At 43.5% G+C, this 105,920-nt stretch overlaps 2 protein-coding genes across 7 annotated transcripts; both read right to left on the bottom strand.

Moving 5' to 3' along the window:
• Positions 1 to 27,015: 27,015 nt before the first annotated feature.
• On the bottom strand, positions 27,016 to 87,921 carry TTC17 (tetratricopeptide repeat domain 17; the record flags this gene model as incomplete). 4 transcript variants are annotated; one of them, XM_080619078.1, is made up of 25 exons in its annotated part: positions 27,016 to 28,074; positions 30,323 to 30,466; positions 32,557 to 32,676; positions 34,301 to 34,384; positions 34,859 to 35,018; positions 35,350 to 35,470; positions 37,864 to 38,029; positions 38,673 to 38,923; positions 39,566 to 39,736; positions 57,171 to 57,357; positions 59,540 to 59,764; positions 61,997 to 62,074; positions 62,911 to 63,085; positions 64,080 to 64,195; positions 64,334 to 64,474; positions 65,893 to 66,005; positions 66,318 to 66,478; positions 66,689 to 66,828; positions 67,127 to 67,271; positions 67,537 to 67,646; positions 68,167 to 68,298; positions 69,402 to 69,513; positions 70,521 to 70,690; positions 72,509 to 72,598; positions 87,706 to 87,921. In XM_080619078.1, the coding sequence occupies 25 exons, from the start codon at positions 87,919 to 87,921 to the stop codon at positions 27,943 to 27,945; spliced, it is 3,660 nt and encodes a 1,219-aa protein (XP_080475204.1). In that variant the 3' UTR covers positions 27,016 to 27,942. The 4 variants fall into 4 exon arrangements, 3 of the variants coding, with proteins under 3 accessions (XP_080475204.1, XP_080475205.1, XP_080475206.1); XM_080619079.1 differs by lacking the exon at positions 30,323 to 30,466; XM_080619080.1 differs by lacking the exons at positions 27,016 to 28,074; positions 30,323 to 30,466 and adding an exon at positions 30,668 to 30,862.
• A 1,317-nt stretch (positions 87,922 to 89,238) lies between these two features.
• Positions 89,239 to 105,211, bottom strand: API5 (apoptosis inhibitor 5). Of its 3 annotated transcripts, none has more exons than XM_080617991.1 (15): positions 105,022 to 105,211; positions 101,465 to 101,626; positions 100,203 to 100,296; positions 99,103 to 99,168; positions 98,615 to 98,766; positions 97,128 to 97,334; positions 96,484 to 96,588; positions 95,699 to 95,788; positions 94,939 to 95,120; positions 94,653 to 94,746; positions 94,092 to 94,148; positions 93,187 to 93,263; positions 92,679 to 92,815; positions 92,244 to 92,415; positions 91,304 to 91,354 (listed from the first exon to the last, which is right to left on the bottom strand). In XM_080617991.1, exons 1-14 carry the CDS (start codon positions 105,088 to 105,090, stop codon positions 92,288 to 92,290), a joined length of 1,620 nt encoding a protein of 539 aa, XP_080474117.1. In that variant the 5' UTR covers positions 105,091 to 105,211; the 3' UTR covers positions 91,304 to 91,354; positions 92,244 to 92,287. The 3 variants fall into 3 exon arrangements, with proteins under 3 accessions (XP_080474118.1, XP_080474117.1, XP_080474119.1); XM_080617993.1 differs by lacking the exon at positions 105,022 to 105,211 and adding an exon at positions 104,854 to 104,994; XM_080617992.1 differs by lacking the exon at positions 92,244 to 92,415 and having other exon boundaries at positions 89,239 to 91,354.
• Positions 105,212 to 105,920: the final 709 nt, after the last annotated feature.

Here is a 105,920-nt window from a genome sequence, read left to right on the forward strand (position 1 = left end):
GGAGAAGCTGAGCAGTTGGGCTTCACAGACTTCACAACCAACATAGAACCATAGAATCATAGAATCAAGGAAGAGTTTGCGTTGGAAGGGACCCTAAAGCTCATCCAGTTCCAACCCCCTGCCATGGGCAGGGACACCTTCCACTAGAGCAGGTTGCTCCAAGCCCCTGTGTCCAACCTGGCCTTGAACACTGCCAGGGATGGGGCAGCCACAGCTTCTCTGGGCAACCAGTTCCAGTGTATCCTTACCTCATGGGGCTCCAGAGTGCTCTGTTTCAGGTCTTCTGCTCATCATACCTGCTCCTTTCACATCTGTCTTCTCCCTTTCAAAATGTGCTCTGTCATTCCAAGCCATTCTCCAGTCCTTCCGCAGCTCCTCTTCAGGGCTCCATGCTGGTACCTGCAAACACAGGAGCGTAAAGGAGAGGGAAGCAGTATGCAATACAGTGAACCAAATGCAGTGTGCGGATCTGAGCTCTGGACATGGAAAAGGTTGTGTATTGTGGGTGTGTGTGAACTGAAGAAAATTGGATGTTCCTAAACTTTGCTTACAGGGAATTAAATTTCCTTCTTTTCCTGTCAGGAAGCAGGGAGGCAGAGAGTGGCTGAAAGCACATGGGAACCCTGGGGATAGAGAATTGTGTTGCACACAATCTGCTGTTTGTAATGTGACTTCAACTCTGCCGTCTGGGCACTGTGCCACAACAGGGCCCCCACCTGCACACCAGCACCCTCCCTCATCCGCCATTGCAGTGCTGGGAATGAGCACGGAGAGCTCCTGGACAAAGTCTAACACCTCCCGTGGTGTGGCAAAACACAGGGGAAGGTCACACACAGCAAAGAGGCACAAGTTAGTCTTGGCCTATGTTCAAGTGCTGAGTGTACATCATCCTGGAAGACATCATGGCTTTTCCTTTTCTCTATAGATTCCTTCCATGAGATGGCTTTGCTCATCCCTCCTTTCCCAACAACCACTGATGTACACCACCGAGCTGTGGATGATTCCTGCACAAGAGATGACTACGGGCACGTTGGCCAAACCAAATAACCTACACTCCATCTCTCAACATAGACCTTGCACTGTATCATGATATCAGCTTTTCCAGGCTGCTCCAACAGCTAATCAATACAGCTACAGTCAACACAGTTAATACACTTGGAATAGATGCAGATAAATGCTGGATTTCCAATGTGTTGTCTGTGATTCTAATAATAGCACACCCAAAGAGAGTGTCTCAGGTCTATTTATTAGGCTTCTCCCTTTTTGCTGTGCCATTCCCAGGAGCTAATGCCAGCAGGACGTGGTGAGGATTGTGTTGGGGAGGGATATTTCTCTTAGTGCTTTGTTGCTGACTTCTCAGACATTGCAGTCCTGCAAATATCAGAGTTTTCTAGAAGAGCAGGGAGACACCAAGCTACCTATGCAGCAGCAAACATTGTAAGCACTAAATAATGGTGAGGGAAGGCAGTGCAGTGCACACAGTGCTTGATGGTGAGGTAGAGGAGAGCGCCCTGTACACAAGGAGATGACATTCTAAATGGGGAACTGTAAATGAGGAACACGATAGAAACCACACAGAGAAGGATTAGAAAAGGGGAGGGAGGATGGGCAAGGTAAGTGACCAAATTTAACTGTGGGTGGGTCAGACCCATCTTGCTGTTTTCAGCTTTTGAATCGAATTGGTATCCTGTGTTTAAAGACTGCTGTGATTTACTGCAGAAGGTTTGGTCCTGGAAGGAAAACCAGGAGATTTACAGTGTGGATAGGCTGCATAGCACATGGGTTTAGGGGTGTTAGAGACCACAGGCTACACAGGCATCAGAGCACATGAGCAAGTGGCTGTGTCCAGCGCCAGGTCGAAGGAAGATATAATTTTTCCCATGGGATGGAGGGCTGCCTTCCCTTGAGGTCCAAAGGGCAGTTTCTGATCTGCACAGAGTGCAAGGAGACTGAGGGATGGGAATTCATCTGGAATTTAACAAAAGCAAAATCACAATCATCTCTGGCACTACCAAAGCCCTGGCAAATCCGTAACACAACGAAAGGCACCCATTCTGCATCCTGCCTAACCAAACATGTCCCAGGGGTGAACTGGACTTCCCAAAGCTTTGCCCATGCCACAGGTCAGCATCATGAAATGGTCACACAGTTTCTGACAGGAGACTCCCGTGCAGCAGACTCAGATGGGATGGTTCAGGGTACGGAATACTTGAGGCTGGGTTTGTTTCTGCTGATCTCCCAATGGTTTTATCATACACGCACATCACTGTTGCACCAGAGCATCGTTCAGGGTGAAAAGCCCTTTGCAGGTTTATTTCTACCTCCACTGCATTGTAACTCAAAGTCTCAGAGAGGCCATTTTGGGCAAACTCGTTCAAGAGCTAAATCTGTTTCATACCACAGGTGAATCCAGCCTGCTTCTCCTATTCCTTTTTGCATAAAACCTTGCAGCATCTATGTCCTGCTTGTACCTGTGCGCGGGGGAGATGGAGACAGAGGGCAAGGTTACCTTCTGAACTGCACGGCAGGGGCTTTCTGCCTTTTATAAGTGAGATGAAGGGGCTTTAAGGCTGAATCACTGAAGCTGAGTAAGGGTGGCTATAGGCCTGGTCCTCCCCTGCATGGTTACTGAAGGAGGTGCTCCCTGTGACGCACTGGCTTGTCACTATGGAGCAATCCAGTATCTCCCCTCCGCACACTGTGGTACTTTTTCTTTCTGCCTTGCTCCTTCCCTCCCCTTTGCCATCAAAGAAACGAAAAGGAAGCAGGAAACAATTCAGAGAGTGGGGTCAGACTTGTTCGTTGCAACCCTTCCCCGTATTGCAGTGCAGTCTGTAACAACGGCTGGAACAGCCCTCGACTGGCTCCAGCCTGCCGTGGGTGAAGGTCTCGCTGTTGGAGGGGAAGGGTTGCAGCAGACAGGCACAGGCTGCAGGGCAGGCAGAACTGAGGGTTGCTTTCCTATACCTGATATTGCTTGGGACCACCCTGACCACTCCGCTTTGCCAAATTCATCCTTGGCTGAACTCCACTGCAGTCACTGGAGTTACCGGCCCTGAGCTGCACATTTTGACTCATATCCTGTGAAGTTATAAACTGACTCCCAGCACATCTGGCTCCATTTCGGATTGTGAAGACAGAACTCTAAAAAGCCACTAAAACTACTACTTACTGTGAGATGCCCAGCCACAGACACCCATCTCGTATTTTCTTCTATCCATTGCATTGGGAAATGTTTGAAAGCAAGACTTCGCAGTGGCCATTAGCAGTTCCTAAGCCTTTAATTCATCAGAGCACTCTCAGGCACCTGATAAGACCATAGCAGAACTGGGCTAAAGCATCCTTAGGGTTCAGTGCTCAGCCCTACTCTCTTCCCTCCGGTTGCCCTTTGGTGCAACCCCCCAAACCCCACTACAGTGCTGGAGGTGAGGAAGAGACAGCAGAAACTGGGGAACTTACCACAGTGAGGTTGGATTCAATCACACCAGGTTGGGAGATGGAGATGGACGTCGAGTTTGCTTAAGAGAGAAACATTCTGTGTGTAAATATTCTTCTTAGCCATCAGCCTCCTCTCCCCTTAACTAAAAACGTTTGGCAGCTGACCACATGTTCTGCAAAACCTCATAGGAACCCACAAAGCATCCCCAGAGCCAGCGTGGCTGGAGCCTGTGACTGTCACCAACACCCTCCTGCCTTCGGTGTTGCCGCTGCCACTACTTTCAGTGGAGTTTGGGAGCAGAACTGTGCTCCCTGGCACCATCCACCCCCCCCTCCCCGAGCTCGCTGACTTCAGTGGGATCAAGCCCCAGAGAAGCCCCCTGGGATCCCTGTATCCCTGCGCACCAACCCCAGGGCCAGCCCCGGCCCTTCCCTTCCCGTGCGCTCGGCGGCCGCGGGAACTCCCGCACTCGCCATTCACCATCGCCCGCCGCTTTTTTGTCAATGGAGGCACATTTTATGAATCACAGGAGCTCGCTCCCCCTGGTGGCCAAGCGTGGGAACTGCTCCCGCGCCGCACCCCGGCGGGGGCTCGGCGGCACACAGAGGGAGGGGGACCTGGAGGGGTTAAAACACAGCCCACGGCAGCCGAAGTGATGGCTGGAGATTGGGAATGATGAGCTGAAAGGACAGCACGCAAAGGGAAGGGATATAAAAGCACACACTACACCCCCCCCCGCCGTTGCTCGAGGAGTAAAGGGATATTTAAGGGATATGCATTTCCACAGGGTTCTGAGGAGGGTTTAGCTAATTGAAGCGAACTGAAAAGCAAGGCAGCTGACACATATGCAGAATGCAGCCCTCATGCTCATCCCTGGAGCAGGTACAGCAAAGCAAATGGCTTCTGCCTGACCTATATGGCTCAGACACTCGCTAGAGAGCACAAGTGGAGCTGATTCTTTACAGGCTTTTCTTTCCTCATCCCTTCCAGTTCATAACATGGGATTTCCTGGGGTTGGCTACAGCAGCAGTTTAATTCTGAGAACCTGTTTTCACTGAGAACCAAAATAAGCCCCATAGACCTTATCCACAGAGGGACTCCTTGGGAATACCCGGGTACGACACTTTGATTTGGGGAATACAAGACCAAAATGCACCTACCAGGGGCGAAGAAGCAACACCAACAGCACAGAACCTGCCCATGGACCTCATTTACAATTAGGGTCACATCCTGCAGTTGTTATTCATGGCAAAACCCGAGGAGACAGAAGCTGGAATAAACCTCCCAGAGCTAGTGACAGCCCTGGCGTCACAGGTTGTGGGATTGCTGTCTCCAGGGTTGTGGCTGAGGTTAGGAACTGGGAATGCCGGGGCTCTGATCCCAGCTAGCACATCACTCCTTTCCTAGGCAAGTCTCTGTAAAATGAGTAGTTAGTTCTCCACCTCCTGGGGGCTATGTGGCTGAATTATTGATGGTGGAAGGTGAAAAGCAATAAACAAGAAATCAACCAAATTGCCAGCATGAGGGAAGAACAGGTATTAATGTAATTACAAAGAAGAAAACCTTTGTTCCTGCCGACGTGGGAAGGAGTGCAGTCTCATGGTTACCGGAGACACGGAGAGGCAGGATTCCCAGCCTGCAACGTGCGTGTGGCAGCTTGTTAGGCTCAGCCTAAACCCACAGATCAGTTTGGTCTTCACTTGTGGTTGCATGTTCTTTAGTCAGGAATTTCCTCATCACTTTTGGGGGAGCATCATTTGGGCAGAGAAGAGATTCAGAGCAGCCCTGCAGAGAAGGACTTGGCGGTGTTGGTCGATGAGAAAATGAACATGAGCCGGCTGCAGTGTGCGCTCGCAGCCCAGAAAGCAACCGTATCCTGGGCTGCATCAAAAGGAGCGTGACCAGCAGGTCGAAGGAGGTGATCCTGCCCCTCTACTCTGCTCTCGTGAGACCTCACTTGGAACATTGTGTGCAGTTCTGGTGTCCTCAACATCAAAAGGACATGGAACTGTTGGAACAAGTCCAGAGGAGGCCACGAGGATGATCAGGGGACTGGAGCACCTCCTGTATGGAGACAGGCTGAGAAAGTTGGGGCTGTTCAGCCTGGAGAAGAGAAGGCTGCGTGGAGACCTCAGAGCAGCCTTCCAGTGTCTGAAGGGGGCTTATAAGGATGCTGGGGATGGACTCTTCATCAGGGACTGTAGTGACAGGACAAGGGGTAACGGGTTCAAACTGAAACAGGGGAAGTTTAGATTGGATCTAAGGAAGAAGTTCTTTACTGTAAGGATGGTGAGGCTCTGGCATAGGGTGCCCAGAGAAGTGGTCCATGCCTGGCAGTGTTCAAGGCCAGGTTGGACAGAGCCTTGGGTGCCATGGTTTAGTGTGAGGTGTCCCTGCCCATGGCAGGGGGCTTGGAACTGGATGATCTTAAGGCCCTTTCCAACCCAAACCACTCTATGATTCTATGGTTCTATCTGATACTGTGGGGCCCACGGGCAATATCAGAAGAGCGAGGATGCCACACATAAGATACACGCACACACTTGTGCATGTGTGTATTTGTGGCCCCCTCCTGCATAACTGCATCGTTAGAAGTATTTTGCAGTTGGCGCCTTACCTTTACCTTTACATCTGTACACACAAGGACCTCAATCGTGATTAGGGCTTCTGAGAACAGACATAATAAGAGTTTAAAAATACATACGGTAGTGGGTGTTCCAAGTGACCTTTGTTTCTTCTGCCTTAGACAGGAAGCCTTGTTTTTCAGTGAGCCTTACACAGCCTTCTATAGCTTATGGGGTTTTTTGACTTCATGTGCCTGTCAGTTTAAAATACTCAGGTGGAATATTTAACGTGAGTGCTTTCCACCTTCTCCTCTCGCTCTTTGCGTGAACTGACACAGGTTTCTCCTCCTGAGCGAGCAGGGTGTCTCTAATAAAAACGATGGCAGCTAAATCTGGGATTGATGTGTATTCTCCTTCACAGGTCTTTGTTCAAGATGTTCAGTCTTGCAGAGAAAGCCCCTTCACACATGGGGAGATGTAGAGCAAGCAGTAAACCAGATCAGCTCTTTCCTCCTCAGGAATGCAGAAGGAGGAGGCAGCTTGCTAAGACGTCTTCCTTGGGGCCAGCTCCCCTGGTTCCCCAAAAGAGGAAGGATCAGCACTTGGATCAAGAATCGGAGCTGCCACCTGTTCACAGGAGAAGATTACCAGGGCTGCAGCCCAAGTTTCCCCTCTCTGCTTTTCAAAGGCACGACGCACAAGATGTTATCCAGGAGAAGACTGGTTTTGCCATGCTGGATTTGGTGCTCCTGTTAGAGACTTCTGGAGGGTTACTCCAGTTACCAAGAGCATCCTAAGGATTTGGTAGGGCCCAAAATATCTTTAGTGTTCCATGCTAAAGAGAGATCAACCCCACCAAGTTCCTTGTCTCATGCCCACTAAATCAAGGAGGAAATTAACACAAAGATGCCTCTGCTGAGACCCAGCTTTTCCCTGGTGTTGCTGGCACCTCTCCCTTTCTTGTTTTCCAGCAGAAATGGGGGTGTAGGAGGGAGGCTTAGGAATTTGCCCCTCTGCTGCCCAGAGTGTAACAACCTGCCCCTTTGAAGGGAAGAGCATTTCTCCGCCTGGATGTCCTGTCCAGGCCTCAGTCCTCTTCAGACTGACTGCTGCAGCAGGAGCTGGGGCACTCAAGGCTAACCCCAAAGGGTGCTGGAAGCCCCCACCAGAGCTGGTTGTTTGCTGGGGACAGGTCTTACCCTGCTGCTGCTGGCGGCCACCACCACTCCCAAGCACACTTCAAAGGGTTGGTTTCTCATCCTTGCTCATCACGTTTGCCCTGGTGTGAACCAGGGATCTGGCCCCCTCTTTGGCTTCCCCACCATGAGGTGGGAGTCCCTGTCCCCCCATGCTGGAACAAAGACGCTCTAAAGAGGAAATCTGCATTCCCTTGCCCTTGTCTCTGGCACACCTGGTAGTGCCTGAGAGGGTGAAGCTCTCCAGGTCTTTGCATGGATGCAGCCTTAAACAGGGGGTGGGAGGAAGCTGGCTGGCGATGGGCTGCAGAGCTCTGTGCTGACATTATGTCTGCATGATAGAAATGATGCATCCAGGTGGTTCATTCATTTTGGACCCAGCGCTGGACGAGCGGATGGCAAGAAAGCACTGCATAACCCAGGCAAAGGTACAAGTACAGAGAATAAACCTGTGCTATTACCCTGGTGTAAACCCCAGTGGGTCTGGAACAGCCATAGTGCCACAGCTACACCAACCCACCCACAGCCGGAGCTCTATTTGGGATTCTTCCTCCCCTCCTTTTCAGCTCCCTGTCACAGTGGGGATGCGACTGTTGGAATCAGGCAGAGGAGGTGGCCTGGATGGCTTGGAAATGGGGGCAGGCAGGGGGACCAAGCCCTGGGGATGGAGGTGGGGAAGCAGGCTGCAGCGTAGTGGGGCTGCAGTAGGGACCATTCCCTGCCCTGCTGCGGGATCACTACATTTACCTTGAGGATCTCTGGGGTTTGTAACGAGGTTGTTTGGAGCTTATTCTCCCCCCCAGCACGTAGGGCTTATGTGCCTGTGTTTAAATATAGACTCAAGCTCACCGAGCCCCCGGTTTCAGGGTGGAAAGCAGAAGCTCGCTCTGCCCCAGCCTGCGCGGTGCCGCAGGGATGTGGAGGGGAGCGTGCGGCTGATGTAACCCCGGTCCTGGGGAAGGGTGGGATTTATGCTGGCACCGTGCTGGTTGTCTGTGCAGGGACACGTGGAACCGCTCCTTCATGGTGGCGGTGGTGTGTGGGGCATGAGGCTCTGGGCAGCCTGGGGCTGGGGTCTGGATGAGCTGCACTGAATCCCCTTTAACAATCCGCAGTTTGGTGTCTTACTGGGTTTTATTTCTCTCTCCTGTTCCTCTCTCGCCCTGGAGTTCTGTAGTAGCCCTGAATTAGCATGTCACGTGTATGGCATGTGGAAATGAATCAGGGGCATGTGAGGAGGAGGAGGACGCCTGTGTCTGTGTTTGCATCCAAGGATCTCCTCTCACTCTGTGTTTGCGTAGGTGTCTAGCTCCCTTCTCCCCCCTCCCATCCCTGCCTGCTTCTCTCTCCCTGCCTCCCTCTCATCCCTCCATCTGGCCAGCCCAGCTCTCCCTGCCAGCTCAAGCAATACCTCAAGCAGAAACTGCAGCTTTTTCCCTGCACTCCATTAGGAAAAATAGGGTGGCCCTCGACTCTGGACACGTACTCGGGGGGCAGAAGGGCATGTACTCATACACAGTCCCAAATGTGAGCTCCCTTTCCTGCTCCCCCCCCCCTTCCCAGGATTTTTGCTCCTTAGTCAGCACCTCGAGCCCTGGAGACTGCACCAAGGGCAAGCTTATTAATGCTAACAACAACAAAACACAGATGCCAACCGAGCCTCAGAGCCTGCCTGGTTACTGGGTAGGATACCCTCACCCCCGCTTAGGAACCTGCCCCCGGCACACGTGTGCACATGAAGCCAGGCACGAATCAAACCCACCCACGGGCAGGGAGGGGAAATGTCCCCGGTGGGGTGCAGGAAGCAGGCAGGATCCCCGGGGGGAGCCAAGGCTCAGCTCAATGAGAGTGGAGGGGCTGGGGAGGAGGTACCCAGACCCTCCTGGGGGGATGCTGCACACGTGCTCCCCTCCTCTGCGCCAGCAAAGGGCAGAGCCCAGCATCCCAAACCAGGAAGATGCTGGGGAGAGGGGAGGGGAGCACACCCGGCACCCATTTCCCTGTGGCAATGGGCTGCACGAGCCCGGTGTCCCCTAGTGTCCCCCTGTCCCAGTTACAGCTCTCACTGGACCAATCGCCCCCTTCCCATGGGATAGATTCCAGAGCTGCTCTTTTGTGAGCTCTCCCTCTGTACCGGGTGAGATGGGATGTTTCTGCATCCCCCAAACCCACTTCCCAAGAGGCAGGTCCCACTCTGACCAGCTCCCAGGCAAGGGTTTCCCCAAGATGGTTTCATTCAAAGCATCCATCCTGACCAGGGGAATAGCTGCCTCCCACCTCCCTCCTCAAATCTCTCCCAGTACAATCTTTGATGCTTCCAGCTTCCATCCCCTGCTAAACATCAGAGACAGCTCCCCTTGTCCCCTTCCATACCATGCCCCCAGATTTGCATACCTCCTCTGCTTTCCCTCCTTGCCTTCCATGCTTATCCCTCCCTTCTGTCCTTGCCTGGGTGCCCTGCCCCATAGTCTGCCCCATGGCCTGCCCCATCCAGCCCCCCCTGGGCAGCTGCTGCTGCTGCTGGCAAGGTGCAGCCTAGTGTGGCGAGAGGCTATAAATAGCTCCATAAGCTCCGCTCTCATTGACACCGTTTGGACAGAGGATGGAAAAATAAACAAAGGAAACTCCTTTGGAGCCAGGCTCCGAGCAGCAGCCACATTCCTCATGCTAAATAACAGCGGCTTTTCCACCCAGGTGTGTAGGTTATGCACAGATTGGCATTGGGGAAGGAGGGGAGGGAAGAGATAGGGAGAGAGCAGGAATCAAAACAAATTATACACACCCAGTGCATGTCAATATTTTGGTCGCTCTCCCTCTGCCCTGTAGTAGTCAAGCACACGCAGATTGCCTATATTTAGCAAAGGGTGTCTTTTTAAAGACTGGGAGATGGAGACTGTTTCCATTAATAATGGTGGAGCACATTGGAGCAGGCAGACCCGGCGAGGAGCTGTCAAATGTTGCTTCAGTGACACAGAGAAGCCTGAGAGATAAAGGCCAGGGCAGGAGCAGAGCAAATATTTAGAAACCAAGCAGTGATTGCCCTGAAGTTTGCGGCTGTGTTGCTATTTTTACCCGGGGGGGGGCTGTTTGTAACGGGAGGTTGCTCACAGTTCCCTGCTATGGAGACTCAAGGCAGTGGGAGAAGAATCAGAATATCAGGGGGTTCTTTCATGCTGTGGTTTTTCCTCTTGAATTGAGGGCAGAACATGCGCTGCAGCAGAAGATTGAGCTCAGAACGGCTGAAAGCAGGGGTGGACACACAGGAAAGTAGCATTTATCACCCAGTTCTAGGAGGCAAATTCAGCCCGGCTTAGGAAGGGCAGTGCCTGCATTATAACAAAATCCTTTCTCCCCTCCATCCATTCTGTCCTTCTCAAAATAACCTCTCCCAGGCTCAGTATTCCTACAGGGATTTTAACAGGGAGTTTTCCTTTATGTTGAGGGAGGAGGTAAACAAGCTAATATGATCTGTACAATCACACGATAGGAGCTATACATGCCCAGTATTAAGAGACTGCCCAAGAAGCTCAATATGTGAAAAGAAGAGAGAAAGAAGAATAAGGAAAGAATAAAGACAAAAGGGAAAAGCCCTTTACACTTACTTTATATCTGAGTAAATGAAAGGTGGGTGATTCACTCAAGGCTATAGAGGGAGTTTATGGCGTTGCTGGGATGCAAAGCCAGCTTTTCCATCCTGGCACAATGCTCTTCCTGTGATTGAGAAGATGCTTCTGCTTTTTGTCTCCTAGATGCTCCTTAGCTCTTTCACAGGCTGGAGCCATCCCGAACCCAAAGGTCTCTCACCCTCTGGGAGATAAGGGCAGAGGAGGTTCCTGGCATGGGGGGCTTTAGCTTTTCCCCCTTAGTGGTGTCCTGATAACACTGGGGAAACCCAGTCCTGAAGGGACAGGACCTGTCCTCCATCCCCACTTTCCAGTCAAGGCTCAGCCCCACTCCTTAGCCACACCAGATGGGGATGGTCTTATTCCTCTGTGGCCTCCTAGGAGAGAGTTATCCTTCACCAGGACTATCACATCTTGACATCCAAATACACCCCTACCTCCTGGCTAAACCCATTCAGGCACCAAGTTTTCCCCACACTCCTATGCAGAGAGAACAGACATGGCCCGACAGGTAGGAAAGAGCGGGGAGCTGACGCTCCTCAGGCTTCCTCTTGATTCTGCCGTGGTCTGACCTGGGTAAGCCATGCTGCCTTCCCCAGCAGGACAGAGCAGGAGAGCTGGGGAAACCATGGGGTGAGGTTAATCAATGACTTGTGAATGCTAAAGTTAGGTGATGGAAGATGCTGAAGAGTTTGGGAATGGGGGGGGGAGCTCCCAGCTAGAGGTTTTCTTGCACAAACATGCACCATGTTGTTAGGAGAGGACAAAGTCCTTCCCTTTCTTCAGCCGATCCTTACCAACGTGAGGGCTGTCAGCTCACTCGTGAGGATCTCTGTGGGGTTTTGGGTTTGTTTTACCTCGGAGTGCTCAGCCCACATAGCTGAGCTTTTCCCTCACAACTTCCTTACAAACAGACACAGTGAGAGGCAGCAGAACCAAGCTGCCTCCTTTCCCCAGAGCGGGATCAGTGGATGGAGGTGGGCATTTTAGGCTAAGCCTGCTACAGGAGTAGTGCCTCCCTTTAAATACACTTCCCTTTAAATATAGAGTGGAGTTCAAATCTATCTTCAGCTGAACCTCTGAATGGAAAACAAGCCTCGTTCCACTGCCTGATGCAGCACACCCCACCCGCACGAGCCAGGGATTTGGGGGAGAAAGCAGCGGAGGGATTCCCATTAAGGAAACCCCACTCACTGTCTGCTCGGGTAAGGAGCGGGGGAGGGCTCCTCTCCTTCCCAGCACTATGAACATGAGATTGGTTGCCTCACGGTTGCATAATTCCCTCTTTCATTTGGGAATTCATGTGTTACTCCCATTTAGAGCCACTCAGAAGGCACCTGATTCTGGGGGGATTAAGGGCTGAAGAGTGTGGCTGCAGTGACATCGGCCTTGTGCTCCCACCATCCTTCTGGGACCATCATAGCAGCCTTCCAGTATCTGAAGGGGGCTTATAAGGATGCTGGGGATGGACTCTTCATTAGGGACTGTAGTGATAGGACAAGGGGTAACGGGTTCAAACTTAAACAGAGGAAGTTTAGATTGGATCTAAGGAAGAAATTCTTTACTGAGAGGGTGCTGAGGCACTGGAATGGGTTGCCCAAGGAAGCTGTGAATGCTCCATCCCTGGCGGTGTTCAAGGCCAGGTTGGACAGAACCTTGGGTGCCATGGTTTAGTGTGAGGTGTCCCTGCCCATGCCAGGGGGTTGGAACTGGATGAGCTCTAAGGGCCCTTCCAACCCAAACCAGTCTGGGATTCTATGAAAAAGGCTCTTGGCTCCTCTTTACATTTTGGCTTTGAAGGTTCATCAAGCTAATGGTGATGGAAACTTCTCTAAGGGGGTCATCACGAAGCAGCAGAGCAGGGCACCTGTATTGCTTATCTAATCCATCCCGCTAGCTGGAGCAGGGTCAACTGTAACCAGATGTCAAAACAACCTTCTTAAAGGCTTTACCAATATCCATTACATCACAATCTCCATTTCACAGAGGACCTCTCCTTGCTGCAGAGAATAAGTGCAACGATTCAGCATTGCCCACGTTCATGTCAAGTGGAGAAACTGGATAGGCTGCTCAAGGAAGTGGTGGAGTCACCGTCCCTGGAAGTGTTCACACACTGTGTAGACAAGGCCCTCGGTGCCATGGGTTAGTGGTGGCCTTGGCAGTGCTGGGGAATGGTTGGACTGGATGGTCTCAAAGGTGTTTTCCAACCTTGTAGATTCTAAGTGTAGATTGAACCTGCACTGCAGAGCTGCAAGAGCTGTGGGCAATGTAACTAAGAGAGGAAGACACCCAGATACCTGCTATAACTTCTTCTGAAAACTCTCTTGGTATCATGAAAGTCAAATGGGAACATAAAGGCAAGGAAGAGAAATACATCTACGGAACACAGCTCTGAGGAAGACTTGCAATAGGAGTCTGAGGTGCAGGGTGACTCTTACCCAGCACAAGGACTAAGATGTCTACTTGCCTTGATGGCAATAAGCTTCTAGCTGACAACACAGGCTGCTGTTATGCTCTCCTGTATGTACAGGGACAGTGGCACCAGGCCAGCTGGGTGCTTTATTCATACTTATAAAGATAGGCTCAAGTGACTCATATGTCACTAGCCACACACCACACATTTAAAGTCATTGTCATGGACTTGATTTCTGGGGGTTGTTTTCTTCTTTTCTTTCTTTTTCATATTAATTCTTTTCCCTCTGCTCTCTTCAATTTAATTATTGCTGTGTAATCTGGGGATCTGTAAGGCTCTAGCATGAGGCTATCAAGTTTCCATGTCCACAATTAGCAAATGGAGACAAGAAGAGCAACGCTAGAAGAAAGAGGGTTTAACTTAAGATCCTTAAGAGGATCTGTGATGCTGTGGTCTCATCACTAGAAGGAAACCTATGGATGAGGAGGGTTTTAGGTTTCAAGCCCAAGTTTTGGGATGCTTAAACCAACACAAAAACAAGTCTTTGCTGGGCTTTCTAGATGTAGATGAAAGTTAAGCAATTAGGAGCACTAAAGGGATTTTAAGCCTTCCTCTGTAGTGTTCAAGAACACTGAACCACACTGATGTCTGATTGATCTTAGCTGAGAAGTTCCTATTTCTGGTCAAATGTCACCAACCAGAGGCTTTTGAGCAACACAAGCCTGAAATTAGTGTGGGTTTTTGTTCGCATTCTGATTGTCAGCTGCTGCTTCCTCCCTCTTTTCTCCCCACCTCATCCACAACACTCTGAGACCCCTCTCCAACTTGGCACTTGCTCCTAGACAGATCCTTGTAGAGGGCAAGGGCTTTAGGTACAGTCGAGAGGAAGATAAGAGGCTCAGAAAAGTCAAGGATGTCACCTGTGGTGCTTCCCCCCAACACTTCTACACTGCACTGACACGTGGAGAGCACAAACACATTAAACGCCAGGCAAACGGATCAGCAAGATCAGCCAGAACCTTGCTTTGAATTCACTATTGGTCCACCATGCTTTTCATAGCATGTAACACCTGAGTGTCTCATACCACATTGCTGCAATGCTAACGAGGCATCCTCAGCCTAGTGTTATCTCATCTTAGGATGAACTCAAAGCATAGATCCAGCATGGCACCAGCATTGAATTAAGAAAAGTAGATGTGATGTTTTGGGAAATGGATACAGCTCGTGAACGTTTTCCTTTCCTCGAACAGATGTGCAGACATGAGGAATTCCCTGCCACAAATCCCTTCTTCCCAAGAAGCCATTTCCCCCCTTTCTTTTGAGGGAGAAGTTTCAGTTTCTTCTTGTTTGTGATTTTCCAGCGGTAGACTGGATACTAGGGATTATTTTACACTTGGCTTTCTCAAGGAAAACATCATTCCCGTGGTGACCTACCTGTGTTCAAGGATCTCCCCTCTGTCACAGGAGTTTCACTGCTGTCTTAGATGCTACGGAGCCTCTTGCTCAGGTCCTGTGATGTACCATGATAACCGGTTGTCAGGGACATAGAGAGCTGACGGCTACACATCTCCCATGCAGATACCAGGAAGCTAGTGTTGTCCACTCAGACCTGAAAGTAAAATGAGAGACAGAACTCAAAATGTGCTGAATATGGTGGGATATGAGCTCATTTAGGCAATGCTCTCCCTTCATTGTCATGGCAGTGGAATTCTTCTCCACTGTTCCCACTTCTTCTTGCTGCAGCCACAGCTGAGATTTGTGACAGGCTGCATCCTTGTGCAGGTGGTCCAGTGGTGAGACTTTGAATTGCCCACAGATGCACGGAAAGGAAATGGAATAGGAATACATGGTACATCAGGAAAAACACCAGACCTTCTCACTGTGCTTAAACATGGGACAGATGGAGTGACACAGTACCTGAAGCAAGTCATTTCCATGTAATTCCCTCCTTGGTGATGATGCTCCATTATAGAAACGAAGGACAATGCAGATGATAGCCAAAAGTGTGAATCTCCCAGTCCAGCTTTCTAAATGGCAATCCCTAGAAAGGCAGGTGAGGGTCTGGAGGTTTGCAGGCTCCATGTCCCTCCAGCCCGATGTGGTACCAAAGGTGGCAGGAAGATGGAGGATGCTGTGGTGTTTGATGCTGCAGTGGTCTGGCACTGCAGGTTTGGGAAAAGGAAGACTCCTGAATGATTCAAGTAAGACCTGAGAATCCCACCTCTTAATTTCTGTTTCAGGTACTGCCTGTAAGGTCCTTTACACAAGTCCCCTCCATAGCTCACTGCCCCTCTTTGTACAAGGGGGTTAATCACACCAACCATCTCCTAAATGGGGGTACTGGTGACTGAACATAGCAGTGGCTGCAAAGGGCTTGAGGAACCTCAGTGGAGGGGTGAGGGATAGCAGAATATTAACTGGTTGGTAGTAGACATGCACTAAGCTCCCTTCTGCGTATTTACTATAGGAAAGCAAAGGGGGAAATGACTCCAAAAGCTTCCCCTTTTCGTTCTGCTTCAGGCTTCTGCTGCCTGTTTTTGGTGTCTGCCTCGCAAGGGGAATTTCTTTGGATCTGTCACAGAGGCAGGAAAATCCTGGACCAGGGTTGTGGGGGTTTTTTGGGTGGAGGCAGCTGCAGATAGGTACTAAGCCTGTACCTTTCAATCTCCCTATCTGGCCAGATTAAACACATTTATAGCACACAAAATGTGCTGCAAAGTAGAAACTAGGAGGCTGGCTTTGTTGGGCAGGAGAGAGTTAATCCCTATGGGGTGCTCATGTACGTCAGAGCAGGTTCCTGTCTGTGCAGTGCTTAGCTAGGATTGAGAGCTTTTGTTCCTTGTTGTTTTTCATGATTTCTTTGCATTTAATAGAGCTCGGATATTTTTTTCCCCCCTTTAATACATTTTAAAGAACATTCCTAGCTGGCAAATGGGGAGGGGGGAACAGACTGGGAGCTCTGTAGACTGCAGTCCCCTACGTTTCCTAAGGTATGAAAGAATAGGCACAGGCAGGACAGGTCCCCACCATGACCATAGCTCCTGTGCCTCACCCTGAAGGGGAAAGCCCCAGTTCATCTCCCACCACCTTCCACCGGGGCTGCGCAGGGACTAAGGAATGGTGATGGGACATGAGGTGGGGATGCTTGCAGCACCTCACTGGCCCTGCCTTGCTGGGTGTCCAAACAGGCAGCTCCTGCCTGTCTCAGCGGGTCTGGTGGCAAACAGAGGAGAAGCCCCGATGTTTGCAGTCCCAGGTCCTGAGCGTGACTCTTCTCTTTGCTGTTTTTGACTGCATTTCAATCAGTTTTGCAAGCAAGCGGTGTCGTCGTTCTCCGAGTAGGAATCCAGCCCCAAAGGCTGGAAGCTGACAGAGCCTGAGGTGGCTTCTGGTCTGAATTACAGACATTTCAGGACAGAGGCAGTGCTGGATATAACGCCTCTGCCTCCTCCAGAGGAGGGAAGGTGAGCAGGGAACTCCCCGCGAACAGGCTGGGGAGGGATGCTGCTGTGGAAGCTGGAGGGCACGCAGAGGTGAGGGGCTGAGCTGCTGAAGGAGCTCAGAAGGGTCAACTTGAAAGAAAGAATCGTGCAAATCGTGCCATCCATAGGGATGTGACTAAGGTTTGGGCCAAAACAACAACCCACGGTGAAAGGCGAGGGAATTGCACAGCTCAGCCCCAGGGCGGATCGGCGGCAGGCTGCACAGAGCAGCGGGCTCGGTGGCTGCGAGGATGGGCTGAGGGCTCCCGTGGCAGCATCTAGAGCTGAAGGGGGTGAATCCCGCAGCAACACATTGCGGGCACCGCCTGCCCTGGAGCGGATGGCCGGGAATCCCGCACCCCGGGTCCCGCATCCCTGCCTTAAAGAGCTGCGGTTTCCCGGCGGTGTGGGCAGAGGAAGGTCCCCTCCAGCCCCCTGCGCCCCTCGTCCGTCCCGTCCGGTCCCTCCCTCTGCGCCGGGCAGAGGGGCCGACGGGTTTCGCACCCTACGGGGACCCCAGGCTAATGCTGCTCATCCTGACCCGCGGGGAAGCGCAGGGAGAAAGGGACGTGCAGCCCCACGCAGGGTGGGATTCAGAACCCCTCCAGCAAAGCCCGGGTTTCCCGCAGCAGTGCCACGGGGTTTTCCGTCTCCAAAAGAGCCGACAACGCACCAGATCCCCGACATTCGAGGGGGCGAAGCCGGGCCGAGGTGTGCACTTATATGGATGGCCGCACCCCGGTCACGAAGGGAGCGGGGCCACCCGCTGCCACCCTCTGTGTGCAGCCCTCTCCCGGCTCCGTTTCGGGCCGAGGGGACAAAGCGGGTGGCACCACCGGGCCTGTGGGGCCCGTACTTCGGTGCGGATCGCGGACACCGAGCCTGGCGCCCACCCTGGGGGCTGCTGTCATTTCGAACCCTGTAGGGACCCGTGAGCCAGACTGCGGGGAAGCCCCACGGCGTGCAGGGCACGGCAGACAGACACACCGACCGACACGCCGACGGCAGCCGGGGTCCTGCGCCCAGGCGCGCACCGCTCCTCATCAGTGCCCCCGGGATGGGGGTCCCGCTGCCCTTAAGGGGGCTGGACCCGGTAGCGGGGACCTAACGGAGCGCCCGGTCCTGTCCAAGCAGTGCCGTGCCCGGCTGCCAGGCGCTGCCCCGCCCGGCCCCGCTCCCCCGGCTCCGCCGCCGCAAGCTGGGCTCCGGCTGCCACCTGCAGGCAGCGCGGGGGGAAAGCGCATCCCCAGCCCTACCCCGGGCTCCCCCCGCAGCCGGGACCGGGGCTGCGGGAGCAGCTTCTGGCTCTGCCGGAGAGAGGAGATGGTTCCCCCCCACCCCGCATCCCCGGTTCTCACCCCATGGCGGGGGCAGAGCGGGGCATCCGCGACACGAACCCCCCCAAGTCCTGCCCAGGAGAGGAGTTTACCCCTAAAGTGGTACCCAGGTGCATTGCCTCAATGGCAAAACCGTCAAAGGGAGAAATACATGGCACAGACAGACAGAGGTGCCATCAACCAGCTCAACGCAGCTCCCCCCATGGATGGGCAAGGGAGGGTTTATGTGGGTATCTGGGATGCTTCAGCTCTGCAGGGCACAAGCCTGCGCTCTCAGGAAGCACAGGGCCAAGGCTGGCACACAAAGACAGTCAGCAAGTGGGACCCCAAACCCAATTCTGTCAGTGGAGACCAAGAGCATGGTGCAGAGGAGGGGCCACTCGGGAAACGTGGTGCTCCCAGCCTCAAACAGACCTGAGGCCCTCACACCACATGGATTCCCCAGGGAAGATACTAGCACAGTCTGTGGGATAGGACAGGTGTACTGGGATGGGACAGTTCTTACCTGCTCCTGGTAGGACAGACCATCAATCCAAGTCCAAATATGTCCAGAGAGGAGGCAGTAACAGTTTTGTCCTTAGACACTCCTTTGCTTCAGCTGCCCATTCATTAACATAGAGGTAGAGGGAATAAGGCAGTGGCAGTGCTGGGGAGGCTCAGTACCAGTAATGGCTCTCTTCCTGGCATGGAGGAGGGCAGAAACACGGTGAGGGTGATGAGGGGGGGTTGCCCCACAAGCCACTGCTCACACCACTGCCTGCTCCTCATCCCCTTCGGCTGCTGGGTGGGTGAGAGCAGCACAGCTGGAGGGGCTGCACAAGGAGCAGGCAGCGAGCCTGGCTCTCAGCCCCCAGGTGCTTTTCCCTCTTCTTCCTCCCACTCCTCCCACCTTCCTCCAGCTGCTGGTGCTGCTCTTTCCTCCCACACAGCAGCTCTAAGAGGCTGGAGGAGACTGTAAGGAACAGGGGAAGCACTTGGAGGCTGACAGCTGCCACTGCCTGGTTGCTTTCCAGAGCCCCATCTTCCTCCGACCTTCTCTGTCTCCTCCATTTGCTCTGTGCTGTGCTCATAGAGGTGATTGAGCTGCGTGACGTGCAAGTGGGGTGCAGAGAGATGTGGGTGCTCGGGAGCTAAAGCTGGTCACCACAGCCCTAAGAAACCAGTTTGCTTTGATAAGGGAGGACCTTAACGGGATTAAACCAATAAAAGAACATAAAAAGAGTAAACCTCATTGGTATCCCCCCAAAACCTGTGCCAGCCAGGATCCGTTCTGCTGAAGACCTCAGGAGAAGCACGCAAGCAAGGGAATGAGCAGGTAACCAACGGTTGCAGGTAGCACTTAGAAGAGAGTCACAGGGATGCATTCATTCCCACCTTATCCGCTGTGGTGGTGAACATCAGCTTCTTAACTAACCTGGGAATTCACCCCCAGCTCCCATTCCCTTCTCGCACTTCCTGGTGCCACGCTGGGAGTATTAGAACACCTTGCTCTTCCTTTTCACTAACCTGAAGGGCTGATGTGTTGAACAGAGAGCTCACAGCGAGCTGATGTGATGGACACACTATCCAGAGCGAGGGGCCTACAACTGCCACTCAGGGAAGGAAAAGGCAACTGGGAAAGCTCAGGGCTAAGCCAAGAAGTAAAAAGATGGAAAGAGAATAAAAGCCGCATCCCTTGGTTCACCTAGGAAGGCTCTGCTCCACCTCACACCGAGGAAGGCTGAAACTACAGCACAGAAGGGGTTTGCCTCAGCTTCTCTGCTGAAGAGTTTCTAAGGAAACTCCCACCTAGATTCCCTTCACTTCCCCTTCTTTTACTCTTGCAGGTGCTCCAGTTGGAAGGGAAAAAAGCCTTGAATGCGCTAAAACCTGCTCAATTGTCTGCTCCCCTGGTCAAAATGCCTTGGAAATGTATTAGGAAAAGCAGTTCCTAAGAAACACTCTGGGTTTCCAAAAGTAGAGAATACCCTGTTTATGAAAGGGGACACATGGGGCTCCTCGTCAGGATACCTGCATTGATCTGATCAGCTCCAGAGGGAATGCTCTCCTTCCTGCCTGAGCTGGAGACGCTGGAGAGGGCTTCAGTTAGGTTGTAGCTGTTACTGATGCTCTTGCTAGGGATGGGTCTTGTATATGTGTAAGGCAGTTTCCCTAAAGAAATCTAAGGTCCCATGTAAACCTACAGTGATGAGGATAAGAACCCCTGCAAGCAGATGTGCTGAGCAAACCACTCCAAATAACTAAACTTGCCCTATGATGACAGTCAGGAATTCATTGGGGTTTGGAAGATCATTCAATTCACTGAAAAAGACTGTAAGGCACTGCTGTAATCAACAGGTAACACAGATGACAAAGGGTTTAGGTCCACTTTTCATTATGGCAGTCTAATAGTTAATAGAACTAGCTTAGTGAATTAATTGGTGATTCATTTTATACCCCATGGTTACAATTAACCCCAGGGTTGTTTCCCATAGTGGTACACCCATGCATTCATAGGCTGGTATGCAAAGACATACCAGTGTGGTAGGGCAGACAATGTCATAGAATTCCAGACTGGCTTGTGTTGGAAGGGACCTTAAAGCTCATCCAGTTCCAACCCCCTGCCACGGGCAGGGACACCTTCCACCAGACCAGGTTGCTCCAAGCCCCATCCAACCTGGCCTTTACAAAGTCTTTAAAAAGCATGTTTTGTGACCCCATTGAGCTTGTCTGGCCAGAGGCATGATTGCCAAATGATTACCAAAGGGGTGTCCTATTCCTGTTACCTGCAAGGCAGGGCACGTGTCATGTACTTCTTGCTACGCTGATGTGCGCATCCTTCCATGCCTGGGGACATACACACTTGCCATGATGCCATCCATTTGTATAGAAAACTCTTCCTCCGATGTCCCCAGAGGCACACATGTCCCTGTGCCACCAACACAGACCTCGCTGCGCCGCCAGGGCCCCAAGAAAGAGGGCAAGAGCAAGCAGGCCAGAAGATGCATCTGGTGTATGGGCTATAGCTTGGCCATCTCAGTGTTAACACCTCAGTTACCTGAGTCATGTCCTGACCTTTCTTTTCCAGCAGTGCTTGCAATCCAGGTGGAAAAATCAGAGAAAAAGCAGACTGCAGATACTGAACAGTCTCCTTATCAGAAAGCCCCTCACCTTTGAGCAAGTCTCTACCTTCCCAAACGAGTTAATAAGCTAAAACCCAAACCAAGTATAGTCAGGCTTTGGATTAGTCAAAAAGGCATGTCTTAGATAAGCATCTAATGGAAAAGGTGAAGGATAACTGCTCATGGTCTCTTCTAATACAAGAAGTAGGAAGCATCACACGAAACCAGCAGGTTTAACACAAAGAGATGCTCCTTCATCAGAAACTAAACTGAACTCTCGAGCTCCCAACCATAGGTGAGTATGGATGCTAAGATGTCTACAATTCAGAAAATGGACCGATAAAGTTATGGGAGAAAACTCCACAGTATTACATGACTGCATCCAAAGGGAGGGATGGCAGCACACCGAGGTGTTGGTGTTGTAAGACAGAGCAGAGGAGGTGCTGGTGTGGTTGCAGAGCACTCCCAAGCACACTGCCCTGGGCTCTGGGACCTACCTTGGAGCTGGGAGTTGAGAAGATGCTCTGGGAGCTTTTGTCCCATCACCCAGGGGATGTTTCCACGCTTACACTCACCCCTTGGCACCCACACCTGCACTTGCTGGTGGGGGGGAGCAGCTTCATCCTCCAAAGACTATGAGAACATACAGCACATCTGAACATGCAGAGTCCTACGTGTCAGTGGCAGCATCAACTCACAGCTTCTCATCCATCCTCCTCCTTCTCTGACCTTCCCAGACAACCAGAAGAAATCATTCATTCAAGCCACCTCTTTGTACTTTTCACCTCCTCTGGCCCTGCAGTCAGAAACAGTCTCTGATGCTACAGAAGCAGGACCCTTGGTCCTCCTTTCACCTGGAGCTTTCTCTCCCTCCTCTGAGAGGCTCACCACTAAAGCCTGGTTTCTTTTTCCTTTTCCTAAAGAACATGATCTCCTACCTTAGCTCCCAGCCTGGCAGTTGGATAGAACTGGCTCCCTCCATTCATTTATCCTGTTTGGATTGCATCTGCCCACAGGTTAACGTCTCTTAATGACTTTGAAATACCTCTTTGTTGCTCGGCATATGGATCACAAGGCAAGGCAGCAAATGGCACTCACAAGACCTAGTGGTAACTCAAGCTATCATTCTGTGACCTGTAACACCTGTAGCACTGGGAAATAACTTACTTTTTTAAAAACCAGTAGAATTAGACAATTATAGAGAGAAAACAAGATTGGATTAAGACCAAAAAACCAGCCAAAATTCAGGCTGAACGTCTTCCATTAAATTGTACTAAACCAATAACTGCTTGCTTTGGTAGAGATGTAGATTTTAACGCCAGCAGTGGTGTTACTGTGGAAGGACAGCAGTCAGATGGTTTGACTGAACAACAGTCTGATTCTGACCACAGAACGAGCTCCACAAAGTCTGGAACCACTGGAAAGCTACTGTGGGCTGGTGTCTGGGGCTGTGCTCCCTTCAGAGCAGGGATATGCCCTTCTGTGGAACATCTGCATGCCATGGGCACAAATACATATAAACAGCAAAACTCTGGTAGACCGGTAATAACCCCATTCTGAAGGGCTGAACATGGCAGGAGCAGCCTGAAAGTGGATTAAAGAGAAAACAAATCAAAACACCTACCTTAAGACCATCCCCCTGGATTATAAATACCAAGAAGCCAACTCACACTCACCTGTATTGGAAACTGTTCCTTCTGTGGCACTGTGATTGCACCTCCTCTGGGACTGCTGAACTCGGTTACTGTTGGGTTTGCTCTGGAATCCAGCAGCAGATCATCAGGTTTAAAAGGTTCAAAGAAACCAACTAAGTGCTAAAGTTCAAGGAGCTGTCTTTTTAAGCAGTCGGCCTTATCAAAACACTGTTCCTAGCCAATCCTGAGCTTTTCCATACTCAGAAATGAGAAAAGCTTTAAGTATGAGCACCTTCACCCTTAAATTCAGACTTTCTTAACATTTCATGTGCAGAATATATAGATTCCCTTAAAATAATAGTAGAAACAAATTGCCTTAACTGTTTGTCCTGTCCTGGTAGTCACTTGCAGGACAACCTTCTGTTAGCTTTCAGAGACGGCCAGCCATCAGACACTGCAAGACCACCACAGACTGATAGAAAAGCTTCATAAGCTCCAGTGCTGACAGACTCATTTGCTTTGTTTGAATCAATACTGGCACGCTTGAGTATGTTCAGCCAACTAAGAGGGGGGAAAAGACCCCACAAAAGCAATCCCACAAGTGACAGAGCTTACTCTGTGGGGACATCTCTTTCAAGACAGTCTCACTGACTCAAACATGGCCAGCTGGTCCTCTAAGACGTCAAGGCAATCTACAGCGCTCCGGAAGGATACCTCTAAGTGATGCTGGAGACGGGAAGACCAACCATCCAGTAGCTCTGGTGAAGGAGCCTGCATTTTCTGAATGCCAAGGGAAGTTCTCCTAAAGCATTTCCACTCTTTCAGCGCTGATACAGAGACTATTGAACTCTTCATGTTCCCTGCTTCATGGGTCTCCACACAGTTGTTTCTAATTTGCATCGCTACTATTTGTGTTCTCTGGCACTACAACTGTTTCTCCTACAAAGACATAAACAGCGATGATTCCAGCTCCAAAATCCCCCATATGTTCTAGGAAGACATCAGACAACGTGTGGGAGGAAAAGAGGTACAGTGAGGAGGGGAAATGCCTTGCCTGAAGTCATACAGGAGAACAGCAACAACGGAAGGAATGTTATTGTTCATGAAGCAGGTCTAAGCCCAGGAGGTTCGACACTGCTAGTCAGACAAGCCCATGGCAATCACAGGGAGCAAAAGCATCACAGTACTGCGATAGAGCTAATACATAAAGAGAGGTTATGGGGGTTTTGTTTGGTTTAAATCCTTTTCTTGTAAGAGGGAAGGAGGGAGGGTTAGAGAGTAGGGGAAAGAGGTTGAAAGCTCCATCAGAAAACTCTTCTGGTTAATATTGTCTGTTATGAAAATTTGCCATCATAGGTGATGCAAGGTGTCCACAAGCAATGGAAATGAAGATCCCAGCCTCCAGTGCATTGCAAAATCTGTGGTTTGAATGTGATGCTATGGTCACATCAGGTGCCAGTGTGGTATATTGGGGTTTCTTTTTTGTATGGCATGAGGGCAGCCCTGACCAGTACAACTATCCCATCAATGTCGAACCTAAACCACCACTCCACAGACAGAAGTGGACTGATTTTCTCCACCTAGCTTTTGCCCTCAAACGCCCCTGCATATCAGGAGCATGATGCTATCTGCATGGAGACTTTTATAGCCCATTTATATTTGATTTCTGAGGAAAAAAGCTTTTTTTGGAGAAGAGAAGTTTTTGCTATTTACCTGTGGTTGTCAGGTTGGAACTAGATAATCTCAGGTTGGAACTAAATGATCTTTAAGGTCCCTTCCAACCCAAACTACTCTATGATTCTACGTCGTCCCTAAATTAGACTACTTTGGTGATATATTTAGCAGAGCCAGTCAATATGAAATGAGTTACTAAGTCTCATTATTAAAAATCATATTGAAGTTCAGCTGGTCAAAGGTACCTTAACAGTCAATGGAAAGGAACAGGCCGTTCGAACAGGCAGTTTGTCACGCTCTTCAATAGGGAGGGTGGATCACCCTCTCAAGGTAATAATCCTTTCCATTTACTGAAGATAGAGCCTAGACAACTACCTTAGCTTATTTTAAAGTATCTTAAATGGAAGGAGATGAATGTCATCCTTAAATAGCTAGCTCATCCTGCAGGGAATTGCACCATCGCTCCATAAAATTCGCCGTCCTCCCTTTCAACATGCTGCCCAACTTGTTCATCAGATCAGCATGAGTTTTATTTTGAGTGACATTAGAACACAGGCAAACCACTCGAAGCCACCGCTTTTTGCATTTACACAGAAGAGTTGAAGACATGGAGATGAGAAAGGGAAGTCTTCCATTCACCTTCTCCAAGGGCAAGGGCCAGCATTCCCCAGTAGATTCATCAGTGGGTGATTTAGACACACGCTCTATTGCAAACGTTAGGTCAAGTTTATGCTTTCAAGTAGGTCTTTTTGCTTCTCTGCTTCAGTTTTATGTACTGCTTATGCAGTGAATAAATAAAGAGGAATTAGCTCAAACTTCTGAAAATACAGCCAAAGGAAGCTATTTTACCATTAGTTGTATGGCAGCTACAGCACACCGCAGCCAAGTAGCAAATGAAGAGCTGTACATACAAATTTTATGAGAGTAAGGCAGTACACACTCCCTTAAAGTACTACACTAAGATTCAGGGGAAAAAAACCACCTGAAATCAGATTTACTGCCATTTTCAAGACCCATTTGTAAGGTGCAAGTTCTCTGGAGAAGCAAACAGAGCAACGGCCTGCTCTTGGTGGCAATACCAAGCTATAGTATGGTCATGCACACAAACGTTGCTTTCCTGCCTTTTGTATGGTGTTTGTATAGTGCACCTTGCTGCATTTCCTAATACATAAATACTGCAATAAGCAAGATGTAAACTGACATGAGTATTAATGGCTAATTTTTAGTGTTCATCAGTTCTGTCTATAAGCATAACCCCTGGTGGTCCAAAAATGGTCTATTTTCATTCCATCTTTAGTCAAAGCCAAAGATGACCATCTGTGCTCTGCATATTGCTGCTTTAGCTTCTTAAGGGCCAGCCTTACCTTTCACTTAATCCCAACATCTCCCATCATCAGCAAGACAGATGCAGTAGAAGAGTTCAGCATGTGGCGATCGCTTGATCTGACCATATGACACATCAGGAAACTAAACAGTAAGGTGGATCCTCTGTACCCAGAGGAGTTTTTGCATAGGACATTTTGAAGCTAGCACATGAAATGGCAGATTTGCCCAATATATTTGACTCCCAAGTATTTATCAACCCCTATGAAAGTAAAGCAGCTCAGTCAACAAAACTGAACAAAAGCAGCTATTCTGCACATTGCTTTAGTGCGAGGAAAAGGCTTTGCTCTTCTTTTCTAGCTGAAATAGAACTTCTTTCCATTTCCTTGTACCCACCTTACCAGTTTCCCCTCCCACACCTCTAATGTAAGAAATCTCTGCAATTCACTACCCCAGTCCACAATCCTAGTGACGGTGTGTATCAGACCTTCCAGAAAGGGATCTTCCTCTTGGAGTTTACATAGATACAGCTACGCCTGCCTCCAGTCCACAGCATCCAGCCTCCAAGTAGCCTTGGGAAGGGAATAAAATTTGACACACTGTTGGCTTTGTTGACAAAAATTTATCACATTCCCCCATTTTTAATAAAAACCTACCCAACGGTAGCACTTGCTCATACCTCTGTCAGGCTTTTTTAGATGAACAAAAATTACTTGCAATAAAACAGAAGTAAAATTTGCATTCCAACTGCTCATCTTCAATTACACAGAAAAACATTCAGGATCCTTTCCCAAAGTAAAAAGCTGCAGTATTAAAACAAACTATGTTGATGTCATAGTTTCCACTGCTGCCACACTTGGTCTTAATTTGCACCCCTGAAAGAGGGAAAGATTGGAAGTTCATAAACATTGTTAGTCCTTAAAAGGAATCCTTAGGCAGTGCGTTTAACACAAGAAACTGGAGGGCAGGTTACACGACAGCAGCTGATTGAGTTAACTTTCCCTATTTCCTTCTGCCATGGAAAAGGAGTCAGGCACAGAGGTGCAGGGAATTGTCCACGACAGGCAGAAAATCACTGTCTAATCAGGAATGTTACAGGCTTTCCTACCTCCCCAGCTCTGTCTGCTCTTGAGGATCCCCAAGCCTAGACTCCTGGAACCGGCGCATGGAACACACTGGAAGAGAAGCTGGGATTTCTTCGTAAACAATTTATTGTATTTCAAATATGTGCCCTTGTTGATTCCTCACGGATGTCTGGAGAATCACGTCTTCCACCAACCAAACACACAACTGATTTGGAAATCTTCCACCTGACTTATTTGCTGATGATACCTGGACACTGCCTCCCTCCTCTTCCTCCTCGGAAGCTCAAAGTATAGCTCAGAGTAAGCATAAACTTGCACCTTATTCCAAAACAGCTAGAAATATAGTCAACAAAGAATTAGTGAATCAGCCACTCCGGGAGGCAGAGGGCTATGAATACACAGACAAACCTAAAACATCTTATTGGGATTTTTACCAATTCTCTTTTCTGCAAGGAAGATGCAAAACCACTTGGATTTCAGTGTCCTGCTGTTCCCTCCTCCTCATCCACCAACAGAAAGAAACAATACCAAAAATACTTGATGTTCCTAATGGGTATTTTTTATACAAGTATTTAAAATCTTGTCCCTCTCCTTCCAAAAAAGCAGGTGATGTGGTATGGAGTGAACAAGACCGGACAAAGCATGAATTTCACATGGATGGACTGCTGATTATCTCTTCTTACTATTTGGTATAGGTGTGTGCTTTGCATTTCCATTGACTTCAACCGTAAGACATGAAGCAAGTTATTTTGGATGCTGATGCCAATCTGAGCATTAAGGAAAAACTAACAGTGCCAGGGTCCTGGTACAGGTGGTCATGGACTCATGGAAGTTTCTTGGTTTAAGTATTTACACGGATGTTTTCAAATTATGGCCTGTGAGATATATTTTCCAAAGATGTTCTTATATTTGAGAAAAACAACAACAAAAAAACCACCCCTTGATCCAAATCCCATCTCTTTTTATAAGTCTTGTTAAAAATTTTGATTCATCGATTTCTCTCAGCACACTTAAAAGCAGAATAGAGAGTAATGACATTGGTGTAAAAAAGAAAGAGAAAGATGCTGATCTCTAAGGAGACCGTCGCTCTTTCTTCAGGAGTAAATGACACTGAATGGTGTGGATTCGATTCTTTGCTGGGGCAAACTCCGGCTGAAGTTTTAGTGTTGACTCATACCATTTCATTGCCTTTTCAAACTCTTCCTGTAAAGAAAGAGGGAAGATTGCAAAGAGTCAGATTCTAAAAACACCAAACACACTTTCTTCACCGTAGTTGCATATGGTATGCACAAAAGTAACTGAACCTGAGGGAAGAGTGGTTCTTCCCTCTCCCCCAGATAACTGATATTTTCTTTGATTAAATACCCAATTCTGTATAATCGATGGAAGGGAATCAAGTCGCTGCTGAGCATTCATTGTTCTCACCTTTTCCTTTTAATAGTAGATCTTAGCATTCTTGTTGTAAAAGTAACTTTTGAAACGGGTTTTGGTCCGAATTTACATAGATCAAGGTTTTAACATCTTGGACAATGCAAAACCATCAACTGTGCTGAAAAGCCAACATTGCTAGAAACAACCTCAAATTACTTTTTAAGCATTACTCAAAATGAAGTAAAACCAAAACAAAATCCACCAAAATCTTAAAAAGCTTATAATAGTTGGACAATTCCAACTGATAAGCTAGGCTTCAGAATGGCAGTAAGGAGCACCATGCTGAAATAACATCTATTTTTATACAGCTGAAATCTGATTACCTACAGCACCCCACTTTCCTATTAACTAGGAAAGCACACCAACATCCAACAGTGTATTAGAGGAAGGAGAGGAAAAGATCCACGACATTCTGGGGGTTTAAGTTACTTTCAACACTTGTTTTGTTCTCTTAAGTTCCTTGTCTCAGTAAATCTATTTGTACAATAGAGATATTAATTTCTAGCCACATTATGAACACTGACTACACCACTGTGAGTTGTAAAGTCTTGATTCTTTTAAAAAGTGTACTTTAATACAGTTTCAATATGGAATTACATAGAAAATCCCATATTAGTTTGTGGGAGCACTGACACAGCAATGAAAACAAGAATCAGACCTTTCCATTTTTAGATGTTATAATTTACATTTGCTGTGATCTGATACTATTAAGATGTTCCTTCAGATTCCAATAGTTTCCATAGCATCTGTCCCAAGTTCTCAGTCCTTAACGTGGCCAACTGTTTCCCCTTTGTACGACAACTTACTGAGAAGCTTTGCAGGTAAAGGAATGTTTGGCTCTGCACTGCCATACTATCAATTAACATGACATCTACAATCTGTTGGTCAGTCAGCTCTCAAATACAGCAAGTTAAAAATGATGTAAATAAACCAACTTGTCTTTATGTTAGTATAATTTAATCCAGAAGATGAATTTTGTCTCGTTGCTACAGTCATTTCTTATAATGAATATAGAGCTTCAACGAGAAAACTTTTAGATGCAGGGAAAAATGAAGTTATCCTTAGGCACTGTGCTAACTTGAAAAAGACATTGGCAAGACAAGCATCAGACTTATACTTAATGTCTTCCAAGCAATTGTCAGAACACCTTAATAGAAACAAGTCATGCCTTGCTTCAGTTTGCTTCCACTGTGCATTTCAACTCTGCTAAACCTTGATAGCCATAATATTGGATCACCTGCCCAACTTGCCCTGTTATCTGTGTGATCCTCTCAACCACAGGAGCAAAACGTTAAAGACAAATCTGTGACAAGTGATGAAAACTGGCAGTGATACTTAGTAATGTGTAATTGAAAATGCTTTTGACAAAGACATATAGATCAACTATGTCTCAGTCTAACTGTGCCTCTTTTACCCTTCACATATACTGGCCCTGTTAATGATAGGGATGAAATACCCAAGAACAAACCCAGCATTAATAAGATAAAAGGAACATTTTGTGTTCAGAGTAAACACTGAAAGCTAAATTGCAGATTAGAATATACAGACAGTATGAAGAAATTTGAGTTCAATTTATAAATCATTTTGGGTGTTGATAATCCAGATGTTGAAACTAAACTTGCCTTGTGTTCATTCACCACCACAATGAACTGGGATTTTATTGTGCTAAGCAAAGCTCTTCAGGATAGACACCCAATTTATCATTAATGTTCAGTATTATAAAAATACCCTGTGTTTGTAGGGGCAGCCAACCTGAATTACCAACTGTTTACTACTGTCTTAAAGCTTTGCAGACAGCATTCTGAAGCCAGCTTACAGAAATGTTTGCCTTCAAGTATTAAATGAATAAGAGTAAAATGAGTAATAAGAGTTCTGGCATTCAAAAATATTCTTTCTTGTTGATCTTACCCCAGCTTCTTGAATGTTGCTCCTTCAAACTGATTTATGAGAGTAAGATTTGTGTATTTCATGTCTAGATACTGTACCAAAGACAGATGTAAGTGGGTGACAGCACACTCACCATTGCTACATAGACATTTGCCAACGTGAAATGATTAACCACAAAGTGTGGTGCTATTTCCACTGCCATGGTAGCCACAATGATGGCATCGTTCCAGAGTTTTGCATTGTGGAAGATGTTTGCTAGGCTTATTAGTGGTACATCCTGGAAGAGAAGAGCAAGTGATAAACAGTGAGGTTCTTTGCAGTGGAACTGTCTCAGGATCAACAAGACCAATGGAAGACTCCACCACTTGGCCACTCTCACTTGGTTACTTCCCACTTCACTATCTGGTGCCTTTGAAAGTGATGAGCCAGATTTATTTTACTATGAAAGGACATTTGGACCTGGGTTACGAAGGAGAAAACTTCACCTACACACATCTGCTCACAATAGTAACAAACACTACTGTGGCATAGATAACTCACAAAATTAACTCACAGAAGTGTCCTAGGACGTACATTACTTTTCAGATGACCTTACACTAGTTTTCTCCCCAAAGACGAGATGCATCCTCAAGAGACAAGAGAAGCTGTTTTCTTTGACCACATTTCTTCAGCTCTTGCATAAAAAAGGAAGGAATATGAACAAAAAGGGACAGCAGGGAAGAGAAAATAAAGGGTTTGCAGCTGACACAGCAGTTTTTATCCTGCCACAGAATTCCTATATGATGCTGGATAAGAGCTAGAAATACATTTTCCCAGTTAGTCACTGATGGTATGATTTTTATTTCCTGGATTTCCAGACTGTGACCTTGTCTGACAAAACTGTTAAGCCCTGGCAGCCATAATATACTCTCTGAGAGCTGGGCTTCAAAGGACAGAATACTGCGTAAGAGCAAGTCTTAGGTGCCCTCAGCGGGACAATAAACAATTCTGGATGTATTTGATCCCTGCCTCCTTGACCTCCACAAGGCAAGGAGTACCTTTGGTGGATAAGTCATTCATATTTGCAAAGCAGATCTTATGGAAGTCAAAATCCCAAAAGAAGCCCACAGGAAACTTAATTACCTTTTATTTACATGAGAAAAGGCACGAGAGAGTAGCCAGAGCGCAGAAAATCGAAGAGGAGGATGAAACAACAGCGTAAATAGCTGTTAATTCAGTGCTAACTCTCACTGAGTTCAAGCTGCAGCTGGATCTTTACAAACAAGATCCAAGGTTTTCTCGGGAGGCAGCTTCAGTATGGAGGGCAAAACCAAGGCACAAATTTGGAGTCAGCCAGTCCCAGGGAACATTACATCACATTTCTAGAAAACAACATTACTAAACCATGCTCTTGCCATCCTATAGTCTACAATCCGTACTCTGACCCTCACAAGTCACACAGCCAAGGGCTTCACTTCTGAGGAACCATTCCCAGTTACATAGGAAGACAGGAAAACAAGCAAGAACTTGGTGTGTTAGATCTTGGCTCCCACTTTGTTTTAAAAGGACAAGTGCCAAGAGACAGAATTACAAGAGAGAGACACAGATACACAGGACGAGCAGTGGGAATGTGCATTTCTTAGCTGAGGCATTTCTACTGCTAAGGGCTAAATCCTCCTAACAGTATGCTGAGAGTGTAAATTCCTTTGTCTCCTGATCTCCCGAGAAGGATTTAAGACCAAGGTTCAAAAATAGGAGTACATATTTCATCGTCCTGCCCCACTTTGTTGTGCAGGTCCCACACTGAAATCTGCAACGTTGAGTGAGGAGCCTATATTGCATTTATCAGTTTGAAAGGTGGAGCCTGGCGTATAAGAATAGATGTCGTAACGCTCAGCATTATATGTGGCAAGGTGAAGGGCACGAAGCACTTCGGTCAACTGAAACATTAACAGAAGATTACGTCCAAAGTCCTGCCTTTCTTGGAGTAAAGCACAACTTTTTTTTTTGGAGTAAAGCAAACACATAACCAGAAAATATATTCCCCACATTTTAGAAGACTTGTCCAGTCAAAGGCTGATGAAGATTCCAAGTCCTACATAACAGGGGGAAGGTTGAGCCTGCATTGCCCAGAGGTGTCAAACCCACTGACATGCAGAAAATTCCACAGAACCCCTTTTGCAGTTGTCCTTTATCTTATTCTTTTGAAGGAGAGACCATTCACACAAACATGTGGTGAAAGTTGTAGGGTTTCACCACAACTAGCTCATATCTAATACATTATAGACACTGATACACACAATATTGGTCTTAACTGTCGTCTGTGAAAGCTTCATAGTGACAAGCCAAACGTTGTTTCATCTGAGTAGTGGGCACATGCATACACACCTTCATGTGATGGGGTGCATAGTGCAGTGCTTGCCGTAAGCAATCGATTGCCTTCTTCCCTTGGCCTTTCACTCTCCAGTAAAGAGCTGCCATGCTAGAGAGGACCCATGAAGTCTGATTCTGGCAAAAGGAGAACACAACAACCAGTCATGTAAACACCTTTAGTAAAGTCTTCCTGTCTTTGACTCTTCCAGGTTATTTATATATTGAGGTAGAAGGTGTTACACTTAAAAATAGCATTAAACTATTTCAAAGCAGCAAAAAGTTTCTTATCTAACAACATATATGCAATAGTCAGGTAAATGAGACTGCCAAATGAAACAGATTCCAAGTGCAGCATCACTTTCTTAAGAAAGGAATTGCAGCTAAATAGCTTTAAACAGCAACAAAAGTTTGAGCAGCCACAACAGCTTCTAACCAGCTGTCTGAAGCTGAGCATCTAGATGTGTATATGTATCACCCAACATAAAGCAACAAATTCAGTTAAGTTAGCTGACTGGGCTCTCTTTTCCCCTTTCTCTCTGGGAAAAGGAAGGATGCTCTGGGCTGCAGCTCAGAGCAGAAGCCTGACAAGATTAGCTGATTAAGTTTGGTGCCTCAAGCTGGCTGACTCCCATGTCACGTGTCAGAAAGCAAAATACTATGTGCTTGAATTCTATGGACTCAGATACAGTAAATGAATGTTTATGCTCACATATGCAATTAGATAAGTAGCCATCTTGATTTGTTTGATTAGCTCTTGTGAATACTGAATGAGACTGGTAGACACAAGAACTGTACTGCATTTCCAACACAGCTAGCTTTACTGAGAATGCCTTTTCTGCTCTTAGTACTCGATTTTCAGCTTATGTGGATAAAGCTTGCTGCCTGCGGGGGAAACTGTAGCATGTAAGAAAAAGAGTTAGTACACATCTGAAGTATAAAGAAACTAAGTCCTGTAACATAAGCATAATATCTTTACTTTCTGCGAATGACAAATACATGCTTTAGTTTCAAAGCACAATAAGCTCCTCGGATGGCTTTTGGTAGAACAGGCTAAGGGCATCAAACTGTTTTGGCTGAGCTCTCTTTACTATAGTAGCTTGGGATCTTCTCCCCACTAACCGTAAACATGTAACAATAATCCCTATATTCTTATCCACCTTGTAGATCCTAAGCAAATTATGTCCCTAACCATCTCCTCCCAAGGCACTCCTTAACCTAGCTTGGAAGCTGGGCTTTCTCTGCAGAGAACAGTTAGTGCAGCCTTGTATATGGTGCCGTACCTCTACCTGAACACATCTGACACTTCGGCCCAACACTGCATAAGGTAAAAGGAAGTAAGAAGTAAAAGCTGTCTGACCACTGCATGCCAGGATCATGACTGAATAGGAAACTTTCCACAAGCTCCAAGTTAATGCAGCACAGAAAGAAAGAAAGAGGAGGGCTGAGAACCATTGAAATAGTTTAACATATATCCAACAACCAGCAATACCGCTCACTACAGGGCTGGAAGCACTGGGAAATTTGACAAGCTTAAGTTTACTAGAGAGCTACGCAAGATGCTTGACAGTTTAAGCACAGGATAGAGCTTCACAAAATACCTGTGAGGGCATTACGGATGCTGAATAGACACAAATCCCTAGTCCAAGTATTAATACATGCCTTGACTGGGATTTCAGACAAACGGTTCAGGACTGGATTGACCGCTGTGTCAGTCATGAGCGGTAAGCCCAGACTCCTTATTTTTCTCATGTACACATACCTTTTCCAGAGCTTTTGCTATTCGAGTACCAACTTGTTCTAATGACTGTGGGGAGTATTGGTCTTTGCCAAGATTTTGTAGCACCTGTGGAAGACAAAGAACAGGATATAGCTGGAAGGGGGTAAGAGACATCCCTCACTTGTTGGTTGCTTATTTCCCTAGCCTTTCAAAAATGCTGTAACCTGTTCCAACCTAAACATCACTGTCCATCTTAATACTATCCATATTATCACACTGTGTTATAACTCCGTGGCACTGAATACTAAGAATACTGAGAAGTTTTATGTATGCTCAGTTGGACTTCTCTTTCAGTCATTCACCCATCCAGACATAAACACAAAGACACAAACAGTGGTTTAGGATTTCCCTGAGGCCAGATCATAGATGGCTGGGAAAACATTCTGGTAAAACAGAGCTTTCAACCTGCATTGTTCTTAAGTTTTATCCAGGCATTCACTCACTGAAGGTCACTTCTGGAGACAGGGCACTGATCTAAATGCACCTTGAATCTGCTACGCTATGGTCATTTTTGTGTGACAGCCTTCAACTCTGACATACCTCTTTCAGTTGACTTTCTCCAGTGTAATGCAAACTGCCTCGACTAGAGACACCTTGCAAGTGGTCCAAAGTATGCATGCTGGCTGGTAGATTAGGGTTACAGAGAGGCTCCATGGCTGGTTCTTGCAGCTGTGTGGCAAAATCAATGTGCTCTGTAATGCTACAAAGGTCATAAAACAAGTTGAATCAGTCAGAAGAAGAAAACAGAATAGTCATTACGAAGTCCTCTAGTGAGTATAAATTGTCCATAACCTGGCTGAATCTCATTTGAGTAGCTCAAGAAACAACAGAAACTGATTTCCTATCTGTACTTCCACTTTCCTTTGCAAATCTATCGATGAAGTACCATGTTTCCAAACTTCTTTGAAATCCTGACAGTTCTTTCTTACTTTAAAGAATACTGAAGTCTTCAGTTTATGCACACTGAAGGCCATATAACTGTTTGGCTTTGTGGGAGTAGCTTATTGAAGGTTCATATACAAGATACTTACTCAATGTTTTTAGCAGAAACAGCAAGCCATGTGCTGGCTACAGTTGTAAGCTCTACCCTACGGAGTTTCAGGCATTCATCAGGACTTGGCCAGCCAAGGCTACGATAGTCACGTCTTTTTCCTTGAGAAAGGAAAAAAATATATAGAGAAGAAACTGTCTGGAAGCAGAAGGACATCCTACTTCCCTACAGTGATTTACAAAATACAGCAGTGGATACATTCCCTAGGGTATAAAAGTCACGGTCCTGTAGTCAGATGTCTTTAGGAACATTCCTGAGCCTAAATGGACTGACTGGAACTGGTGGGATCCAAAGACAGAACCGGATCCTACACAAGACAGATTAGGAGGCGGAGTTTCAAATACCATTTCATTACACTCTTTCAACAGCTACAGATGAAGACCAATTGCCACTCCTGTTTACAGGCAATGTCTCTACTTAAATGTCCTTAAAGGAAGTTCATAAGTGAGGCATCATTTATGTTCTAGAGCTATGGTAAAAACTAATAAAAGCTGATTGCTCCATCTTCCGACAACCCCAGCTGAAAAATACTGCCGTTTCTTTTCAATGAATATTGTTTAAGACAGAGATGGGCTTTTACTGCATTCTTACGTTCAACATAGCAACACTTCCGAAACTATTAAGCAGCTACACTTCAGTCCTCCCATTCTGCAGAGATGTTAACCAAGACAGGGGAAGGTTAAATAACTTGCTTTACAGTAACAAATAGATCACTGGGAGAAACAAGAACCCAATCCTTACATTTAAATCAACTCCTGCTGAAATCTTTCCCTTACATTTGGTGGATACTGCACCAAGTCCTAGGAATCGAGCCTGTGTTAACTGTTAGGAAACATTTTCCTCTCATTTGAGAAACATCCAACTGTTTGAAATGTAAGAGGAATTCATTGTAGACGTAAATTTGCACAGTGGGAAGCCAAGTTTAACAACGTGCCAGTCTATTGCACCAGCTATGCAGACAGTGTTTCAATAGTTATTTCCAGTTACCTGAAATTTTGCCCATTTGGATGCAAATCCTATTTCCCATCCAAGGCATAGTAAACTGCTTTACCATAATTTTGTAAAGTAATGAGTATGTCTGTAAGACCATGTCTTTCCTAAAGTATTCCGATTAAAGGAAAATTAGCTTTGAGAAACACTGGGGAACTCCAGAGGGGAACGACCGGCTCTGATCACCACCACTGTGATCTCTCTGCTTGTGAGTTCTGATTTGCACAAACAGCAAAAGATAGTGAGAGGTATGGAAGTGCTACACAGAGACAGTTCAGTAGCCAAACAGAGGACAGCTACCATCATTTCCCTGTTCTATCGGGAATAATCCAAGTGACCTCCAACATGTTACTTAAATTTTTGTGCAAAAGGAGGATGTCAGCAGAGCCTGCCCCACGGGAGCATTAGGAAGGTAACTACTTTACAACTGAGGGATGCTATGTAATCAAGCCACAAAAATAGCTCAGAGGGAGAGAAGATACACAGAGGAAATGCCAAGTGTGTGCTCACAAATCATGATTCCTTCCCCCCTATTTACATATTTAATTACATAACTTATGTTAGACAGTTGCTAAAAAAGGAGCTTGTTAAAGATTTAATATAAAAGCCTTCAAAATGTGAAATCACTTTCCAGGTCATCAAATCCTCAAGGACCAAAATGTATTGGAGAACACATCTTTGCTTACATGTCAGCTCTACGACATTAAGATTTTAGCTCCACTGAAATAAGCGTAAAACAGAAAGTATGAGGCCCAATTCCTTTGGTTCTCCTCTTTGCCCACATTAGGTTCCAGCAACATGAAACTTCATCCCATGCAATCATGTGCTGATGATTTCTGCCCACCTGAATATAGCAGTGGAACCAGCCTGCACTGTATCAATAGACCACTCTCCAATTCCTCTTACTCAACTAGCAAAAGCTCCACCTCCTTCTTTAAATCTCCTCATCTACGTTGGTGCAAAACTCTACTCTTCTGTAGCTCCAGTGTTCTGGAAGAGAGCCTCTTATGTTTTCTCTTATATCATCACCAAACCAACCACAACAGACCACTTCATTTTTAAGATGTATTTTGGTTTTATGAGATCAAGCTTTCTGTGTTTTGTTATTGAGTTGTGTCTTCTGTTTAGTGAGCAATCAGTTCAAGCTCTCATCCTGCATTTGTCCCTGCTGTGTCTCATCTGATAAACTAGCTTCTTTGACTACTCACCCTCTCTCTCCTTTACTACTTCTATATCTACCTCTTTCATTCTCCACTCCTATCACCTCATCCCCTGAAGATCTGGGAATTAACTAGAAAGTTTTCATTCAGGAGACAAAGTTATGCTGTACTTCATGCTAATGGTGTAGATGGAAGAGAATTTATCCAAAGGTGCATTCACTACATAGTCTTTGTGACACATATTTATGGTAATAAACCAGTGTAATATAAAAGCCACAAAGGAAATAAACCAGAGTAATATAAAAGCTGGAAATGACCTGCTTTCTCTACAATCAGCAGGTTACCTATTGGTCCAGGAGAAGGTATCTTTGGTCCACTGATCTCCAGGGCAGTTTGGTAAAAGTTTTCATTGTCTCCATTAGTCCCTTCTTCCCCGTTTCTCCCAACTGGCTCCTGGAGATCCAAGCTTTCAGCTTTTGGTTTCTTTAAACGTTTGACCTGAAAAGTGATCTATCAAAAGAACAGTGTTAGCAAGGTTAACAGTATGAAACACCATGAATGCTATCAGCTCCAATACACTACTTGTTTCAGCCCAAAGATTCAATTTCAAAGATGTTAAAGATGCGAGCTTTCTCTCCCTCCCAACTCCATGCCAACCCATTCTCTACGGTCTGCCCACTCTCGCTGCATCACACTGCGCAAAGTACACAACTCCAAATCAAAGGACAAAGGAGAAAACCAACTTAACTGTTCAGGACTGAAAGGCATTTTTCATTATGTATATTGTTTGTAGCATGATCATTCAGGTATTTCATTTTTTCATGCTAGCTAGAACTTTTGGTTAGAGACTTTTCTCCTTTTAACTGTGAGCAAGAAGTTTGAGGGCACCCAGCATCATTCAACACCTAAGCTCTTGCTGCTGATCCTCAAGGCTTTTAATGTCAGGTTTAGTGATGCAGAGGCCCTCCCATTAGAAGATGGACTGAAACTACTTGCTCATTTCACACAAGCCATGAACCAGCTCTTTGAGGCCCATAGGGCATTTCCTACATATATTCCAGTGTTAAACACCCTGGCCTGTCCTCATCTTTCTCTCCTCCCCTTAGACTATTATAAGTTGGTACAAGACTTAAGTAAACCCATCCAAACTTACCCATTCAGCTTCATCATCATCACCACAGTCCCCAAAACAGGAGCTAGCCAGTCCATCCGGAGATCCCTTCTTTAGGACTCGGATTCCCTGCAAGTCCATCCGACGACCTTTTACCTCCAGTGCCCCTTCAAAAGCTTCCTGAGGCCAAGAGTTTTCAAACTCATCCACCAAAGCCAGCATCTCTTCAGACATCTGATCGTCTTCTAAACCCTCCATCCCTTCTGAACCGTTGCTTTCTGCAGTGACTGTGCCTAAGAGGGAATACCATAAAAGCTTCGTTTCCTGGTACTTCCAAAAGTCACATCAAAAAAGATCTATTTTCTGTGAGCTGACTTTTCCACTTGCACAAACCAAGTGTCACCGACTGCTCACTGCACACTTCAAACAGAGAGGGGGTCTGGAGAATGCAGATCTCCCTGCTACAAATAAGCATCATCTACAGCTTCAAAATCAGCACCTCTAGACCACTATCAGTTTCCTTTCCAAACCAGAAGTCTGCCTCTTTGGGGGAGTAAATGGGTAGTGTCTCTTCTCTACATACACACATTACACATTGACGAAAGCTCTCTCTGCCTTAACCACAGACACTGTTTTTCTTCCCTTCAGTCTTGCACAGCTGAATTCACCGAGGTACAACCAACACATGTTTGTAAACTCTCGCAAAAACCTACATCCTTTAGCTTGGAAAATGTCTAAACATTTGTTTTACTGAATGTATTTTGATGTTAAACTTGCAGAAGAACAACAGTGAGCAGAATAAAACTGGTTTTAAGGGTTACTTTTTGCTTTAGGGAGGGGGAAAAGTAGCTGTTTTGGAGGAAGGAAGACAGCTCTACTGAAAGATCTAGAACCTGATTCATTTGCCAGCACTGATTTTGTAAGGTTGAACTTACTCTCCAGTCTCAAGAAGGAGGGATCCTTTGCGGAACTCTGGGTAAGGACTTCTGGATCTTCTGTACCTCCCTCTGAGCGTCCTTCTGCCACTGCAGTAACTGACTCATAGTGGTCTTCAAAGTATTTCTCTTTGTTGTGACTGCCATCTGGATTTTTCTCGTGACAGTGGCCTGAAAGAGAGAAATTCACTGATACACCATGTAAGCCTGCTCCTCAAGGCTACAGGCACAGAAGCTGCACTGCAGAAGCCACAGCCTTCTAGTTTTCTACATACGGAGTAGCAGAGTAACTCTACAAGGTATCAAAGACTTCATTCAGTGATTAAAAAGCTAACGTGCCTCTTGACAAGGCAGATCACTTAAAACAGTTACAGGAAACTATGTTAACAGGTATACACAATGAAGTACTAATGAAGGAAAAGTCAGTTATGTTTTGAGGGAAGGTTACACAGTACATAGGAAACGACTGTGTGCTGGTGGCCACCCCAATGCGCATCCCCAAGACATATTTTTAGTGACAATGCACCATACGTGGGGGTTGCCTGCCATGAACTTCCCTAAGACACCATAATGTTCCCATGCACAAGAAAAAGGGCCAGGGCAGACTGACATGTGATTGCGAGGCTCCGACCTTCTGAGCCAGCAACAGGCAGCCCATAGGTAAGACTAGCTCATGAGACAGACAGACAAAAGCTGCAAGTATTAATATGTGCCAAACCCCAGTTTATTCAGCTGAAAATTTAACATCTATAATTCTGTGGTCAGGTTCCACCAAATGCAAAGATCTAGGAACAACACTGGAAAAAGCCAAATGCAGAGCCAGCAACAAGCAGGTAAAAAAAACCCAAAACAGCAACCTTGCAACACAAGCATTTGAGCATCCTTCAGTGAGATACTGTTAAGCTTAAAGTGTAACCACCTGCCACTTTGTGGCAATATTTAATACATTTTAACTGAAGATCTGAGAGCTTCTAACAGCAATTACTTGACCGTCTTTGAGGAGAAGAGATGGTCAGAGAGCTGCTGTCATGGCCGACCCCCAGAGTTGCACAGGTAAGAAACAGGATTCTTCCTCTGTGGAGAGGCTGCCCCAAACCTCACTGGACAGCTACAGGGCTGAGACATGGACCAGGGTACCTGCCTGTTATCACATGGGAAGCATGTCCCCACAGAGAGAAACATATTCTGTGTACAAAGCTGCCGCTCTCAAACCTTCCTTTCAATCACTTGTGAGTGAAAATAGCATACATACACAAATGAATTAAGAAGCACACAGTGAATCAAAGAAAGCTTAAATTAAACGCAAGATTCTCAAGTATGTTCCCCATTCTACCCTCATGAATGCAAATTGCACTGCTCCATGCATATGAAAAACGTTATTTTTTTAAGCTGGCAGCATAAAATATGAGAACGTGAAGAAATTAGATCAGTGCCTCCTTTCTTCTCCATGCAATGATCCTATGTTACAAAAGAGTGCTTCAAAGTCTCACTCTTAATCAGGCCAGCAGGACAAGGGAGTGGTTCTAACTCTTGTGTGTAAGGATAATTGGGTCAATCACTTCTCAGCAAAGTGAAACCATAGCTTTTTGCTGGATGCTCTCTACTTTTGCATCTGTGAACACTCTGGTGGCGTGTTTGGAGGAGAAGCAGAACAGTTTTCTAGGGGTGTATGGTGGTATCATGATACTATACCATAAACCCTCTGAGAAAACTATTTCCAGCCCTACCTTTTCTGCTGTATAGAAGTCAAACAATGCTATTTTACGAGTAAATATGCAAACCAGAAGCAGTTAACTTCATAAACTCTTCTAGCATCTGCCATAGTTATGCTCTGCCTTTCCTACTCTACCAGTCATTGACTCTTTAATCTCCTCACTTCCTCCATGCTATCAATAGCAAATTAATTGGTTTCATCAAAACAAACAAAAAAATCACTTCACTCTATGGAGATCCTCATGTTTAATTTATGAGAGACGGTGTGCACAGAACCCTCAAGCTGAAACCAGTCCCTCCTGCCTGCCATCAAACCAGCCTGATTTCGATGCAAGTCAGGTGTGCCTCAGCAATGCGATGACCACAACTCCCTTTGCTGAAGGTCAACTCATCATTTGTGTAAAGAACAAAAGCAAAGGGGCTGAAAAAGAGATCACTGTTTTTAATTGAACTAAAAACAGCAAAAAGAGAGGGGAAAAAAGGCAAAAGGAAAAGAAAAACCACTTAAAATTCTACTTAAGAGGAACTCTGTTAATATTCATTTAGAAACCCTGGCAGCCAAGACCAGACTTGATGAATACCGGCTTTCGTGGGGTCTGAGAGCTGCTATATATAGAAATCTGAGTGGCTTCCTTCTTCAAATCGTTGCTTTCAGTTGTCTAATGTCACTGGTTGAAAAGCCAGTGTAAGTTTCAGATCTGTGATGAGCATGAAGCTGGTGGCAATGAAACACTGAGAACTTCACAGCTTCTATCAGCCAGATGCCTGCAGACCAACAGGGAAGACCACCAGGTAAAAGTGTGAGACCAGCAAGGGAGCAGGATAGCCTCAAACTCCAGGCACACTCACTGGCTGTAGAACATGAGTTGTATCACTGCAGTACTTACAGCATCTTAGCTGTGTGAAGGACAGAAGCGACTGCCACCCTATGGTCAGCTATGTATTATTAACATTGCATACACGTTCCGGTTGTCTAAATAAGCCCATGTGAAGTTTAGGTGTGAAGTCCCCCCACAGTGATACTGCAGCTACAAAACTTGAAGTCTAAAATTACTTTGTAGCACTTGATCAGTTCAGCTTACTCCATCCTGAAAACTTACTATAGAAGGAGCACTTCCATGCTCATTTAATTTTCTGAGAGCCACTTTTCCTATTGATTCTGCAAAACTAAGAAAGAGAAGAAAGTACATATCCTACCCTCTGTATTATGAGACCTGGTTACTATGTTCCAGGCAGTGAAACAAAGATGCTACAGACACAAAACAAGTGTCTGGGTCTTCACTGAGGTGTTAGAAATAACACAAATAACTAGTCTGATTGTGTCAGATTAATGTAGAAATTGGCAGAGAAAGAAAGAGAACAGAATCATGGAATGGTTTGGGTTGGAACGGACCTTAAAGCTCACCCAGTTCCAACCCTGTCCTACAGGCAGGGACACCTTCCACTAGAGTAGGTTGCTCCAAACCCCGTCCAAGCTGACCTTCAATACTCCCAGGCATGGAGCATTCACAACTTCCTCGGGCAGCCTGTTCCAGTGTCGTAAATTATTAAGCAAATCCACTGGAGGGAAAAAGCAAATACAAACCCTAAACTGAGACTTTGGAGATTAAAAGCAGAACACAGTATCACATATTAAAGGTCTCTATTTCTCATATTGCTCTAGTTTGTAATTTTTTGGGGCCAAAGTGAACGCACTTGTACAGCACTAGCACAACCCACATTTTAAATAGACAAAAGATCTCCTAGACCATCCATCCCACCTAATATTAACCACCTTTCTGATTTTCAGGACCCCATTTCAATGTCACCCAAGCTGTGGTACCTACTACAGTTGGTAGGGCTAAAAATCCCCAAGCAAAAAGTCAGACTTCAATACTTGTTTAGGAATTGGATGATTCCAAACTCTTAAGTTGAAAGCCACTTCATGTAAGGAAAGAAACACTCAGTGTTGACATCTGTAGCCAGGAAGGAGAAATAGCAGGAAGGACAAGTGACAGATGCTATAGGGATGCTGGGCATGGACTATTCATTAGGGACTGTAGTGATACAAGGGGTAACGGGTTCAAACTGAAACAGGGGAAGTTTAGATTGAATATAAGGAAGAAATTCTTTACTGTGAGGGTGCTGAGGCACTGGAATGGGTTGCCGAGCGAAGTTGTGAATGCTCCATCCCTGGCGGTGTTCAAGGCCAGGCTGGACAGAGCCTTGGGTGCCATGGTTTAGTGTGAGGTGTCCCTGCCCATGGCAGGGGGGTTGGAACTGGATGATCTTAAGGTCCTTTCCAACCCTAACTATTCTATGATTCTATGCAGTAACTGACATTGAAGACTTATTCCGTCTATAAAGGGATAACAAATATTTATTCTGAACCATACTTCATATTGCCACATTTCTCAGGAAAGACACCTGGAAGCAATCATGAACTTTCCTTATTATATATATTACATATATTTGTATACATATTTCTGGTACTCTGTGGGGCGTTTTGTTTGATTAAGAGCAAACTTCCATCAATTTAGGTGACTCCAGACCCTTAGACTCAAAGCTGCTTACCTAAAGCAAGGAAAGAAATGTGAAAAGTAGGAAAAAAGAGGAAAGACGAGCAAAGAGCACCCTCAGTGTATCACATGAAGAGCTGCACCTTGATGAAGGCCCCCAAAGTAATCAAACTTCACCATTAAAGGGGGGTCTCCATGCAGCCTTCTCTTCTCCAGGCTGAACAGCCCCAGCTTTCTCATCCTGTCTTCATACGGGAGGTGCTCCAGTCCCCTGATCATCCTCGTGGCCTCCTCTGGACTTGCTCTTCTTAGCTTGTCAGCGCAGAGCTTGTGAAATACGGCATTCCTAACGCTAGCATCTATGTTTCAACATAATAGGTTTAAGAAAAGTATTGGCTCCTAACTTCTTATGGCAAGACAAACCTAATTTCCTTAGATTTTTTTGGAACAGACTTAGAAATTATGATGGCAGAATAATGCCTCAAAATCAGAAGTCATTTCAAATTTATGTACTGCTATTTTTCATACCACTTGGAATAAGCAGTGCTGGATTATCTCTTGAATGATTAGAAGAGTCAAGTGACTATCGCTGCAGTCAGTGACTTGCGTTAGATTACACAAAAAGCAAGTTAAATGGCGATGAGTGTCACTTAAATGATGTGCCCCTTTGCATTTAAACAATGCAAAGAGAGAACTCTACTTAATACAGATATTGTCAGCTTAATACCCGAGTTGTCAGAGCACAGAACAGACTGAAACCAACCTACTAACAGGAGTTAACTCCATACTTTTTGATGTGAGCTCAGAACTGGTATTCCCCACAGTGAAACTGAGTAAAGGTAGTTCTCTTTTTTTATAGCATGAATGACATGTCACTGAGCTTAATGGAAACAGGCTTTAATCCCTGCATGCTCACAAAAGGTCTCATCTACAGATATTTGTGGAGCAGGGCATCAATAAGCTGTCTTCTTTTGACTTTTGCTGGTTCCTGCTTACAAAGATACAGAGAGATATGAGTCAAACGGGTTAGTACCTTACCACCTTACACATGAAAATGCATCACAACGCTGCTCTTTGGTGTTATGAAAACTTTAGGGGTGCTCACAGCTTGGGTGACACTTCATATGCAGAATTAGGATAAAATACATCCATTATAGAAATCAAACTGAAGCCCAGCATATTGTCACCCATCACTTGCATAGAGCAGGTCTTGTTCACTGCTTTATGTCACATGTAATATAGAAGCATAGAATAGTTAGGGTTGGAAAGGACCCTAAGATAATTCAGTTCCAATGCCCTGCCACAGACAGGGACACCTCACACTAGACCCTGTCGCCCAAGGCTCTGTCCAGCCTGGCCTTGAACACTGCCAGGGATGGGGCATTTATCACTGCTTTGGGCAAACTGTTCCAGCACCCTCACAGTAAAGAATTTCTTCCTTATATTCAACCTAAACTTCCCCTGTTTAAGTTTAAACCCATTCACCAGATGGTTTAATTTACCAGAGTTTACAAGAATAATCTGGAATGAATGAACTCACCCTACCACAACGCTAGAACTACTGGGATCTCAGTCACCAAAATCGGGGCCAAACTAGCACCTCAAGAACTGTCCTACTTTCTGCACCATGGTGACTTCACTGCAATATGACATTAACACACCAGGGTAGTGTTATGGGGAAGTGCTCTTTGAGGGACCATCCTTCAAACAACATAGAAAGCATGAGCTATGACTTTCATAGCGCTGTTAAAACACACTGCATACCTGAATTACCTTGATCTTTCAAGGTGAACATGGTAATTTTCTAAAGATCTTGTGAGCCATTAAAAGCAGCTATGTTATTCCAGTCACACATGAACAGATATTTGACTGCAGAACATTTGTTAAGGGGAAAAAAAATCCATGCCAGTTATTTTGAGAGGAGTATTAAAAGCAATAGGATGAGCAGTAACTAGAGACGAGACCTATCTTTAGCAGCTAGTGCTCTGCTCACCTTAATTATAAATGAACACTGTTCTATTAAGATGCAGCTCTAAAACTCATGCATTCCTTTTCTTACAGTTTTCCTGGAAAAAAATACACATTTACACTTCAAAATGATCCCATGATTGAGCTCTGAAAGCAGAAACTGCAAACCACTTATGACTGAACAGGTTTGTCATCAAAAACATTACAGAAAGGTCACAAGCCATAACTGCTGCAAGACAGCACTGTGCTCCAGAAGCAATACCAAAGAAAAGCTGGGGCTTTCCACACACACAAGCATAAAAGAATATGTAACCAAAGTGTTTTCAGTTCATTTTTAGTCAGAGAAGGGAAGTAAATGGAGAAGAAAAGTTCTTTATATAATTACCTGGCTCTGCAATACTGACCTGTGAATGTTTGATCGGTCTATATTTAACTGAAGAGAAATATCCAAGTCCCACTGTTCACTGTGCACTATAGAACCCAGGAAAAATACAAAGCAGATGGGCAACCTAATGAAGGTTTTTAATCTGAAGCAGCATAAAATTGTCTGAAGCTTGTCACAGACTCTGAAAGCCCAACAGCCCACCCAGCAGTCAGTCTTGCTCTCTCTAAACCCAAAAGCATCACTGCGAGTCTCAGCAAGGCATGACTAGGCTCCAGAACAGTAACACACATGTACCTCCAGTACCTTTTACAGTTGTAATATCCTGATAATTAAAACTGTATCTACTACCCACATATCATCACAGCTACTATTCTGGAATAATGAAGAGATAACAGTAAGTTATTATTATAAGATAGCAAGTTCCTTCTCTGGTCATAGACTCATAGAAATGTTTGGGTTGGAAAGGACCTTAAGATCATCCAGTTCCAACACCCCTGCCATGGGCAGGGACACCTCACACTAGACCATGCCACCCAAGGCTCTGTCCAACCCGGCCTTGAACACTGCCAGGGATGGAGCATTCACCACTTCTTTGGGCAGCCTGTTCCAGTGCCTCAGCACCCTCACAGTAAAGAACTTGTTCCTTATACCAAACCTGAACTTCCCCTGTTTCAGTTTGAACCCATCGCCCCTTGTCCTACCGCTATAGTCCCTGATGGTCAAGTATTTCAAATTAAGTACCAATATGGGTAATGGCAGAGAACGATGAGTGTAGTGCCCGAAATATAGACTAAGTTTTGATGTGTTTTCTCCCCACACAGAAACAAAGTTCATTTTTAGCTTTTCCTTTAATATAAACCCTTCTTTGCAACACTGAAGTTATAGGACAAAAATAAACATTTTCAAGGAACAGGACGTTCTGGTAACTGAAAAATAAAGGCTAAGGATAGAGAACAAATAAGGAAAAAGCAATATACAGTATTTTACAAGTTGATTTTCATAAATTCCTACCTCTTCTCTAAGTTCCTCCCTTAGATGCCCCTTCTGATGAGGGGCATGCTCAAAATTGAGCAGTAAGAAGAGCGTGCTACATAACAAGCTTTGGGGTTCGATGCACAGCAAACAGGATGATGATTTACGTGGTCAAAGACTCCAGCACACAAAAGGAAGCATATAAAAGCTGGTTCTTTTTTATCATTTATTCCAACAACAGGTTTTCAATTAACAGGATTATGTCATAAAACAACTGTTCTCACTCATAGGGAAAGAGTTTTTAAACCTGATTTGTAGCCAAAAGATGCCTCTAAATTGGCTTAGTTATAGATTTAAAGATTATCTACTTGTCTCATTACAGCGGTTCTGATTAAACCTTTCAAAACATACAAATGCCAACAATACATAACCAGATTTCTTGTTCATACTAAGTGAAATACCTCACCATTGCGTAACACACCAGTCCCTGATGAACAGACACACAAATTCTCCTTATGAAATATAAAGAAGTGATAAATAAAACATGGGAAAAAAATTTAAAGAGGAAACCAAACCTATTTAAATTGGAACATGATGCAATTTAATAGGAAACATGCATGCTAAACATCTTGAAGAATTCAGTAGGCTACCTTATAACAGAGTAGAAAACATCAACCCATCCTCTCAACAACTCTTCCATAGTTAAAAACAGGGAGGGCAAAATAAAAGAGGTTGATTACCTAAAGCTTGCACTCTCCTCCTTCCTCTATACCCAATAAAATAGGACTTCTTTGGTTTTTATGACGCACATGTAGAAGCAAAGCTTGTTCTATGAGCCTAAAATAGAATCAGAGAATAGTCTGGGTTGGAAAAGACCTTAGATTAGTTCCAACCCCTGCCACGGGTTGAAAGGGACACCTTCCACTAGAGCAGGTTGCTCCAAGCCCTGTCCAACCTGGCCTTGAACACTGCCAGGGATGGGGCAGCCACAGCTTCTCTGGGCACCCTGTGCCAGCGCCTCAGCACCCTCACAGGGAAGAATTTTCTCCTAAGATGTCAATCTATCCTCTTTCGGTTTAAAGCCATTCCCTCTTGTCCTACCACTACATGTGCTTGAAAAAGTCCCTCTCCAGATTTCCTATGGGTCCACTTCAGATTATGGAAGGCTGCTATCAGGTCCCCCCAGACCTTTCTCCAGGCTGACCCAGCCCAGCTCTCTCAGCCTGGCTACAGAGCAGAGCTGCTCCAGCCCTTGCAGCATCTCCATGGCCTCCTGGACTCACTCCAACAGCTTCACATCCCCCCTGTATTGTTGCCCCACAGCTGGACACAGGACTGCAGGCGGGGTATCACAAAAGTGGAGTAGGGAGGGAGAATCCTCTCCCTTGACCTGCTGGCCACATTCGTTTCGATGCAGCCCTGTACATGGCTGGATTCTGGGTTGCAAGTGCACACTACCAGGTCATGTTGAGCCTTTCGTCAACCAACACCCCCAAGTCCTTCTCCTCAAGGCTGCTCTCAATTTCCACCCAACCTGTATTTGTGCCTGGCATTGCCCCAACCCGGGTGTAGGACCTTGCACTTTGTTTTGTTGAACTTCATATGGTTGACACTGGCCCACCTCTCAAGTGTGTCAAGGTCCCTCTGGATCCCATCCCTTCCCTCCAGTGTGTTGACTGCACCACACAGCCTGGTGTCATCAGCAAACTTGCTGAGGGTGCACTCGATCCCACTGTCCATGTTGTCGACAAAGATATTGCCCAGCACCAGTCTCAATACTGACACCTAAGTTTAAACTCTCCTCCTGTCAATGGATTAAAGAGACTGGAAAATGTCTCTTTCAGGGTCTCTTTCTGGTCCTACATACAGAGGAGGAAGGCAAGTAGAACTCCAGTGTGACTTTCAGCCTGTGCCTCAAGAATAGGTAGGTTTTAGTTGTTGGTTTGCTTTGGAGAAAAAGGGAAAGGCAAGAGAAACAAGCACATGTAAGTTCTGAAGGCAAAGGCTTGTCCTCAGTGACATCTCCTATGTGCCAGAATTTTCTCCTGCTGTCAGATAAGAAAATAGTTACTTATTAATTCCTTAACGATAAACACTCACCCACAGCAGATCACAGCATAATGCATGCTATGAATATCGAATGACTAATGCTTGGCCCCCTGCACACAACACACTTCTGAAATCTGTCTCTGATGAAGCCATGGAAATTCTTAGTTTAAGGATCACTAGCATAAGCAAAGGCAACAGTGGCCTGCATTTGTTTTGCTCTCTTTCAGATCTTTCTTCTATATTATATACATACCTCTTCTTATGCTGAACATTAAATACTAGACCCTGTGGTACCCATGAACTCAAATTTAAAAGGGACTTTAAGAGTAACCCACTGATGAGAAATGACCTCCTGTAGTTGAACTGTACACTGTTAACTAACCTCACTGTGAGCTACTGTTAGCTTTCCGCTTCTCTCAACATACATGGTTGATACTATAAAACCCAGTAATGGCTTTATGTGTGTTTCTTTTCACTCCCACTGTCTGTAAGGTGTGCACCATATATTGATACTTAAACAGTATCCCACAGGAAGCTGATTTCATAGTTTTTATTTTAAGAGAATATTTTTGATAGGCTGTATTTTTGTTTTTCTCTTCACTAGGTTACACTGCTCAACAACAGCAGATTAATAGAAAGGCCTTGAGTAACCTGGTCTAGTGGGTGGGAGGTGCTCCTACCCATGACGGGTTGGAACTGGATAATCTTAATGTCCTTTCCAACCCAAACCATTCTATGATTCAATAGTGAGACTTGATCTATGATGACTTATAGATCTGTTTGGGATAGATATCAATGCGACCTTTCTCCTAACTGGACATCAAAGACAAAACATGGACACATTCGAACAGCAAAACAATGTGCTGGTAGGTATACCCCTTATTAATCTAAGATAGCTCTTAAGTGCTTAGCGGTTTGCCTGACAGGCCACATTTTACACAATTCCATGAAGAAGCAGAGTTGTTGCTGTAAATAAGAGAAAAAGTAAATCAATCCTGGTTTTGAGGGAGTGATGACCAAGAATTGGATTAGCCTTTCCTTGAGTCCAGGTAAGGAATACCTGCAGAAGGTAGTTTGATGAGAGTACTGCCAACCATCTTAGTTTAGGATTTCACAGGAAAATACTCTCTTCCCTCTGCCAGAATAGTACAAATCTATAGAACAGGACCTGCAGAAAGATTAGGAATTATCGGAAGAATGTCCCTTCTCCCCAAAACTGCTGCACTGAAGAAGCATCAGTCTTTTCCTCTAGGGAAACTTTGAACTGTCCTAGTTTCAGTCACTAGTAGCCATAACATAGGATAGATTGCAAGCTCTGAGGGCGGTCAGAGCACAACACAAACTCACATGAACCAGGCAACCAACCTTAAAAGGAAAAACCAAATCAATAAAGTAGACAGATGAGGGGCAGTTAAGTGCCTGGCACTCCATGGCTCAGCATGCAGTACTCATTTTAATCTGAGCACATGGCATTGCATGCTGCTTTGAGACAATCTCAACATGACTCATTACAGGCTGAGGCTACACTTCACCTTTGTACAAGTTTACAGATTAAAGCCAAGTGACTACAGCCTTCAAGGTCTTGGCAAGTAACGCTAATTATGCATTACCAGATCTCCCATATGTGAGGACCACATGTCCTTTCTCTTCCAAACATGCTTTAGCTCACTAATTCAGTCTGTACAGCTTTACTAGGAAGTTGTTTGTGCAACTCTTATCTTCCTGGAGATGCAGCTGGAGAATTACTGCTTTGGGGAATCCCAAAAAAACTCTTAACCATATGCAATTGTCGGGCCTTTTTAAAAACTAGTGACTATTCAGTGTCACTTAAGAATTTTTAGCAACTACGTGCAAAAAACTGCCACTGGCAAATGTAGCTTCCTAAAATGAGATGAAGACAAAGGCAGTAGCAAATGTCTCCTCCTCTCTACATTCCTATCACAAAAAAGGTACCACAAACACTGCAGAATAATAATAATACCTCTAATAACTGAAGGTATCAGGTCCTGAAAAATGTAGTTAGGAAAACCTTTTCCCTTCCATTCTAACCCTTGATGATCCTCCTACTACACGAGCGTGTGGTTATGCTGAAGTAACTGAAGGGTGCAAACAACACAGCATGAAGAATCATTTGCACTATAAAGGCAGATATAAATGGCGAATGTCACATCATGTTTAGTTTAACACTGTACTGCTTTTTCTTCATATATTAATGGTTTTGCATCAGTAAACTCCCACTGAACTGCCCTACAATACTAAATTCCCTTCCATTGTGCTATTCCCACTTCCATAGTTACGCCTGCAGCTGAGGCCATGACTGACTTCTCCATTCTCATCCAGCCTGTGGCCTTCTGATCCTGGGAAAAGACAGAGTGAATACAGAACACCAAATATTGCAGGCATGCCATTTTTAACAGAGCACAGTGCAAAGTGAGACTGCTGACTGTTGCGAGAAGTTGTTAGGTACACTGTCATGCTGTAAATAAGCAAAGTACATAAGCTAGCAAGACAGACTTTGCATCATGCAAAGACATCACCTAATGCTAGCACAAAAACAAGCTGCAAAACAAATTTACCCATTAATGTTTAACAAATGCAACAGAGATATACTTAAGACAGCTCACTTCGTTTGCTGCTCATAGAAACCTTTAAGGTGCACGACTTCCAAGCAAGCAGTAGCTTGGAAACAACGTGTGAGTGGTGGGTATACTGCCTTCGGATACTGCCACCTTTAACACAGTACCATGTAAAAATCAGGTACCATGACTTTTAAAATTAATAATCTCAACCTATACATCTCTGCATCGTTTTGAGAATCAAAATACATGGAGCTTGGGAAGGACAGACAGGTTTCAAAGTGAGCTTGGCATGGCACTATCAGTTCGAAGTCTTTCACTTTCAACTTCCTTCAGCCACTCAAGTGATGCTAAGCAAAGACTTTTCAGGGAAAGATCCGACCTATACAGCAGGCACTAAATCAGGTAGTGAAAAGTATTCAAATCATAGGTGGAACTTGCAGGGTGAACAACAGGCATGAGGGTGCACGTGTGTGCATGGAGGACAGAAACAGTCATCTGAGTATTTAACTTCAAATGATAACACTGATTTTAGAACTGCTGCTGTTTAAGACAGAACCCACTTTCGCTATGCTATTAAGTGACAATGCAAACATTTGCCATGATGTGTTTCTGAGAGCTCTCAGATTCTGGCCTCCTTCTTCAACTAAGATTAAATTCTGAGCTAAGCTCAACATCCTTCACCCCAAGAGTTAAACATCCTCTCTTTCTACCTAGTAACACTCTAAGTGATGAGCATTACTTGAAGCAACAGCTTGAGAAGGAGGAAACTATAATGGTATTATGATAAATATGTCTAAATGGCCCTCATGCTACAGCAAATGTACATAAAATGTAGCAGCCCCTTGCTGGGACTATCAAGACAGTCACAGCTTGTAGGGGATCACTGAGTAAGTGAAAGGTGCATTTAGAAATGCGAAGTATTTCACAGCTCTATGTTTTAACACACTATTGTAAAGGAAACATATGTGATGCTTTTGCTTAGTGTTTGTGTATATGAAATCACTACAGGGAACTCGAAGCAATTGCAGCTGTCAGAGGCTTAAACTGTGATGCAGATTTAAGCAAGTTATTCAATCTGTCCATAAGCTTACTATTAAGTGCTTCAAGTGGAGTTTCTCTTTTCGGGTCAATCTCTCCTCTACAGGTCAACCTGCTTAAAGGTTTAAGCTTATTAACTTTGTAAGAACTTTAGTGCTGGAAACAAAGGAAAAATCCACACGCTTAAAAGATCAAATACCTTTTCCCCATGTTTTGTTTTAAGAGGAGGGAGATGAAATAGAACAAAACACTTGTTTTCACATGGTATAGGGTATTGGTACCACAAGAGGGCACTAAGCCCATACTTCAAGCAGACGATTAAGCTACTGCAGTTACAAAGTCCTAAATTCAGAAGCACGCGTTGCTTTCTCAACCATACATACTCACTGTATAAAAGCATCTGGATATCTTAATGGCATGCACATACATTCATAATGTACTCACACTGCCTCTACTTCCAAAGAAAGACAGTGAGACCAAAGGAACCTGAAGCTTGAAACAAGTTGTGCTTCATGTTTTAAATGCCATCAGTTTATTACTACTAAAGTTTAAGACTGAATTTTGATCTTCTCTAAAAGAATCTGAAGTGCATGAGCTCATAATGAATTGGAACTGTCAGTCAGAGGCAAATGCCTACTGTCAGATAAAAGTATTTTGAGTACAAATGATTTCTACTTGTCCAAGCAGCAATTCTCCTTATACACGTAAGGAAAAGTCCTACACAACAGCGATTAACAGATGCTTCAAAGGACAGCTGATCATCACACTAAAAACATGTTTCAGGTATATTATAACCACTTTAATAAGGCTTGACAACATCTCAATGGTCACATCAGCAAATAACGTGCCACAGGATCAATCCCTTAGGCTTTAGTTGGGTATTCTTCCACAGACCTCACCAAATGCTAAAAGCTCCTTGCAGATTTTTAAGCCATAAAGGTGTGCAGAACAAACCCTGGAAACGCACCACTTCACTATCAGTCAAAAATAACCATGGCTTTCTCTATTAGCTTAATGAGCAGCACAAAGCCAAAGTATCTCATGTCTCCAGAGAGTTCACCCTGTTTTTCACATTAAGTTTTTACACTTGTTATGCAAGGTCCTGTTATTTGTGTGTCAGGTATGTGGCTGCTCAAGTTATATGTCAAGCAAAATAAAGCTTCTGCTACTTAACATGCTCCAGGAACTGCCTTGCTAGTAACAGAACAGTTGATCATTCACTAGCAACACCCTTCACACTGTCAATAAAAAAGCACTGCTCTGAGGTTTTCAATTCCTCTTCTCACATGCACGAAGTGACCTGGGTTTGAAATACAAATTTATATACAGAACAGAGGTAAGTTAGGGAAGAGAAAAACATACCAGGCAGCAGTACAAGAGCGTATAAGCAAGCATCCAACAAGTCCTGTGCAAATGTCCCAACATGCTGGAGTAAATTCCTACTTCGCCTATACACCAGGCACACAGTGTAACCAAAAATCAGACTATATATTCAGACTTTTGACCCCATATGCCATCCCACACTAGCATGTAACTCCCACTGACCATTTGCTGGATTCTGCCAGCGGCTCATGGCAGCAGAGCAAGTAACTCCATGTCTTACTAGTTAGTTCAGTTCTTGTGAAAAGATGCTTTAGGGAGGCAAAGCAAAACCACAGCTATCACGTGGGCCTACAACCCAGAGCACAGGCAGAAACTGCTGTTACTTTCAGATAGAGTGAATGAGCACTTATCTATGTATTTACAAATGTGCTGCATAAGCTCTATACCTGAAGTCCCATTCAGAAAGGTGTGTGAAAGAAGTGTTCAGTTTGGGTCTCGTCATCAAAACATGCCTCCCAGTCTGCCATGGAGCCAAACAAGAGCAGATTTTGAATCTTGTAAGTCTATATGATATTGATGTTTTAACAAAAGCTGTAAGTGTAATAAGTAATACGAAATATTAGCATCTGAATACAGTTTGCATTTGTAAGGTTCTACGTAGTGGTTGAATAATTGTATGTATTATTGTATATAAGGAAAATTCAAACTTACAATCTCCTTTCAGTTGTTTTCTTTGGACTGAAGGATGAACAGGAGACTCCCAATATATCAGGATACTTGTAAACGTGAAGTGTGATTTCTGGCTATGTATTCTTGTGATAATTCTGGTTTTGGAGACTTAACCTCCCTTACATACAGCCTGTGAAGGTTCCTCTCGAGTCAGTTGAAGTTTACAGTGGGGAAAAAAGTATTTCCCCAAACCTTACGAAAATAAGACAGGCAAATCTACATGTCCATTTTTGAGATGAGTTTTGACTTAAACCACAAATCATCATCAAGGTTGAATTAACCAATGCGTTTATTTTACACTCTGCACAAGAATGTACAAAGAACATTTACACTATTTGTCAGGTTTGTGCTTTCAGGTTTCTTGCACTCAGACAAAAGATGACCTAAAGGATATTATAAATAGAAATGAAAAAGAAAGATTAAGACAGGAAAAGTTCCAGAAAAGGCAAAAATAGAGAATAAAATACTTAACTACTGGAATATTGAAATGCAATGAGAAGAATTAACATGCTAAGGCATATTCAGCTCTCTCTTGATTTAGCAGCCTCACAAGTTCCTTAACAATCAAAACCAATCCCAATGTACCAGATGAACATATTCATGCTCATTTTGTTAACCTGTGGCCAAGTGAGCAAGAAAGGAAAGAAGCACTTTTGATATGGGTTTCTCCTTGAACAAACTTCCTGAACAGCATATACAGCAAGAGTTGACCTCAGAATGAATACCCTGGATCAGGAATCAATGCAAACAGCAGTCGAGACTTAGCCAAACTAGGGCAGTATATTTTTAAGTAATATGGCAAGTATAAGGAAGAAAAGGATACAGAAGACAAGAAAGATGTAAAAAAATCGTTCTGGGGTTCAAATAGAGCCATTGCTCATTGCTGTCTCAGTCCTGTCAATATACTTTTAAGTTACTTTCTGCTTAACTTCAAAACAGACTGGCTGCCATTAAGGTCTGATTGGAACAACTTTAACCTTGTGAGTTACAGCCATATTTAAAAGATCTTAATAAAAAGCAAACAAACATTGAATTTTATTTCCAGAACAGTGGAGTCTCTTGTGACAAAATGTGCAGGTTTCACTACTTGCTTACACTATGGCAGGAGTTTTAGAAGAAGGGCAATCTGATGTTAAAGATTCAATGAAAGGTACCAGTGTGGTACCATCATACAAGTCAGTAACAGACCCATCAGCTGGCCCATAGTATACCACTTAATGCACTGCAGTTAGCCAAACAGCATTAATTTCTCTGCACAACCGATGTCCTGTGAATCACAGCAAAAATAGGGAAGACCATAAAAGACAGCATTATTCTAATGGCAGAGTCCTGGAATTTCACCTACAATGGCATCATCCATATTGTATCAGGAGATACAACGGCCTCTCACCTGTTTAGAAAGTGTAATTATAGATGCTAAATCAGAGATGTCTCCATGTCTTTCCACTGGAGAGGGTATTAAAAACCAGTAATTCAGAGGAAGTTCTAGCACTACTGAAAATCAAAAGCATTTCTCCCATATAAGGTTTGAATTTAAAACCAAGATTATATGGAGAGATACCTTAGTAACAATTTTAGAGAAGGGATTATCAAGTACATTCATAAACGTCCTTCAAGATTGCTCATGAGCAGCATTTTAGCCATACGCATGTACAGACCAAATACTTGAAATATTCAGTGGGATTGACTGAAACTAAAGAATCCATCTCCAAAACATAGTATTGATAGGTTTTTTTAAATAAAAGTAGCCAGTAAGGACAATAAAGCATTCTATCTCAAATATTTGGAGGGCTAAGAGCAGTGACCACATACCCCATATAAACAAAATTACATTGACAGAACACAGTCTATTCTGTAAAGACTGAACACTAGAAAATGACATCCAAAGTACTGAACACACTGAAAGGGTATGAATTAAAACTAAACTGCCATTCACCACATTCCTCAGCCTTAAGGAATCACATCTGTCTGGCCGTAAAGTTTGAAGGCATGTACAAAGGGTCTGTTGAGCAGCCTAGCAGCAGCAGCTGTGCAGTTCCATACATACTGAATCCAGCATTACCCATTTACCAGTAAGAGATATTGGTGAGGCTGTTAAGGTATTACTGACACACTCAGAAAGGTATTTGCACTCAGTGGTAGCCCTCTAAATATTTAAGAGGTTATCCCCAAACACTTCTTAGTGGACTGTAATTTTTCCATTAAAAGCAGTGCCTCAACCTTGGTCCTTATAGGGAGAAAGCACTATAAAGGGAGGATCCTTGGAAAAAAGAAGTCATGAATTTCAGGTGCAACACCCAAGGCAAATAGACATTATCTCACTTGTGGTCCACCTTTCAGCAGTTGCTTACCACTGCACATAGAAGAGGTGATGTTGTACAGAAAGGGATAGAACTGCAGACAGCGGATCATCTTCAGGCTGCTTTCACACTCCAAGCATTTGGTCGTCAAATCCAGTGCATGTCTGAAGGCCTGCAGGGCTCCACTAATGTTGTTCAGAGCCAGATATGCATTTCCTAGGCTCAAAAATGTCAGCGGCTGCAAAGAGAAAAGCAACATAGAATAGAATCACAGAACATACTCCAGCTTAAGTATGTTCACTGTTTCAAACTGAAGCAAACTAGGAAAACCCCTGTCAATCTACACCCTCCCAAATTTGTCTGGATAGAATTTAGAAAACTTCTAAAACAAGGACTGCCTATTCTTAGAATGGAGAACTAACAGCTTGATGCACTGGTGCTAAACAAAAGCTGTTTTGACATAAGGTTGTGTTCAGGATTCCATCATCCTGCAATGAAAAGCAGCTGTTAAATACACACAAGCTGAAATGAAGCATTAAATACTTACTTATAACTCATCATGAACATAATGCTTATTGCACAGAGCAGCAAAGAACTAAATTGAAATGCTTGAAGACATTCTAGAATGATTAAGAGTCAGCAAATCCATAACTACTGTCTAGCAGGACAAATGCATTGCATTTGTCATGAGTGTTCAGGATTTACTTGAGCAGAACTAGGTTACTGAAAACACCAATGTCACCCTAGCTTAGGAGTATAAATTTATGTTTACTTTCAATTCTTTATAAAACTTCATATTTTTGTCCACTGCTTTTAGCCAGTCTCCCTAAAATAGGTATTTTTTACAAAGCCCAAATTAAACACCTTTTTCACTGGGCAGAATTGAATTAGCGCTTAAATATAGGCACAGAGTAAAGCATTACATTTTGTTTGTTAACTGAAAAGACTTTCACTTAGAGAAAGTAATTTGTTGCAATTAACAGCATAATGCTAGAATAATGACTGTAATATTGTAATTTAGAAATCATTTTTTTCCACTGCAATAATTTTACATTCATTATCTGAATACGTGGAGACTGATCAGCAGCACAGGGCTTTTTCAGCTCCTCTTAGCTTGTATTGTTAAATGCCAATCAGAAAAAGGCACAAGCTGAAAAACAGTATATATATATCTATATATATGTACTTTTTAAAGCTTTTGCTGAGGTAGCACATCCTTCACTCCCTGTAGCTATAATTCATTTTTATTTGTATTTACTTTTAAGATATACTCCAGGAAATACTATTCAAGTACAAATTCTCCTGCTAGGTTTTTTGATACTATAGGTACTACAGGACTGAAAATGCCTGAAAAACTAGGAGTAGGCATTATTGTAACAAGGTAGGACTTGCCAATATTTCTGAAAAGCCCTATTTACACAGCATGGTCCTCAGGATTCCTCAGCTCCTCCTCTCCAAGGCTGCGCTTTCAAGTGTTCTTCTTAAGGCACATCATTCAAGTATAGTTCTTTCTACAGTTCCTTTCTGCACTCTTACCTGCCACCCAAATGGGCTAGATTCCTTTCCAACAATTGCAAAACTGTTTCTGAATGCTACACTGAAAAGCCTCATTCTGTTTTTAGCTTTTTTATGTGACTGGTGGCCCAGCAGGTTTCGGCTCTCTGCCCATCTAACTACAGAGGTAGAAGCAGAGGGAAAATGTCACATGAACTTCTTAGTGAAGCATCTCAAATGTAACACCAAAAAATACCTGTTAGAGAAAAGGTGTCTCCTTTCAACCTCCTTTCCCTTTCCTTGTCATAATTGTTCTGGCCAGCCCAGTCGTTTAAACAGTTTATATAGAAACTTTCTGTGTGTCATCGGTAACACCCTACTGAATGTTTATAATATTAACATTCAAAAGAACAAAAACCTGTTTTGAATCTGTGGTTGAAAGTAAAGTCACCCAATGACTAGAACACAGCTTTTCCTCTAGGTATATAGACAAAATCTAAGGATAAATAAAAGAGTATAGATAAAAGCCAAGTGGCATAGAAAAATGTCTCTACAGTCAACGACCTTGGTAATGTATGTGCTACTTTAAGCTTTTAAAAATCAAGATACAATACTGACAGCATTACAGATCTCTGTTTTAGAAGAACGTGTTGCCAAAACACTAGGATTAGATTCTTTAGAAGCACTGCTGATAATATAGGTTTGGGAAATAAAAGGTCTGTCATCTAGTTTAGAAGAACTTCTGTTCTAGATGTTCATGCTCTCGGTAACCACCATCACCTCCAGTACAATCAAGGATCTGTTGCAAATCACAACCTGGAATTTGAACTATATGTACAGGTAAGTAAGCACAAGTAAGTAACATGTATTTAGAAAATATAAGGAAAAGACATTGACTGCTGAATGAATCTGAACTATCATCTCACCTCGGAGGCATTGATGGCCAAAGCCTTCAAGAGGAGCCTGCTGGCATCCAAATGAAGTCCATAATGAATCAAGAGGTTAGCAAGATTGACGAGAGGGATGTCCTGATACTCATGTGGAGCCAAATTAAATGCTTTCTGCAAACAGGTGATAGCAAAGGTGCCATTTCCAACTGCACGCCAGTACAATCCAGCTTCATTAAGCACAAGCCACAGAGGACCTTCCAGCTATAGGAGAGTCAGAGAGAAGAATTAAAACACCCGCAAAGAGGTGTTTAAGGAAGAAAGAATTGCCTGCTCTTTGGTGAGAAACAAACCTCACCATTGCATACTACCTTATTAACTGGAGACAAATTACACTTTGCTGTGATTGCTAGCAGATTATTCAATCTGCTCTACTCAAATTTATGTGATTTACAGTCTGAACTGTAATTTAGTAGCAGCTGTTGCTCACACTCTATTCATATGACTGCCTTATATCGTGACCACAAAATCCCTTAAAATATACAAGTGATAAGTTAGCTTGCTTCAGGAAGCAACATTTGTGAGCCACTGTCCTAAAATTACATTAATACTGATGTATGTATAAAAGTTACAATTTGAAGGGCAGGAGGTTTCAAGTGGCAGTTAGATGTGCTTCCAGGTCTATAGCCAACATTGAGGTTTCTTGTCAATTAAAGGTTTCAGAGTTGTTGGTTTTCTTAGATTTAGGTATCAATTTGTCTCCTGAAAGTTGACAAGTGACACACATTAGATACTGTTTAAAGATTATAAAATAGCAGGCAAGAAGTAAGGGCACATGGAAGAATGGAAGAAGTGTCAAATACACCTTGAATGTTCCTTCCCCTTCTTTCACCTGTAATAGAATGAACAACCACTCATCCTAGAGGAGAAAATAGGAAACTTTACCACACTGACAAATGGACAGAGCAGGGTAAAACATCCACTTCCAGAATGAGCAGTTTGAAATGGTTTAGAAACATTTACATTTTAGTTTTAATACTTCCAGCATTCCATGTTACCCAATTCTACACAGGATGAAGATGAGCGTGACAACAGGAATTAAAGTCCAATCTAACCTATGCGTCTAAAGCCCAAATGCATGAGGTGGAAATGTGCAGCTAGGATTAAACTAAACAGATAAGGATCTTTACAGCACTATTGTATTAACCCAATAGAGCTGCCATTACAGTAATACTGTGTTGAAAAGGTTAATCAGTACAAAGATTTTCTTCCAGATTTTAAAACCAGCCTCACACAGGAGGGTTCTACCTATGGTTCAAGTGAACTGGAAGAAATCAAGTGGATGTATTACCTCTGTGTTCTGAGTACCTTACAAAATCTGTAAGTCTAAGAGTATTTATCACCCCTCTTTTGCAATGCACGTACATAGTATTACTTGCATGTTATTCGTGCCAAACTCCTCACTGAATTCCACTCCTCACTGAACTACACTCCAGATCTCAATGACCTTTGTTTAACTAAAACCTCAGCTAGTTATTAGCATTTTGTCTTTCCCAATACAAAGACAGCAACTGTGGCACTCCTGCTCTAGAAAGTTTATCATTAGCAAAACAGGCATGACACAACAGTGTTCTTACATCAGCATCTAAATGACCAGGAAGTTCAGACTTCAACATCAAGGCAACAGACTACTACAGATAAAACCAAAATACCTATGTACAGCAATAGTAAGACATTAGACATGTACAGGACTGTTCTGAACAGCATAATAATAGGAATCAACTCCTACTATTAGCTCTTCTTCTGGGTAAGACAGGTGCACATAGTAAATGGTACTGATTTTAGACTAAAAACAATACATACATACACTGCCTTGACATGACTTGTACAAGAGAGTTAATTTGAGAAGTATCAGCTTGACACATCAAAAAGAGTCAACCTCCGTCTCAATGCTTCCTGTCATTTACTTGTGATGATTCTCAAAGGCCCCACGCATGATGGAGGTGGCATTCCACAGGGTGCTATACAGATGTACCATCTTTGCCCCACAGTGCTAATTATCCTGACAGAAGATTGACTGATAGTTGGTTTCTTTGGGGCGGGGGGGAAGAGGGGAAGGTAGGGTAGTGGGAAGGAGGAGGAACAGCAAAAGGCAGGCACGTACGGAGGGGTGAAGAGGGAAGAGTAGTTCCAAGCTATTTCTCTCTGTTAAGCAAATGGCTGCAAGGATTAGCTAATGTATTGCTGCTCCATGTCCGGCAGTCACAACAAGAACAAGTAACTACAGGGCAGTTTGGTGCACATTAAGCTAAATTAGATGGCTAGTTCTCTATGGGTTTGTGCTTTACATGCGAACATGGATTTTTAAGTTAATTTCATCTCAGTTACTGGCAGCAAATAAGCTTCTTTCTTGCACATCACTGACTTCTTTAGAAGTATAAAAACAAGGCTCAAATAAGAATTGTGAATTTATCTTATGCTACAGTTTTGACATACCTTTTTCATGGCATGATCTAGAAATGATCCTATCTTCGCCTGTGAAATATTCTGATTGTTGATACGAGAATGCAAAACCTGGACAACAAAGATTTATGTTTTTAAACAACTGAATGCATTTTAAATGATATATCTACATCAGTCATTCAAGTCTCACTTCCCTAAGTCTTCTCTTTAATAAAGGGAGGGGAAACCTTAAAAAATACTGTTTTAAACAGATGATGAGAACATATAATGATTAAAGCAGCCAATCTTCAGAAAGCAATATGAAGGATTGATCTCAGCCTATAGTTACCAACTCGGTAGAATACAGTAGTTACTGGAAACCCAAGAAGATGAATCACGTGAAGTGACTCTTAGAAGTTTTAAAAGAAAGCAGGAATTTCAAATAGTAAATCACATTTTCTATTCTGTGTGCTTTTGGTTAGCATTTGAAAGAAATCACAGAACAACAGAATAGTTAGGGTTGGGAAGGACCTTAAGATCATCCAGTTCCAACTCCCTGCCATGGGCAGGGACACCTCACACTAAACCATGTCACACAAGACTCGGTCCAACCTGGCCTTGAACACTGCCAGGGATGGAGCATTTAACACTTCTTCGGGCAACCTGTGCCAGGGCCTCACCACCCTCACAGTAAAGAACTTCCTCCTTAGATCCAATCTGAACTTTCTCTGTTTAAGTTTGAACCCATCACCCCTTGTCCTATCACTACAGTCCCTGATGAAGAGTCCCTCATGCTGAATGCCAAGTTCTTCCTTTCTCCAGCCTTACAGAAAGCACTTGTTCTCCTTCTTTAGAAGTACCTACTGGCTTGTGATATCAAGCAATCTTTTCAATATCAGAATCTTTCATGTTCAGAGTAAGATTTTTAAGGCAATAAAGAAAAGAACCAAAAAGAAAACATCTCTTACTTGTCTTGCTTGATCATCCGGCATCTTGAATTTCAACTCTAGATTACTGTCTAGCTCCTTGACCAGTATGTTTACAGATTCATTGTTACGAGCATCAGTAATGGAAGAACAGTCTGGTGCCTCAGTTTCTCCAAGCCCAACAGTATCTCTCAGGATACTCAGGACTGGCTGGACTCTAGCAGTAAGGAGAACCAAAAGAAATCAATACCATGTGCTGCATGTCACTGATCTATAATAAGAATCAACTATATCAACTGACAAGCCTCCTACTGTAAACTGCCACGAGACATGAGCTGCAAACCAGGAGAGTTCAAGCACCACCCTTCCCTTGAAATTCATAAATAAGGTCTTTACTTTCCATTTTTTAAGCACAGAATACCTGCAAATACTGGCCAATGCAGCAGAAATAAGACACAGAAGGTTTTCTCATTATAGTAATAGTCCTAAACTTCATACAGTGATTAAATAGATAAGTGGATGGGAACTTTAGCTTTAACACATACTCGGTACTAGAATTATACACACTATGAGAAGAAAGCTTCCTTACTATCACTATGATAACACTGAGTACAATATTATGAAATTGCATTGATCTGTGTAAAGTAGCTATTGCAACAGAGACACACTTATTTTTATCCTATGTAATAACAAATATTACTGACTATTCCACAATTAAGATGGTTTGTTACCTCTGCCCCAAAGGAATAAGCCAGGGCTTTCAACTCCTAATCCTTTTTAGTGTTTTTCTGGTCTTCGTAATTTTCTGTTATCATAACTAAAGCTAAGAGGATGTATGCAATGTACAACAGCTAACTGTAGTTATTAAATAGATACCTCATTTTCTCTCTCCAGTTCTTTTTAATTTAAATATACTCTACAAGACATTCAGACTCATACTTAAATCCTAATTCCTTTAGTAATAAGGTAGGTATTTCATGTATCCACCCTGTACAAAGTCAGGGAAGAATCACCAAGAAATTGGATCTGCTACAGTTACAGCAAAGACAATAGAGAAAAACAGCCTCCTCCTGTGGAACAGCCAGAAAAGGAGGTGTGAACACATCCGTGCTGTTGGTTACTAACTGCATCCATCCTCTCCAGAAAGAAAATACTCATTGAGACATTAGTGTGAAAATTTACAAATAGAACTTTCAGTAACCAACACTTGCCTGAATCCCCTGTTTTCCGGGGGCAAAAAATAAGTTGGCAGTTCTTCTGGATCAGGAATTTTGGGGAAAGATTTCATGCACTCTGATCGCTGAGGCCACAGAATATGCTGTTTGTCCTAATGGGGAAAGGAATTATTTCTTATTAATTCCTCAACATTTTTAATATTCTTATTAACTTATTTCACATAAACAAGAAAAGATTCACTCTTTCACAACTCCTCTTTAAAAGGGCAAATCTTATGCTCTTCACTCACTCTATTGGATTCTACACTCCACACCGAAACGATCGAGCGAGCAACAGGGGAAGACTGCAGTGACTGGCTGTGGTCGCTTTGGTTTGCATGAAGATCCAAGTTCACAGATGTCATACTAGAAGTTGAAGAGTCTTCACCAAACTAGAAACAACAGAAAACCAGTACTTAATAAACAGATGACATATTACTGGCTGAATTGCTGCACAGTATTTTTCCCTGCCATTTGTGTAATTAAGCCTCATTGATGAGCTGAAATTTGGGTAGCAGGAAAAAACTAACAGCAGGAAATTTAAGCCTCTTGATCCACTCACAAAGTGAAAAGTAATATTTATGTTGTAAATAAGTCAACAACGAAAACATAAGTGCAAATCAAGAAAAAATGGTAAAAGGTACTAAGCAAACACTTCTAACAGACCACAAAACCTACTTATCTAGACTGCATAGCTCTAGTGCAAGTCAGGGTTACTAAGGCTGATGACTTGCAAAATTATCTTGATAATTAGGGCTGTTTCCTGAACTAGTTAAGTAGAAACTGCAGAATGCATTCCACATTACAAAATACATGAAACCACAGTCTTTATCTGGAGTCCTAACACAGCAGCAGTGTTGCTTGGGTGGCTGTCCTTCCAGATTTTCAGTATTGGTACACACCTTGCTTCCAAAACTTCTCAATATTCCTCTATCAGGTTTCCTTGGTGCACTGTTTCATTCAAGATACACAATCAGCAAACACTCACCCAGTCTAACACCTTATTTTTGGGCTCACTAGATTCAACACCATTGAGCTCTGCTCCTTCATTTGCTAATTGCTTAAGGCGGTTTTGTGCTCCTGGTAAGAAAAAAGACTAAATTGGAAGGAGCATAGCTTGAGTCACACTATAGTGTATTAAACTAAACGAACTATGATCCATTTTAAGGCTGTGCAGATAGGGATCGATACAATATTTTAAGCACACTTTTACGCTGTTACGTTGGAATATTCTTTCCACTAAGGAGTAATTCTTGTTCCATACAGCACACAAACATCAGAAAACTTACTCCTTAGAAAACCTCTGCCTCTTCTTTAACGTTAGCTGCCTACGGCTTTTTCCTGGCCTCTCTGAAGGAAACTAAACCAGAAAATTAAACATGTTTTGCTCCTGCAGTATATTTATGTAAGAGAAAGCTGTACTTCCTACAAGGAAATAACTTGGTTATTCTATGCAGGTTGAAAAAGCAAAGGAGTCAATATAGAGGTGGTTGATAACTCACAGGAAACTAAGACTTTGGACTAAAATAATCTTTAAAAATTCTAATAGTTCTCTTTTCCAAGTTAAACAAAGTCTTACACAGTAAAACCTCTAAGTTTCTATAATTCACGGATGATCTCAGCTTGTATTACCAGCAAAAACTAGCACTACGTGCTTCACAGTCTGGAAAAGAGACTGAATGATTTCTCACTCCAATTACCACACTCAAAAAGCACCCCCTTTGTCAAGCCTCAAAACAAAGAGGGAATATTTTGCTAACAAGGCAAATGAGATGCAACTTAGAGCAGTGGTATCAATTCACAGACAAACCTGAACATATTCCACATTCTCAAAAATGTCCCCACGGTGATAACGCACAGGCTGGTCCCACTGGCAGTGCAAGCTATGCTGCTGACTGCCCAGTCTACAGATCTGATGGTTCCCTGCAGAGCACAACACAATGTCTACTACAAAAGTGAGCTTTCTGAGGAGACAAACACAGCAAACAGTCAACCCCTCCAGCCCCAATTTGGTCAATCCTTTTTATCTATTTAATCAGCAAAGAGGAAATCCATATTCTTAGAAAGATGCAAGAACAGGTTCAAGAACATATTGCAATCCCTCATCTTAATAAGCAAAACACAACAGCCACTCAGGGCATTCTCTCTATATATAAAGAAGTTATGTCCTGACATTAATCTGAGTATGTGCAATTCTTCATTGCTGTAATGAGCATGAACTCTAAAAAGTTGTACCTAATTGAGCTTCTTTTGCCATCTGTGTCTCGTGAATGATGTTCCTCAAGATTTGTTCCTCCTGGATAAGCTTGTACTTGTCTAAGACATCTTGTTGCCTAAGGTAATGGTCATGCTGCTTCTGATATTCCTTCAATTCATTTAATGTTCGCTGAAGTGATCTTGAAAATTCAACAGCAGAAAAGATTTACTTTGAAGGCTTTTTAAAGTATCAGCTTTTCCTACAGTGTTGCACATTTCTTATGCATAATCTTATTGCACAAAGAGATCCAGTTGAAAATCATTATTTTATTTGAAATGTAAATAACCGCTCCAATAGAACAATGAAAGTAAGACTGTACGAACTGCAAGTAGGATGCTTCTCTAGTTACCTATGCTGGGCTTCCAGTTTTTGCTCAAGTTTTTGCTGACATAGGACAGCATGCTTCCTTTTTACTGCTTGCTCAAACCCTGGTTTGGCTTGTAGAGCATGATCATAACACAGGACTGAGTGGTTGTACTCTCCAAGCATCTGAAGAAGGAGAGAGACAGAAAGAATTAGCCATAGTTTGGTGATATTTCATTAAAAATATTCCATTTTTAAAGAAGTCATTAACTGACATTTTAATTCGTGGTAACAAGCAGTCCATCATTTCTGAAACTCAAACCACTGTATCTACTAAAGAAAGGCTGCAGGAGAATATCCCTGGGATATGAAATGCATGTGAAACACAAGACACTGTAAAAGAGTACAGCTTTATAAGTCAAGCCACATAGGTTAAATATTATTTGGTTTTCTACAAATCTTGAAAAATAAAGATAGTATTTACTGCATATATATTTCCCAAAGTGTAATAGCTGGTAAAGAAGTCACTGTAATCCAGAGCTGCATGGACCACGATAGCTGCATCTGCAGAGAAGTGAGCCCGGTGCAGAATATTTGCCAAATTCACCAGTGCAATATCTTTATTTTGCCTACAAGAAGAATATTAAAAGAAAAAGAAAAAACAGATATTAAAAGAAGATCCAACTGTCTAAGAATCATTCATTCGTCATATATTAAACACGTAATTTGATGGAAAAACGTCTAAACTACATATGTACCTAGTATAGCATATAAAGACTAAGAACAAGTAACATGGTTTATTCCTTAGGATACAGCCTTGGAAACTAAAACCTGTTTAACTAATTAGGATAACCAGGAAAGCAATCTGAAATAAATCCTTACGGCAATTCTTACCTTGAAGAAAAATGAAGAGCACGCATGGCACATTCTACTACTTGGTATGGCTCATTCTTTATTCGCCAGTAAAAAGAAGCCATATTATAAAGTACCCAGGAAGAAGAGTTCTGCAGTAAAGAGAAACACGTTAACTGTACTAAGACATGAATTAAAAGGTTAATCAGGGCTTTAATTACTATGGGGTAGAAAGCTGAGCACCAAACCTGCTCAGTTATCCGTTTCCTTTGGAAAGCTGCCATTTGGCAATAGTTGTGAACGTTCAGGAAGAATGAGCTGGCATATAAATGTAGTAAAGAAACTTCTGCCTTTCAAACAGGTAAAAATTCAAGATGAGATTAAATGAAGGGGCAGTAATTCACTCAGCAGCAGCTTAGCTGGCATTGAGTTAGGGTTCCTATATCTTGCAAGAAAGCATTTAATAAGACTATACACATTTCAGTACTATTTCTTAGTTCTTCAAGTTTTGGTTTAAAAGCTTATGCATTTTTGTTTAAAAGTTTTTACTTATTACCTTGACAAAGCAATGAATGTGGTTTGACAGACCACAGAATACATGGTTATTAAAGATGACAGTCAGGACCTTTCTAGCACTCTTTTTGGGCATACAGTAAGATTACAGTTTCGTACCTTCATTAGCCCGTCATAAATACGATGACCTATTTCCTCTATACTTCTTCCCAGCCTCCGTGATAAGTATGTGAAGATTGGATCTTCTTTAGGTAACAAGGGTGCGGAAAGATTAACTCTTTCTTGGACACCCTAAAATAAAACTTGAATATAGGTATTTGCTAACACTTCAACTAAAAGCAGAGAAATAAACACACGAGCATGATCCCCAGGAAAATGTAGAGCTTGGGTACTTTACATTCCTATCATCCTTTCATATCAAGATCTTAGGGACTTGATAGGATAATGCCACCTTTGACACATGAATAATACATACTATTATAGACAGGCAAATACCAGAAGCAGCCAAAAGCAGCTTCTGCCTGTGAATGCTATAGAAGTATTTATTTCTGGTAGCACTATGTATCTGGCAGCTATTGATTTCACTAATGATCACTGAAGCACTTAACTCATGTTTGTCAGATTACAGGCACACTCTGAAAGCATCCCTACATCTCTTTCTTCCTTCCGCAACAACAAACATACTCCTTTCAAAAGTACATCCGGACCCAGGAATAGAGCTAAAATACTTCAGTTCCTGTTTTGTCAGTAAGAAAATCCTTATTTGTAGATAAAAAGACTTACAATAAAGTAAGTACCAAGATACAAGCACTACAGCTGCATCTGCATTAGAAAATTTGCTCATATGATACTGTTGACAAAACCAGGTTTTTTAATGCACCACATTTCCATTGTAACCTTTCTCAAGCAGATGAACTTTGTACTAGTAAAGAACAATTATCTCATCTTCTAGGTCAGGGCTTGACATTCAGACACCAAAGAGACGGTCAAGTATGTGAGGAGCTACCTACAAGCCTGCAAATAGTTTTCTGACCATCAATTTTCATACAGTTTAATGACGCTGTTCAGCACGCTCCACTTTCAACTGAAACAATTCACAAGTTCAAAGTATTTCTAATGAAAGCTACCATTTTACTAATGAAATGTGTGTCATGAAAAGAAAAGACTCCATTTTCCTAAAAACACCCTCTAAAATGAGGCAAGAATAGCAAAAGAGAAACAGGACCTGTGTATCTGATGGAACTGTCCTCCTATAAGCAGGGCACAAAAGAAGTCTGAAACTGTCTTGAAAGATTACAGTATCTTTCAACCTTCACTGAGAACTGCCAGAAAGAGTTTTCTATTCCTCTTCATGATAGGGGGAAAAAAAGCCATACTTGCATTTGCTCACTTACCCGTAAGTGCTGAAAAGCATGAATACTGTATGGAAGATCTAGAACTTTTGTACAGTCTGGCTGCTGCAGGTCTGGAGGGACCGGTGACTTTGTGTCTATATAGTCTTCAGGGCTGAGGACATAACAACGTAACACAGTAGACTTCAGATTAAAATGCTGCTAAAGTTCATAACAGACAGTATTGCAGTTGACAGACACAATACTCTGATTTGATTGTTACAAAACCCCTGCTTTTGAGCACATCAGACCATGTCTGATGCCTTCCCACATTTCAGTTGTATCAGAATATCACCACTATAGGATAAAGCAAACAAATGTCTGTCTAATTTAGACAGAACATCACCATTTGGATAAACTCCAAAATATATCAGTGTAAATCTAGTGTATCACTACTATGATTAATGATCTATCTGCCAGGCAAATGGCAACACATGCAGAAGTCTCTTCAACCGAAACAAACAAAGCCTGAGTATTAGCGAGAAGCCCAAAGGAAGGTATCTTTGGATAAAATTAATCTTTTCCCACTTCAAGTACTCATCTGATTATGTTATTATTAAAATTACAAAACCAAACCAGTCAGCCCTGAAGATGAATTGCCAGTGAAGCTGAATGTCAAGCTGACTGTCCACGCATCCCTTACTTGCTAAACACAAGGGATGAAATACGACCAGAAGGTTCAACTGCTTGGTAATCAAAAGCATTTCTTTCACATTTAAGTCAAGCCAGTTCCCACTACAAGATGTGTATCTAGCTGAAAACATCCAAAGCACACTCTGGCAAATTCAACCCTCTTCTACATGATGCACGTCAGCTTAATTCATGTTTGGTCGTATCAGTTCAGAGTTACAGTGGCAGAACTGATTGGGAGCCTGGGAATAGAATGGAGAAGTCTTAGGGCACGGCTAACATGGACAGTTTGCGGGAGACAGCATTTCTGTATTGTACCCTTTCATAATCAGCGGCAGAGGTTGTTTCACTTCTATTCCACACTAACACAAAATAAAACAATTGCCATCTAAGGAGAGGCAGTGACAGCATTTTCCTTTTTACTTGCTTTTAGAGGTTTTGTTGATTCTTTTTTTGTTCAGTAAACATCTTAAAATATAAGCATCTTATTACCGGATATCTTTGCTCTCTAAGGTGATGTACGTGCCATCGTAAAGATCTAGGTCCCCCAAGGGCACCTTGGCTTTAATGCAGTCCGGATCCTCTTTATTATGCCTTTGTTCCAGCCCTGTGTCTCTGTCCTCATTTTCCTCTATATGAATCTTTTGAGCAACTAACTGTTTCTGTAGGAATAAGACAAAAAGAAGAATGTACACACATGAAAACAAACTCTACAGATGCTATGAGCTGAACAGTCCAACTTTTTCCTTAAAGTCCATTTGAAGAAAATCTAAAAGCTCTCTTCAAATTTTGGGAATATTTTCCTGTATTTTATAACATCTGTAGGACATTTTTTGATTTAGATGGAATATAAATACTTTCATTAGAGACACAGAACTTGAACAGGACGTTTTCTCTCCTGCTGTACCTAAAAAGAGGGCTAATAGCATTTCAAATTCATGGTAGGCCATTCAGAAAAGGAAGAAATAGTTGTTAACAGTACATCAGCTTTTCAACTGACCCTTCTTCAGTTTAGGAACTCATGGAAATAATAGAGATTTCAAACAAAATGAACTTCTTAATCACTCAGCGTACTAAGTACAACTGAGGTGGCAGGTTAGTGCAAGAATTGAGACTAATTTATATAGATTAGCTTATAATGTGCCTTAGGAGCTACCTGTTGCCCCATAAAGCTCATAGGTATTGATTAGCAAAAGCAGCGAACAGACTAATGATCTGTCACAGCACAGTAAGTTGTATTTCAGTCTCACTAGATCTGTAAATTGCAAACTCATTAAATATCATCAGGATTTGTATGTGTGATATAAGAAAATTTGCATTTTTAATTAAAGCCATAATTACACAATATTATGCAATACCAGAGATATATACAGGAGTAGCAGCTTGTAGGTCTTAACGATAACTTCTGCTGAAAGTAATCCGTATGCCACAAATTGTAGATTAGTAATTTCCAAGCCCACAACCCATGTCCTGAAAAGCTTATAACTATTGACTTCATAGCAGCCTTCCAGTATCTGAAGGGGGCTTATAAGGGTGCTGGGGATGGACTCTTCCTAGGGACTGTAGTGATAGGACAAGGGGTAACGGGTTCAAACTTAAACAGGGGAAGTTTAGATTGGATATAAGGAAGAAATTCCTTACTGTGAGGGTGGTGAGGCACTGGAATGGGTTGCCCAGGGAGGCTGTGAATGCTCCATCCCTGGCAGTGTTCAAGGCCAGGTTGGACAGAGCCTTGGGTGCCATGGTTTAGTGTGAGGTGTCCCTGCTCACGGCAGGGGGTTGGAACTGGATGATCTTAAGGTCCTTTCCAACCCAAACTATTCTATGATTCTATTGTTCCATCCACAGGTAAAATGCCCATTACCACAAAAATGAGCATACCTCTAAGAGAAAGGCTGGCTGAATACAATCACATAATAGGCAGTCCTACTTTTTTCTCTTTCCTTCCACTTCTCCCATTCACCTAAAGCTACCTCTGGTGCTCATCTAACTTCCCAATTAGCTAGTTATGCCAATCTGACAAAACCAAAGCTGACACAGAAAGGAGTACTTCAATATAAATAAAGTAAATATAGCCTATGCTATATTTACCAGTTTAAGTTCATCAAAGCCCTTTTCACAAGGGTGTTCTCAGACCCTTTTTCAACAATAAATGGGCTTGAAGAAAAACAAGTGACCTTCTCTGTACTCTTCCGGAATACAGCAACAGAATCCAGTACCTAAACAACTTTACTTAAAAATGTTAGGATTTATGGATTAACAACAGGGAATGGTAACAAGTGATAACCTGGACAATAATAACCTGTTGAGCAAACTTAAGGCACAAAATTCTTGAGATCTAAAGAATTATTCATCCTTTCACTGAAGCAGAATTATGCCCATAATAACTTCTGTTCCCTATCTAAAGCTATCACTAAAAAGCCTATGGAAAAAAATCAGTATTTTCAGAAATCAGTTAGTACTTAACATTAATGCTTTACCTCCAGTTCTTTGAGGTAGTTAACGGTTGTTTCTTGTCTCATTAGTATTACCAAATCGTGTGGGTTCCTCAAGTTCATTGGTGAATCCACCTGCAAGATATTTCAACAGCTCATCATGTAAGATGTTCTCCTAAAAAGATTGAGTTGAAAAGGTAAGAAGTTACATTCATTCAACTACCGTTTGCCTGTTCAGAGGTTTTCTGTTCATTCAGCATCATAGTATGTCCATAACTTGAATCTGTACTTCAAACAACACTGTTATTTCAGAATCCAATTCAAACCAGACATTAATTTTAACCCTATTTTAGTTTATTCAGGCACACAACTTCCGAGCATAAGAGGCAAGTAAACTTCTCGTAACAAATGTTACTAAGAGTACCTGTTTCCATCCCTGGCAGTGTTCAAGGCCAGATTGGACAGAGCCTTGGGTGCCATGGTTTAGTGTGAGGTGTCCCTGCCCATGGGCAGGGGGGTTGGAACTGGATGATCTTAAGGTCCTTTCCAACCCTAACTATTCTATGATTCTACCTACTGCTATAATTCTAGATACCAAGTACCCCCAATGATCCAGAGAAGCACAGAAAATACCATATCAGTATTGATACCATATTGATGTCGCTATTGAAGCATTAAAGCCTACAGCATTTTACTTACATATATTCATATTTCAATATACGTATTGGAATGCACACATTTCAATACATGTTTCATATTTCCTCCCGTGGGCCCCACCTCACTTTGAAGTGGTTGCACACAAACTCGGAGTTATGTACTGAATGTAGCACTTGTTATGCCTCATTTGCTAGGGAGGCTACTGCGGTATGTACAAGTGAATGAGATATGAATTTGCAAAGAAAACAAGGGAAAGTTTTACTGTGTTTAAAGCACTTATGACCCATTCCTAAACCGCACTGCTTGCATGATACTACACAAGTCACTGAGGGCAAAGTCAAGCTTCAGCTCTACTTTCAGTGACAAACTGCATCTGGGGAGCAATTTTTGGCTGAACGTTCTGCAGGCATCACCATTTAGAAAGCTTCATTCTGAAAGATGAAGGAACTTGGTTTATCATTCATTCAGAAACAGAACAATGTTCAGGGACAGCTTCTGTTTTGAACTTCTGATATAACAGTCTCATGAGAGTTCGGTCTGAATTTAGGGTTTGGGAATCTGGAGTGGGATGTTATCAATCCAGCATGCACCGGCTGACAGAAAAGCAACGCAACAAGTACCAGATTCATATCAACTATGACCTGGCAGCAGCAATCAAAGTGACAACAATCAAATAGCAATGTCACTGAATTCATTCATAAAGTTATGGCAATCCACCAGGAAATCATCTCACGTTAAACAGCATGCACGGTATTTTTCCTTACTCTTTAGATTTTCACTTCTGGATCTGACCTCAGTTTATCACCAGCAAATGATACATGACAGTAATGATAGTAATGTTTTCTAATGATAGTAAAAGCCTTCAACCTAGTACAAAGTTAACAGTTCTATAATTCTATTACTATATGATTTTATTAGTATATTTTTATATGATTCTATTACTAAATAACCTTAGCAGTGTGTAAATAAAATCTTTTAAACCAAAACTTTACTACTAAATCCAACCTTACATTTATTTACATTTGATTTTTTTTTCTCACTCTGAAAGTTTAAGATTTCCACTGCAAGAAACTTTCACAGTAAAGACTATTATTAGCTCCATTTTAGGTGCAATAATTGCATTTGAATGGAAAAGATAAGCAACTACATTGGACAACCACACAAGGTTTGCAAAGGAAACTTAAGCCAGCACATCCAATGCATTCAGAGCACTTTGACAGCTTGTAAAAGTAAGATGAATATACTGTATCAGTCCTCATACTCTTCAGTTTATACATTTACAATATAAATACAATACAGAATGAGAACTGAGCAAATAAAAAACATTCAGAGCTATAAGAAAATGCTATATAACACAAATAGACACAAAGGAAACATTCTTAATTGAAAACTACAGGAGATCTTATGATATCATGCCTGCAAATGGGGAAAACAATGCCAACTTGGCCTTCAACACAAATGAGTCTGGAGGACGATGGTGCTCAAACTTAAGAACTTCATAGCATTTAAAGTGCAATTTCCTGAACTGCTTACATTGATCCAAAAGGGAAAAGGAGCCAAGCAGGGGAATTCTCCCTTTTCCTACTACCTGTAATCCTATAGCTTCACTGAGAAACAGACCAGCTGAAAAATAACAGACTAAACAATTAGTTTTCAGCCACATCAGCAGAGGAGTCTGAACTGGCCTCAGGTGCACCCTTCATTACCCTCCTCTCTATAGCAAGAGTCATGTGGCTCATGAACCGCAACCTGTTCCTCTCATCCAGCCAGCAATGCTGTCCAGACTTGTGGTCCATTATTCACCACTTACAACATCCCTTCCCAGATCAAACATGTTTTCTTTTACAGTGCCAGCCATTTCCACAGCTGGAAGACGGCAAAGCTGACCTACAGAGTTGTGAAGGGTACCAATACTACATTTGCCATTGAGAAATGCACTAGTCCAAACAAAACTAATTTGATGGTGTCCTGGGTTCAGCAGCAGCAGTCACTTTTTCTCCTTCTTAGTAGCTGGTGCAGTGCTGTGGTTTTGACTTTCAGCCCGGGGACAGTACTGATAAAGCCGATGTTTTCAGTTGCTGGTCAGAATGTTTACCCTGACCAAGGACTTTGTGAGTCTCATGCTCTGCCAGGGAGGAGGGGAAGCCAGGAGGAAGCAGGGATAGGACACCTGACCCAAACTAGCCAAAGAGGTATTCCATACCACAGCACGTCATGCCCGGGGATGTAACTGGGAGTTACCCGGAAGGGCACTCTCTGCTCGGTCGGGCTCGTTTTCGGCGGGTGGTATCGTATTCTCTTCCCTTGTTATTTCTCTTATCATTATTATTACTGGTGGTAGCAGCAGTGATTTGTGTTATACCTCAGTTACTGGACTGTTCTTATCTCAACCCGTGGGAATCACATTCTTTCGATTCTCCTCCCCATCCCTCTGGGAGGTGGGGGGGCAGAGTAGAAAGTGCGTGGCTGACTTGCTGACTGGCTTAAACCACGACAGATGGATACTGGACACTGTTCTGGATTACATTCCTTCCTTCCCACAAGAAAAACACTCTAAGGCCTCTAGATTTTAGAAGATACTGGTTTCATTCAGTCTCATGTCATGCTTTTGCTCCTACAGACACTCCCAACCTCTACTTAATAGTCATCCAGAGACTGATGAGGTTGTGGAAATGCCTCCAGTTTCAAGAAAGTACCTAAAGCAAAACAAGAAGCAGCTGGTTCCACCAAAGTAGTTCTGCATCTTCATGGCATCCACTGCAAAAAGTACTTCTTTGGACAGAAACCAGTAAGCAACGCAAATGGTACTGGAACATGTTGAGGAAAGAGCATGTTACATCTACAATTGCATAAGATCTGATGGTAAAAGTGCATATTCATCAGCTCATTGCTATGGTTCCCTTCTTTTATGACAGCTCAGGTATTTGCAAATAATTACGCATTAAAACCCCCGTGCTGTGAAATACAGGGTGTATGTGGCATCCATTTACTAAGCATCACTAGATTTGCTGATGATACAGTCTTGGGACTGCTGGGATGAATTAAGGTTTGTACTTGTTCTGAGCACTGCTGAAGATGTGCCTGGTATAGCTTCTGCATTTAAAGTCAGTTTTTATACAACTAGTAAGGAAAACAGCACAAAACTTAGCTCTGGAAACTAGCATAGGTCTCACTTCAGTTAAAACCTTATTAGAGGGCAGGTGTTATTTCAACATTGTAAGAGCTAGAATCAAATATCAAGGTGTTCTCAGATGCTTCTTTTTACCTTAGGATTGAATCTACTGGCAGGCAGGACTTGATCTCACTTTAGAGTGTTATGCCCTCTTCCCTGCCACACAGAACGCTGCAGATACACACACATAGAGAGTTAAGAAACACTTCATATTTGATGCTTCCTGTCACGTTTGAGACAGGAGCTGGGGATGCTACCATAAATTCAAACTGCATTAGAAATGGTAGCTTCATTTTCATGACAGTGGCTTACTACAGATTCTTCACCCTTCATAGAATCATAGAATGATTTGGGTTGGAAAGGACCTTAAGATCACCCAGTTCCAACCCCCTGCCATGGGCAGGGAGACCTCACACTAGACCATGTCGCCCAAGGCTCTGACCAACCTGGCTTTGAACACTGCCAGGGATGGAGCATTCACTACATCCTTTGGGCAACCTGTTCCACGCAAAGTCTGTTGCACCTCATCAGGGGAGCAAAACACAGATGGATGTTGTGATTTAGCTCACCTTTTGCAAAATGTAAGCAACTCCCTGTAAGGCTCTGCTGGGATGAAGCAGAACTGACGTCAACCTGCACAGCACCTACAGCTTCATGGTGATGAGAGTAGAGACGCCTGCACCACAACAGATGCTTGTTCTGACTAACTCAAAGCATTAGGCTGATGCCAAAGCACCGCATTCATCTACTCTTCCTCCAAACTGCTGAAACGGTGACATTCAAGATGAAGTGCTTGAAATGCAAGAATCTGACTTCAATTCAAACACAGTAAACAGGGTAAAAAACAGTGCTGAAAAGCTTTCCTTGAACCCCTGGCAACTCTTACAGCTACATCGCAGAAAGCCTGCCAGCAAACCACTTCTCGAATAAGTGTTCTCTGTTCAACTTTGCCCAAAGGTGAAAGTTTCTTTATAAAGCACAGTTCAAATTTATTCACCATCACAAAGTACACCAAGAACCTGACTCAGCAAGAAACACACAGGATTTGTGTAACAAAATAGCCCAAGACATCAGAGTTCAACCAAACCGTGAAGTTTTGGAGCACCTCCTGTGTTACCTGCATATATCAAAGTCATTGAATAACTACACTTGTCAGTTTTGCCAAACCTTTTGGCATATTTTCCCCCACAATTCTGTTATTTATAAATGAGGGTCAATGAATGCCTCAGTCAACTATTTGTATGTAAGACAGCTTCTTTTTAAAGTACTGAGGAAATCCCCCCATTAACTGAGGCACAGGAACACCAAAAATCAGTGCCTCTGCATGTCCTAAAAGCATTCTACTACATGCAGGAGGCAGATTATGACAGAAAGAAGATACTACATCAAATGATGGCGTACAGCTAAATGGCTCCTCATAGTTCTTTTATAGACTTGTTTTACAGGTAGTGGATCTTTTGTCACCACGCTTGGAAAATGAAGGCAATTCCCACTCAGATAGGCTGGAACTGCTTGCAGTCTCAAGTGGCAGTGAAGCACCTAAAAACTGATGTTTGCTTTTGGGTCTATTCTTGCTGTCTTGAGATATGCTATATTCCAACACAGCATTCCTGAAAAAGCTACTAAAAAGTCTGTACATGTTTCAGTGCAAGACAAGTGTTGGCTTATCCAAATGGTGAACAGGGAGTGCCAGAAGATACTTGTTCCAAGGGATGTCAATGAAAACTTCACACAGAGAAACAATGTGGAATTGAGTTTTTGTAAGTATTGAGCCATTTCAATGCTTACAGCTGCAGAATCTGTTAACACACAGCATTAGGTGTTTAGATAATATTTAGAGTAGCCGCACTGTAGGAAAAACAGAAGCTTTAAACACTTGTAGCACTTCAAGCATAAAACCTAACCAAGTCGCAGTATTATTTGAATAGGTGTGTTCAACTGAGATCACTTTCAGAGAGGACACAAGCTACAAGTACCATAGATAGCAGATCTAAATACAAAGGAAAACAAGACTTCATTGTAAAACCACTTGTCTGCAATGTGCCATTGGTCATACTTAAGAGTACAAAACCTCTTGCTGAGGTTTATATTCTACAGTAGCAAAACAAATGCCAGTCATACACACTGTAGAATCAAAACAAGAAATGGAGAGATCACTAATACAGAATCATAGAATAGTTAGGGTTGGAAAGGATCTTAAGATCATCCAGTTCCAACCCCCCTGCCATGGGCAGGGACACCTCACACTAAACCATGCCAACCAAGGCTCTGTCCAACCTGGCCTTGAACACCACCAAGGATGGAGCATTCACAACTTCCCTGGGCAACCCATTCCAGTGCCTCACCACCCTCTCAGTAAAGAATTTCTTCCTTAGATCCAATCTAAACTTCCCCTGTTTCAGTTTGAACCCGTTACCCCTTGTCCTGTCACTACAGTCCATAATGAAGAGTCCCTCCCCAGCATCCTTATAGGTCCCCTTCAGATACCGGAAGGCTGCTATGAGGTCTCCACGCAGCCTTCTCTTCTCCAGGCTGAACAGCCCCAACTTTCTCAGCCTATCTTCATACAGGAGGTGCTCCAGTCCCCTGATCATCCTCATGGCCTCCTCTGGACTTGTTCCAACAGTTCCATGTCCTTTTTATGTCGAGGACACCAGAACTGCACACAATACTCCAAGTGAGGTCTCACGAGAGCAGAGCAGAGGGGCAGGATCACCTCCTTCGACCTGCTGGTCACACTCCTCTTGATGCAGCCCAGGATACGGTTGCTTTCTGGGCTGCGAGCGCACACTGCAGCCGGCTCATGTTCATTTTCTCATCAACCAACACCCCCCAGTCCTTCTCTGCAGGGCTGCTCTGAATCTCTTCTCTGCCCAACCTGTAGCTGTGCCTGGGATTGCTCTGAACCAGGTGTAGGACCTTGCACTTGGCATGCTTAAACTTCACAAGGTTGGCATCAGCCCACCTCACAAGCGTGTCGAGGTCCCTCTGGATGGCATCCCTTCCCTCCGGCGTATCAACCGAACCACACAGCTTGGTGTCATCGGCAAACTTGCTGAGGGCGCACTCAATCCCACTGTCCATGTCACCGACAAAGATGTTGAACAAGACCTGTCTCAACACCAATCCCTGAGGGACACCACTCGTTACCGGTCTCCAGCCGGACATCGAGCCATTGACCACAACTCTTTGTGTGTGGCCATCCAACCAGTTCTTTATCCACCGAGTGGTCCACCCATCAAATTGATGTCTCTCCAATTTAGAGACAAGGATGTCGTGTGGGACAGTGTCGAACGCTTTGCACAAGTCCAGGTAGATGACGTCAACTGCTCTGCCCCTGTCCATCAGTTTCATAGCCCCATCATAGAAGGCCACCAAATTGGTCAGGCAGGATTTCCCCTTAGTGAAGCCATGCTGGCTGTCACCAACCACCTCCTTGTTTTTCATGTGCCTTAGCATGCCTTCCAGGAGAATCTGCTCCAAGATTTTGCCAGGCACAGAGGTGAGACTGACTGGTCTGTAATTCCCCAGGTCATCCATTTTCCCCTTCTTAAAAATGGGGGTTATATTTCCCTTTTTCCAGTCATTGGGAACTTCACCTGACTGCCATGATTTTTCAAATATGATGGCCAGCGGCTTAGCAACTTCAGTCACCAGCTCCTTCAGGACCCGCAGATGGATTTCATATACATCAATAATGAACAAGTACTTGTTTTCATAAAGACAGACTGATTCCTGCTGCCTGCTCCCTGCCAAATCCTAAAAATACTGTGTTCTAAAGTTGAAAGTACAGAAAAGGAACACTACTAATTAGACTTACAAGACACCTAGAAAAGGTCAACCCTGAGCAGTGATTTCTTCAGCAAATGGAACAGCAGACGACCCATTAGTTTTTTTGTGGTTAAACTTTAAGGGAAATTACTTTATCCAGTGATGGTTTTTTAGGGCAGGCACTTTATGCCAGGGTTCTCATTTCCTCACTGGAATAGGTAGTAATTAGGTAGGGATTCAGCTTTAAATGTTAAGAGAAGAGTTCAGCTATATGAAATAACAGTGGATTTCAGAGTCTTGCTAACTTTGCTCTTTTGGGCCTTCATGCAAACATGCTAGGGCCACTTCTAGACTATCCTTGTGCTGTGCAGCTCACAATACAAGGAAGGCATGTCAGGTACCAACCACAGCCTTTACCACAGGTCAATCAGTTTTGAACAGTTCATTCGTATCATCTTGTCAGTTTGTCCTATCCTTCTCTGAAAAGACACTGAAAACAGGATGAGAGGCCAAGGAAATCAAAGCGTGAAGATGCTAAGAGGAATGGGACGTGCGAGCCACCCTGTGCCCAGCGGACACAGGATGTACAGAAACACCAGGAGTGAAGGAGTGACCAATTCAGCTTGGGTTTAAACTGAAACAGGGGAAGCTCAGGTTAGATATAAGGAAGAAGTTCTTTGCTGTGAGGGTGGTGAGGCACTGGAATGGGTTGCCCAAAGAAGTGGGAAATGCTCCATCTCTGGCAGTGTTCAAGCCCGGGCTGGACAGGGCCTTGGGTGCCATGGTTTAGTGTGAGGTGTCCCTGCCCATGGCAGGTGGCTTGGAACTGGATGTTCTTAAGGTCCTTTCCAACCCCAACCATTCTATGATTCTATAACGTGGTGCTACCAGCCACTGCTGGGGCCTTCTGGACTTACACGCTGAACCACCTTGGCAAACACTACTATGCAAGGCTAAATCCAGACGTTTCTGTATAAAAGCTTTGCTGTCAGCATACAAAACCTGGCATAGACTGCAGCAGGCATGAGGGGCATGACACCAACAGCCTGATTTCAGCAGCTCTTCAGTTCTGCCTCTTTGCTCCCCCGTCTCAGATGCAAATCTTTCACTGCTGAGCTGAGAGCAGTGAGATCCACTTCCCCACGGCTGCCCCAAAGAGCAGAACATTTGCATTTCTGACTGCACTCCACACACAGGCTACCACAAGACCTATTTTTATCAAATTCAGGTCTAGCCATGACCTTCACAGCAATATGGAAAGACAGAGGCTGCCGTCCCCTGCGAGCAGGCAGGTTCTAGGTCAGCAGCACTGCACCGGGGACAAGGACGTTGAGTGTCTCAGCCAGTGGCTACACAAAATGCTCAGGTTCCAACGTTTCAAACATACTTAAGAAAAAGCAGAAAATTCAAAGTGAAGGAAGTTTTTAAAATGATTATTTTTTACACCAGAGGAAGGCCTAAATCCCACAGTCTTTTGGTGATCAACTGGCAAGTTTTAAAATACAGCAAGTTTCCCTTTTCCTGAGGATGAGCTGACCTATGCTTCAAACCCATCACACTTCAGCTCATCACCCTGGGGCTGGATGACAGCTAATGGACTGCAGCAGACTCACACCAACCTCGAGCCTAGGTCTGTTTGCAGTCACTCATAAAGAGGCACTGGTAACAGTTTTGGGGAAGGCATGCTACCACCTTACACACTTCAGTAAGAACAAACTATGTGAGGGTTTTGTTTGTTTGGGGTTTTTTTGTTTAGCAGATAACAGACTCGGAAGGGTAAGAAATGCAGTGAATAAAGAGGTCATACAGCCAAGCAACCTAACCCTTAGGGAAAGCGCAAAGCAAACATCCAGCTGTCATTGTCAAGATAGGTCTGAGTGACTACTTCATATATTGCAGAAGATGCTTCTGTAAGGAGCAAATAGCTTTTTATTTGGCTGCAATCGACTTTCAGCTTTCCTTGGGTTTGGATGGTTGCTTTTCCTATAGTCTTCAGCATATGGACCACTGCTTTCATCTCAACCTGTTTGCATACACACGCAGTCAGATGACAGACATCAGTAATGCATTAACCAACTCTGAAGCCGTCCATGCACCATGCTGCCTCGCTGCAACTTGAGGCACACTTGCATTCAAATCCACAACCCATCGAACAACTGTTAGGTAATATCTCCCCTCTATACTTACACTAAGCCAGAACTAAGCACACTTCTGCACTACATGAAATTCAGATGTCTTCTTAGCCCCGAAACAGGCCAACCAGCACTGCTTGTTCACCCTCTTCTCCAGATCATTTCTAACAAACTTCAAAACACACAACAGCACATTAAAAACAAAATGACTTCTAGCCAACTCAGATCCCTTGCCAGAGGCTCTCTGCTCCCAGCAGAACTTCCCCAGTCCTGCTCTGGACCATCTGCCTGGGAGGCTTCTTTGCTTCTTTTAGTTTGGTTACTCAGAACTAACTTCTTCAGCGTTTATATTAGTCCACATAAAGACAGTCCTTTGACTCCCTGCTAGCTTGCTTGGCTTTAATTGCCTCCATCAAGGGCTCTTTAGAAAGACCCCACCGCAGCTCTGCTATGTCAGGTCTCTGAGAGATGATAGCAGTTGGTTCCCATCAGCAGAGCCATGAATAACTACTGAAATTGTTTCCTGCATCGCATTTAATCTGTCAACTGTTCATCCTCTCCATGAACAAGTTTTTTCTCTCCCTTTGAAGTACATTTGTATTTCTGTAGCTTCCCTACTGGCAGGCAAGCACTGTCTATTAGCCTGAACTTTATACCTCCAGTTGTGAAATGACAAGGTTTATAAACATGTGCACCAAGCAGATATAATCTCATTAAAGAGAGACAATTACTCAGTCCCTGGCTTTGCAGGAACACACATCTGAAGGTGGACTCAGACTGAAAGAAAAATACAAACTGATCCAGTGAATGATGTATCTGACCTGAAAACAGGCTACTAGAGCAGCAGATACAGCTTGATGGCTTTTCTCTTGATGGCTTACTGAGACAACAAAATGTTACATGCGCTGCTGGGAATTAATTTGTTTCATCATTCAGAAATGCTCACTCGAAACTGGAACAGCAGGGCCTACTTAGCGAGCGCTCCCATTTACTAGATGAGATGTTGCTGCTACATAGAGAATTGTTCAGTTTGCATTCATTTTGCCATCCCTGTCAGGTTGTTATAGCACTAGGAACTGCAGCAAGAGTCTCAAGGTATTGCTAGTGGTCTTATGGCACAGGAAAATCAATCTCACTTGAATGTAGTCTCATATTAAAGGCTCACACCCTTGCTGTGCTACAAGGCGAAACAGCTAACAGAGGTTTTACAGCAACAACATAAACTATGTTCACCCTTCTCCCCCCAGATCCCAGATATTACATTTTGTATATTGGCCATGATCTGTAACTTCTGCTTTCAGCATCTCATCCATAGCACACTTTGGTAACACAGAAATCAAGGCTCACAGTAGCAAACTAGAAGCTACAGGGCAATCACTTGTCACTGGCGCTTATCTGGACATCCACAGCTAGTGGCTCATTTAGCAGGGGGAATGTTTGGGTCTTACTAGCACTTAAGTTTTGCCCACTGAATGAATGGGCTTTATTCAGATGAAGTGAGATAGTCCAAGTGAAGATTAACCCTGTCCCTCTGTAAGAAGGTGACAAACTTTAAAAATGGGCTTCAGACTATTTGAGAATGCTAATATTTCTAAGATTAAATAATACAGATGCTACTTAGCACCACCACTCTGAGCCACCAGACAGTATCAGCCACGTTCAGTTAGAGACTGCTGTGCTGGAAGTGTTGTGATCAATGGTGCAAAGTCCAAAAGGGGCTGATCACCAGCAGAATCCTCAGGGATCAATACTGGGACCAACACTAATGTCTTTACTAATGACAGGAGAAAAAGAACCTCAGCAAGCTTGGTGTCCTCTGCAAACACAGGGTGAGGACAGCCATGGCGGGCCCTCACGAAGTCAACAACAGCAGGCGCAAACCCAGTGCCTGGGATCCAATAGCCCCATGGAGCAGGAAAGACTGGGCTGAACAGAAAACAGCTTGCAGAAAAGGATGTTTGGGCTCTGGTGGGGAAAAAGGTGGCAATGAGCCAGCAGTGTTTGCCCTTGCAGCTGAGGCAGCCAACTGCATCCTGAGCTGTGGCAGCAAGGTTGGAGCCAGCAGGGCAAGGGATGTGACTATCCCCCTCCACCATGAGAAAGTACATCCTGCAGGTTTCAGTCCCCGGTTTCAAGGCCAGCAAAGCCCATTCCAGGTGGCCTGGAGCACATAACATACAGGGCATCTGAGAGAAGCAGGCTAGCTCAGCTGCAGGGGGATATTGCTGCTGTTGTCAGCTTCCTAAAGGCAGCGTACAGAGAAGATGTATTCTATGTAAACTATTCTATGATTCTATAAGATGAAGCCAGACTCTTCTTGAGGTGTGATAGTGAGAGGCACTGGACATCTGCTGCTACGTGGGAAATTCTAACTAGAAAAGATGACAAAGAATTCACACTGAAGGCAGCCGACCACGGGACCAGGTGCCCAGCCAGGCTGCCAAATCACATCCATGGACACAAAATTCAGCCTGGCAGGGCCCTTGGTGAGCTCTGAAATTCAAACTTGGGCTGCTGTGCAAGCACCAAGAACTAGCAGATTGGATCAATACTTGGATGCTCAAAGGAGAAGGCTACGGTACTATGGAAAACCCAATGCAACAATATTTTTCTGCAAGAATAAATTAATTAGAACTGGTAGAAAAGCTGGTGACAAGGGTTTCTCTGAAGAGGGCCTACAAGGATACCAGAGAAGGACTCTTCATCAGGGACTGCAGTGATAGGGCAAGGGGTGATGGGTTCAACCTGAAACAGGGGAGATTCAGGTTGGATCTAAGGAAGAAGTTCTTTACTGTAAGGGTGGTGAGGCACTGGAATGGGTTGCCCAGGGAAGTTGTGAATGCTCCATCCCTGCAGTGTTCAAGGCCAGGTTGGATGAGGCCTTGGGTGCCATGGTTTAGTGTGAGGTGTCCCTGCCCATGGCAGGGGGTTGAAACTGGATGTTCTTAAGGTCCTTTCCATCTCAAATCATTCTTCAGCTGAGAAGCTGAAACACCAGACACTGCAGAGAAACACAAGAAGCTGCACAGCCAAAGTGTTCCTGGGATAAATGTGGACGAAGTCCCACTGAAAATGCACAAAACAACTGGAAAGAAGGATTGAATGGAGAAGTGTACTGGTAAAAACACAGGTTCTAATGATAAATACAGACTTAAAGATAGTCTGAACAATTAAAGCAAAGGGATGTTCTGCAGGGAAATTTTAGGCTTATGTCTTGTTAATAAGTACGTACGCCTTAGTATTAGGAGATGGATAGCTCAAATATTTGGGAATGTTGTGATTCTACCAGTGAATTGATAAATCAGTTATGAATCATCCCACTGCCAATGAATCACAGACTAGCATAAGTTGGAAGTGACACAAGGATTGAATCCAGCTCCCTGCTCTTCACAGGACTACATAAAACTAAACCATATAACTAACAGCATCATCAGGACACTGCTTGAACTCTGACAGGCTTGGTGCTGTGACCACTTCTCTGGGGAGCCTGTTCAGTGACCCACCACCCTCCCAGTGAAGAGCCTGTTCCTAACGTCCAGTCTGAACTTCCCCTGGTGCAGCTTCATCCCATTTCCTCGTGTCCTGTTGCTGGTCACCAAGGGAAGAGATCAGCACCTTCCCCTCCACTGCCTCCCTTGAGGAAGATGAGGTCACCCGTCAGCCTTCTCTTCTCCAAGCTCAACATCCCAACTGATCTCAGCCACTTCTCAGAAGTCTTATCCTGAGGGCCTTTCACCATCCTGGTCACCTCTGGACACAGTCCATTAGTTTGATGTCCTTCTTACACTGAGGAGCCCCAAACTGCACACAGTAGTCGAGGTGAGGCTGCACCATTGCACTGTAGAGTGAAACAATTCCTTCCTATTGCTGGACAATGGAGGTTTGTTGCTGTTGGGTTTGCTGCTGACGACTGACCCACAATTACATTTTGGCTTCTAAAACAACATCCAGGTGCACTCCAGAAAATGTCCACTCTTCTCCATTGCCCAAAACACAAATAAGTGGAGAAAACATAATTCAGAGGTGTTCTGCAGGGATGGCAATGGCAATAACCACAAATTTAAGTACCATTTCCACAAAAGGTACAGAAGTGACAGTCACAGAGGCTGAAATACATCTTATTACACAAAACTCACTGGCAAATTACATTACATCCCATGTACATTGCATTACATCCCAGCTACTGGAGAATCCCTCATATTCCAAGTGACACCATATTTGAGTTCCCTTGCTGGAAATGGATGGATTGACTCTGACCATACAGGCAAGAGAAGTTATTCCACAAATGTTTTACCACTTCAGCTATAAACCTTGAGAGAACATGAGAATGCCTCTGCTTAGAAAGCACTGGTCCCTGTAATACAGCAGGCTGCTGCATAGCAATGGTACAGTGGAAGCTTTGACATACATCCTTAGTTAAGTGACATCATAAAATGCCATGGGTACTGAATTCAGCTAACCAGCTTTTCAAGCAGTTTTCAGCTAATCAGATCTTTCCCAGTCACAGCTGCTTTCCATGCAATAATCAAAACCCACATGCAACCTAAATTTGATAATACACAGTCAATACACACACAGAGATGCTTCCAGACCATTATCAGACACTCTCACCACTTCCCAGTGAGGAAAGGAGGTGAGATAGTGCTGTATTCATTCAGTTATGATTCACCAGGGTGAGAGCCAGGGGCCACGCAGACTCAAGTGCTTGGGAACCATAAAGCCAGCAGAGGCTTCCTGCAGTTCCACCCTAATGCTTTCTGACAGGAGACCCGACCAAAGGTTCTCACACAAGAAAGTGGTGTTAACAGGCACTCATCTCTGGTTTTATGACGGGGACTGGTGCTTGCTACAGCGATTCTGCTGTAGAGAGGAACGGCTCTGGCAGTTCTGCTTCAGGACCGAAGCAGATCTGACATGAAAGTGGATTTCTGGTGTCGTTCCCCTTGCAACAAAGGGGGAGCAAAACATGCAAGCCGCAACATGAGAAACATACCGGCTCTTTCAGCCGGTTACCGCACATGAGGCACAGCCCGGTATCAAAACAAGCCGTTCTGACTAACCCCTCTCCTCCTCGCTCCCAAAGGAACAGACCAGCCGGGACAGGCTCATCTGCGCCCGATCAAAGCAGGACCCCGGCTCCGCGCTTACTCAGCGGCCTAACGAGCCGGAGGCTCTGGGGAGGCTGCAGGTGAGCACCGCTGCTTGCAACACGGTGCCAGCTAAGATCCACCCTCGGCTCGCCCGGACCCGCCAACCACCGCCTCACCCCGGGGCTCCCGCAACTCCGAGCCACGTTTCCCGAGCGGCGCTGGCTCCCCGGGGCAGGACCCCCGTGCGGGGCCGCGCTCCACCGCCGCCCGGGGGGCTGCAGCGGCTTCCACACAGGCACCGCTTCGCACCAGGGCCCGTCCCGCGGCAGCACCGCTCAGGCCAGGCCCGGGACTGCGGGGTGAACGGCACCGCAGAGAGGGGCTCTCCCGCTGCAGCGCAGCTCCCCGCGCCCCGCTCACCTGCTGCTGGATCTTGCCATCCTCGGTGACCACCCAGTGCGTGGTGGCAGCGGTGGGCCGCGTCCCCGAGGCCAGCAGCGAGCACAGCCCCAGAGCCCAGCCGGAGAAGACCCACGCCCGCCCCAGCCCGCCCCGCCCGGGCGCTCCTGCCGCCGCCATCTTCCCCAATCCCGGCCTGCCCGCTCCACCCGGAACCGGAATCGCCGCCGCCGCCATTTTGGAAGCGGAGGGCGGTGCCGCCGCTCTCGAGGGACGGGGTTGGCCTTGAGGCCGGCGCGGGTCGGTCCCTCAGCCGGCGCCGGGAGCCTCCCAGCCGGGTTGCGGCGGCACCAGGCACCGGTGCCGGGCTCCGTGTGGCAGCAACGCGTGTGGACTGCTCCGCACAGGGCTGACCGCTGTCTGGTAACGCTGAGTCCGGTTAATGAGCCTTTTTACACTTCAAACAGGCAGAGCCGCTGTCGGGAGCTCTTGTGCAAACGAGCAGCGTTTTCATTAAAAACCCATTAATTTCTGTCTGGTGCACGCCGAAACGTTTGTCGCTACAGCCTGAGGAACCAGCAAACGGAACTGTGCCTGCGGCTGTCCACAGCGCCGCCTTACCGAGGAGCGGGGTGAAGGTAGCTCTGCAACACATCACTCCTGATGCTTTACAGTTAGAGTTAATAAACTCTTCGTTTCCTATGCCTGTTAACAGTAAATACGAACCCAGCAGCATCAGTCTCCTTACCCAGACCTGAGTGAGCTCTAAAAGCTACCACATTCGAGTGTTGGTCTGTCTGACCTTTCGAAGTTTGGAAGCAAGCTGCTTTTTGGGACACCCCCACTTCCTAGAGCTTGGAACACACTAACATTTGACATATACCTATATGTAACATATATAGCATATATAACATATAAACCTATAAATACAAACAGGGAAAAAATGCTTACAAAAATGTTCAACTAATGCAAGGCATTCAGCCGTCTTTCAGGATAAAGAACATATTCCCATGATGGTTCATTACTGATGCCAGTGTTCATATCATGTATATTAGATTTCACCTAAAAGACCCCAAAACAAACCCCACCACATACAGGCTGCTGCTCCATTCCACTCTTGCTCTACCATAAGATACTAATAGATTTTACTGCACTGTCACCACCTAGGAGATAAAGACAATGAATGACTCCTTTTCACATGATAATTCCTATATAAGATCTACGACATGCAGCTTTTGCTGAATACTACTCAGAATTTTGCCTTTAAAAGTTAGAATCACAGAATGGTTTGGGTTGGAAAGAACCTTAAGATCATCTAGATCCAATCCCCTGCCATGGGCAGGGACACCACACACTAAACCATGTCACCCAAGACAACCCAAGTGGAATTACTTAATAGCAAGATTACATTATCTGTTTCAGCTAAGACCTATTCATTAGTGGCAAACATCTACAGCAATCTAAGGAGTAAGGCACTACAACAAGGTACCACAGTACCCTTTTACTAAGCCAACACAAAATGCTGCAGAGTAACTGTCAAACAGTGAGCCAAACAAAATTACAAAATGAATTTATTCCAAAAGCATAAGGGAACATGTACAATTCAACAGGATGGTGAACAGGTGTCTCCACAAGAGATGAAATATGAAACTGGGAGGAGAAAGGGAGAATTAACTACTGAGGCCACGAGAACTTTGCACATCACCTCTGAAAACAGGAGTCCCCTAAAGAAGACTCACTCAAAATTCAAGAAAGGAAGCCGCTAGTACCTGGTTATTAGTCTAAATACAAGCTGTGTTTAGGCTTTGAGATTACACTTTTAAAGCCCTTCAAACACAAATTACAGCCACAAGTGCAAAATGTATTGTTTTCCCCAGTGGAAGCTTATTCCCAATCTAGTGCTTATTTTCAGAGCGATATTTTGACCTCACAAATTTGTCCTCGAAAGCTTTTTGCTGAGTTTGTTGGGTTTAGTGACAAATCTTGAGTTTAGCAGCTGGCGTGTAATCAGAAACAGTCAGCTCACATGTCCTGGAATGTCCAAAGTTTGCTGCCTCCTGCTCCAGAATTAAGCAAAACCAGACTTCTAATTCAGCATCAATGTCTCTTAACTTTGTCGTATTTCTGGTATTCTGGCCTTCTGACTGTAGTGATAAATACCAAAGAGTATTAAGGAAGACACCTGAGTCAGATTCACAAGCTAATACAAATGGAACTAAGGAGGGAAACATCACTTTCAGGCGTTTGTCTGTGGATATCAAATGGCTGGACAAAAGAAAAGGGTAAGGAATAATCTCCATTCTTCTAAAGTCTAAGCTATTTTACATCAACACGCCCTGGAACACTTATTAAAATCCTTTACCTCTGTCTCAACTTCTTTTTACTACCTGCTAATTCCTTTACAATGCTGAATGACCTGAGAAGTAAAAGTCTGAGTGGTGAGAATAAAAAAAACCCCAAAAGCACTGTGCTCTTACATTGTATTTTCTGGGTGTACACCAGTAAATAAGAATCCCAAGTTGCTATGGACAAAAAAGTAGCATGGAATTGTTAGCTTTTCCACCTGAATCGAACTACATAGCTGGAATTTCTTCAGTGTTACTCAAAATATGATTTTATTTATACATTTTTAAATGCAACTGTATTGTTTTAAAAAATTAAATCAAAAAACCCACAAAACCAAACCAAAACTAAAACCAACCCTCAAGTGCCAACTAATCCAGAAACCTGCAAAACACAGAAAAGAGCCAGGTATTGCTACGGTCCAGCTCCAACCTGTGAAGCTTAATCACTGCATCAGTCTTTACTCATTCCTGTAAGAATTCTAGTCATTTATTGGTTTTCCTGTTCATTGAGTGAAATTTCACGGCATAACTCTATGCTCATATTTATTTTCAACATTAAAAATGAATTTGCAAAACATCACTTTCTGCATTACAATGCACGGAGAAGAGTAAGATGTGCAAACCAAAAGCCACCACAATTTTCCACATCTCTAAGTAAAAGGACTGCTTCATGCTACAGGCAAAAGTTGTTGCAAACTTTATAAAACCAGCATGGATCTCATTCAAGTCAATTGAAAAAAAAAGAAGGAAACCAAAGCAAATTTAACAGTACTCTTCTCCACATATTGCAAAATGTGGTTATACAGATGAGGAAAGGATTAGTTCAGCTGCTAAGCTTATCTGACATGTATCTGTTGCCATGCCTTTCCTATCCATTACTTAATAGATAAACTCAATTATATAGTTTCAGTTATGCACTAGCTAATTTTTAGGTTAATGTACAAACTGTCAAGATGTAGCTTTTGATAAAATTCTACACTCTTTTCCAATTTTGAATCCTGAAGACACTTCAAAAATAAAGAACCCAAAACTGCTAACTGGAAGCATCCAAAAATACAGTTGTAGTTTCACTATGGACAAGTCATAGTCCGTTAGAAAAGTAGATCATACATACAAAGGTATAAAGAACATTTAAGTCAGTCTCAGTGGAAGGCAGTCCTTGAAGGAAGCAGTACTGCAAGCAAACTTGCTGAGTAGCACTTTCATTTTAGCCCCTGTGGGGCATGGAAGACTTGAGCGCTTTCCTCAGTAGATTCTTCCTCGGCTACGATTGCCACGTCCTCCCCAGCCTCTTCCTCGGCCACCCCGGAAACCACCTCTTTGCTCTGAAATAGAAGTCAAAACTTTTCATGCAGGTTTTGTGCTGTATACAGGTTAAATAGCAATAACTGGAGGTACTGAACGCTGACTGAAGCCTCTGAGGTAAACCCCGCTTAAACACCATGAGATTTCAGTTATGCTTTGATGGGACAACAGACACCACTACTTCTGAAAGGATGCCAGGAGAATTGGCTTCTATAAATTAAACGTAGTCCTTTGCATACTGTTATGATAAAAAACTGTCCCATTATTTATACTTCGGCCAATCCACTGTCACAGGATTGAAAACTGATCTGTAAGGAACTGCATTAGGTTACTTAGCTCGTCCTTCTGTCCAGTAATGCCGTGTCTGTCTTGAGGTGTTGGTCTGAAATGATTTGCTCCTTGTGACTTTATAAAATGATGGAAAACCACACCTTTGCCAGTCTACCTGTCCTTTTCTATCCTTAACATTGAGTTATGAGCAATACAATGAAGTTTTTTTGCTGGGCTGATATCTTAACTATATCTAATCAAAAAATCTCAGACCTAAATAGATACTACACAAACTATTTGTATGTGATAGAAGCTTTTTCCTTTCCCTTCACTAAGAACAATCTGATCACAGCAAAAGCAACCCCAAAAATACTTTGTTAAAGTTTCTCTGAATTTATTTGATATCAAAATCTCATTTCCCCTCCATGCTTTCCCTTTATGCACAATCTTAAAATACAATTCATGATTTTTAGGCTGTTTACTGACAGAGGCAGGACCAATGGGCCTACAGGGAAGGCAACAAGAACAGGCTCCTGCCATTGTTGGGCCTATTCATCCAGCTTGCAACTACTCTCATGCTTTGCTCAGAAATGTGACTTGCAGAGAGAAAGAATCACTCTGGAAGCATAAGGACATAACTGTGTGTATGCACAGTGAACCTGGCAACTCCTAGGAGTTCTGGATCACATCTGCAACATCAGCAGTGGCTGTAATAGGAATTCAACACCGGTCCAGTCGTATGACAGGAGGTGGCCCAGCTCTGCCACTTGCAGCAACTGGTCTGTCCAGTGGGACATTTGGGGTGCAAGTGCTGTATATCATAATAGAGAACACAACAGTTCAATTACTAACTCTATGTATTAAAACATGCAAAGGACATAAATTTATAGGCTGGTAACACTCAAACACTGTAATAAATCAATGAGCTAGGAAGAGCCCATTACACACAAAAACAGATGACAGTACAATCTGATCTAACGAGAATGTGATAGTAACTTGGCTTAATTTGTTTGTTCCCCCCACCCAAGGCACAACAGTCACTACACAAAGCTTTTTTCAAGCTGCCTAACTTACCATAAGAAAAACTACCCAGGTTACTGCTGTATTTTCCACTGGGAGGGTTATATATTTGCCTGGCATCCCTTTTTGGTCCTGCCGAAGCTTTCTTTGGGGGGGAACTTGAGGTTGTATCTTCACTTGTTCTTTTTTGACTGACAGAAGAAAACAAAAACAGGTCATTATACCCCTGTAGTGACAAGGACAGGAAGAGCAGTTCAGCCTGAAAGATGAACCACTGGAAGCTAGAAGCAGCTAATGAAGATGCCCTGAATAACACTGCAAGAGAGGAAGTAAGGTAGTCCCCAGGTGATTTGGTCTATCGTATCCCTAAAGGAAGAATAATATTAACTCCTTCCAGGATGGATGTTATTTTGGATTGTGAAACTTCTAGCTCACATGTTCTGGATTATATATATATATATATATATATATATATATATATATATAATCTCTTGAGATCTTTATTTTGTAAACAGCAAAAATTAACACCACTGTTTTCATTCTTTTAATGAAAAACTCTCACCTTGCATCTGCCTTCTGCACTGGTTTCCAGGACAGTGTAACTGTACTTTTGTAGGAAGGAGGAATGTGGAAGAGATCCTATGGAGGCAAAATCAGAGAGTTTATTCTACAGTTAAATTCACATCAATTGCACTTCAAAACTTTAGCTACCTACTAAGACTCCATAATAACAGTTATGTTCCTATAATTTTAAATCCTTTCTGAAGTCCTATGGCAGAGGGAAAAGGTGTCTTATTGCCTTATCTGGCTACCTGAGACTTCATTAGGAAATTCAAGTGAGATTTATACTAACAAAGTAATTTCTTATACTGACGTTATATGCTTTCTCTCTCTCTCTTTGCACATCAAGCATCTTATAATGAACTACACTGGTCCCTGCAGGGAGACATCTGATATCCCTATAATGGTAAAAGATAAGCCTCTCAATACTGTGGCCAAAGTTTAGGTTCATTGTGGTAAGTTAGATGGGAAGTGAAGAAAGAGAAGAAAAGATGGTTAGAAGTAATCAGAATAGTTTGGAAGGCTCTGGATTGAAGTCTCTTCCTGCAACCCATCTCTCCTAGACTCCCTGGAGAAAAAGGTTCTGTGCGGCAGCTGGCTTTGCCTCCTCCCTCCTTTACATCTCATGCACTTCTTCAAACTATTCCTTACAGTCCCTGTCACTGCAGGAAAGGGAAATTGCAAGGAAAAAGGCATGGCCAGAATCCAAAGACCCCTACAGCAAGGTCTTCTGCTCCTGGCACAACTAGTGCTGTAAAAAAGGGTCTCACCACAGTAAAGCAGCAGCAACCCTGAGCTGGCAAACACTGACTAATTTAACACAGTACAACTTTGATGAAATCTATTCCTTTTCTGTGTACAGGTCACTCTACTGTGTATTTACTCCTTCACAATGTGAGGACTTACCTTGATTAAAACATTAATGTTGTTGGTTATTTTCAAGGCAACCACTTTTATCTTGTTCTGTAAAAAAGGAAACACCACTGAGCACCTATTCCAGTAGCTTTAAATTATGTCAACTGCACTTGATGAAGTTGCACCATTAAACTGACTGCTCTTCCTAGTGAATTGCTACAGCAATAGTAATAGTGAAAGGTGTGTACACTTCTGAGTTTTCATTACAACTATTTTTAGGTTTCTCACAGTTTTACACTAGTTGCTTTTCATGTTTCAGTGTATTTCCCACTAAATCCCTCCCCATACATGAAGATTTCCCCTTCAAAACAGAACCAGAGCACAGTTACGCCAAATACATAGGGATGCAGAGAGCAGCTGACAGTAGAAACTAAAATATCACCTTAGCTTGCAAAATGCAGCACTGGTTAAGATCCATTTGCAATAGATGTTAGCAGTATTACTGCCTTCATCTGTTTGCCTGCTTACAACAGACTGCAGCCCACTAATGTGTGCCAATGGTTACTTTGGTAGGCTCAGTTAGTAAAGTCAGCATTCCTGAGCAATACTTACCTCCTCTGTTTTCAAAGCTTCTCCTGTTTTGCCTTGAAGTGCAAGACGAAGCTGTCGAATATACACCTGCAACCCTCGAGCAAAATACTGTAGCCTAAAAGATTTAAAAGCAATCTGTTAATAACATATTCCCATAAAATAAAAGCATAAGCAAAAGCAAGCTGTAATCTCTTTCCCCTTTAGGAAAAACACTCAAAGCCTTTCACCAATCTGATTTGTGCTTCTTGAGCATGTAATAATCCATATTTTGTAACAGAGCCCTTAACACTTGTCTCTCAATGATTACCTGATTTTAAAGTCTTTCAGTTTCTCAGCATTCAGCTTGGCTGTGAGGAAGTCCGGAAGCTTACGTCCCAGCTGATGGAAGCTGTACAATAAACACTCCACATAACTGAATTGTAACTTGGGCTCTTCACTGCCAGCATTTTCCCCATTCTCTGCTTCCTCTGGAGGAAGGGGCATATATTCCTAACCAACAGAAAGGAGAAACAAATGCATGAGATACATTTACACACTCTGACTGATCTTTTGCAGTGTATTAACTGGAGGATGTATTTATGCTGACATTTTAAGAAGTATCCCTCATCCCTATACTAACGTGATGAACCGCTGCATGAAGTCCTGGTGCAGGTAGTTTGCCTATACTTATGTGACTTGACAACTCTAACTAAGAGCAAACATTACAGTAGCATTGCTACCACAGGAAGTAACAATGTACTACAGCAGGGCTTCTGAAACAGCACTGAATTTGCTTAAAATTGTCAGTGCAGATACAGCCTTTAATGACATCAACATGAGTCTCTCACAATTACAATACTAAGAACAAAACCACATGAGTTTATTGGATTAAAAACATGATGCAGGTAACAGCTCTCTATAAAGGCTTTGAATTGCAAAATGACGTTTGACATTTATCATGGACAGAGCTATCTTTGAAATAGCCACTTCAGAAAAGGATGAATAGATTAATAGATAAAAATAACTTGTTTTGATGAGAACTTTTTTAGTGGTTTGCACTAAAACACTAAAAATCGAATGAGTCTTACCAGTAATTTATCAAACAGCTTCTTCAAATTTGATTCAAGCTTTTCCATATCGCCGCAAAATGAGCTCATTTCAGCAAGCAGCTTCAAAACCTACATGAAAGGAGAGCCAGGTTTTTGTGTGTTAACAAAAAAGTACGAAGGCTTAACTTTAAACCTGAAAGTGTAAACCTCACATCATTAAGGCTGCAGAGCAGAGGTCAGCTATTACAGTGAAACTCAATCATCAGGAAAATCAACAAGGAGGAACATGCCCGGTCTGTTTTTCATGTCCTCAAACAGAAACACAGGTTTGTGTGTCTAATCCCAACAGGCATCATTAGTCAACAAGTAAACAAAGCTTCCTATCCCACGTCTGCAGCACAGCTCACCTTCAAAGTGAGACAGAGACGTAACTGAAGCTGCAGCACTGATTAACATAAGCAGAACTACAGACACGAAGCCACTCCCTTAGGAGGCAAAATTAACACAAGCCACATCTAATTTATGCAACAATCAATTCAGTAACTGCTATGTGCTTAGAAAAGATTGACAGCTATATAAAAATGATTACACTGATCTACTTAGTCCAGCCTTGCCTCAAAGCTGGGGACTAATGACACATACTTTAAAAGGCAATGCTCAGTCATGCCTCAGTACAGCAAACTTTTTCTCTAGTTTAACTGCTTTCTCTCCTAGCCAAGAACTGAAAACCCCCTGAGAAAGGAGTTCCCAATTTGTAAAACAGCTGTCTTCATCTAAGGTGCCTATTTTTCTATGATTTCAATGACATTTTAGCTTTGGCTTACCTCTAACTGGATATCAAGACCCTCTACTGGCGTAGTCAAAGAACCGAGGTTTGGCAGAACATGCTCACAGAAGTAAGTAACAAATTTCGTGGAATGAACGTTCTTCTGCAGAGAACAACACATTATTCAGGTTACTCTGAGACTGAAGGAGTTAAATGTTTTTCCCCCATCACTCCATCAACCTTATATGTGACTGCCTATCACACAGCTACACCTTAAAGCTTTATTGAATTCCCTCTAACTCCTACAACACAGACTCTTCCAAGTGGCTTAAACTCAGAGGCTGTCTGCAACAGGGGCTGAAAAGACTGTCTACAACCCAACAGGTCTTTAAACACTGCAATTGCCTGGCATTAGACATAAAATAATCAAACTCATACACGTATGAGCCTAATGTGAGAATTTCATCATAATTCATTGTAACATCTTAAATTTGAAAGCAAATGTCAAGAGCAGAGAATAACACAAAACCTCTTCGTATTCAGAGGCTTTAAGGATGTTTCCAACATTTTAATGCATTAGAAGCTGAAGGTGGAGAGGTACTGATACACTCTCATTCCAACATAATCATTGACAACACCAAAGAGCAACTACAGCCATTAACTTTCCACAATATTCCTCATGCAAAGCAAACAACTACATACTGAGAAGAGTGGCACTGCCTGCCGGGTACACTGCAGAAGTCTGTCCACACAGTCTGGGTCAGATGGATTGAATGTTTGTTCCAGGTCAGCTTGTTCAGCCACCAGCTCCACTAGTTGCTGCCTCCCACTTACTGTCTGTAAGCTTTTTAATCCAGACAATATCTTCATGAACAGAACAAATTCCTCACCCGTTACATCTTCCAGCACCTTAAGAGAATTTCAGAAAACATAGTTAAGTTGGTAGTTTGCAAACCTCCAAGTCAAACTCAACTGAGTTGAAAAGGTAAAGTATGCAAATATTACGCATTTACATTCAGCTTCTTGTTATTTAAAGATAGAAAAGTTTAAAGGAACACATGAAAACATGCAGTATAAGTGTATACACCCCCAAATCAAGGTTAACTACCATCAAGTTGTGCATAAGAAACATTATTTTTCTTGGATTCTAGTTTTAAGAATAAATTTCTTATCTAACAAAGTTGTATGCTTCAGGCAGAATAAAAAGTAAATAAGTATCTACTCCTTATGAATTGTTTTAATACTTCTTGTATCTTTCGCAGCATATGGAATTTACAAGAACCTCATGGAATTCAATACAGACCAATGCAGAGTCCTGCACCAAGGATGAGCCAACTTCCCTGCATCAGCACATGATGGGGACTGAGTGGCTGGGGAACTGCTCTGATGAAAAGACCCTGAGGGTTCTGGGGGACAGCAGGATAAACATGTCAGTAGCATTCCTTGGGTGATGAACAGTGTTCCTGCGCTACAAAAAGCATGGGCAGACTGAGAAAAGCAAAGGGACTGAGGATTCTCCTTTGTTATACCCTTATAAGATCAAATCTGGAATACTGCACCTAGTGTTGGATCTTTCTGTATGAGGAAGTTGCTAAGCTGAAGAAAGCCCAGCCACCAAGGTTATCAGTGTCTAGAGCATGTGATCTGTGAGGAGAACTTAAGGAACTCAGCTTTTTCAGCCTAAAGGAAAAAAGTCATAATGGGATGAAGCAACCTACCACTCATCTTCCAATAATGATGAGTAAGTCACCAGGAATAGGAGCCAGGTTCTTTACCGAGGTAGACAGGGTGAGAATGACACAATGACACAAAACTGAAATAGGAGCTTCAACTGGATAAAGAGGTGTAATAGAGGTGTATACTTTAGAGGTGTTCAAAACCCACTGGACAAAGCACTGAGAAATCCAATCTGAATCCAGCTGAGCACAATTCACTGAGGTCATCTATCTCCCAAAGTCCCTTTCCCATGTGAATGATTCTACATTTCTAATAGAAGTCACTCTTACAAAATGAGAAGAGCCTATTTTAATGTTCCTACAAAAACTGCTGCAAAGTTTGGAGTGTAGCAGAATAGGATAACTAGAAGCATTTGTACAATGCTTAACCCTACATGTGGTTTAAACAAAGCAATGCCAGTGATAAGGCATGGTTTAATAATCCTTATGGCTGTACTGAAATAAGACACTCACCTTCTTGGATTCAGTCAATATGAACTCTTCTACCTCCTTTGTCATCACCTCCTCAGGCAGGGTTTTCAGCTTTGTAGAGAGGAATTTGATGGCTCGCTCTCTCACAATATCCTCTCCCTGAAGAATTTGACTGAATAAGCCACCCAAAGTCCCTGAATGGAGAATAAATCAGGTAACACAAATGACTCTAGAAGAGCTGAACTTTCCCTGTAAAGAAGTTTCCTCCTCTAAGACTCTGTGAAATATTTGCTGTACTAACTTCCATGAAAAATGATAACTGACATAAGAATCCACTTTTTTTTTTTTCTTGGGTTGTACAATTCCAATCCAAAATCATTGAAAAACTCAGTATCTTTTGTTAAAACCAAGTGGTGACTTTGTGTCTCGCTTCTGAATTGTACTAAGATACAAAACTGAGTCCTGTTCTCATGGTACTAGAGACTGGGAGCTATTATTTAAGTACATTTATAGAAAGATAAGTCCTTTACCTTTAGCATCCATCTTAAATATACTGAGCAAAGCATTGTTCACCAAGTTGAATTCTGCAGAATCATCTGAAGAGAGAAAAAAGAACAATATGGATATCCTTGAAATGCAAACATTAGAGCAGAAAACCAAAGAAAGATGGCTGGTATCACACAAGAAGTATTCCACCTTCAGCATTTGATTATAAACAACGTAACTTGTATTTTTAATGACTGCTAAACCGAGGAAGTAGAAAGCCACAATTATGAAAGCTGAAAGCAAAACAAAGAGGTTATTTGCCACTTCAGCCTCCCTGCCAAAACTTTAACATCACAAACTTGATAGGAATGAAAACTCGAAGGGAAGTTATTAAATATATTTAGTAAATTTAAGGAACATATGAATAAACAAGCTTTTAGTAAATTAAGGTTAAATAGTTAATTCTTTTTAAATTCTTAAGTCCTCTACAGTATTTCTAGATGGAAGAAACAATTTTCCTCCTGAACTAGAGAAATGTTTGAGTAAGTCCTAAAAGAACCCCAACTCTTCCAATAAGAAGAGACTTGATCATGCATTTTTAACATCAATTTCAAGACCTAGTATTTAGCACTCTGTAACTTACTGAGGTTAAAAAACCCATACATACTGTATATTAAATTTGGGATTTATTTTGTACCAAAAATGCACTGTACGGAAGAAAATGCCTTCAGGATTTTTAAAGTTCCCAAGTACATGGATTAGCAACCCAATAACTTCTTCAGAAGGCAACTTGCTGTAGTCCATAACTGGAAGGGGTTTTGTTGTTGTGTCCCTCTCCCCTCCCTTCCCTTTTTCTACAGGTGCTTTAAGAGAATTTGAATAAAACCAAAAAAAGTCAACTTTAAAGAAAGATTTTCGGTTTAGATTAGGATAATGAGAGACTTTTCAGCACAAGTAGCAGCCTAACTGTACAGCAAATGTAAGGGGGGTGGTGGGAAGAGCAGAAGCAAGACATGACTGGCACTGGGACAAACTGCTTTGTAACCAATTATGAATCAACAGAAAGTGCCTTCTAGAACAAAACTGCAGATGCTTTCAGGGGTGTCACAAGGAGAGGAATGAGGAAACTACCAATGTCTCCTACCTGACTGCAGGAGCTGAGTCAGTATGTCTGCTACCCGAGGAAGATTATCTCCAGTGGCAAACTGAGGCAATTCTTTGATTGCTTGTCGCCGGATCTGCCAAAATTGTCAGTATTATGGAATTAATAAATTTAAATAACAATAAAAAATATTTCAGGCAATTCAACTAACCATGTTTAGCACAAAAATCAGTCAAATTTGAGAAACGAACCACTTTTTTTAACAGGAGTATCATATTCAGAAAGTGAAATACAAATTTCAGACTTGAATGCAGTTTAAACTTCCTATTTACTATGAAACTATTATGATGTCTTTTTCTCAGATCTAAGCAGCACTGGAGAAAACACAAATTCAAGCAGCACTTCTATTCACAAAATCATTCATTTGACCAACAAAATAAAGAGCTGGAATCTGTGTTAGTGTGGAGTCTTACTTGCTAAAAGGAAGGATAGTTCTCAGTGGTGCACATGGCAGAGAGGAACTCTAGGTTTGGCACTGACAAAAAACCTTGAATGATCTGCCCAAATCATTTAACATCTGATAATCACAGAATCATAGAATGGCTTGGGCTGGAAAGTACCTTAAGATCATCCAGTTCCAACCCCCCTGCCATGGGCAGGGACACCTCACACTAAACCATGCCACCCAAGGCTCTGTCCAACCTGGCCTTGAACACCGCCAGGGATGGAGCATTCACAACTTTCCTGGGCAACCCATTCCAGCACCTCAGCACCCTTACAGTAAGAACTTCTTCCTTATATCCAATCTAAACTTCCCCTGTTTATGCTTTAACCCATTACCCCTTGTCCTATCACTACAGTAATAATCAAGGTATAATCAAAGACACTTCAAAGGTACAGCCTCTAGCAACAGCACAGAAGCAGCATGAAGCATCTCAAGACTTCTGCAAGAATACTACATTCAGAATCACATCCCCATGGCTCTTGGCTGTGAAGAAAGTTTTCTTGCCTCCCTGCAGGATTTTGTTAGGATCAATTACCACAAAGCACTTTCTGAAAAGAAAAAATGTAATAGATATACAAATAAACTGGTTTTTTCTATGTTTCTTTCTACAGAGCTATTCCTTTGATCAATAATTGAGTGAAAAGGGCAAATGGAAACTTATGTATCTTCCCATACTATCACATAACAGGAATACAACTAAGTATTCTTCAGCTTTGGAAAGATCAACCCTCCCTTTCCAAAAAGACTAATAAAAATATAAATTCAAGGTATCAACTTGTTACAAGGTTCTTATTCTTACAGAAACATCTTCATCCTCACAGAGGTCCAACTGGGCATTGATAGCCGAGTCAGCTAGCTCAGGAAAATGCTTGAAGAACTTAGGTATAAACTGGGCTGCAAGTCTCTTCTCCTTGGCACCTCCCTTCACACCATCCAAGATCACCTGGTACGCATCCTTATGCTGGAAGAGGAGAAACAGAATACAATTAGAGAAATCCTGGCTTATTCTCAAGACAAGGATTTTTTTCTCTTCCATTCACTATTCAGCTATGAAAGTCAACTATATTACACAACCTTCATACAAAGAAATACATTTATCTCTCAGACCACTATAACTGTACCATTTAGTAAAATTTGCCTCTATTGTCTGTTTTTTACTGTTACTCTGGTTCCTTTGTTCAAGTGCCTATCAAACGCCTACATTCAAACTGCCAGCCCTAAGGCTAACAGCTCTTGCTATTACATTAGTGCAGACTCAAGGAATTACATGATCACCTTCACTAAACTTGGGCAGTTATTCAAGGGGTTTCTACCTTCTGCCTATTTACCATCTCTCAAGGAGAGGCTAATTCTCCCAAAAACCATGCCACTGGAATAGATCACATAACTTTTAACATACATAGGGCTAAAGCATCTTTGGCAACTATTCAAGCAGTTAACCTGAGATAAAACACGGCTCTTAAAAGATGTGTTGAATGAAGACTATATAAAAAAAAGGGTAAATCTCCAGCTGAAATATAGAAACCAACACTTCAGGAACAGAGTAGAATATTTTCTACCTGCTCCAACTAGAATCATACAGACATTCCAATTTTGTGCCTGCAGGACCGAAACTTTAGAATTGAAGTCTTTCTTGTGGTTAGCTATGTGCTTGCAAAAGAAAAGTCAGTAGTATTAGGATAATAGCAGAAATCAGTTCTATCATTAATTTTCCATATGGTTATGAAAATGTTTTAGACAACTTTGAACAGCAACAACAGCACAGAACACTTGGTTTACATAAAATCTCCCAGAGCCACATACACTGTCACTCTTACACCACGTAAAAGTTCACCCATAGCCAACAGATCCTAATTTACAAAGCAGCACAGGGCATTAATTCTCTCTAAAGGAAGCTGTGTTTAAACACTCAGCACCAATGCTCCTTCAACACTCCCTACACGTTGTTGACAGGTGTCCGTGGTGCCAGATTCTGAACTGGATTGGGACATGGATGTGGAAGAAAAATAACCAAGGAATAAAATGACTGCTTTTCAGCTGATCCACATCCCCATCAGTTTGTTCTGCAGCTGTGCCAACACCATGCACTCAACAGCAAAGGCAGAACGAGCCAGCACAAACTAACAATGGGATAGACATTATTACAGTCACAGGTTCTCAAACTGCACATTAAGAGTAACTTTTCTGGGGAACAAATTACTTAATACATATTAAAATAGCAGTCATATAGCAATGGAACACGGTAGCTTGAGTTCCATGAGTTTATATGCCTTCATGTTTAGTACTCCTGTCATTTAGTCAAAGTGCTGCTCAGCAGAAGCTTGGACTGCTCAAGGAAAGAGCAGGCAACTGCAGAAGCAGTGTAATCCTTCAGTATTCCATGCTTCCTCCCAGTCTGTTATACAGGAACATCCCAAGCCAGAGACAGTGTCAATAACTGTCAAGTGACTATTAGTTTCTCTAGATTACTTCTTGAACCACTTCTGTAATATCCTGTGACAAGTTGTACAATGTGTTATGGAGAAAAGTTTGTCTTCCTCTTTATTTTAAGCCTGCTTACTAACAGTTTTCCTCCAAGTTCTCACCTTCACTTCGGTCCTGAGTAGACTCATCACACCTGAGCCCCTTTCTCAACTGAAACACACTTTTACAAGCTCACCATTTCCAGTCTTTTAAATGACTTCTCTTAATGTCATACTTCTGTTGTCCCCTTGCTCTTCTTGTTGTGTTCAAAAGATTTCATTTTTGAGACAGGGTGACTCCCTTTTTTGTAGTGAGAGATCAGGTCCACGAATTTGAGAGATAATAAAGGAGTAAGTGGGATAAAACTGATGAATAAGGAACAATTGCTCATGGCTTCTCAGAGTGCAAAACTTGGAGACATCAACTAAAACAACAAGTTCAAAGGGGGTAATTTCTTCACAAAGGCTAATGGAATATTTTGCCACAGAACATTTGAATGCCAGAAATATCAGTTGAAAAAAAGGCATCAGAAAAGTTTGCTGAAGAAGAATCTAGCAAGACCTAGTAATTACAAAGACACTAGCTCTGGCTCCCTAAGCCCACAAACTGGAGAGAGGCAAAGCTGGAAAAGTGTATCAGCAATCATCATTCTATACTTACCCTTGCAGGTTCTTGCACATCTGCTGCCCTGTCACAAGCTCCATTTCTTAACTACACTGGAGTTTGTTCTCCCTGAGATATCCATCCCTGCCTCATAAAAGCTACCCACAACTGTCAAAATGATGATGGACTATGAATTCATAAAGCAGCACAGTAATAGCATATGTTTTATTCTCCATCTCTCACCCTAGTTTCCAACATTTTCTGTGTATATTTTGGTTGTCTCTAAGATGACGTTTTAAATTGATGTTTTTAACGACCTGTCTGCAAGGATTCTGCTTTGTTTCACTAGTGCAGAATTACACATGCAAAGCTAATGGACTTGAATCTAAAAGCTTAAATAAATCCCAACAGCAAAACACCCAGCCACTTACTATACTGTTTGTTCTCCCGAAGAACTTTCCAAATGACCTTGCATAGTAGTATCCAGCTTAAAACCCACTGCCAAGTATGTGCAAAGCTACCTTCCTACTTACATATAGTGTGATGAAAGAATAATTGCAAAATAATCTGCTTTTTCAGGCAACCACTCAGTAAAACGTGCACATAATGCAATTCAAAACTAGCTTCAAGTAACCATAATACTTTGTATTGTTAACACATGAAGGCATCATGTTTCTTTGATTAATTCAGAAACGCTATGAAAACTGGCACATCTCTCCAGGATTTTACAGCTAAAACCCTCCTTTATCCGTGAGGATCAACCTTCCATGCTTGCCTTAGGAAAATACCAAAGGGCTACAGGCAGTTATCAAACCGTAACAGCCTTCACCTTCCTCCAACAAGCCTTTCAGCAGGAGCGCGCTCCGGAACTGCAAGTGCACAGATCAAACATGGACAACTACCGGTGTTCTAAGGCGAAACTCCCCGCTCCCATGCAAAAAAAGCAGCCTGATTCTAGCTAAAAACTAGCTAGTGCCCTTGAGACCACGTTTAAAAGGAGAAGTGCCGACAGGACGGGAGGAGGAAGATGCTGCAAAAGCGACTAAAGACGCTGCCGCCGTCCCTGCAGCGCCGCAAGCGCGAAGCTCATCGCTTCCCGCCCCCGCCCGTGAGGGAACCTACGCGCATCACAGCCGCGGGGTTGCCGGGTGTCCTGCGGGCCGAGCATCCCGTTCAGCAGGACCCCGGCTGGCCGGCCCGCCCAGCCTGGAGCTGTTCGTGGCGGCGGCACCGCCGCACTACTCAAGCCCCGGGCCTAGCGAGGCCTTGTAGGCCGCAGGCACGCCGCACCTGGCTCACGGTCTCGGTGGCGTCCGCCAGGATGCCATAGTTGCGGTAGAGCTCCTCCACGGTGGGCATGGTGCGGCGGGGAACGGGCGCGACCGCCGCTGCAACCGAGGCCGCCGCTGACTTCGCCACCGCTCAGGCCGCTGCTCCCGCTCAGACCGCCGCCGTCAGCACCAACGAAGCCGGAGCCCCAGAGCGGCCGTGTGTCGGTGCCTGCGCAGCGACCCCAGGCGGCTGGCGGTGCAGCTGCGGGCAGGGATAAAGGCGGGAGCTCCCTCCCGCCCATGTGCTTGCGAAGCTATGGCTGTTTTCCCTCGTATAATCCTTTCTCTATCCCTTTTTGACTCCTGTATACAAATCCTGTGTGGTGCACTGAGCTCCTGGTGCCAGAAAGAGGCTGTTTTCGAGAGTAATGGGTTAAAACTTAAACAGGGGAGATTTAGGTTAGATATAAGGAAGAGGTTCTTCCCTGTGAGGGTGCTGAGGTGCTGGCACAGGGTGCCCAGAGAAGCTGTGGCTGCCCCATCCCTGGCAGTGTTCAAGGCCAGGTTGGACACAGGGGCTTGGAGCAGCCCGCTCTAGTGGAAGGTGTCCCTGCCTATGGCAGAGGGTTGGAACCTATCGTATTTATATATACTGTATCACAACACATATATTTTGTATCATATTTTTATATAGTGTATCATAGCATGTATCTGTTGTATCATATTTATATATATAGTATCATAACACATATATTGTATCATATTTATGTATATATTGTATCATAGCACATGTCTATTGTATCATATTTATGTATCTATTGTATCATGGCGCATGTCTATTGTATCATATTTATGTATCTATTGTATCATGGCACATGTCTATTGTATCATATTCATGTATCTATTGTATCATGGCAC

This window comes from Psittacula echo (genome assembly GCF_963264785.1).
Source record: "Psittacula echo genome assembly, chromosome: 5".
NCBI classification, from domain to species: Eukaryota; Metazoa; Chordata; class Aves; order Psittaciformes; family Psittacidae; genus Psittacula; species Psittacula echo.

Coding starts and splice junctions, on each gene's coding strand:
- API5 (XM_080617991.1), bottom strand. CDS start 105,090: ATGCCCACCGTGGAGGAGCTCTACCGCAACTATGGCATCCTGGCGGAC. Junction 94,747..94,938: donor CTGAAAGACTTTAAAATCAG/GTAATCATTGAG, acceptor TAAATCTTTTAG/GCTACAGTATTTTGCTCGAG. Junction 92,816..93,186: donor GTGCAGAAGGCAGATGCAAG/GTGAGAGTTTTT, acceptor TTCTTCTGTCAG/TCAAAAAAGAACAAGTGAAG.